General features: G+C 39.4%; 10 protein-coding genes across 21 annotated transcripts; 6 read left to right on the top strand and 4 right to left on the bottom strand.

The window, feature by feature from the left end:
• Positions 1-4,261: 4,261 nt before the first annotated feature.
• anxa13l (annexin A13, like) lies at positions 4,262-13,473 on the top strand. 2 transcript variants are annotated; one of them, XM_079612708.1, is made up of 11 exons: positions 4,262-4,564; positions 5,226-5,301; positions 6,537-6,631; positions 7,627-7,797; positions 7,942-7,975; positions 8,138-8,217; positions 9,989-10,057; positions 11,353-11,454; positions 11,552-11,627; positions 11,805-11,917; positions 12,026-13,473. In XM_079612708.1, the coding sequence occupies exons 1-11, from the start codon at positions 4,550-4,552 to the stop codon at positions 12,143-12,145; spliced, it is 951 nt and encodes a 316-aa protein (XP_079468834.1). In that variant the 5' UTR covers positions 4,262-4,549; the 3' UTR covers positions 12,146-13,473. The 2 variants fall into 2 exon arrangements, with proteins under 2 accessions (XP_079468834.1, XP_079468835.1); XM_079612709.1 differs by having other exon boundaries at positions 4,264-4,564; positions 7,630-7,797.
• A 5,592-nt stretch (positions 13,474-19,065) lies between these two features.
• LOC306998533 (uncharacterized protein) lies at positions 19,066-22,896 on the top strand. The gene is made up of 4 exons (XM_079612716.1): positions 19,066-19,375; positions 20,793-20,924; positions 21,220-21,357; positions 21,605-22,896. The coding sequence occupies exons 1-4, from the start codon at positions 19,291-19,293 to the stop codon at positions 21,901-21,903; spliced, it is 654 nt and encodes a 217-aa protein (XP_079468842.1). The 5' UTR covers positions 19,066-19,290; the 3' UTR covers positions 21,904-22,896.
• A 1,862-nt stretch (positions 22,897-24,758) lies between these two features.
• Positions 24,759-32,558, bottom strand: LOC306999289 (uncharacterized protein). 3 transcript variants are annotated; one of them, XM_079613825.1, is made up of 6 exons: positions 32,367-32,558; positions 32,002-32,163; positions 27,854-28,309; positions 27,086-27,612; positions 26,860-26,926; positions 24,759-26,784 (listed from the first exon to the last, which is right to left on the bottom strand). In XM_079613825.1, exons 1-6 carry the CDS (start codon positions 32,371-32,373, stop codon positions 25,274-25,276), a joined length of 2,730 nt encoding a protein of 909 aa, XP_079469951.1. In that variant the 5' UTR covers positions 32,374-32,558; the 3' UTR covers positions 24,759-25,273. The 3 variants fall into 3 exon arrangements, with proteins under 3 accessions (XP_079469951.1, XP_079469950.1, XP_079469952.1); XM_079613824.1 differs by lacking the exon at positions 32,367-32,558 and having other exon boundaries at positions 32,002-32,232; XM_079613826.1 differs by lacking the exons at positions 27,854-28,309; positions 32,367-32,558 and having other exon boundaries at positions 32,002-32,232.
• Positions 32,559-33,526: 968 nt separating this feature from the next.
• abi1b (abl-interactor 1b) lies at positions 33,527-54,981 on the bottom strand. Its single transcript, XM_079612442.1, has 10 exons — positions 54,716-54,981; positions 46,210-46,377; positions 43,172-43,348; positions 40,133-40,239; positions 39,836-39,976; positions 38,394-38,491; positions 37,778-37,987; positions 37,350-37,436; positions 35,421-35,606; positions 33,527-35,006 (listed from the first exon to the last, which is right to left on the bottom strand). Exons 1-10 carry the CDS (start codon positions 54,869-54,871, stop codon positions 34,831-34,833), a joined length of 1,506 nt encoding a protein of 501 aa, XP_079468568.1. The 5' UTR covers positions 54,872-54,981; the 3' UTR covers positions 33,527-34,830.
• Positions 54,982-55,650: 669 nt separating this feature from the next.
• acbd5b (acyl-CoA binding domain containing 5b) lies at positions 55,651-61,549 on the top strand (the record flags this gene model as incomplete). Of its 2 annotated transcripts, XM_079612443.1 has the most annotated exons (12): positions 55,651-55,734; positions 56,022-56,117; positions 56,227-56,347; positions 56,523-56,595; positions 56,691-56,835; positions 57,176-57,310; positions 57,511-57,569; positions 58,521-58,710; positions 59,402-59,601; positions 60,085-60,132; positions 60,224-60,333; positions 60,433-61,549. In XM_079612443.1, the coding sequence occupies exons 2-12, from the start codon at positions 56,030-56,032 to the stop codon at positions 60,449-60,451; spliced, it is 1,188 nt and encodes a 395-aa protein (XP_079468569.1). In that variant the 5' UTR covers positions 55,651-55,734; positions 56,022-56,029. The 2 variants fall into 2 exon arrangements, with proteins under 2 accessions (XP_079468569.1, XP_079468570.1); XM_079612444.1 differs by lacking the exon at positions 60,433-61,549 and having other exon boundaries at positions 55,656-55,734; positions 60,224-60,337.
• Positions 60,511-79,297, top strand: tsen15 (TSEN15 tRNA splicing endonuclease subunit). Of its 2 annotated transcripts, none has more exons than XM_079612456.1 (5): positions 60,511-60,526; positions 61,973-62,038; positions 62,123-62,204; positions 62,295-62,430; positions 78,840-79,297. In XM_079612456.1, exons 2-5 carry the CDS (start codon positions 61,985-61,987, stop codon positions 79,006-79,008), a joined length of 441 nt encoding a protein of 146 aa, XP_079468582.1. In that variant the 5' UTR covers positions 60,511-60,526; positions 61,973-61,984; the 3' UTR covers positions 79,009-79,297. The 2 variants fall into 2 exon arrangements, with proteins under 2 accessions (XP_079468582.1, XP_079468581.1); XM_079612455.1 differs by lacking the exon at positions 60,511-60,526 and adding an exon at positions 61,465-61,893.
• LOC306998411 (uncharacterized protein C1orf21 homolog) lies at positions 79,284-86,325 on the bottom strand. Of its 2 annotated transcripts, none has more exons than XM_079612457.1 (6): positions 86,146-86,325; positions 83,469-83,607; positions 82,448-82,533; positions 82,289-82,353; positions 82,131-82,191; positions 79,284-81,323 (listed from the first exon to the last, which is right to left on the bottom strand). In XM_079612457.1, the coding sequence occupies exons 2-6, from the start codon at positions 83,557-83,559 to the stop codon at positions 81,285-81,287; spliced, it is 342 nt and encodes a 113-aa protein (XP_079468583.1). In that variant the 5' UTR covers positions 83,560-83,607; positions 86,146-86,325; the 3' UTR covers positions 79,284-81,284. The 2 variants fall into 2 exon arrangements, with proteins under 2 accessions (XP_079468583.1, XP_079468584.1); XM_079612458.1 differs by having other exon boundaries at positions 83,502-83,607; positions 86,146-86,297.
• On the top strand, positions 85,475-96,973 carry sec22ba (SEC22 homolog B, vesicle trafficking protein a). The gene is made up of 8 exons (XM_079612451.1): positions 85,475-85,618; positions 90,588-90,654; positions 90,760-90,866; positions 91,079-91,188; positions 92,334-92,494; positions 93,738-93,884; positions 94,005-95,637; positions 96,830-96,973. Exons 3-7 carry the CDS (start codon positions 90,792-90,794, stop codon positions 94,157-94,159), a joined length of 648 nt encoding a protein of 215 aa, XP_079468577.1. The 5' UTR covers positions 85,475-85,618; positions 90,588-90,654; positions 90,760-90,791; the 3' UTR covers positions 94,160-95,637; positions 96,830-96,973.
• Positions 94,570-101,310, bottom strand: imp3 (IMP U3 small nucleolar ribonucleoprotein 3). Of its 2 annotated transcripts, none has more exons than XM_079612453.1 (7): positions 101,246-101,310; positions 98,270-98,377; positions 98,092-98,166; positions 97,796-97,875; positions 95,558-95,609; positions 95,328-95,400; positions 94,570-94,806 (listed from the first exon to the last, which is right to left on the bottom strand). In XM_079612453.1, exons 1-7 carry the CDS (start codon positions 101,281-101,283, stop codon positions 94,780-94,782), a joined length of 453 nt encoding a protein of 150 aa, XP_079468579.1. In that variant the 5' UTR covers positions 101,284-101,310; the 3' UTR covers positions 94,570-94,779. The 2 variants fall into 2 exon arrangements, with proteins under 2 accessions (XP_079468579.1, XP_079468578.1); XM_079612452.1 differs by lacking the exon at positions 101,246-101,310 and adding an exon at positions 98,513-98,824.
• Positions 99,450-127,803, top strand: slc35a3b (solute carrier family 35 member A3b). Of its 5 annotated transcripts, none has more exons than XM_079612446.1 (10): positions 99,450-99,496; positions 99,644-99,736; positions 109,141-109,313; positions 115,788-116,037; positions 116,276-116,430; positions 120,859-120,981; positions 123,389-123,566; positions 123,753-123,871; positions 123,981-124,114; positions 127,618-127,803. In XM_079612446.1, the coding sequence occupies exons 3-10, from the start codon at positions 109,296-109,298 to the stop codon at positions 127,706-127,708; spliced, it is 1,068 nt and encodes a 355-aa protein (XP_079468572.1). In that variant the 5' UTR covers positions 99,450-99,496; positions 99,644-99,736; positions 109,141-109,295; the 3' UTR covers positions 127,709-127,803. The 5 variants fall into 5 exon arrangements, with proteins under 5 accessions (XP_079468572.1, XP_079468575.1, XP_079468573.1 ...); XM_079612447.1 differs by having other exon boundaries at positions 99,458-99,496; positions 123,392-123,566; XM_079612449.1 differs by lacking the exon at positions 109,141-109,313 and having other exon boundaries at positions 123,392-123,566.
• The last annotated feature ends 275 nt before the right edge of the window (positions 127,804-128,078 follow it).

Here is a 128,078-nt window from a genome sequence, read left to right as displayed (position 1 = left end):
TTTGCAATGCATCTGATAATGTTTTGATACTTTTAGATATATAAATATATTTGATGACCTGCTGTTAGACCTAGTATATATTTGACTTTACGAGGAAACAAAAATATGCCCAAAAATATATTTCTCATGTGTTTTTGAGAAATTAGTATTCTGGTCAAAGCACTGCTCATGCAGCAAGTAGGTTGATCCTGCAGTGACACAATTAACAAAGACTTCCTTGTCTTAATTCAAAGGATTCTGCTCATGAATTTTTGTATCAGCCTACACACATTTGTTTCATTCCTATTGTATGAAAAAAAAGTGTTTATATAATCTCATCAGTTCAATAAAGAATGTGGGTTTGATCAACAATCAGTATAGTCCAATGTAAAAAGCTTTGACAATGTTTTAATAAGAAATGTTATTAAACTATTTTATTTTACACTGCGTTTAATTTTGTAATAGAGTTCACTGGAGGCGAGTTGCAGACGAACCCAAGCGCAGTTTATTTATGTCCAAACGTTAGCAAAACAAAGACTTGACTTGACTATTATCATAAACATAGAAACAACTCACCACACAGCGGTTACAGGGACAATACTAGACAAAGACACATGGCAAAAATAAGGGCTTAAATACAGAAAGACTAGTGACTAAACAAGACACACCTGTGAACATAATCAAGACAATTAACCAATGACAACATGACACAAGAGACTAGGGAAGCACATGGCAGGATCACATGAGGGCAAGGGAATCACATGACAAGACGGGAAACATGACTGTAACATGAAACATGAACCCAAAACAAAACTATACATCACGGATCCCCCCCTCTATGGGCAGCTTGTGACGCCCAACATAAAACTAAAACAAAACAAGAGAGTCCAGGAAGGCAGTCTTGGGGGAGGGGCCGTGAAGGGGACAGAACTTTGACCGTGGAGCATGGGCGATGGTGGCTGGCTAGGACACCTCCAATGCGGAGCCTGCAGTTCAGGAAGCCTGGGCTGAGCCTGCAGTTCAGGAAGCCTGGACGGAGCCGGCAGTTCAGGAAGCCTTGACGGAGCCGGCAGTTCAGGAAGCCTGGGCTGAGCCTGCAGTTCAGGAAGCCTGCGCGGAGCCAGCAGTTCAGGAAGCCTGGGCGGAGCCTGCAATTCAGGAAGCCTGGGCGGAGCCTGCAGTTCAGGAAGCCTGGACGGAGCCGGCAGTTCAGGAAGCCTGGGCTGAGCCTGCAGTTCAGGAAGCCTGCGCGGAGCCGGCAGTTCAGGAAGCCAGGGCTGAGCCTGCAGTTCAGGAAGCCAGGGCTGAGCCTGCAGTTCAGGAAGCCTGGGCTGAGCCTGCAGTTCAGGAAGCCTGGGCTGAGCCTGCAGTTCAGGAAGCCTGGACGGAGCCGGCAGTTCAGGAAGCCTGCGCGGAGCCAGCAGTTCAGGAAGCCAGGGCTGAGCCTGCAGTTCAGGAAGCCAGGGCTGAGCCTGCAGTTCAGGAAGCCTGGGCTGAGCCTGCAGTTCAGGAAGCCTGGGCTGAGCCTGCAGTTCAGGAAGCCTGGGCTGAGCCTGCAGTTCAGGAAGCCTGGACGGAGCCGGCAGTTCAGGAAGCCTGGGCTGAGCCTGCAGTTCAGGAAGCCTGGACGGAGCCGGCAGTTCAGGAAGCCTGGGCGGAGCCGGCAGTTCAGGAAGCCTGGGCGGAGCCGGCAGTTCAGGAAGCCTGGGCTGAGCCTGCAGTTCAGGAAGCCTGGACGGAGCCGGCAGTTCAGGAAGCCTGGGCGGAGCCGGCAGTTCAGGAAGCCTGCGCGGAGCCAGCAGTTCAGGAAGCCTTGGCTGAGCCTGCAGTTCAGGAAGCCTGGGCTGAGCCTGCAGTTTATGAAGCCAGGGCGGAGCCGGCAGTTCAGGAAGCCTGGGTGGAGCCGGCAGTTCAGGAAGCCTGGGCTGAGCCTGCAGTTTAGGAAGCCAGGGCTGAGCCTGCAGTTCAGGAAGCCTGGGCGGAGCCGGCAGTTTAGGAAGCCAGGGCGGACCCTGCAGTTCAGGAAGCCTGGGCTGAGCCTGCAGTTCAGGAAGCCTGGGCTGAGCCTGCAGTTCAGGAAGCCTGGGCTGAGCCTGCAGTTCAGGAAGCCTGCACGGAGCCGGCAGTTCAGGAAGCCTGGGCGGAGCCGGCAGTTCAGGAAGCCTGCGCGAAGCCAGCAGTTCAGGAAGCCAGGGCTGAGCCAGCAGTTCAGGAAGCCAGGGCTGAGCCTGCAGTTCAGGAAGCCAGGGCTGAGCCTGCAGTTCAGGAGGCCAGGGCTGAGCCTGCAGTTCAGGAAGCCTGGGCGGAGCCGGCAGTTCAGGAAGCCTGCGCGAAGCCAGCAGTTCAGGAAGCCAGGGCTGAGCCTGCAGTTCAGGAAGCCTGCGCGGAGCCAGCAGTTCAGGAAGCCTGGGCGGAGCCGGCAGTTCAGGAAGCCTGCGCGGAGCCAGCAGTTCAGGAAGCCTGGGCTGAGCCTGCAGTTCAGGAAGCCAGGGCAGACCCTGCAGTTCAGGAAGCCTGGGCTGAGCGTGCAGTTCAGGAAGCCTGCACGGAGCCGGCAGTTCAGGAAGCCTGGGTGGAGCCGGCAGTTCAGGAAGCCTGCGCGAAGCCAGCAGTTCAGGAAGCCAGGGCTGAGCCTGCAGTTCAGGAAGCCTGCGCGGAGCCAGCAGTTCAGGAAGCCAGGGCTGAGCCTGCAGTTCAGGAAGCCTGGGCGGAGCCGGCAGTTCAGGAAGCCTGGGCGGAGCCGGCAGTTCAGGAAGCCTGCGCGAAGCCAGCAGTTCAGGAAGCCAGGGCTGAGCCTGCAGTTCAGGAAGCCTGCGCGGAGCCAGCAGTTCAGGAAGCCTGGGCTGAGCCTGCAGTTCAGGAAGCCAGGGCGGACCCTGCAGTTCAGGAAGCCTGGGCGGAGCCTGCAGTTCAGGAAGCCAGGGCTGAGTCTGCAGTTCAGGAAGCCTGGGCTGAGCCTGCAGTTCAGGAAGCCTGGGCGGAGCCGGCAGTTCAGGAAGCCTGCGCGAAGCCAGCAGTTCAGGAAGCCAGGGCTGAGCCTGTAGTTCAGGAAGCCTGCGCGGAGCCAGCAGTTCAGGAAGCCTGGGCTGAGCCTGCAGTTCAGGAAGCCAGGGCGGACCCTGCAGTTCAGGAAGCCTGGGCGGAGCCTGCAGTTCAGGAAGCCAGGGCTGAGTCTGCAGTTCAGGAAGCCAGGGCTGAGCCTGCAGTTCAGGAAGCCTGCGCGGAGCCAGCAGTTCAGGAAGCCTGGGCTGAGCCTGCAGTTCAGGAAGCCAGGGCTGAGCCTGCAGTTCAGGAAGCCTGGGCTGAGCCTGCAGTTTATGAAGCCAGGGCGGAGCCGGCAGTTCAGGAAGCCAGGGCGGAGCTGGCAGTTCAGGAAGCCAGGGCGGAGCTGGCAGTTCAGGAAGCCAGGGCTGAGTCTGCAGTTCAGGAAGCCAGGGCTGAGCCTTCAGTTCATTGGCATGATCATTAACATAAACATAGAAACAAACAACTCACCACACAGCGGTTACAGGGACTAAACTAGACACATGGCAAGCATGAGGGCTTACATACACAAGGGCCATTTATCAATATGCGTTCTTGTCTGTACTTTTGTTCTTGTGGACTTGTGAAACGTCATCAGTCGCTGCCCAAGTACTGTTCCAATTCAAAGTTCACATCTAGCCAAGTCCAGTTCAAATCCCAGATGTGTTCTTGGTCCGCCCCTTTTATCGAGGATGCATCGAGAGGTGACTTGTGCGGACTTGAGACAGCCAGGTATCCCAGAACGCATCTCATACCAACCAGCAAGCGTCAATTGCAGAAGAGAAAACCTGCGTAATTTAAAAAATACTGTTATTGTGTCTAGAAATGTAGTTTTAAGAGTTTTTCAGACGAGAATGTAATTGTTTAAAGCTCAAATCTGTGGTTTATTTATAAAGATAGCATCTATTTAAAAATTGTGAAGTCCAGGCGATCACCACCAGGTGCGCAGCACCCATTAATCCCGCCTGGAACAGCCTTGCCTCGGCTAGTTCTTCTAACGTTTGTCTCTGTAGTGGTTAAACATTTAATTTGTCTTGTGTATATCTAACGGGCGATCTTTGGTTTCATTAATATATAATTTGTTCCGTGGCAAATCGGTTTGGCTGAGGGCGAAGTGACGTTTTTTAAATTTATTTAGGCTATTAACTTGTAGCCTACTGGAGAGCTGACTTATGTTTGTTTTGTTTGAGCTGACTTATGTTATGATTGACACACCTGTGAACATAATCAAGACAATTAACCAATGACAACATGAGTCATGACACAAGAGACTAGGGAAGCACATGGCAGAATCACATAACAAGACAGGAAACATGTCTGTAACATGAAACAGGAATAAACAAAACAAAATTTTACACATTTCTGTTTAGCAGATGGTTAATGACAGAAAATAAAAAAAAGAATAGAAAAATCTGATTAAAAAAAAAAATTCTGACGTCGCCAAAAGTGACGTCAGGGATGCGATGGAGTAAAAGATGCTCTGCCCGAGTGGAGAGAGAGAGCGAGCACGCATTCAGTCAGAGACTCACATCAGCAGCATCACAAGATGGGCAACGTTCAAGTGAGTAAAACAGTGAAGTGTCTTTTTCGCACTTTTCACTGTTTCTTTTACTACAGCTGACGATATTGGTTGTTATTAGGTTGCTACGTAAGCATATTGCTAAGACTAAACGTGTTTATGCGCAAATGAGTTTCTCGCGTGAAACCCCGATGTTTTGTTTTGATGCTTTAACAGTTTTTCCACACGTTTTATTATAAACATTACTAAACTTAATGTTTTTAAAGTGTTTAGTCATTGTTTCCCATGATATATTAATTTTATATTTACTATAGTCTTGTATTTTACTGTGATGTGAGCAGTAGTTACTTGTCATGAGAAGAAGAATGTTTATGAAAGAATAACTGTTTTGTTTTCGATGAGTGCACATTGTTGTTATGGCAGTGGGCGAGGCAGAGGAAGGCTTACTCTGTTCCTGTCCTTTCCCAGAGATCCCATGACTCAGCTGTGTGTGTTAGACACAGAACCCCTCCCCACTCAGACTACTGCATTGTGATCTAATCCACAAACCCTTGAAAAACATCCTGATGGGTCCCTGACCACATCTTTGTACAATTTAAAAGGAATTAATTGTTTAACCCATTTCAAAATCTGTACATTTTATTTAAAACTACAATATCTAATTGCACAACACATGATTTTTCTTACACAACCTTCATTTCAGCCCACAATAACTCCTTTTGAAGACTTTGATGTGATGGCAGACATCAAGACAATCCGTAAGGCCTGCAAAGGAATGGGTATGTTAAATAAAAATAATCACTGTTGGAAAATACTGACACAAATAGGTGTTTGCTTTTTTTAACTTACAATATGATGTAGCACTTTTAAAGTCAGCATTAAACAGAATTTGCTACAAATTTTACTTCAGCGTTGGGATCTATGGTTGGGATGTATTGAAAAAGAATATTGAACAAGAAAAAATTGAGGGTGGGGCTTGATTTAATGTCCTCCTCGCCGTCATATTTTAATGTAATATTGCAGTGATTATTATAAATGATTTCCACATGCACATTATTATTTAAAATAAATATTTTGTGCCTTCATAATCTTAAACAAACTTCCTCTCCCTCTTAGAGACATTTTTTGATGATGATGATGTGTTTACTGGTGTGAGGGCGGGACAACCTGTCTCTCACATGAGATCACAGCAATAGCAAATCACAACCATCCAATCAATTCCCCATGGACAAAATCAAGTCCTGCCCTACATTTTTCTTTTCTTTTTTTATTAGTATTTTTATTATAATTTTTACATTTGACAAAAAAAGCTAAAGAAAACGAGATACATTTAGAAAATATATAACAACGACCATATAAATTATTATTATTAATAATATATCCTTTGCGTTTTTGAAAAGTTTCATGCACAGACATTTTCAAAAACGATCCCCGTTCACTCCGATCCACGAAAACGATATTATTCAGGCCAGTAGATGGCGAGGTCACTTTGTAAAGAAACACTATGCGCCTGAATACGTAACATGCGTACGCATGAATTCACCGGTTTCACAAATTCGTTTTTGTAGTTTAAATGGAGTCGATAACGGTGACGTTTTCAAAAACTTGCACTTTGAAACCTGTTTTCAAACGTTTCCATTTTCAGGCCGTGTAAATGACAGATCAAGACGCATAAAAATGTCCATATTTAGTTGAAAACGGTGTTGTGTAAAAAAAGAAGAGTTTTTTTAGCCTGTGAGTTGTGGGGCTCTTAGGGGGTGTTTACACAACACCATGACATTGCCAACTACTGGCCTGGCATGCATGATACAGCAGTTTTAGTCGTTTTCGCAGATCCGTGTGAACGGGGATTGCTTTGACAACATTGTTGCCTGTATGCAATTTTTGTTTTTTAAAACACAAAGGAAAACAACGTTTCCATTTTTAGTACATCGTTGTCGTGTAAACGTACCCTACATCTGATAGAGGAATAACTGACATTATGAGGTATAAGCTCATCTCCTATTGTTCACAGGGACGGATGAAGAGACCATCATTTCCATTCTAGCAAACCGCTCTGCATTCCAGCGAATGGAGATTAAACAAGCCTACTTTGAAAAATATGACGATGTGAGTCAGATCTTTGAAATGTTTATTGACAAATGCAAGCACATCCTTTATATAATTGTGTTTTTGTGAAAAGTACAGTATATATGCTGATCTAATATGCCATAAATATAGTTTGTCTAAATTTAAAAGTAGGGTTGGCAATTTTTGGAGAGGCTAGCAATAGCGAGCTAGCTTTGAAAGCATAAGATCCCAACCTCCATTGAGAGCGTCTCCAAAGCCACGCCTCCTTCAAAACACATGAACACGCTCAGCAGGGAGCAAACAAAAGCATCACGAGAGACGGTGTTAAACTACCTCATGTCTCAAAGCACATAACTCTACAATAATAATGAACATAAACATCTTAAAGAGCTCTGACCTGTACCACCTGACTGCTGCAGATTCATTTATGCAATGATTGGATGAACATTTTATGGTCCTACACCTTCCACAGACTGTATACATATAAATACATTTAGACCTCTGATTGCTATCAGGATGTAAAGAGACTTTCAACCAGCATAGCAAAAAATGTGTCTGCAACAAATTGCATACCCTGCCTTTAAAGTGGCTTATAAGAACAAACACACTAATCTCATATATGACATACGCCATAGACCAGTGGTTTCTAATTTTCCTCTCCCTGCATCACATTGCATTGATTTAGACTGCATTAGGTAACTGGAGTAGTTTCTACCATTATGCTTTCACCCTTTTAATAATTGTGCAGAGCTCATGGAAAGCTGGAGTATTGTATTGAACCATAGATGTTCTTTATATCCATTCTCTAAATCGACTAAAATGTTCATAATCAGCTTTATAACAAATTTATATCTCATACAATCCCTTAAAAATGTAATGTAATGAGAACTACGTTTTTTAGGTTAAAACTTAAAGTATTTTTAATTAATAACTTTTACTTTATATCATAATTCATTGATCGACTGAAACAACATACATCTATTCGAGTTTTGAGTTTCTGGTTTGTTCTTTCGGTCTGTGGCCACATTGGAAAGGAGTTGAAGGAAGTCTTGAAGAATGAACTCACAGGAAGCTTTGAGAACGCGATTATAGCCATGCTGGACCCGCCCAACATCTTCATGGCTGAAGAATTGAGGAGAGCCATGAAGGGTGCTGGGACAGATGAGGACGTGCTGGTGGAGATCCTCTGCACCAGCACCAATCAGGTTATAATGCACATCTGTGGTCATAATGTACATCATTAGATTGAGAGAATAGTCACACAAATTTCAAGCATCATACATAGCTGAAAAGAAATCATTGCTTGACTGTAAGCGTTACTTACACAATAGATATTTTTTCTTTAACAGGATATTTTGAATTGCAAAGAGGCATATTTGCAAGGTAAGCTTTAATCAGATTCAAAAGATTTTGTGAAATATAAAGAGTCTTGATTTTATTGTTGACTCATCATTGATACTATGAAGTGCTCATTGCTGTGATGTTAATATTATTACTAGGAATAATACATTATTATAGTCATGTAACAGGTCTTTTGATCTCCAGTGCACGAGAGAGATCTGGAGGCTGATATTGAAGGTGACACTAGTGGAGAAGTGAGGAATCTTCTGGTTTCTCTCCTAGAGGTAAAATACGAATATACTAATGCGTTCATGTCCAGTAAGTTTGATACTTATAGTAGCAATGATTTGTACTGATAGGAAGAAAGAATGTAGAAGTGCATAAATGGGGTGGATACTTGTACATTCAAACACTTTTTTTCAAATGTTCAGAGGGGCCTGAGGCCACACATTTTCCTAATTTAATAAAACATTTTCCATAATAAATTACTTTATGAGCATAACAAGACTATGGCTGTGTCCGAAAGCTTATGCAGCTGACTTGTTGCCTCGCTGCCCTATCAGGGAGTGAATTAGCAGGCAGCGTTTGCATACGAAGGCATCTTATAAAACAGATTTCAGAGAGGCAGCGTAACGGTTTAATGATCTACAGCAAGATCGAGAGAGCTTTGGTGATAATTAAATTTTTATATATTTAGCTTAAAGCCACACCGTGGACTTTGTGACCTAAAGAGTTGACGCATACGAGTCATTTTAAATGATTCCTCAGGCCAATATACAGCGTTTGACACTATTAATGCTCCAAGCGGGGCTGCCCTCTTGAAATACCGCCTATGTAAGTTTGGAGAAGACGGACCGTCGTTGGCCAGGTCATGTAACCTGGAGAACGTATCGCTTTACGGCCGTCCATTTATTAAGTGGATAGTCTTCTAGACTTTTGCGACAGTGCTGCGGCGCTTGTGGCCTCTAGGGGCGCTAGACGTGAAAGTTCCGCAAAAGTTCCGCGGTGTGACTTTAAAGGGGTTGATTATGATTTTATTTTTCTATCTCTAGTTAGTGTAATGTTGCTGTTTGAGTATAAACAACATCTGCACAGTCACGATGCTCAAAGTTCAAAGCAAAAGAAGGTATTTCATCACCAACTCCTAGAATTTACATAAACTCCGCCCCCAGGAACACGATTTATAGATTATCAAGACAGAATATGCTAATCAATGACTATTGATAACTACACATAAGCTACATAAATTCATCAACTAACCATTCAGAGACGTCCTGTTGCATTCTACATGTTGTCACTTCTTCTTGAGTCCCCATCATTGTCTGACTCCGGTTTGAACATAAAAGGCTAAAAGTTTGTAAAAATGTTCAGTGCATGTCTGCGTGAGTTAAAGAACACGAGTTCTTGAAGCTCCGCCCCCTGAGCAGCAGTTCGTTTGCATTTAAAGGAACAGGTGCGTTTTTGCTCACGCTCAAAAAGTGACAACTTTAACATGCTATATAAAAATATCTGTGGTTTATTTTGAGCTAAAACTTCACACACACACTCTGGGGACATCAGAGACTTATTTTACATCTTGTGAAAGGGGCATTATACCACCCCTTTAACTGTCATTGCATGGACCGCACAGGATTGTGGGATATCAAAGGCAGCGAAGGATACATCCATCCTGCCTTCAAAAACCAATCAGATGATGGCATCTCAGGAGACAGGAAGTGAAGCTAACATTGGATTTAGAAAGTGCCTTGATGTCTACCTTTGAATGCAGCCTCAAAAGGCAGCATTTTTAAGCTTTCGGACGCAGCCTGTGGTAGTCATGAAAACTTGCATTCCATCGCCACTGAATGAAACGATCAAGGCTTTTGTTCACTGGAAGTGGAACATGAATGGTGCCAAAGTCCCTTAAAGAATTAAGTGTTATTCTATAGTCTTTGATGGTGCAAAATTCTATTCCTAAAGTTTGTATTTGCTTGCTACTGGATCTGCAGTATCAGTTTCATAGTGCAGTATCAATGTTGGTGTTATTTGCTATGAACAACTGACCTTCACTTGCAGGCCAGCAGGGATGAGTCTTATGAAGTGGATGAAACTTTGGCTGAACAGGATGCAACATCATTGTTTGAGGTGAGGATAACTCTGATGTTTAAATCTCTGGGTTTAAGTATAACATTTTTAATAAGTACCGGTACGTTATTTTTGTTTTGCCAAGTCCATGATCTTCACGCAGAATTGGCATTCTTATAAAACGTTTCCACAGGAGGGTTATATTAAAGCAATAAGCCCCGGGAAGCCATGTTTTACAGTGGATTTAGAACAGCTAAGGGGCGTTGTTAGGCTTGACACGGAGCGGAGTTTAAATACTAATGTAATGCTGTCACAGGTGTATGTTTGTTGAGTAATTTACAACGGCTTCGAATCAGAATCAAGGACCAGAACTATCCATTTTATAATATATTATATTATCCACTACCCATAACTCCCTTAAGTCTGTACTGCCTTAGTCCCAACTTACTTTGTGTATACTATTAGTATTGGTATCGTTAACTAAAACTGTTAAACATAATTTGGTCATTGAAATAAAATTTAATATAAATATTAGATGGAAAAACTTAAAACGAAAATAAATTATTTTATGTTTAAGTACTTATAAAAGTATTTTGTGTTTGGTTACTTATAAAACTGATAAAAAGCATGTAACACTATTGAAACTAATACTACTAAAAATAACAAATTACTAAAACTTAAACTTAAATTAAATACTGAAAATATAAAAATAAAAGCACTAAAATATCAGTTGTCCCTTACAGAACAAAGAGGTCAGATTCACAGACAAACTAAACGTATAATTGCTCTTAATTAGAAAAATATCAATGAGCCAAGAATTGGAATGTGGATTAAAGAAATGGTGTCAAATATGGCAATGGAAAAGATAACATGCATTGTCAAAAATAAACAAAATGCTTTTGAATATATATAATCTGGTGACCTTTTGCTAACTTCTTAAGGCACAATGTTAATGTTGGAAACCTGCTACAACAAGAACAAGCTCTGAGGGAGTAGGGTTGCATGATCTTCTGCATAGATCTGTGAAACACTCTCTACCTGATTTAGGTATCACCCCGGGGACTACCAGAACAGGGTAAAAAATGTTTGTTGTGTTAAAGGGACATTTCATACCTAAAGTGTACATGCTAGTACCTAAATAGTACATATTAGTAGTTTCTGAAAGGGCACCATCACAAGTGACTGCTTTTGTACCTTTTTTCAGAAAGTATAGCTGGTTTTGTGTTTTGTAATTGGGCTGGTTTTGGAATATATTCGATTAATTATTTGACTATCTTTGTCAAACAGACCTGGCTAAATTATTTGTGTTGCTTGAATGAATGAATGAATGAATGACTACGGTTGGTTTTCAACAGGCAGGTGAAGGACGTTTTGGAACAGATGAGTCCACTTTCAGCTACATCCTCACTCACAGGAACTACCTACAGCTTCAGGCCACCTTCAAGATATATGAAACTGTACGGTCAAACGCCAGCTATGCCCAACGCTGCTTTACAACAACTGTTTCAACATTCCTTCTGAGTTTCTGGTTTCTCTTTTGTTTTCTCTCCATAGCTCTCTGGAACAGATATCCTGGATGCTATAGACAGTGAGGCTACAGGAACATTAAAGGACTGTTACATTACTCTGGGTAACTATAACCATCCAAACTCTGAAAAGCCTTTAGGAAATGTGTTCCTTCTTTTGAATCAGAGTCATGTTGCTGTTCAAAGTAGTGACCGTAAGCTACTTTGAAAGGATAAAGCTATTTGATAGCCTTTTCTGCTTGCAACACACATCACACTGTGATTTGTTTTTGTTTGAACAGTGCGATGTGCTAAAAATCCGCAGCTATATTTCGCCCGTCGTCTGAACGCTGCGATGAAAGGAGCTGGGACAGACGAGGACACGCTCATACGTATTATTGTGGGACGCTCTGAGGTAGAGATCATTCTGGACTTGATAACACAATAAATACAAAGACTCTTTTCACAGAAATACTGGAAATAACAATCATATTTTCCTTTCCACGTTCACATTCACCTCTAGGTGGATTTGGAGACCATCAAGGACATGTACTTGGAGAAATATGATGTTACCCTAAAGGATGCCCTGAGCTCAGAGTGTGGCGGTGACTTCAAGCGCCTCCTAATGGAAATACTTCACTGAGTCACCGTCAGGTGGAGCCAATAACTAATAATAAAAAAATATAGAATGATCATACAACACTGCCTGAAAATACATGCACAATCACTTAGGATCACATCTTTGTGTCAAGGGAGCACACATGTGCTCGATTTTGATAAGTTGAAATAAAATTATTATTGCCATAACACTTTCCTAAAACTAAAGAGTTGCTCAGTTTGACTGTTTTAGAGTCTTTATTGCAGTAAATTTGACTTCTGCATTAACTCATTACACACGTGCCTTGAGAAAAATGTCATGAGCAACAGCTCAGTATTTCATCATCCATTTCTTTTACAAAACAAACTATGGAGCCCAAAGGGTGGTCCTTCGTTTAAAACTCTGTCTTTGTCAAGGGATCTTTGTATCTATAATCCAAATATGTATGTCTTTAGTATATTGTACCAGTTACATGCTAATATTAAAAGCAGCTATCTTAAGTGCTAAGATTGTCAGTACTTCAGTGCTTGACGATGCTTTTTAACACTGGGCATTTCTCTTTTTGAACATCAGTTGTTGTTATACGGTGGTGCCTGTTAATATTGTAAAGCAGCACTGTCAACCTATTATTGCAATGCTTCAGAATATATATAAATATATATATATTATTTAAAGATAATGTAAAAAATTGCTTAATAATATCAGAGATAATAGAGACCACTAGAAGCCAAAGAATATTGAGTATATGGCAAGCCGTTTAAGCATTTGTATTCTTCCATTGGTAAGGCAAGCCGCTTTGACTATCCATTAATATATTTTGTATAGTTACAGTTGTATTTTGACGAGTCATATTTCTAATTTGACTAGTCAGTATGATAATTATAGATATCTGAAATTATAATTGCACTAGTAAGAAATCTGATTCGAGATATCTATAAATACTTTGAGAAATCAAAACTATTTGACATGACGTCATAGATATCTTCAATTGACGTGTCACATATACGCAAAGGTAATTAAAGATTTCTCTAATTCAGTTTAGACTAGTCACAATTATATTTTAAGATATCTGAATTGTACCTGCTCCTAGTCAAATCTACTGTTGTGTGATGTGAGACTAAATTTACTCCTCCCTCTCACCAGAGTTGCCCTCCCTGCCTAATGCTTAGTGCTAACAACAGTAGTCTGCTTTTGTTGTCACGGAAAGAAAAGCTGCTGAATGAATTACTTCAGGAATTATTAAATAATATCTGAATGCATTCATATGGTAAAAGGTCTCCAGCATGCATGTATGTAGCGCTGTGATTTTAATTGAATCATGTTGCAAAACGGACCAACTAAAGTGCAATGTTCAATAAAGACAGAGAACCGTAAACTGCTCGTCTGAATGTATTTATTATATATTTTGAAAAGACATGAGTGAAGAACAATGGAATTGACCCTTCCCAGGGAGCTTGATTGACAGGTGATCTGACCAATAATACTTCGCCATCCGCCATTTTGTCCGACAAAGCAGTCAGGAGAGTTAGCAGATTAACATGGGAGGATTTGAACTTGAAAAACGGAGTGTACTGACGCCTTTCCGCTGTTAAAACAATATTCCTTCTTATGTTTATTTGATGCTATAAATTAACTAGAAGGAAGAGATGATTGGTTCACGAGCAGCTTTAACTGAGGCTCTACAGTGATCTGACAGACACATTAAAGAGCCACAAAACAGTATTTATTGTTTAAATTTCTTTAAAAAAATGACCAAATTTGAAAGGTGAGACTTTTTAAAATATGTTTAATATCAAAAGTAACCGAAAAGTAACCTGGTCTGTCCTGTACTGTCAGCGTGTTGTCAGTCTCCTCTCTGCTCCACAATGTATTTCTCACTGCGTGAGAACATGGTGTGGCATTAGAGCGGCGTAGCTTCCCAGCTAACACAGTACGTTGTGACGACGTCGTCAGTTAGTCGTCATTTGGTCAGCGTGACATTACTTTATGACAACGTTGTGAGGGCGTCGTGGTAAAGTTACATTTTTTATAATCTTGGCAATACCGTTCCAGAAACGAATTATGATTAGTACAGCCAGGGGTATTTAATGCTAAAACAGCTTGCCATAACCAATGAGCATTAGCTGTGTCGTCCGCAAGTCTCCCATCGCGCGTTTTGATCAGCGCAGTCGGTGGAGAGCAATTGCGCCTGACTGCAGAATCCGACACGTCCGCCTCGCCTTCGCGAGAGTTTTTTTTACATCAGCATGACATTAGAGCAAGTCGAACTACACTCAGACACATTTCTAACCGGCATGCATCTGGTGATCACCGGTGATCCTAAACTAACAACCATCTCGTAATTATGGCAAATGCAGTGCCTGCAATTGCTTCCTTCTTATCTGAGAAAACCAATAATATCAGAAAGGCGATCTGCATATCCTCGTGTGCACTGAGGTCAGACAGATCAGACCACATCCTCAGAAAGTTACTATGTCTGATTTCGAAGAAATTAATGGTAAGATTTTGGAAGAAACAGTACAGCAGCCTAAAACATCAACCTGCGCCCTTGACACACTCCCCACTTCCTTTTTCAAAAGTGTGTTAAACTGCTAAGAAGCATATCTCCTAGAAGTGGTAAATTCCAAACTTCTCTCTGGGACATTTCCAAAGTCCCTTAAAACTGCAGTTGTCAAGCCCCTCCTGAAAAAGAGCAATCTGGATAGCAACATATTCCTGGCATAGCAGCAATCTGGATAGCAACATTGCAACAGGAGCACTTATTCTCCTGGATTCTCCTTTTCTCCATTTACACCACATCACTGGGACCCATACAGGCTCATGGTTTCTCTTACCATTGCTATGCTGATTAAACACAGCTCTACCTCTCATTTCAATCCGATGATCCCACAGTAGCTGCATGTATCTCAAGCTGTCTGGCGGACATCTCGGCATTGATGAAGGAACCTCATCTGCAGCTCAACCTGGCAAAGACTGAGCTTCTCGTCCTCCCTGCCAACCCGTCTCTACAGCACGACTTCACTATCCAGCTAGATTCAACCCCAATCACCCTATCAAGGTCGGTCAGAAATCTTGAAGTAATATTTGATGAACAGCTGACCTTCACAGACCAAATTAGAAAGACAGCTCGATCATGCAGGTTTGCACTGCACAACATCAGGAAGATCAGGCATTTCCTAACTGAGTATGCAACACAACTTCTCGTCCAGACCCTGGTTATTTCTAGGCTTGATTACTGCAATGCTCTTCTGGCTGGTCTTCCATCATGTGCAACTAAACCTCTACAAATGATCCAGAATGCCGCAGCCCGTCTTGTCTTCAACGAGCCCAAAAGGGCCCACGTCACTCCTCTGTTCGTCTCTCTGCACCGGCTACCACTCGCTGCTCGCATCAAGTTCAAGACATTGACGCTTGCTTACAGATCGACCACAGGCTCAGCTCCCTCCTACTTTCACTCGCTCCTACGAGTCTACATCCCTACCAGAAGCCTGCGATCCTGCGATCGGTCAATGAGTGACGGCTCGTGGGACCATCACAGAGAGCCACAAAATCACTCTCAGAACATTCTCATTCATGGTTCCTTGCTGGTGGAATGATCTCCCAACCCTCGTCCGGAATGCAGAATCCCTGACCACATTCAAAAGACAACTGAAGACTCATCTCTTCTGTGAGCACTTAACAGAAAAAATAAAATAAAAATTCCTTCCTTTTCCTTTAATCCTCCCTTGTCTGGCTTATGCTACTCTGAGCAATGCCTGAACTTTGAATTTTGAGAACTCCTTGCATTGTTTTTGCCTCTTCACGATGACTCGCTTGCTTTAGTCCTCATTTGTAAGTCGCTTTCAAAGACGTCTGCTCAATGACTAAATGAAAATGTAAACATTGAGCAATTACAGACCGATCTCAAATCTTCCTTTCATAGGCAAGATCATTGAAAAAGTTGTCTTCAATCAGCTGAACAAATTCTTAAGCTCAAATGGACATTTGGACAATTTCCAATCTGGTTTCCAACCACATCACAGCACAGAGAGCTGCTCATAAAGATAATAAACGATATTCGTTTAAATACTGATACAGACAAAACATCAATTCTGGTACTACTCGACCTCAGTACTGGATTTGACACTGTCGATCACAACACTTCTTGACAGGCTGAAAAACTGGGTCGGGCTTTCTGAGATAGCCTTAAGAGGGCTAAGATCATACTTAAAGGGTTAGTTCGCCCATTTAAGACATGAAGTTGTATGCAATCCTTACCAGACCTATAGTGCATACACACTGACCCACTCTGTGGTAACCTCCCTGGTCAGAGTTCTGGCCTCTGGAAGTTTTTCAAGGAAGTAGTCCTGGTTAGTTTCCGGAGCCACAAAACTGTGCGTTTTTACGTGAAAAAATTATTGGCGTTTCAAAGCTTGATTAATTAACATCACAAAAAACACGCCCGGCAAAATTCATACCTCAGTTTTAATCGGCACTATTTTCTTTCCATTTCTATCAATCCGCACTGCTGTCGACGTCAACAGTGCGCACGTTCCGATCAGCTGTAGCTATGAGACAGCTTTGGCTGGTTGCCATCGGTTACTCTGCGGGAGCTAAAATATCCAGAATCAAGGATTTTCGTGTGTGCAGTGCTCACTTCAGCGAAGACGATTACATCCCCAACCAAGTAGGAAAAAGAAAAAAACACATTTTAAAGAGTTTTGCTTTACCAGTAGCACGGGTAAGCTCTATTTACTAACTTTATGATCCCATGTCTAAACTGTACGGTAAACAAGCTGATGTTTAGACTCCAGTGGAAATAACGTGAAAAGAAGTCTAATATAAAAACAGTATATACAATTTGCTGAGAAAACTATATGAACACACACACAATTGAGTTCATAAAGGTATCCCTTTGGCGTTGTGCTAAAATTACTTTCATCATCATCTGTTCTGTCTGACATTGTGCTAAAATTGGTTTCATCATCAGAAGTTTCGTAGTCAGACATGTTGTCAGCGAGTCGCGCTATCAACAGCTGATCGGAACGTGCGCACTTTTGACGTCGACAGCAGCGCGGATTGATAGAAATGGAAAGAAAATAGTGCCGATTAAAACTGAGGTATGAATTTTGCCGGGCGTGTTTTTTGTGATGTTAATAAATCAAGCTTCGAAACGCCAATAATTTTTTCACGCAAAAACGCACAGTTTTGTGGCCCCGGAAACTAACCAGGACTACTTTCTTGAAAAACTTCCAGCGGCCAGAACTCTGACCACCAGGGAGGTTACCACAGAGTGGGTCCGTGTGTATGCACTATAGTGCTGGTAAGGATTGCATACAACTTCATGTCTTAAATGGGCGAACTAACCCTTTAAGAGGGAGAGATTATTATGTGAGTATAAGAGACCACAGAGACCATGGAGTGGACATCCATGACATGCGGAGTTCCTCAATTCTTGCGCCACTCCTGTTCAACCTGTACATGCTCCCAATGAGCCAAATAATGAAAAAGAACCAAATTGCTTACCACAGCTTTGCAGACGACACACATATCTACTTAGCCCTATCGCCTAACGATTACAGCCCCATTGACTCTGTTCCAATGCATTGATGTAGTTAACAGTTGGATGTGCCAAAACTTTCTTCAGTTAGACAAAGAAAAAACAAGTCATTGCGTTCTAAAACAAAGATGAAGTTCTCCAAGGTGAACACATACCTTGACACTAGGCGTCAAACAACTTAAAATCAAGGAATCTTGAAAAATATTGCAAGAATTAGATGCTTTGTTTCCAGTCAAGACTTCGAGAAACTTGTCCATGCTTTCATCACCAGCAGGGTGGATTATTGTAATGAACTCCTCACCAAAAGACAGTTGCAGCTCGTACAGAACGCTGCCGCCAGGATTCTGAGCAGAACCAGAACATATGAACATATCACACCAGTCCTCAAGTCTTTACACTGGCTCCCAGTTACATTTAGGATTGATTTTAAAGTATTATTACTGGTATATAAATCACTCAATGGCCTAGGACCTCAATACATTACAGATAATGCTCACTGAATAACTTAAACCTAACAGATCACTCAGATCATTAGGATCACATCAGCTAGAAATACCAAGGGTTCACTCAAAGCAAGGTGAGTCCACTTTTAGCTATTATGCCAGCCGCAGCTGGAACTAGCTTCCAGAAGAGATCCGGTGTGCTCCTACAGTAGCCACATTCAAATCCAGACTCAAAACACATCTGTTTAGCTGTACATTTACTGAATGAGTACTCTGCCACTGTATGTTCGACTGACTACACTGTATTTTATTTTTGCATCCTCATTTTGATTCTAAACTGAACTCAAATGGCACTGAGAATTGGGTAAGAGACAAACATAAATTTCTTAATTGGGGAACTTGAGATGAAACCATGCTGATGACCTGGGTCTGTGGTGGAGTAGTGAGTTTGATGTGTGATTAAACTCGAGCTTCTGTGCGGTGCGGACGGGATCGACTCCATTCCTAGAGATTCCGAACAAATCTTTGGGGTGCGGACTGATGGGGCAGTGGACCCAAGGTTTATTGGAGACGTTCAAATGATTTCTTAGGCGGGCCAAAAGAACATCAGACACAGTGTTATCACCATGAGAAAATCGCTGAGTAAAAATGGGAGCTGTGAAAAATCTGGTACATGGTGTTTTGCCACATGAGAAGTTTATCTGTGTATCATCTTTTTACTCTTTTAATTCCTTTTATAACTGTATCATCTTTATATCTCTTTTAATTACTTTAATAACTGATTTAATTTTCATTGCTTTTATTTTGTGATTATTTTAATTCCTTTCTGTGTAAAGCACTTTGAATTACCATAGTGTATGAAAATGTGATATATAAACCTTGCCTTGCCTATATGGCAAACATACGGCCTGAACGCAGCCAACCCTAATCAAACACACCTGAACTTACTAATCAAGGTCTTCAAGGTTAGGCAATTAAGCTTCAGGCAGGTGAGTTTCATCAGGGTCGGAGATGCCCTGCCCACACCCCCCTTAGACCGTTAAAAGCGCTCTAAACCATTTTTACAGCATTTTGTGTTGTGGGATTGAGCAGATGATTTAAAGCTGCAACACGCTTTTTCATTGTATTGTTTGCCCTGCCGTCCCTCCTGACTCACTGTTTCAGCGCATCTTCCAGCAGAGTTCATTGTGAGATTTCTGGTCAAGAGGATGACCGCTCGAGTGTACTGCACCTTGAGTGCTGTTTTATTGTGTCTGTCTGCATGTTTGAGCACAACAGATGCCGAAGGCAAAGGTGAGAAGATCTTTTAACTTTATTATGAAACTTGAAGTAATGTACAAGTGCAACTAATGGAGTTGTCCTTGATTAGGATTAACATTAAGTTCTTCCGGATCACAACTTATAGTGTCTTTTTTGTAGTTTTCACAGTTCTAATAATAAGTTTTTATGCAGGCTAGTTGCTATACGAAGGGCAAAGCTTTGCCTCCGCTAGCCTGCTAACATTTAGTATTGATAGTGTTTGCTTTTACTTTAGTAAGCTCTTGCTTTCGTAAGACTGTTCACTGCCCCTTAGGAAAATTATCCATGATTTCATCATTACTGTTTGTATTACCATAGCCGACAAATATGATTATATGGTGGATAACATCGTATTCGTACCTATAAGAAAATTACACGCACAACAAAACCACTCTGAAACGTCCTGTACAATCCGTACTTGCAAAGTATGTGCTTGAAATCCGTTCAGCAAAATATTGTTTGTTAATATTGTCAGGACAGGGTCTGAACTGGGCATTGTTAAAGGTGGGGTATGTGATTTGCAAAACGGCTGGCAGATTTTAAAAATACACAACTCAAATGGTCCTACCTTCTTTCCTTTGACTCCAGCCATTCAAAGAACATGGACATGGATGGGGGGATGGTCAGACCGATTGATTGACGCACTTACTGTCCAATGATTCTAGGTGGTCTTGGAAATGATTGGCTGGAGTTTTTTGAGTCCTGCCCGTTCCACAGATTCAATTGCTTAATTTTTATTTCAGTGCTTCTAACTCAGTGGCTGTAAGTGGGTTAGGAATAGGATTTTTAGTGATTTTGAAAAAATGGCCAAAAAAGAGAATTACATACCCCACCTTTAATATTTGCATCTGATTAAGAGCTTGCGGTTATAGAGCATGGCATTTCCCGAAACCTCGCGAAGTGCTTCCAATCATAAAACACTGGGCCAGTTAACCGTTTCGGAAGGAGGGGCTTTATCGAAAACAACACGTTCAACCAGACTGGGAGGAGCTGATATGTGAAAAATGTAGTGTTTGAACAATCAAACATGAAAACATATTCTAGTACACCCCAAAAATCAAGTCTTCGTATTAGGGCATAATATTAGGACCCCTTTAAATATAAATATTTTTAAATGTGTACAGTACATTTAGTTACAATAGTAAATTTCTGAACATGTAAACTGTCCTATGTCTCCTATATATATCAACTTTGCACGTTTACACCCTAGTAGTGGGTTAGCTTGTAACATCACTTTGTCTATGAAACTAACTGATACAATTAAATTAAATGTTCGACTTGAGACTTGAAGTTGATAAATGTGAATTTTCACGTTTGAGGCGTGTATCGCAAAACACCTGACTTACAAATACTGAAACGATTACACAACTCCTTGTCTTCACTAATGATACTCTTGAATCCTCTTCTGTAGTGTCTGGTCAGTGTCCGGCGACGCTGACGGTCGTGCCGTCCAGTCGAGGATGTACTTCTGATATCGACTGTACTGAAGGACACAAATGCTGTCAATTTCCCTGTGGGACTGCGTGTGTGCCGCCTATTTTTAGTGAGTTTCAATTTACCGTATGCTAGAGGTCTTCCAAAAGAAACACTGAAAAAATGGTATAAACAAGTTGTCACTCACAAACTGCTAGTAAATTTCACAAATAATGAAAAACCAAAAAAAAAAGCGCAAGTAACACATTGAACTAAACATGACACTTTGAAGTAAAAAGACTTCACTAGTAGGCTACTACGGTTACTGACGACTTCCAAAACTAATTTTCAACATTTTTTTTTACAGTGAATGAGAATTTCAGCATTCAGTGATATGGTTTCTCTGTCATGTGTCTGTATAACAGCAAAACCAGGAGAGTGTCCAAGCAAAATAACTGGAGCAGGAACGTGTGTGGAGTTCTGTGCCTATGACGGTGACTGTCCGAACGATGAGAAATGCTGCGGTAGTGGATGTGGACGTCAGTGTATGGCTCCAAATACAGGTATTTATATTATATTTTTTACTTTATTAGTGTGTGGGGCAGCTTTCTCATTGGCTTTTCAGTTTTGTTCAATTCAAAGTACCTGAATTCTACCCATAGCACTGTTTAAAGCCCAGCATGGCTTTGCAGAAGATGGGTAATGCTTAAAATACAATTCAGTCTGTAAGTAAAATCTGCTTTGAGTGTTGTGCTGTATGTAAATGCCGCTAAATTGATTGACTAAAGTTGACCATCTTTATTCATGCAGTGAATAAACCTGCGCCCAAGCCTGTACCTAAACCTGCACCCAAGCCTGTGCCTAAACCTGCACCCAAGCCTGTGCCTAAACCTGCCCCTAAACCTGCACCGAAGCCTGTGGCCGAACCACCGAAGCCTGCTGGCAAAGCCTGCAACGAAGCCTGCCGACAAACCATCAAAGACTGCGTCGAAACCTGCCACGAAACCGGAGGCTGCCATCATACCGTCAGAGCCTGTGCCAAAGCCTGCCGCCAAACTAACAAACCCTGTTTCAAAGCCTGCCGTCATTCCCCAAAGCCTCCAGTGTGAAGGCAGTGCTGAAAACGGTCATGATTGTCATGAAACGTATCCATAGATTCAGAGTTCTTTCCTAACACATACTGAAGTACTGTTACAGATCAAATCAGTGCTTTATTCGTATGGGATGTCTATCACCAATTAAATCTCTTTTTGTGAATTTTTTCTACTTTATTTTTCTCCCACATGAAAAAGAGAAAATAGCTTGATAAAGTTGGTGGCTGCATTCGAAACCGCATTTTCTCCCTATATAGCAGAAAACGGTACAAAAAGAACCTTAGGATATACTTGATCATGCATGTAAGATGTGTACATAAAATAATATTTTAAATCCGTTTGAATGATTGATTCATAAAGTCTTCACTTATTTCATTACTGAATCAGCACTCTAGCAGTTAAAACTGAAAGCGTTTTGAGGAAGAACATTGTTACTGGAGTTAACTTCTCTCTGTATGAGTCCTTACAGTCTGTTCGCACGGGAGAATTATTGCCTGGTGACCTAGTAATTTGTAATTGCAACGGGTGTGTGTATCTTAATCCTGCGCAAATCAGCCATGTCTGTAATTTGTGAAATAAAAATTCCCCCGCAAATGACCATATTTCGCCAAACACAGGTCCTGTGATATTATTAGTCTAAATGGGCTGAGGCTATAATTTAGCAGGTTTGAAGCAAAAGTATTTGACTGTCAACACATTATGTGTGGAGATCATCCACTTAATATTACAGAATATATATCTGGAATTGGAATTTAGACCAGTCAAAACATTTTTTAATGTTAAAACAGCTTGCCACATATGCCAATTCAGCCTGCCATAGCAGGTACAATTCAGATCTGAAAGTATAATATTGACTAGTCTAAACTGAATTAGAGATACAGTTTGTCTAATCAAATTTGTGTATGTATGACGTGTCAGTTGAAGATTTCTATAACATCATTACAGATATCTTGAATAGTATTTAGACTAGTCAAAACATATTTAGAGATATCTCGAATTTAATTTCTCACTAGTACAATTATTGTAGATATATGTGTAATTGACATTCTGACTAATTATAATTAGGACTCGTCAAAATACAAATTTAACTATCTAAGAAGTAATGGATAGTCAAACCATTACCATTAAGTAATGGATATAAAGCATGTTGAATTAAAAAGACAGATATATATGGTTTTCTTAATTAAATTTTTTCATTAATACTTTGAGACTAACAAAAGATAGCATAGGGGTCATGGACATAGGCCTATATAAAAAATATAGCCTACATTCTTTTTTATAAAATTCTAAGCTAAAAAGGTTTGACCATTAATTAATACATTTTGCATAATATAAATATTTATAATGATTGTTAATATTACAAATGAAAGTTAAACATTTAGGGTAAAATGTTGAGTATTGATTTTGATGGTCCACTTTAAAAATTCTACTGACTATAAGTAACTTTGCAACTACATGTCAACTTATTCTACTAACCCGAAGCTGAACCCTAATATGTCCACTAATACTCTAATGAGAGTTAGTTGATGTAGTTGCAAAGTTACTTAGAATATCTAAAGTGGACTATCAAAATAATGCGTAACCAAATGTAGCTCTTTTCAAATTGTAGATCCCATGAGAAAACATTTGTGTTATGTAAGTTCACAAATAAAAAATTCTGCTTCATCTAATTTCCAACTTGCATGACTTTCCTTCCAAACAACACTATACTCCACTGACTGTCAAAAAAGTCTCTATAAGATATATTTTAAAATCTCTTCTAACACAGAAGAGAGAAAATCATGCATGATTGGAATGGCAGGAGAGTGAGTAAATTGTGATATGTTTAGTTTTGGACGAAGTATCACTTTAAAAGCCTCTGATACATCAACTAAAAAATTAAATAATATTTTCATAATTTAATAATCTACTTTCAGTCTTACTGGCTGAGAAGATGTATAGGAATAGTGTAAAAATAAGCTTTAAGCTCCCCCAACAAACTTTAAATGTTTCCAGGTGTTTCACTTTAAATCAAGTACAGGCTTCAACACAACAGTAGTATTATTACATCCTCTAACACTGAACACCTGAACTGTCACTTCACCAGACATTTAACCCTTGCACAGAGAGAAAGCCACAGAGTTCATCTCATCTGTCCTGACGGAGAGAAAAATAGACTCTTGATTTACTCAGGTTAGCATCTAAATCTCTATACATTATGTTGCTGAATATGTTCTAAGTGAGGTAGATATTTGTAGCTAAACAAAGGTATTTGCATGTCTGATTTTCTCAGTTAAGCATCATTTTCTCGTTTTTTAACCACTGATTAAGTCCCATCTGTGTGAAATTTTAGAGGGGGCTGTATGGTGAGGGCCGTCTGCAAGAACTGACCTGACCCTGTTAAAGTAGCCATAATTCAGTGCTTCACGTTAGCCGTTTGAAGGGCTCAGTCTATCACACTCTTCTCCTTATGGAATAACTTAAGATCAACGTCATCCCCTGCTCCCAGTAAAGCTTTAATATTAACCAAATGTCTTGGAAAACCACAAGTCTGTGTACATGCTACCTGAGATTATAAACCTATTTTCAGCCCTAGTTTGGCTTCAGTATACGGTTTAAAAAAAAAGGTGTATTTGTACAAGTAGTTGTATTATTATTTGCGATAAATTAAATGTCATAATTTCAGTTTATTTCATAAACACAAAAGAATAAAGGAGGCCAAAGGGCTACTTTTATCCTGTTTTAACGAAACCTGCATATTACAGAGCACAATCAAAGACATCTGGTTCTGTGTGCCGCAGAACATCTGCATTTGATTCCCACTACCAACAGAAAATGTTTACCACTTTTGCTGGTAAAAAATCAAATAACAACAACATATTGTTGAAAGTTTTATTCAAAGTGCAGGCAAGATACAAAACATGCTGTAAGACGTCCCCTCATTTAAGGTGAGGAAAACAGCAAATAATGAAGGAAATATAGGCCTACGTAGATAATACATTTGTCGAATGCTATGAAGTGCAAATATAATAAAAAGAAAATACCTGATCAGAACTGATAGATGCAAACATTTTAATAACATTTTAAAATTAAACCACTCAACAACCTATCACACAAAGATCCGTAAATAATAATAATAATAAAAAAGAAAGAGTAAATTAATCATATTTTCTCAACTTTAAAAAAAAAAATTATACTTATCACCCAGAAATCTACTCTGGAGCAAACTTTTCTTTTTGTACTATTTGGTTGTCAGGTTAGAAAATGATTTAGAAATTAAGCTTAATCAACGACTCATTCATGCCTAAATAAAACCATCATCCAAAAGTACCTCAGCAAAATGCATAAAGACAGTAAAAACATCAGCATGGCAGTTTGAAATCATGCTAGCTGAATCATGCTATGATCATGCAGCTGTCCAGAGGATAGAAATGCTACTTCCTGCATCATGGGCGATTTGGTTGATGCGCCCTCTCACACAGTCCACTGTAGCGAAGATCACAGTGCCGTTACGCACCTGGAACGATCCCCTCAGTCCCACGCTCGCCCATACACTTCCCTCCGGCATGTGTCCACTAATCTGTTGAGCTACAGGGGCTGGCTGAACCCCCTGAGACCCACTCTGTTGGAGCAAGGTGAGTTTGATTAAACTGCATGAGTGGATAAGCCGCAGATCTAAGGCCACACTTGCTGTCCCTGCTTCCCGAAAGATGAAGTCTCTGTGATCTTTGGTTCCAGCAAGTGCAACCTGTGGAACTGCTGGGGTTGTCTGATGGAAGAACAAGGCCTTATTCCGCACTGCACCAGAGGGGAGACTCTTCCTGGACACGGAGGCTGACAGGGCACTGGACACAGCCGAAGGGATCCACACCAGACTGAGCATGCTAATCCCAGAGTCGTCGCCGAAGTAGCGCACATTGCACTGCGCGGGTGCAAGGATCTCGAAGGTGAGCATATCCCCAGAGTCCACAGTGGTGGCAGCCGACAGAGATATAGACGTATCTCTGTAATGAACACCAGGCTTGAATGTACGGGTCAGCTCAGCACTGCTTCCGTTGTGGTTCACGTATGCAAGTAAGTAGAAGCCCTCTGAGATGCAGGCTTGACCCATTGAGTACAATGCTTGCTGAAGGACGAACTTCACAGTGCCGCTTTCCCTGAAGCGCACCCCACGATTGTCATGGGTCAGGCCGACCATGTAAGGGTCTGAGATGGATGAGGTACGGAAGGCAGGGCGGTAGTTGGTGTGGTAATGCGCAGAGGCAACGGCCTGAGCAGTCATAGCAACTGCACCTGTGTCATGGGACAACCAGAGCAGGCTGAATGGTGCTATTAGGCTGCTCTGAAGGTGCACGTCTTCATTGTCTTGGCTACACTGGTTGGCGGCACTCTTGAGAGAAAGGTAGAGCACATGACCTGGCTCCACAGCAGCTGCTCCACTCACACTGGCGCTCTGGATAGACTTCCCCTCCCGCTGCTCCAAACGCATGCCACTCAGATCCCGACCTTCACCTTCACTGGCATTCAGTCGCAAACACGCTTGGACAAAGCTGCGGCAGCCATGTCTTAAAGCAAGGTTATGGTCGACCCAAACGAGACCATGCTGGTGGAGCACTATCCAACCATCAGTGCTGGAAAGAAGGCTTCTGTCACTATTGCCACGGATATGAAGTTGCTTATCAGGAAACTCACTACCCTTGGCTAGGTCAACATTACCAGACCAGGAAACAGAGAGTCTGCTTTCAGAGGGGTTGGCGCACACCGCATCACTCGTGGCCAAACATGGGGACGTCATTGGCTGAGCATCGCATTCTGTACAGGCTTGACACTCTTCCATCTCAGAATTGTAAAAATAAGAGTGCCCACACATCCCAGCAGCTGCTTCCCTCTCCGACACGCCGGAGCAGCGGAAGCCTCCTGAAACAGTGCACTATGATTAGTCTCTTAGGAAGTTACTCTTAAACAAATCTGGAAGTCTGGTAGGCAGCTTACCTGGTGTGTTGAGGCACTGGTTGCGTTCTTTACATATGTTCGTCATCTCTAGGCATTCGTCTCTGTCCTATGGGACAATTTTAGTTGTCATATTGTATTTTTTAAGTTAAAACCACTAGCCATATTGGCTGCTGAGCAAAAAAGTTAATGTCAAGCCCTGTGCACTATGTATCTAATCAAAATGACCTTTTTAAAATATACATAAACCTCAATGACAACAACATACCTGGCAAATCCTGTCGGCATGAATCGAACACTGAGCCACCAGAAAGAATCCTGGAGGGCAGACCGTGCATTTCTCACAACGTGGTCGGTCTGCACTGAAGTCGCAGTACTCATCTGCTCGGCAGGATCCACAGCCAAGTAGAGGTCTGTCAGCATCCGTAACACTAGCATCCATGTTCATCTTATGCATTGTGAAGGCCTCCTGAGAATAGCTTCTAACCTGGGATTGGAGACCATGCAAATGGCTCTCGGTGACTCCCTGCGGGCCTTGTACAGATAACTGCTTGACGCTGTCGAGAAGAAAACTGTATTGGGTCTTGACTTCCTCCATCTTTTCAAACATAATCCGTTGCTGGTCCAGTATTTCCCTTTGGTGGGCTAATAGAGCACTTTGCTGTTCTCTCAGTGTGCTCTGAATTTGCTTAACCTCAGCTTGCTGTCCCTGCAGCTGGGCCACCAGTTTATCTTGATCTTTTGCCAAATGCAAATGCAACACCAATGCATCTTCAGACTGGACCTCATTTGTGCCTGGTCAAAATGTAGGAAAAACATGACATTGAGTCACATTTCAAGCATGCTTTAATATTGCCACATAATTGACATGCTTCCACAAACTGCCTGAGGAAGTATAGGCAACAATCCAACATGTAATCAATTTTGCATGGCCATGAATGAATGGTGTGTAATTTAACAAGTGTAATATCACTATTGTGAAAACACAGGACTGGTATCCCAGCACCGTGGAAGAAATCATTCTATCATTATTTACCTGGTTTAATGTCGCATGTTAACTGAATTCCAGTTGATGGCCCCCCTCGAGTTCCCAACTCCGGAAATTCCCCCAATACTTGCTCGGCTCTGTCCTGCATATGGACAAAAGAAAGTCTGCTTCTTTCAACATCTGACCCTCTGATGCAGGCATCTCCAACACAGGAATGCTGCTTGGGATCTTGTCGCATCCTTGCAGGAAGTTTACAACCGATGCCTTTGCACTCTTTAGTATCATTATTTGTTGGTCTTGGCGAGCCATGGCAACCTCTTCCCGTGCATCCTTGTGGGTTGAACACCTCAGCCGTGATGGTCCTTGGGTTTTCTTTCGGACTGCCACTTCTGCTGTTCTGCGGATGTATTACTGTGTAGGGAACCGATGGGCGTCTTGGAGCATAAACTGAATATCGGCTCTGGTGATCTGCTGTTCTGGATGGAGACCTCTGGCAGTGCACTCCTGTGCAAATTCCACTCATCATCAGACAAATGAGAAATAAAAACCTTTGAGTTTCCATCGCAAGCTCGTGCACTGTGTAAAGGAAAACGCTAAAAGACACTTAAACTCGGGTCCCTTGTAATCCAGAGAATGAATCAGTACGGAGTCAAACACATGGTGAGTTTAATTGTTTCCAAACTGTGAAAGCAAAAAATCTGAATGAAACAAACATTTTAAAGATTTAAAGCAGTGATGTTTTCTGTCTGGAAGGGAACATGTGCTCTGCAACCTGTGGTGGAAGTTCTGAGGAAATGTCTATATGTGGCATTCCACACACTTAATTGGCAACAGGTTTCTCCAAGCCTCAGTTAACCCATAGAGTTCCCATGATACTTTTACACGTACGATTTTTAAAGAATTAAAAAATCCGCTCCATGTTAGACAGGTAAATGTAGAGAACTTTATCGTGGTGTTTGATGGACACAGATTCAAAAGGGAATTTAAATCATCACCATCCTCATCAGTTATTATTGTTGTGTAGGTTTTACATATATTTCTTTAAATTAATAATTGGAAATCACATTAATTCTCACAAATATTAAACTGAAGTTCATAAAGTCTCCTAATGTATAAATCTTCATCCCAATCTATTAAAGCAGATGAAACTGAGAATGTATTTTATTATTTTTCCACTGATACATTGTCTCCCAATTCTGTTCCCATGTAAAAAAAATAAATATAAATGTTTATAGTTAACAGTGTTCTAGAAACACATCAATGAGAATAAATCAGCGTTTGAGCCCTTTCACACGTTAGTACAGGGTTAATTCTATGCTTAAGCATCTGTAATTACAACCGACATCTTTAATTACAACTGACATGTGTTTGTTTTCATCTGCCAGCCATAACCTGCTGTGGGATCATTTAAAGCTTCTGGTGTTAGTTAGAAGCGGCTCCCACACACATACGACTAGCCATGCACACATCTGTGTAATGTGTAATGTGTAATGTGTGTGTTTATATGTATATATTATATACTTATGTCTTCATTATGCCCTTTCATGTAATATTTACTATTTGATTTGGCAGATGCACTGCATATAAACCTAATATAATAATATTTTTCTGTATGTTAATTCAAATGATTGTTTTGTGTGTGTGTGTGTGTGTTTCATGGTTCTTTTCATAATTTCTCAGTAAAATGCACGCATTTTTATTCACAAAGCATGTGGTCAACAGAGGCTCCTAAACACCTCAACCCAGGATCTCAGAGATTCCCCAGTAGAACAAACAGATGTGGCTGCCGAGCTCTTGGCAACGCAGGAGAAACCAGACCTGGCTGTTTACATCCTGTTTTCACTTTCATATGGTAACAATAGATGTTGTCCTTTCTCTTAAAAGTACTCATTAAAACCTAATGGATGTCTGTTTTCTCTTGCATTCTTCGCATGTGTTCTTGGTATGACTGTGGTAAAAATAAACTGTATTATATTTTACAGGAAATTATTTAATTGAACTGAACTTAACAGGTTCGTTCCACATTTCTTACTTGATTATAGCCTAATTCAGTTGACTTTATCAACTATGATCAAATACATTCCATTGATGCACAGCATTTGGTTTCTTTTGATATTATATAATATTCTTACAGTGTGCCATGCAATAAAAAGTATTCTGTTCCCTATTTGATTTACTCACTGTGCTAAATTTTACATCTTACTTTGATCTTTTTTTATTATTAGAAAATGTGTGTTCTTGCAATGCATTTGACAGGCTCTTTGTTGCACTCTGAAATAAATGTCTAATGAAAACAATGTCCTAATAATTCATAAAAGTAAACACATTATAAAGCTTCCTCTCCATGTACATCAAAGTAGGACCGCTCCCACTGCTTTCATGAGAAAATCAGCCAAGCTTTAAGCGTGTGATTTAGGTTTGCTTATGAAACTTGAGCAAGTAATTAGTGCATTAGGAGCACAAGCTGAACTCAGTGAGGTCTATATACACTCACAAAAGTTCATTTCATTCTTCAAATCTGATTGGACGAGAGGTGTTGCAAGTGAGCTGATATTTCACCATTAGTACTAGGACTTTTATCACTCTCGTCTCTGCGTGCGGGTTCTAGACAGGCTGTCAGTCTGTTTTCAGTGATTTCAGGTTACATTATTACGCCACTGATGCCACTTCAGATGCAGCTCCTGTGCCGCCTCTGCAGTAAAAAAGATGGATTTGGTTGATTCTGATTTCATGTGATTGGTCACAGCCTAAATTTAAGAACTTGATTGCTATAAAAGATGACAAATTTTAAAAGGTTAGAAAAAAAAATGCCTCTGCAAATGAACTTAAGTATAAGTTTAGGGGAGACCAGGGAGTGTTGTTGTAACACTGTCAGTTTGACAAGTCAAAAAAGAGCTGTGGTGATGTCATCAATATCATCTCCCATCATCTGTTTGAGCTCACGGGAGAAGTAGCATGTGACTGTGAGCAACATTGTAGATTTGTAGATTTTCATTGTATTGTAGATACATTTACATTTTACATTTAGTCATTTAGCAGACGCTTTTATCCAAAGCGACTTACAACTGAGGACTAAAGCAAGCGAGTCATCGTGAAGAGGCAAAAACAACGCAAGGAGTGCTCAAAATACAAAGTTCAGGCATTGCTCACAGTAGCATAAGCCAAACAAGGGAGGATTAAAGGTAAAGTTTATATATATATATGTCAAGTGCTCACAGAAGAGATGAGTTTTCAGTTGTGTCTTGAATGTAGTTAGGGATTCTGCATTCAGGACGAGGGGGGGGAGATCATTCCACCAGCAAGGAACCGTGAATGAGAATGTTCTGGAGAGTGATTTTGTGGCTCTCTGTGATGGTCCCACGAGCCGTCGCTCATTGACCGATCGCAGGCATCTGGTGGGGATGTAGACTCGTAGGAGCGAGTGAAAGTAGGAGGGAGCTGAGCCTGTGGTCGATCTGTAAGCAAGCGTCAATGCCTTGAACTTGATGCGAGCAGCGAGTGGTAGCCAGTGCAGAGAGACGAACAGAGGAGTGACGTGGGCCCTTTTGGGCTCGTTGAAGACAAGACGGGCTGCGGCATTCTGGATCATTTGTAGAGGTTAAGTTGCACATGATGGAAGACCAGCCAGAAGAGCATTGCAGTAATCAAGCCTAGAAATAACCAGGGTCTGGACAAGAAGTTGTGTTGCATGCTCAGTTAGGAAAGGCCTGATCTTCCTGATGTTGTGCAGTACAAACCTGCATGATCGAGCGGTCTTTGTAATTTGGTCTGTGAAGGTCAGCTGTTCATCTAATATTACTTCAAGATTTCTGACCGACCTTGATGGGGTGATTGGGGTTGAATCTAGCTGGATAGTGAAGTCGTGCTGTAGAGACGGATTGGCAGGGATGACGAGAAGCTCAGTCTTTGCCAGGTTGAGCTGCAGATGACGTTCCTTCATCAGTGCCGAGATGTCCGCCAGACAGCTTGAGATACGTGCAGCTACTGTGGGATCATCGGATTGAAATGAGAGGTAGAGCTGTGTGTCATCAGCATAGCAATGGTAAGAGAAACCATGAGCCTGTATGATGGGTCCTAGACGTGATGTGGTGAAATGGAGAAGAGGAGCGGTCCAAGAACTGAACCCTGAGGAACCCCTGTGGTCAGTTGATGTGCTTTGGATACCTCCCCTCTCCATGCGACCCTGAAGGACCTACCTGTGAGATAGGACTCAAACCAGAGGAGGGAAGTTCCTGTGATGCCCAGTGATGAGAGGGTGGACAGGAGGATCTGATGATTTACAGTGTCGAAGGCAGCAGACAGATCCAGGAGAAGGAGAACTGATGATTTGGAAGGAGCTTTTGCGATCCGTAGGGCTTCTGTGAACGACATTAATGCAGTCTCGGTTGAATGCCCTTTCTTGAAGCCAGATACAATTATTTGACTTACATAAGTAGCCATTTCTCAAGTTTAATTTGATGCTTTGCATTCATGCTAACTGCAGTCCCACATCCTAAAACAGTCAGCTATGTTATGGTTTTAAAACAGTTTAATAAAATAGTTTTATAAAAATGTTACAAACCCCCCATGATGATTCCATTGAGTCCAGTTATCAATCACATCTACTGTTGAGGCAAAGTCACATTATTTTTTTGTTGCGCATCAAGTGATTTTGTGGTGTTTTGAACGTAGTTTAATTGCCATAATGAAAGAATCAGTGGCAGCGTCCGAAATAGCATAGGTTACTTTGAATAATTAATTGCTTCACGACCGCTAAAAACGTACGTTATAGTATACATGTGTGTAGAATGTAATCCGGGCATAGGCGGCAGGCTACTACATTCGCCATGTTGTCATACCATGTGACCAGCATCAGCTACGTCGCTTCACTTTCATTCATAAATCCTCATGGAATAATAAAGTGTCTAATGCACACTTCAGAATCTCGCCAGAACTAGCCTAGTAGCAGGGTCATCCGGGTTCTTTTTGCCTACTTTTTTATGAGCACTGTGAATTCGGACCATTTTTTTTAGTCTTGCACATACTTCTTTTTCACATAGGCCTACTGTTTTTTTGCCTACTGTATAGAAATATGCGATTTCGAATGCAGCCCGTGACGTGATAGAAACGTCACGGGCGTCTATTTTTTTTTTTTCAGACCTACATCACCCTCTGCTGTCCACTAAGATGAATATATTCTCTTCCTGACCACTGACTGAGTTCTGTCATGGACTGGAGCTTAAAATGTGTTATTAAAATGTGTTTTGTCTTTATGTTAAAAATAAAAAATCATCAAATCAATACTTTTGTCATCCTGCACCTGAACACATCTAACACAATGTTTTGCACAGGAGGGTGCTTTATTATAAAAAAGAGATTGTACATAAAAAGAAAAACAGATTATATACAAAACGATAATAGAGATTATATTGTTTGCAGATATTCCGCAAAGGAACATTTAAATTACAGATCACTTGCACATCTTATGACAAGGCCTTGCAATGCTTAACATTAAGTGGTCATTGTTCAGACAGCTCTATGCGAGTTACATTCTCACAGATATTTCATTGGATTCAATAAATTAAAACATTGCTCGCCTTCAACAGTAGTTTGAGACGCTTCTAAAAACCAGAAACCAGAATCACCTTGATGTGTGTGCCATGCTAACAGTTATGAGCTCACATTCGTCAGTACTATACACTAAACTTGATTTTTTTTCAATGAAATCTATGGACTTTCGCCTAAATTCAGCAAAACTTCTGAACTGGTCTAAACAGAAAGACACAAATTCAGCTTTGCATGGTCCCTCTACATAATATATACAATGACGAAACGGATTTCTGCTACTTCATGTAACACATTTTTATCTGTGGGCAATGAGACTCGTTCAGCTAGAGAGTCAGTGTCACCCGGTCAGTGCAACATAATCAAGTTCACAATACTTCAGCAGTTTAAAACAGAAAACACTATCAAAGACCAGCTTGGCACAGGTTAAACTCACAGTATATGGGTGAATCTCATGAAAACATGTCCAGGTCACAAAAGAAATATATATATATACATATTGCATAAAGGAAACAAAGCCTATAAGACTTCTGCATTTGATAGTTTACTTTAAGTTTTATTTTCAAATAATTCCCATTACACTCAATAGTGATTACCATTATTGTAATGTATTTTATATTTAAATCAGCATAAATTATTGGCAGTAGAAGAAATATTACCAGAATGTATAAAAATGATTTAAATAATATATATTACAGTAATGAGAACAATTTTTTTGCATTATGGTAATAATAATAATTTGGGGGAAATGTGCTTACTTGTCATAAAAAAAAAACATCTTAAAAATAGGCATTATTGTATAGGAGACATATACTTTTTTTTTTTATTATCTTGGGGTGAAATATGTAACGTGGACATGTTCATATGAAGTTTTGTATGATATGCAGAAGAATCTCTACACATTACTGCATCTGTGTTTTCCCTTACAGTCATGAGGTAAAATTATAGAAAATATTAGCAAATCTTGAAGGCGAAATGTAGGTAAAAACGTAATTGTCATTTTTATGTTTTTTTGCCTAATTGTTTTCCAGGCATAATAATATTCCAGAAATGACATTCAAAATTTCTTCCTCCTGTAAAGGAAGAGCTTGACAGTTTAGAGAGAGAGAAAAAAAAAAGAGAGACAAGTCTTGGGGGAAAAAAACGAACTAGCCCTAGCTGACACTTGGCAAATACAAATCTCAGTACAATGACAAAACACGCACAAAAACAAACACTAGCAACAGCCTACAGGCGACGTCTCACTTTAATATATGTACAAAATGCATGAGGCAACCTAACCAGAAAGTAGTGAGACTTGTTTGTTTCTTTTCATATTCTTTGTAGAGGCAATACGAGCCCTGTCTCCTCAAACAGTGAGCATTGTAGATGCCTTGATGCATTTATGATTGGACAAAAACAAACATTCAGTCATATTCTAATGCACTTTGCAATGTCTGTAACTGATTCGCTGCATTGCATGATGTCTCTGGGATTTAGCATTAGTCAGCGTAGTGCATGATCGATTCAACGTAGTTGCCAGGAAACAGTCCGGTCACACCATTACACACTCCCTCGAACCAGCCATCATCGTTTTTCTTGATGATGTAGATGATGGCGCCCTCCATGAAGGACAGCTCATCATCTTTGTCCTTTGAGTAGTCATAGATGGCCACCACTGAAAGAGGAGAGCACAGGGTTAGTATGACATGGATTAGAAAGTCTCTGTCCGTCCGTCCGTCCATCCATCCATCCATCCATCCATCCATCCATCCATCCATCCATCCATCCATCCATCCATCCATCCATCCATCCATCCATCCATCCATCCATCCATCCATCCATCCATCCATCCATCCATCCATCCATCCATCCATCCATCCATCCATCCATCCATCCATCCATCCATCCATCCATCCATCCATCCATATCCTGATTACAGTCTCAATTGGAAAAGGCATTCTCAAATCAAAACTCTTACATTAAAAAGAAACAAAAATGAATTAAAATAAGTCGTATTGTTGTGCCTTTGAAGTAAATTTGACAGTGAAAACTCAAAATGAAACCTCGAGGGCAAAGGGCACTCACTCACCCTTTTCTAAATAGGTTTTTGGGGCCCAGTGTGGGTCTCCATCAGCATAGGGGTCATTGTAGTGCACCAGAGCTGCATCTTCTTCTTCATAATCCACAGGTGGAGGTGGAGGGGGCGGGGCGGCTTCCTCAAACATGAGCGTGTCCTCAGGTAGAGGGGGAGGGGGAGGAGACGGGCTGTCTGTAACTGGAGGACAAAGAAGGAAGGAAAACCTCACTGACATCATCTATGACCAAATCGAGTTTTAAAGACAGAAACCTAATTTCGAAATACTTTATTGAAAATGGCACAGTATGCATTTAAAGGGGTCCTATTATGCCCTTTAACGAAGTATTGATTTTGTTTTTGGGGTGTACTAGAATATGCTTTCGTGCTTGATTGTTCAAAATTTTCCACATCTTTTACATTATTACAGTTCCTCTCTCCCCAGTCTGTCCCGAAAGCGTTGTTTAGTTCCGGTTTCGATGAAGCCCCTACTTCCAAAATACGAAATGTGCGGTGATTGGTTAGCTGGACCAGTGTGTTGTGATTGGCAGCGCTTAGCGTGTGTTCGGGAAATGTCCCACCCCTTCATAACCGCGAGTTCTGCTCTAGTGTAAATATAAATGATGGAGGCGATTTCAAACCCTGACAATGTTAACAAACAAGAGGAGCATCCAGACTGGATTTCATGTACGGACTTTGCAAGCACAGATTTCACAGGATGTTTCAGAGTGGTAGTCATGATATTTGTTGGAAAACTATGGTTTTCACAAACAGTGATCGATCACAAAACCATGGTTAATTTTCCCAAGGGGCGGTAAACAGTCTTACGAAAGCTACAGTAAACAACACTGTATCATTACTAATGTTGGCTAGCAGGCGAACGTAGCAACAACATAAAACTTATAATTAGAACTGTAATGTTCATTAATGTTCAATGTTCTACACCATTACTGTGTAGAAAACGCAAGCCTGCATTGTGGTTCTGGAAGCTGTTCTTCGTAAAATGTGCAGATCACAGATAAACATCGGGATTATAATGTGCAGGAAAAGTATTTAAAATAAATCAGCATAAGGAAGGTCAAACAAATGAGTTGTGGAATAAACAGCGTCTCTTTGACATAGCAGCAGCTCATCCACTTGTCTGCGTATTCCGTGGGCGGGGATTATATAAATTATGATGGGACATTAGGACTTCATAAAGCCCGGAAAAATCGTGTTGTAGTCCAAACGAGGCGTTTGTTGTAGTTTTTGAAAAGTTAAATAAAAGTTTTGATTCTGTTAAATAAAATATCTCCCTTTGAAGTGGACTTTGAGCTTTGTAACCTTGCAGATCGTTGTGTAACAGCAATATTACACACTAACTAAAGCTAAAAAAAGTTAAAAAGCATAATAGGGCCCATTTAAACAAATAATTAATGCAATCAAAATTGCTTTACTGCTTCTTCTAAGAAATAATAACATGAGTCGCAAATAATCCCGAACTTCTTTAAAAATGTCATATATTTAATAACTTTAAATTAAAGTGAATTCAAATTGATTCTTCATTAAGAAATTAGAACGGTTGTACCACTCTGATTTTTTTATTTTTTATTTTGTGCCCGCCCAAAAAAAGTTAATTTTAATTTAGAAATTAAAAACATGCTTAAATCACAGAAGAGGTGTATTAAAGCCACTGTTTGTATAAAATGTATTTTTGAATAAATTAATAGTGTGCCATTGGCCCTACATATCAGTAATAGTTATATAGAATAAGTCAACTTCCAAAATAAAACTCTATATCACAAAATGTTATTACATTTTAAATGATTAATATACCCATATGTTAATACATACAAATAAACATTACATTTTGGGTACAGAGAATAATTCATACACGGCAGGCTGCAGCTGAACAGAGACCATATGTGAAGGTCTAAGCACTACGCTAATGTGAGCGTTACTCACTGTTCTCCTGAACTCTGGCCACAAAGCCAGTGAGGGGAATCTGGGGCGTCAGCTGCACCATGGGAGGAGGCGGTGGAGCGATAGACACTGGAGACACACGGAGCGCAGATACACACACATTCATACACATCCAGCCAGACAGAAAGAGGATGACAGGCAAAAACAAGCCCAAAGAGTTACACACAGGCAGATAAACAGACAGAAGGCAAACGCAGTTATTGTTACATGAAGAGATGAACAGCAGAAAAGCATTGGTTACTAGGGCTGCTAATAACAAATTTATTAACAAAAAGTGTTTGGTGCTGCTAGTGGTGAAGAAATTACACACTCGAGCTTGGTGATTGTTTTTACAGGCTTTTTAAAGTGCAAATTCAGAGCCAAAACACTTTTGGGGCCACTAGCACTCCCTAGAGTAGAACTGAACTCACTTGTGTTCTGGGGGTACGTGGGACCCCCGTTCAGGTGGGGTTGAGGCACGGAGAACTGGGAGGAGCTAGCAGGGGCGCGCCGGTAGGTGCCGGTGGCTGACACCATAGAGGCGGAGGAAGAAGTGGTGGAGGAATTGTGTCTGGAGATCTGTCGGGAGATTGTTCCGAATTGAGACATCGGGATTGGGCCCAAACCTGGACCTTGAGGAACTACAGGGGGGAAAAGACAGTCACAGAAGATGAATCCAATGCAAAATAGATCACTCTGTTAGGAGCTGGGTGGAATGGGCTGGGTATTCATTCAATTTTGATTAATCAGCTTGTGATTTGGTTCAATTCCACTCTCAATTTAATTTGATATTGATTCATTTGTACATAAATCAGGTACGGTACATCTCCCTCAACTAAAACTGTACACCACACACTCAAAATTGACAATTCATATTTTTTTTAATGGAATACTGTAGTTAAAATAACTTCCCCTCACAAAGCTTATTGCGATTTATGGAAGGCACGCTACAAATAATGTTTTCAAGAATCGAATAACATTGAGAAATCAATTTTATCAACCCAGCCCTATAAAATAATATAATATGTGAAAAATGTGAACTGTCACCTGGTGCCATACTGGGAGGGGAGGGTGTTGGCACAGCCAGAGGGATTCCCATACTATTACTGCTGTTTTCCCGACCGCCGCTGCCCCCACTACTGCCACTGAGACACACAGACAATAGGGTTACAGAGAGCTATTAAAGCAACAAGCACGCGTCGTCATAAATTCCCAAAGTGGCATCCTTTATTGAGCCTATCAAACAAGTCATTTATGACACCATCAAGAGCTTTTGTAACTTGAATTTGGAGAATAAATGTGATAAACCAAAGGTTAAGAAACAGTTTACTGTTATTTCTAACCTTATTCACCTTCAGCTTTCATCAGTAACAAGCCCACTGGGAAAGCAATGACAGTGGAGAATCAAGTTCATGAGAAAAGAGAAGACGACTTCCAGATTCTTTAGACTTGTATATTTAAAGTGCCATAGAATAAACAAAAAGTCTAATGAATCTGTATAAATGAATGCCATAAATTCACTGACGCATCAGTTTTTTTGCAAGAGGAAAGGAAATAAAGATAGACATCATGAGAGAGCTTAGAAATGTTACACTAACAAAAGTCATTTTTAAAGGTTAGAAACATATATATTCTCATAATTGTCATTTTATATCTCACAATGTTACTTTATCTCACAACTGAGACTTTATTTCTTGTAATAGCAACTTTTATCTTACAACTTTAACATATCACCATGAAACCCAGCATTCATTGTTCAGTTTGGGGTCAGTAAGATAAGACTAATATGCTGATTTTCTGCTCAAGAAACATTTCTTATTATTATCAAAGTTGAAAACAGTTGTGCTGCTTAATATTTTGGTGGAAACCGTGATACTTTCAGGACTCTTTGATGAATAGAAAGTTCAAAAGAACAGCATTTATTTGAAATAGAAATCTTTTGGAACATTATAAATGTCTTTACTGTCACTTTTGACCAATTTAATGCATCCTTGTGGAATAAAAGCATTTTTTCTTCCAGCACAGTGTCTCTTACCATGAAGGCCGGGACACACTAAGACGAAGGTCAGTTGGCGATTGAAGGCTGCTATAATTTTACATCATCTTACCTGAGCATTCGAATGCACGAATATTTTCATAACAACATGAGCCGACTGGAATGAAGAAAGTGATCAGCGTGATTCATATTCAAAGCGCTGCTTTGTTTACGGTGTGTATATCTGCAGTCCTAGATTCGGTTTCCCTTTTTGAATGACGAAAATAGACTATTGATACCTGCTGATATAGACAAATATTAACATACACGCAGGCGCAAAACGCACATGCTTGTCATTTTGGTGTGTTCAAGCGCAGCTTTCTGGTCGAGACGCAGCCGACGAGAGGCGACAACAAAGTCGGCTTTCATTGCCGCTGGTTCTTTGACGTCGGCTTGGTGTGTCCCGGGCTTTAGAAGGCCTGGATTGTCTTGTGTATCCATGTGTGAGCTGTACCTGTGCGTTCTGGGTCTCTGATTGAGTGAGGCTGTGCGTCCCGGGCTGTTCTGGCTTCCCAGGCGCGCTGGACTAGTCATGTAGTCATTAGGCACCACAGGAGGCTTGACTGGCTCAAGGGTCTTATACGGTGTGTTTCGTCTGAGAAAAGAAGAATCTTGTTAATAAAGATGCAAACTACATGCGGAAAAAAGCATTGTGTTATTAGGTGCCAGACCCTTAACTGTGGCAATAATTGACAAAACTCACAGGAGACAGCACAACATTTTAAAACATAAGTGAAATATAGTGACTTACCCCAGCGTACCTCTACCTGCCATGGGGGGGCTTGGGGGCTTCTGTGTGGGAGGGTTGGTCCTGGATAACGTTCCTCCACCTGCCCGAGCTGGCGGGTTATTCCCTTGCTGAAAACATTTGACAGGGAAAACAACATTAAGACAACTTTCACAGTCATGATCATATCCGATTACTCCGCATGACAAACATACAGCATGATGTAAACTACAATATGTATATTCTCATATCAGATTATAAAAATTAACTATAATGCGCATTACACAACATTATAAAGAACCAAGGCAAAGATGGTTGTAACATGATGGGACCCAGAAAGCATTGTGGGCTGTGTGCTTACCTTTGCTTTAAGCCACTAAGTGAAAGCATTGAGGAAGAGAGAAGATAATTAATGTTATTTAATTACTTAAACTTAATGAAAAAGGGAGAGAGGAGAAGCAAAACAAAAGACCTTTGAATAAAGAAGAAAAAAATACATATCTAATTTGACTGATAAGAATCTAGAGACAAAGCGGTTCACAAAAAACAAATGAATGATAATCACATAAATGTCAGTCATAATTACCATCTAATCAGGCTAATAAGCAAAATTATGCATAATGTCTTTTCTAGCTATGTGACAATTACAAGCATTTGGTCAGTAAATAGCTCACATGGATTTAATTGAATATGAATTATATATTATGTATTATACATTTTAAAAGCTCATACCCATAATCATAGCTGTACAGCAACTACAGGTGCAACGGTTCATTTATTTTATTAATTCATCTTAAAAGGTGTTAATTACATTTTTCATAATTTTGATGATTATGGCTTACAGCTTATGAAAACCTTTCCACAATATTTTAATTTTTGAATTTGGGGTTTTCATAAGCTGCCATAATCATCAAAATTATAACAAATAAAGGCTTGAAATATCTCAGTTTGCATGTAATGAGTCTATAATATATTAGTTTCACCTTTTAAGTTAAATTACTGAAATAAATGAACTTTTGCACAATATTCACATTTTTCAAGTTTATGTAAACCATATTTACTACAAACTGCCTCAAATACTTGTTAGCTTGCAGTTTTTTTAATTTTATACATTCATCTAGCTAGGCTAATATGAGTTAGCCTACTATGTCATGGCATTAAATAATCGTTTTTAATATTAAAAAAACTGCTTCCACTCTTCTGGGAAGGCTTTCCATAAGATCCAGTGTTTTTGTGGGATTTTTTGCCCATTCATCCAGTAGAGCATTTGTGTGGTCAGACACTGATGTTGGATGAGAAGGCCTGGCTCGTAATCTCCGTTCCAGTTCATCCCAAAGGTGTTCGATGGGGTTGAGGTCGGGACTCTGCGCCAGCCAGGCAAGTTCTTCTTCACCAAATTTATCTAACCATGTCTTTATGGACCTTTCTTTGGAACACAGTCATGCTGGACTAGAAAAGGGCCTTCCTCAAACTATTCCCATAAAGTTGGAAGCATAGCATTGTCCAAAATGTATTGATATGCTGAAAGTATTAAGATTTCCCTTCACTGGAAAACAGCGCATACAACCATCAATCCTCCACCAAACTTAACAGTTGGCACAATGCAGTCGGCCAGGTAACGTTCTTCGCGATTCGTCACTCCACACAGAGTCCAGTGATGGCGTGCTTTACGCCAGTCCATCCAGCGCTTGGCAGTGTACTTGGAGATGTGAGGCTAGCATTCAACTGATCGGCCACGGAAACCCATTCCATGAAGCTCCCGCCGCAGAGTTTTTGTGCTGTGGAAGTTTGAAACTCTTCAGCTATGAAATCAACGTTGACGACTCTTACGCGCCTCAGCATCTGTGACCCTGCTTTGTCTATTGAACTTGATATTGATAACTGTAAAAATGTACTGGTATACTTGTATTGGAATTTTGGCATTGTGACAATTCAACATCCACCAATTATGATAATCGCAACAATAGAGTTCTGAGGAAAGGAAAGGGCTGAGGAACACAGTATCTCCTCTGGGCATGTCAGTCAGGGGTGACTGACACACACAGAGCAACATTTGAAGAGTTAAGTGTCCTAATTACAGAGCCAGTATGAGGGCAGCCTGCGGGGCGTTTACTCAGCCGAGGGGGGAAAAGGCCAGCGCACATCAGCACCAAACTAATGAAGCATTTAAAACAGGTCTTGGGGTGAGCTGCTGGCACATGGCTTCAAGATCTGGCTCAGTTATATATATCGGGAATGAAAAGGCTGAACAACTAGTAGTGAATAATGTTGACATTGTGTCATAACAACACACCATCCAGACCAATCATGGCATCATCCCATAAAAGCCATTAAAAAACACAAAGGTCAACGTAAAAATGCAAAGACATCTTTCATAATTACTTCTCAGTTCAGATAGCCACAATCTAATGTGATAACATCGCTACGAGGGTTCAGAGAGCAAACTGATGTCATTATAACAGCTCAGAGCTGACACTGGTGGACATGAATAATTTAATAACATATAGTGAAGGAAACCAGAGAGGGTCTACACACACACACACAATACATTTCTTTATCAGTACTTTGAATACTAATATCTAGAGCAATCAGTTGAGTTTTTTTTGTTTGCAAATGTATGCATTTCATCAACGAAAACTTATTTAAATACTGATCCAGTCCTTGTTCTGTACTATTTAAACTACACTAAATCTGAAATTAAACAGTAACATGATATAATCACATGTTCTCTTATTTTATGGAAAACTAACCAGTGTTTTATTCAAGCATTGTATTCTTAAGACATCTGGCCTATTCTGTGTGCTTAAACTCTTTAAATGAGAAGCATTTAACAACACCATCATGTCCTCTTAAGGTCTTTTTTTGTGTTGGTTTATAAAAAATAAAAAAAATAATATTTTGCTTCTCTAAATGAAAACAAGTAGGCTAACAAGTAAGTAATACTTCTGGATGTAAGTCTTGATTTTGAATTTATTCATAAACTCGAAACCAAAGTATGAATAGTAGTAATAACGATGCTTGCTATAGCAAACATCAAAAAATGTTGGCGTCAAAAAGACTTACTTTAACGCCGTGACCCACATCATCCAGCAGGGTGTAATCTATGGGCTTCCTGATGTAGCGCACGGGTCGCTCCATGTTGCCCGGGGCGATTATCTTGTGGGTGCGGGATGTGTTTTTGTTAGTGGTGAGGATCCCAATCTCTCGTCTGGCAACTTTCTCTTTATGAATGTCCACAGTCTAAAAGAAAAAATAGAGGGATGAAAATGGGTAAAGTTTTAGAATTTATGTGAGCAACCACAGCCTTCATGTAGGCTAGCTAATATACATAGCTTCAAATAAGGTGTCTAAATACCGATGAAACGTGACCTAATTAATATTCATAGCCATTTCTATAAGTAAATTGAGGCTGAATGCTATTAAACATTTGTGATGAATCTCGATTTATTATGAATACAATAGTATCTATTAACCAAAATGTAGTACCTATTAATCAAAACAGAGGATTCACTAAAGTTGTCCATAAGTAAAATTATTTATATTTTAAAACATGTCCAAATAATTATATTGTACATTTTAAATGGTTCTATTTAAATGTATGTGTACATCTTTTATTTAGAGCATACGACAGGTAATATGTACACATTTGCACAGCATTGATAAGAAATATTTCTTAAGCACGTATTAGAATGATTTCTGAAGGATCATGTGACACTAAAGACTGGAGAGTAATGGTAAAAATTGTAATAACATTTTACAATAAGTCAGTCAAATCACCTGCACCTATGATGGGATCCAAGCAGAATTTGCCTGCCATTTCTGCCAATCTTAGAGAAAAGCGGTGGTAAACCAGTTTGCAGGAGCCTTTTAACTTCAGTAGAAGGCAAAACATTAGATCTAGTTTCCATTAAGGCTCTGAAAATATACTCTAGTGCATGATGGGGGAATGAGATTTCTAATTACCCTCAATAAATACACCCCCATCCCCCACTTAGAATGAAAAAATTCACTCTGACATTGTGTTCAAATATCTACAAAGAGAACTAGATGCTCTTTACAAATCATGGCTTACAATAAAACTAGGCTCGCGTTGGAAATGACTGAGCTCGGGCTCGAGTTATTACGGCACGTCAAGCATTATGATTATTTCATTTCTAACATATTCAATGTAGTTAATCACCATCTGCATAATCCATAGTCTAGTCCATGTAAATCTTATTATTTATGCATAATACATAAGTGATGGCACTCAGGAACAGCAGAGCATGTGGGGTCAACTTGAGATTTGGTGCTTCTCTCGAAGTCGGCACGCAAATATGACTCCACACGGGACACGATAGCAAGGGTCCAAGATTCACCTTTTGCCGCACATAATGGCAGGTAAATTGAGAAATGTAATGTCTAATTTGTATAGTGCTTTTCACAATACACATTGCTTCAAAACAGCTTTACAGAAGGTTGTATTGTAATGCAAATCATTTTAATTTTATGCCATAAAATGACAATTAAGATATTAATAATTGTCATAACTGAAAACTAGCTGGTTAGTAAAGAGATGTGAGTTAAACATTTTCCAAGAAGTCGTTTAAACGTTGAGAAATATAGAGGATGGCTTTAACCCTCATGTTGTGTATGGGTCATTTTTGACCCAGAAAGGATTTTATTTCCCCCGAAAATGCTAGTTAACATAGTTCGCATTGGACTAAAATGTACTGACTTTGCTCACACAGGGTATAACTAACATTTTTTCTCCAAGAATTTTTGTAATTATTTGTGATTTTTTGTGTTCCCGGTCAAAAATTATGAGCCTACAAAAAATAGCTTACAAATGTATCATTATTCTATATTATCATCAAATATTGGATTCACTCCTTTTGTCAACTTGTTTTCTTTTAAGTAGTAATCGTTTTAAACTGATATATCGATTGATTATCTGAGCTTATGCACATTAATTTTGTAATTTTGGCAACATTGAATAAAATGTAGAAAATTTTCAAAAAAATGTATCTCACAAGTGTGCTTTAATGTTCAACCAAGTTTGTTTTAAATACTTAAAATATTTTAGACACTATTTTATCGACTAATATTGGATTAAATCTCTTTGTCAACTTTTTTTCTTTCAATTAGGACAGGTTTTGTATTTCTTTTAGAAACTGACTGATTGTAGGCCTCATTGATTGAGCATATATTGGTCAAAAATGACCATCCATTAAAGACGAATGGGGGAGATCGAAAATAAGAAAAACATTTAGTGTTCAGGAGCATGTTGTTCATCATGTTCATGTTCACACATACGATCATGTTTTAAATGCAAAGATAAAGGCCTCGGACCTGTGCATGCGTGGTTATTTGCGCAAACGCACGCACGCACGCACACTATTTTGAGTATTACAGGCTTTCTTTTTTTTTACAGAGATGAAATGTATCCTCAGATCAATGAGGCCTATGATCAATCATTTCAATTATAAATATAAAACCTGTCCTAATTGAAAGAAAACAAATTGACAGAAAGATTGAAACCAATTAACTTTAACCAATTAAAAGGCCGGCCATTTTTGACTGGAAACAAAAGGTGTTACAGGGTTTTTAACCCTGCATAAGGGTTCATTTTAATTACAAAACTACTATATAATGTGATGACATTGCTTATTGAAAATTACATGAATCAAGGTAATGATTTGGGTTGAAAATTACAAATTTTGTGGAAAAGTTTTTCACATCTAATAATGTAAACAGGAAGCTGCTAGAAGATTAACACGCAATGCTTTTATTTTATTTGCCAGTCATCAATATATATACTGTATATTATTTACCATTATTGTATTTTTCCCCCACACAACTGAAGGAATTAATAAAATGACAATTTAATCATGTGCACATTTTTATAAACAGTCTAAATTGTGGCACTTAGAGAATTACTGTTCAATCCAGTATATCAGTAAGAAAATGTACATGATTTTGTCACTGTATTTTCTGTCACTCTCTGTAGTTTATGATTTTGAGGGGTTCGCGATCCACCAGTTGAGAACCACTGAATCAAAGCATGCTGGGTAAGGAACACCTGGTTGTGTTTTGTTGGTGTTGTAGTGCCCATGGCTGACCTGAGAGATATGGTTGATGGAGGACTCCATCCTGCGCAGCTGTGAAGCCTGGATATCCAACAGCTGCAGCACATTGTTGGCTAAGGCATTGATCTGATAGGCCACGCTGGCCAGGGACTGGGTGGTGTAGGCTTTGGTCTCCTCCAGGGCTTTCCTCTTGTCTTGTGCCTATACAAAGTAAAAACAAAACAAAGATACCACTAGTTTTAAAGGGATAGTTCACACAAAAAAGTACAATTCATCATTTACTCAACCTAATGTTTGTCCAACCCTTATTTACTTTTCATTACAGAACAAAAAAGTAGATCTTTTTCCAGAATTCCAGAAAAAATTACCGTTTTTGTCACCATTGACTTCCGTTGCATGGACCAAAAAAAAAAAAAAAAAAACTTTTTTTTTTCTTACAGACCTTTATTTTATGTTCCACAAAATAAAGGTCTGTAAGAAGGTGCTTGTGAAATATAGTTTCAAACAAATCATACACATTCAATGATTTTCCAAAGCATCTCGCACTACTAAAGCTGTTGTGAATGATAATCTTGAAATTCGTTATGGACTCCAGATAAAATCATGTGGAAAAAGACATTTGTGATTCACAGCGCGACAAAGAAAAGAGATGGGTCAGTAACATACTGGATGCAGAAATCACTTCATCACTATTGTGTCTTTACAGTTACCCTAAAACAATACAAAACTCTCTGTTGATCCTCACAATAGACAGCCATGAGCTTCACCATTGTTTTTGTTTTTTTCTAAAAGAAATTAGGCTAATACTTTTATTCAGCAAGGAGACATTCAATTGTTTAGAATGGTGTTCTTTTGAACTTTCTATTCATGAAAAAATCTTGAAAAAAAGTATTGTTTTTTTAACTGTTTTCAGCATTGATAATAACGAAGAAATTGAGCAACAAATCGTCATATTAGAATGATTTCTGAAGACTCATGTGACACTGAAGATTCTCAAAATTCTGCTTTGCCATCACTAAATAAACAAAAAATTGCTATACCAATTTTATTTAAATAGAAAAAAATTATATTATTATTATTTCACAACATTTATGCTTTAACTGTATTTTTGTTCAAATAAGTTAAGCCTTGGTGAGCATAAAATACTTTTATTCTAAAAAACAAACAAACATAAAACCCCCAAACTTTTGAACGGCAGTGTATGCTGCATTTGTTTTAAATCTACGAATTACAAAATATAGTCAGTTAGCCTAAACCTGTATAACAGCTGCTGAAAGCATAACAACATGATGTAAAGTCAGAAGTTATTATCAATGAAACCCCAGTGTGAAGTGATCTGGGGGCTGTTCCATAAACCAAGATTAGAGTATAAGCCAGACTTATTTTGGTTAGTCAGACTTATTGTCGGTTGATTCTGTTTCATAAAGCAAACTTAAAATAGTTCAAACTCAGTTACCCTGGCAACTTATGCTGGGAAACTAGCCTGGTCCAGGGCAGGCTACTGTCAGGCTAAGCCTCAGTTGTTGCACAGATCCTCTAACACTGACCACACAGATCCTCTAACACTGACCAATAGGAACACAATTACTGACAATCTCTCATACCATTATTTGACTTTATTAACCACTATAAGTCCAAAAATAAATATACAGTAAAGAAAATCAACTTAAGGCTACAATGATAAATTAGACAATATAGACCTAAAAACATATATATGTCGGGGTTTATACATATATATATATATACATATATATATACATATATATATCCTACAGGTTTACTTTTCTTACTGGCTGAATGTTTTGTGATTTAATTAGATAGTTTTAAAAATTTATGAAACACAACATTTAAAAGAAATAATTACAAAAGCACAGTATACATTTAAACTGGTAAGATGAATCTGAGCTTAGTAATTGTATTAACCTACACTTGATTTACCCCATTACAATAGTCCCTTTACAGTTATTATCCTAAAAATACACTAAATTGTAGGTTTAAAATTCTAAGGCACATCTAATGTCCAACAACCAATATTTTAGCATATATATATATATATTTTATGTACTTTATTATGTCTTTCAATTCAAATACATTTAACACAATTATACAAATGGACAGTTCCTTTAAAGACATAATATTTTCCCCCGATAAATCTTATTTTTCCTTCTACTTTTTTCTTTTGTGATAATACCCACCAACACATAAAAACTATTAGAACAACAACCATTAAGTACATAGTTAGACACTTGTACATATGAAAAAAAAAATGGAAAAAATAAAACATTCACATATTTATATCAAACTCTTATAATGACACATAATTCATAATAAGTTATTAAAGTAATATTATTTAAATATTAAATAAGTAAATAAATAAAATAACAAATAACTAGAATTAGGGGAGGGAAGGTTATTTAGTTATAGGCTAATATGTATTCCTTTATTTTAGGGAATATTCTTTGATTTTAGAGTTGCACATATCTTTTCAAAATGTATACTTTTGCTCTTAATTTCATGTTATCCTCTCCATAATGCACTGTATAAACTAAATCTAACCAAACATTCTTGCTTTCTCCAAAAAAAAAAAGATTGCTTTAAAAGCTGTAATTCTCAGCATTCTAATTAAATAAGTATAAGTCATCTTTTTTAAGTGGCTTAGGTCCTAAACTCAAAACTATATTTTGTATCTTTATTATATTTGGTTTCTTAAAAATTTCTTCCCTGAATTAGGCCTACTTCTGTTCAATTGTTTTATTATAAGTATAAAATATATGAGTTTAATGAGATATAAGTTCACTGCAACTGATCCAACATCCTAAAGATAAATTATTATAATTAGAAGATATTTCTGGTGTTATAAAATATCGCATAGCCTATTAATTTTCAAAGCAAAATGTATATTAGTCAGAATTATTGCGCTCCGATTTGGCGCGCATGCGCGCAGCAGCGCTCGTTCAATGTGAAGTTTACAGCAAAATGGAACTATTTGCACGACTTTCTACGATTTTCAGATGGAGAATATTCCTGTGAAATGTAAGTTTTGCAAACACCATGTCTCAAACGCATAAAACAGCACAAAATATGCAGTTGATGGTGGATCGATTTGATCTATGATTGACCTCCAGGGCTGCTTAAGAAACGCGTGCACACGCAGTTATCTAGACTAGATAAACCTGGATCAAATTAGTGGGATTGCGTGAACTTGAATGACCTTTTATGAAACCGCTTTAGCCCCAACTTATTTGTTAGGTTTATTCAAGTCGCGTTTTGGACTTTAATCCCCGCTTTTCTGAACGGCTTTTATGGAACAGCCCCCAGGACTACTTAAATGTCTGCAGTGTAATACAAAATATATGAGATGGGTGGTCAAATATGTAATTTAGCAGTCATTATTATACAAATTCTTGACCACAGAATGCTATAAATGCTATAAGGCAACAATTAACTTTGTTTAAACTGTATTCAGACAAGTGGCTGATGCAACCGAGACCGCATTTGATGTGATAATACATATTCTGAAATTCAAAAAATTTCACATATTAAACAATTTCCTGTTTCATCAATGACATATTAGATAGCTTAGCATGACAAACATGAACAGTAAACACTTGTGGACCTTTAAAGCCATTAAAAGCAAATTAACATATGGAAATAACATTTTGAGTTAGCACATATGATTATGCACAAGTGGTTTCTGGTTGTTTCTTGGCTCAAAGAGCCCATCTTCTAGCCTCTATGATAATTGTTCACTTCACTAATTTAATGTAATTAATTTGGGGGTTTGTATAAATCCCTAACCTCAAATATGAAAAAGAGCAAGCAGCACTTTGCTGCATAATTACCAAATCGCCTTGGTCTTGAATCTAGCAATTATGAATAGCAATGCACTCCTCGCACTCCATGAACTTAAACAAAAAATGTGAGGGAATTAGCTCTCAGGAAACTAATAGTTGTCATGTCAGAATACTATTACATAATTGTTTGTAGGGTTGCGATTTGCTATTGCTGTGATGTTATGTGATTGACAAGTTGTCTCGCAACTTTCGGTGCTTACCCGAAGGTGTTAATGTGGCCGGGCATCAATTATTCCGCTTATACTACGGTTACCACACCTCAAAAAATAGTTCAGAATTATGTATTTCCAGACAGTATTCAGGTTTTTGTTCTTAAAACGCCCTTGTGTGTAGGACTAGTTTCTTACGCATCTAATCCCAAGCCTCCGTTGCTAATTCCAAAACGGCATTTTTGACCTAGTAACGGAGGCTTACTTTTTGTAATGAGAATAATAATGAGCAGGGCCTAATGAGAATACTTTTTGCGTGCGAAAGAAACAAAAATAACGAATTTTCAACAATTTGACGCATGCGTGTGATGCTGACGCAGGAGCCAGCCAATACTGAGCCAGTGTTCTGACGCAGAACCCGTAAGCGCTGCACTGCGTTTATACGGTGATGGTGATAGAAGAGAAGAAATTGTTGAATAAAGTGTGCGCACAAAAAGTATTCTCGTCACGTTATAACATTAAGGTCCGTTGAACCACTGTAGTCACATGGACAATTTTAACGATGACTTTACTACCTTTCTGGGCCTTGAAAGTGACGTTGCTGCCTATGGCTGGTTCAGAAACCTCTCGGATCTCTTAAAGAATATCTTAATTTGTGTTTCGAAGATGAACGAAGGTCTTACGGGTTTGGAACGACATGAGGGTGAGTAAGCAATGACAGAATTTTCCTAACCCTTTAATTTTGTGGCAGAAAACATTTAAATAATTTGTCGTTTTTATCCTATTGTTTCCTAATATATTTATTTGCTTGGTTAGTGTGGTTGTTGTGGGGTTTGGTTCTTTTTCTGTTGTAGTCTGCATGGGGACCTTTGATCATTTGGCGAAGTGATATTGAACTGTAATGTGGTCAAGACCTGCCTGGAACTACTTTAGCTGTGCGTTTCCCTGAAAATAATTGCAGCACCTTAGAATGTTCATCAACCAATCAGATTCAAGCATTTAACAGCCCCGTAATATAAATAATTGATAATAAATACTGAAATATTCCATTCAAATACAAGAATTGTCCATTTCATAGCATGCAGCACTGACCCCAGGTCTGCTTCAAACACCACCTGTCCCAACACGTCAGTGCTCCTCAGCTGTTCTAAGACCATGTGTCTGTCGCCACGGGGGATACAGATGAATGACCCATGCATGTCCTGCCTGTGGTTTTCCACTATGTCCTCCTAGACTGTTGGCCAACAGCTCTAAAACAATGAATGACTCGTGATATCTTGATTTAGATGGTGCAAGACATTAAAGCATAACGTTTTTAATAATTAAGAACAAATGATATTTTCTTAATATTATCAGGAACTGCCTGGTTTTCACTTATTTGGTCCAAAACATCATATCAAGTCTAGACTATGATTACTATAATTTCTAAATGAACACAACAAACATAAAAGTTTGAGGTCAGTAAATCAGTTTTAATGCACAGTATTTAAACAAAGTTTCTTAAGCTCACCAAGACTGCATTTATTTGATTAAAAATACAGTACAAAGTAATATTACAAGTCATTAATCCAGTCTTCAGTGTCACACGATCCTTTAGAAATCTTTTTTAATATGCGGATGTGCCTCAAGAAACATTTTTTAGCATTATTAATGTAGAAAATTATTTTTTGATGAATGGAAAGTTAAAAAACTGTTTATTTAATAAAATGCTTTATTGTGAGTTTTGATAATTTTAATGTTTCCTTGCTGAATTAAAGTATTAAACCCAAACTTTAGAATCGTACTCATTCTTTGTCACGCCCAAATTAACACATTGCTAATCCATGATTCACTCATGAAGCATTCTGGATTTCATTCACAAATGGTTTTGATACCGATTTAAAGGGCATGGTGCAAGTCATTGTAAGACATGACTAACTTCTGTCTAGTGTCACAGATCCCTGCTTTTGAGTATGATTCACCCATTCCTGCTTTGGTCCTCTTTTTGAGTACGATTCACCCACTAAAACCAAAAGAGGAACATTTTTGAGTCATTTAGTCCTCTGAGTCCTCTATGAATATCTGAGAATGTGTCATTGCTAAACGAACTCACATGAGGATTCAAAGACATGGCTTATATCAAAACATATCAATAGATTCCCAAATTCTTAATCTCGTAGCTTTCTAAAAGTATTTTTACAGTCTTTAGTCAGAATGTACCAACATATAACCATACTGTGAGACTGCTTTAACGATACATTGATGGATTGATGGATAACTAATCGTATGGTGCATTGATGCAACGCCGTAAACCCTCAGGCAAAATTCTAAATAAATGAGGTAATCAGTTGCATACATTTTTTTAAGTTTAGAAATTCAAAGTTTAAGTGCACAGAACTGTCCGATTTTTATTTTGTACTCATACATTTTATTTTATAGCTATACATTAAACTACTAAATCTCCCACTTAACATTACTCTTGCACAAAAACAAAGAAAAATGCATGTTAAATATATTTATTTTGATTATGACATGCATTTGTTCTGCAGAATTTTTTTTTTTTAACAACTTGAGTACCTCATTTTGTTGTGTATGTCTTAAATGTCTTAATGGGATCCTATTTTTAGAAATACTTTCTTGACTGTTGTCATTGCATCTCATTGCACAATCCAATAATGATCCGTCATCAGACGATTGATGATCTTGATTTTGTTTTTTCAATATAATTTCAAAACTAAAGTGTATATTTCATTGTTGATGTCCCAATTGAGATACTGGATTTTCAATTTTCAGAGTTCAATTAAGTGTTCATGTTAGCCATATTTTCGATGTATAGTGTATTTGAGAGTTAATAAAAAAATGTAGCCGTTGAGATCTCATTAGCAGGACCCTGAATCTAATCAAACTGCCTAAATGTATCAAGGCATGGTTTGAGGTATATTGGCAAATAATGTATCAATGTCAGATTTATGTCTGAATACACACTTGTTTTCATTAAACTAATTTTATCATCAACTTATATTTATATAAGGTTCCTAATAAATCCAAATATCAGAGCCAACATTCTTAAAAACAATGTAACATTTATCATTTTTACAAAACATTTTTGACAAAAAAAGTAGGTACATAGCTGTGAAACCTCATAAAAAAAAACATTTTTTTTAAATATAACCCTCTTCCACCAACTGTTTTTCCTAAGTTCAATATATATTGTAATCTATACAAAGTTTTGAGACCTGATGAGAACAGCTCATGAGAGAAATCAAATGGTACATCTGCGTCAAGAACATCCCACCGATCATCAGATGAAGTTCAAAGAGAACAAGTTTAATAAGAATAATGTTGTGTCTCAAGAACTTGTTTTGTATTTTACAAAATCACAGCATATTATTAACTGCAGCGATGATCTTACACATTATGAAGGTAAAACAAATAAATAGTAAATCAATTGGTTTAATTTCTCACTGAACATCACCATCCTAAATGTCCCTTTGTTGAATGTGATTAAATTATACAAGCAAATGATTATTTCCTTCTTATCCCACTCATTATCATAGCAGAATGTCAATATGCATCACACACACATACATGCCTCAATCACATAATTCCCATATTTTAGTAAATATATCTATCATAACAAGTTACTTATCTATATGCTTAAAGGCTACCCTACAACATTTGAACATTTCCAACAGTCTCTGTGCTTTATTGTAGGAGTGAAAAGGTTTCAGTGAGAGAAACATTATTAACACAGGTGTGTCAGCAATAACTTATTCACACCATCATCGACATGTCGCGTCTAGGCGTCTCGCCATTATACTTCAGCCAATACACATTTGCAACACACACATATTAAAAGATATTGCCGCCGCATGTATTTAACAAACCCATGGTGGTTTCACGTTCCACTGACATATATTATAGCGTTGCCAAAACGTGGATGAAGTTCAATAGCGTTTAGGGGTTGAAATGAACATCGAATATCTGGGCTTTCATCACATTCACACTGTCACCCATGGGGCTTGACACCCGTCTGGACCTCGAAACAAACCGAACAGCAGAATTCAGCAAATTAAACATTGGAACGTTCAGAGCATGACGTATAAGTTCGGAAAATGACGTCTTGGCTTCAAACACATTTGCAGTCGATACATTGACGCCGCTTGCCCAGCAATAAGCTATTAGATAACATACCACTAGATTGGTTTGTTACAATCTGTTGGGCGATATTTTGACCATTAAACTATTATATCTTTTTTTTTTAAAGCAAATCTGTCTCCATCCATCGTAGAGAAAGCGGCACGTCTCTGACACACCCTCCGAAAGTGAATTCGTGCTTTGTGTCTATCAGGGTCAAACAACGGAAATATCATCCAAATACACACGCATAGCATTCTGATTAAATGATCTGATCGCGTGTATTATGCCTCAATGCGCCCTTATAACCGTTTGATGGGGATCCTCTGTAATGCTACAAATGCAGTGCTCGCATTTCAATCACATCCCCACTGATTCAGACAATACATGAAAGGCAAAGGTAATTTCTCCAATCCATACCTGCACATAATTGTTCTCGCAATATTCCGCAACCCTTGAAAGGTTTTGGTAGCTCTCCACAAGGGCTCTTTTTCCTGCCGGGATTTCCTCCTCTAACAACATTTGTAGCTCTGCCATCTTACATCCCTCTGCATTACTCTTCTCCCCCTCTTTCATTGAAACCAGCGGAGCTTCACTCTCCGACAGGAGGTCCCTCGCCTGGCATTGTGGGATTCCCGTTGGCTCCTCTATTTCGGAAGTGTGACAATTCTCAACGCAGCGCTTTACGCACTGTTCTGTGATTGGGTGCCTGGTTCTGAGAAAAGGTTCTGGACCAATGGGAGAAGAGTACATTTTTCTCAGCGATGCGAAATAGAACACCGTTCAACTTCTGACCAGTGTGTGATATTGACGAGAAGCAGATTTACAATGAAGACTAAAAAAAGTCTGCAATGAAGCATTCTTTTTAGTTAGCATTTAAGCACATAATACATTATGTGTTGGTGTTTTAAGCTTTAATGTATGTTAATGAGATCATCGTTAGTTTTTTTCAGTGAACCGCATGTATAACGGGTATGATAGGCTAATAAAATAAAAATAATACAATACTGCTATACCGTGGTGATACGATTTAACAGTGACGATCGTATAAAATATAGTAATAATGCGATATTAAAATGTGAACAATGCTTCTGCACTAAAAATAATGTAAACTAATCACAAAACCAATTGCTGTTACAAAAGACAACTTTAGGATGTTGTTTTATAATAGAGACACTTCTGTACACTACTATATATTTTGAATTGTCAGAAATTATATTAAATCCATCTAGTGGAGGCAGCTCCTATCTTAACACGAGTAAAAGACGTTTAAATATCCTTTCGCTAGGCATTGTGGGTATTGTAGGCTAAAGCGCTCTACATTCTATGAATTACTATGGTGGCCAGGTTCATTGGAGACTACATCACCCAAACTGCACTTGTTTCAGTTAATACCTAGGACACCTTAGCAGCATTTTCAGATGGACGAAACACAGGAGGTAAGTTATTCAGTAGTTATTCAGAGTTATTTGTTGTTGTTCAGTGGCATTTGTAATACTCTTAAAGGCAATTTTTGAGTCTTAGTTTTTTTGTATGGCGAAAGGTTAATGAAATTGCTGATATTAAACTAATTAACTAAAGTTGTTCAATATCAAATATATTTAACATATCAAATAAGAATTTAGTGTGCATTTAAATGATTACCGTATTAACGTGATTTGCTTTTTCATCCACGTCTATTTGTTAAATGTTTAATTTGCTGACATCTTTCAATCATGATGTGCAGACCTGTCCATGAGACGAATGACAATGGAAGATCCCAAATCTATTCAGAGGAGGTTTGAAGCAGCTGTCAAAGTCATCAGAAATTTACCTGAGGATGGTAATACCTAAATATGAATGTCAAGTATTGAACTTCATGGTTTCATTTATAAATAAACAACAACATAAAAAAAACGTATTTTTAATCATTCTTCCTTTATTTCACACAGGCTCATATGACCTGTCCGATGATATGCTGGTTATGTTATACAGTTACTACAAACAAGCTACGGCAGGACCTTGTAACACCCTAAAACCAAACTCTTGGGATCCTATTGGCAAGGCTAAATGGTAATTCTTATCCAATGAAAGAATGATTTTTCAGATTATTTATAACTACATGTTCTTTGTGAATTTAGTGTTTAGTTTAACAGAAATGTTGACATGTTGTCAAAGAATGATTTAAAGAATAACTTGAGCAGCAAGCCAGATATGCATATTAACCCCAGACACGTGTTGTTTGCAGGGAGGCATGGAAAGCCTTGGGCAACATATCAAAGGACCAAGCCATGATGGAATATGTTCAGGAAATACAATTGGTTGGTAGTTGTATAGATTACAGAGATGAAGCTCTCTCATATTGAGGCATCACTAAAATAGTTTAAACCACAAACAATCAAATGTTTTATCATAGATAATAGAAACCCTCCCAGTCACAGACAGGATGGCAGAATTATTGGACGCTCTTGATCCATTTTATGAAATAGTGGATGATGATGATGATGATGATGATGATGATGATGACGATGCGACCAGTAATGCAGCAATATTATCCACAGGTACTTTTCCTAAAATTATTTAAATTCCTAAACCATCTGACCTTATTTAAGCTCCTTTAATTAACATTTTAATGAATGTAGAAACAGGAAGCACTAAAGATGGAAAAATTTATGATGATGATGATGATGATGATGATGATGAGAAAGTTGAAGAGGGGGGAAATATAGAAGATGACATGGAGATGGATGAGAAGAAGAAAGGTAAAAGCAACAACTTTGGGCCTTTATATTGTGAAATAATTGTCAAGACAGAGAGCTGTTTTTTTTGTGTGAGAAAAAAAGTGTTTAAATCTCCTGAAATGATGAATACACTATATTTAATGACTTTTTTACTCTGCAGACTTGAGCACCTGTGCAGCAGAAAGAGGAAGTGTACCAGTGTTTAATGAAAGTGAAGAGAACAGCGTGTCCTCCTCAACCAATGGCACTCATAGTTCTCTCAACACTGATGAGGAAGACGAGGAACTGGCTTATGGTATGTTAGTTTCCATCAGTTTGCATTTTTGTGTCCGGGCCCAAGTTATAGTGTATAGCTGTGTATATTCTGATTAGAAAATATTCTGCCGCCATTTAGTGAAATCACATTGGCAGATAATTTCAACAAAGTGTCTGTTATAAACTGTGTGTTTAAAAAAATATTATTTGATGACATCATTCTCACCAAATATCACACAGATGACTCAGATGGTGAGATATACAGTTGCTCGATGGAAAAACCAGCAACACAAGAGAAGGTACAGTCTTTATACGGATGTTTTCAATTCTTTTACAGGCTCATACACATATTGCACCTCAAAATCAAGTTAAATAAATAAAATATATTATATTTTGCATAATAAAAAAACTTATTTTATTAGTAAGGTTGGTAATGTTTTTGAAAGAAGTCTCTTATGCTCACCAAGGCTGCATTTATTTGATCAAAAATACAGTAAAAGCTGTAATATTGTGAAATAAATAAAAAAATTACAGTTTTCTATTCGAATATGTTTTAAAATGTTATTTATTCCTGTGATGCAAAACTGAATTTACAGCATCAGTGTCACATGATCCTTCAGAAATCATTCTAATATGATGAATTGCTGCTCAAGAAATTATTCTTAATATCATCACAGTTGTGGAAACAATAAACCTTTTTTTTCAGTATTCTTTGATGAATGGTAAGTTCAACAGAACAGCATTTATTTGAAATAGAATTTTTGTAACAATGTAAAAGTCTGATCAAATGACTTATCAAGTTTATAAAAAAAAAAAGGTTTCTCTTAATTTTGGCGTGCAATGTGACCTGGCCATGTTTTGTGAGATTCACTTCAGTGCTCTTATTAATAAGCTGGTTAACTTCAGACAAACCCTTGAAACAACAATCATTAAGAGATCTATAACTGGGTTGAATCCATATAATCCATCATGCTATTTTAGGTCACTCTGATGCATCATCCATACATCAGCAGAGATTTGTAAGGGTTGTGTGATTCCTGGGAAAAAAACAAAGTATGACTTGAAATCCTTGGCAAACCATGGATTAAGTGACATCAACTGAAGTCCACCAATTGATAGTTAGCACAAAAATATGCCTGTGACATTTTTTGGAGAGAGAGAGAGAGAGAACCAAAGGAAGAAATGCATTTGTTTGTCATGACATGTCATGTCAGAGCAAAATAAATGGTAGTATGCGATGCTCTCCCTAGTGTTCAAGAGTTCCCAGGGTCCATTTGGCAGAAGTGAACGTGGTTGGGGCCAACATGCAACAAGGGGAAAACAGAGAGCCTCAGTGTGGGAGTCAGGATGGAAAACCACAGGGAGTTACACCCCCCGTCCCCGTCCCGCCGACACTTGGAACCGTCCAAACTGACAGGATCTCCCCAGGCAGAGGAAGAGGTTGGGCTCGAGTCAGTGTTTGAATAAGTCTTGAGCACCATGACGTCAACAAGCAATAATGTGATCAACAAGCCAATTTTCCACCAGCATTTATATAAACTTACAATGGGGGTGAATACTATTATACTTCTCCCATGCAGAAAATAATTCCCTAATAAGGCAAGACTCTAATATTGCATTGTGGCATTCATTATAGTTTTTATTGATATTTATTTCCTTTCATCACCATGGGCTCGTATTTGTATTATAAAAAGAAAGAAAATACACACTTTCAGATCATTTTAACCCTGTAAATGATATGAAATAATAGTCATATATATAAATGGAAGAGTTTATTGAACCTTAAGGAAAAATACACCTCAATTTATTCAAAGGCCCAAATTGAGCAAACATATTAAATTTGGTGCAGTTGCTGATATTGATATGGCCAAAAGATAATATGAAATTCTGATAGCATGTCATATAAATCGATACAATCTTTATAACAGTATAGACGACTTGCATAAAATACATATATATCAGTTGTTGCTCTATATCTCTCAATATAATGTCTTTGTAAGATGATATTTAAATGCTTAGTCATTACAATTTAGGTATATACTGTTTAATTATATAACCGTGTCTATGTTTGATCTGTGAATGGGAATTAGTGGAAGCAAAAATGGATGATTTTTTTTAAATATGCTCTCAGGCCATCAGTTAATGGGAACTAGCCTACCTGACAAACATGAGTGCAGTTTCCAAGGAAATGGTCAGCGCTGGGAGACAGAAGACAGAACGGACAAAAGAGCGTTTAACACAGAGATCGCTGTGATACTGTCGCAGTTACAGGACAACATGCAGGATGTGCTGCACAGACTGACCACACTGGAACATCTTACGGCATCACAAGTAAGACCAGCATCAAAATATATGGCTCAATACATGCAACCAGAAGTCTAGACTGTAGATTCCAAAGACTGGATCTGTTTAATACACCTTATTTTTTTCTGTGCGGTAAATGTTAAAACAATTTGTGTTACAAACCAGCGTGTTTATAATGAAGACATTGCATTAAAATAATATGGTAAGAAATACCAGTTTGCAAAATCATGCAACATAACAAGCTAAAAATCATAGATGGAAGCGGATGAGACATGAAATGTACGGTAAATAAAAAAATAAAAAATATTTTCTATTTGAATATATGTTCAAATGTATTTTTTTTTTTTTGCCTGTGATGACAAAGTTACATTTTTAGCATCTTAACATAATATTTTATGGTAAATAAATACCATTAAACAACATAATCACCTTCAATAATTCTATTAAAACCTTGAGAACAGTTAAAGTTGCTATTCATTTAAATATTTCTTTGCCTATGTTTGGTTTTAGGCTGAAATCCCTCCTCTCAAAACGTTACTCTCCAAGCCATCAAAAAAGGTCTGTTTATGTGACGTCAAATATATGGAATGCAATAGTATGAAATTCTGTTTTATATTAACAGAAATGTTTAATTGTATCTGTGTTTCAGAGATGGTCCTGGTGGACTTTAAACTCGCCCCCCTTCGCTGCGGTGCTGACAGTTATCTGGCCGTTTGCTGTGCACTGGCTGGTGCAGTTTTACTTACTGAAGAGAAGGAGGTGAGCTGTGCTGTTAACTAGGCTATATTAAACACCTTTTTTTCATCAGAAAAAATGTTGAGTAAAACATGTCTGCATTGCATCCTGTTGTGGTTTTAGATGGTTAAGAGTGAAATGAAGAATCAGAAACCAACTGTACTACAGCTCCTGAGGACTTTCAGACGGTCTGGAAATATCTGGATATATCATAAGTGTACGTTATGATGTAACACTAGCCTCAGAAATTAATACTAGTATTCAGCAAGGACACATAAAAATATCAAAAGTGACAGTAAAGTCATGTATAATGTTATATGAGATTTCCATCTGAATAAAAGCTGTTCATTTCAAAATTTTATTCATCAAAGAATTCTGGAAAATGTATCACGGTTTTCACTAAAATATTGAGCAACACAACTGTTTTCAACCCTGATAATAATAGCAAAAAAAATAATAATTTGGGAGGTGCAAATCATCATATTAGATTGATTTCTGAAGGATCATGTGACACTGAAGACTGGAGTAATGATGATGAATATTCAGCTTTACCATCACAGGAATAAAATGCATTTTACAATGTATTAAAATAGTTCAATTGTAAAAATGTTTCACATTACTGAGTGTACTGTATTTTGGATAGACGTTTGAACAGTCGTGTATGTATATAATATACATTTATTTTCTATTGTGTGTCGTGTTTGTTTAGTTTACAGTCGTTTTAATTCATCTCAGCCTTTTAAAGATCAACACATTACATGTTACATTTTTCATTTACTTCTTAGAGATTACATTTCAAAGAGGAGAAATGCTGGAAAAATAAAGTATTTTGACATGGACAGAGACCAAATGCCAAGGAAGATCATATGTTGAAGCTTTTCCAAATGAGGGATTGAAAATAAAAATAAAATGTGTGTGGATTAATTCACTGTACCAAAGAGAAAAGCTAAGCAGCACAGACTTGAAATATTTCTGATATAAATGTCTTCTAGACTAGAGTATAGCTATACTTTGTGTATGTGGAGTGTGGACCATTGTAAGTGCAAGAATTTAAGTCGTTTATTTTTTACAAGGCAGGCATACAGTACTTATTAGTCTGTTGTTATTGTCAAGCAGGCGAGGTGAAAAACGAATTTGAAAGGATGTATGTTTGATAGATAGAGATAGATAGAGAGAGAGATAGACGGACAGACACGCATCTGTACAATCTTTAGATGACTAAATAAAGATTCCTCAAATTAAAGTGACTTGATGTGGGCCCATTGAGTTACGGTAGTGTTTTCTACACGGACGCAATTAAAGACAGGACAATAACAATCTGATTGTGTTCAAAAGCTTGTTGCTAACTTCAAGCTGTACACGGGGTAGAAGACGTCCATGAAAAACAATTAAGACATTGACTAACGAGACAGCTATCTTCTTTTTCGGACATAAACACTATTTAGGATGGATGGTCTACTACTAGAACACTGCAGACGATAGTAACGTTATGCAAACGCCAGTCAGCTGGCGAATGGACGTCTCTGATATTGTCTCATGAATATTAACTTCCTCACGTGATTGGACGTTCGAGTAAATACGATTGTATGTACACGTGGTAAATCTGAAAACACACTTTTTGTTACATGCATTGATTACATTTGCGGTTTATGGAAAACTGCAGGAGGAGGGTTTGATGGACGAAGCAAATCGAGCAGATCCCCCGAACTGGATCCAGCAGCACCCCGTCGTAAGAGCGAGTCACATTCCGGTTATGATGAATTGATGCACTGCATGTTTGGATAAGTGACAATTCATTTGTTCTCCTCTTTAGTACCAAGACCTGATGCATTTAGATGTCGGTGACAGTGCTCAAGTATATGCTGCTTTCCTGGTGTACATGGAACTGACGGAGGGTGAGGAAAATGTAAAATTGTAGTTAGAAGTGGTATGTAAAAAAAAAAAGAGACTAGTGCTAAATAACTTTTTTGTCTTTCCCTTTGAAGTGCGTAAATGGAAGGAGGTGGTTAGAGTTTCCTGCCCCGAGTTACAGGCGGTTCTGCTGGAGGGTCGAGAGAAGGAAGGAGAAGCAGTTCAGATGATCTACCCTCTGCCTTCACACAGATCCATCAAACACAGAGAGTAGGAGACACCGTCAGCATTTACTAAGCAGCTGCGAAGTATCAAAGTCGTGAAAACAAACCTAAAAACAACCATAGGGGTGTATTTAGGTTCTCACAAACAAAACAAAAAACTCCCTGCAACGATCTGATGGTAGATTTTCTTTACCAAAAAATAACTGTCCGAGAACGTTCCCAGAATTTTCTTATTTGGTTCCAATAAAAATCGTAACCATATGGGAGCATTGAAGGAAAGTAACATACTGGCTGCATCCGAAATCGCATACTTCCCTACTACATGTTATCCGAAATGTGACAAAAGAATTATGTCCGAATTCACAGTAATCATAAAAGAGTAGGCAAAAAGTCCCCGGATGACCTACTACTCCCGGTGAGATTCTGAAGTGTGCACATGATGGACACTTTACTATCCCATGAGGCCACGGGAGAGGATTTGTAAATGGCAGTAAAGTGACATACTACTGCTAGGTCACATGATAATGACAACATGGCGAATGTTGTACGTCCGGATTACATTCATACTACACACTACATACTATATAGAACATACTTTTTTTTTTTTGTGGTGGTCGAGAAGTAATAACGTATTAGAAATAACTTATAAGTATCTAACGTTACTCGAGAGTATGTGATTTCGGACGTGGCCTCTGTGTTTGCTGGGTTGTATTAAATTCGCAAGTCACGAACCTTGGTTTCGAAACATTTCATAATTCCGATTTTACCGTACTCTGCTGGATGGTGTTGGTTTGGTGAACCCATGATCGAGTGTTTATAATGTGGTTTAATTTTTAATTCACTTATTGAATTTTAATACTTCTGTGTAGGCTATATAATACAAAAAGTGCATATTGAATTGCTTCTAATTGACCTAGTTTGCCAGGACCTGCCTAGTAATAACACAAAACAAGCACTACGCATTAATAAAATAACGCTTTTTTAAATATTTAATTATATTATTATTACATATTTTGATGTTACATATTAGTTTTCATTCCATTTACACAATTTTGACCAGTTGGTCAATTGATTCAGTTTCAGAAGGCGTAGTTTCTCCCATCACAAGCTGTTAAGAGATTTACACGGCCCCTGCAACTCAAAATGTAATTAAAAGACTCCCTGTCTGCTATTGGTCGAACAAGCAGGTAGCCACACCCCTTGCCTCAAGCTGTTGGCTGAAAACCAACTCCCATTTCTTTTTTACTTGGACACCTATTTCTTTGGTATTTTTCAGGTACTACAAACATCTAATGTGTATTTATTTAAAAAATGCATTTACCCTATAAAAATCTGTGAAAAAAAACATAAGGTAATGCTTTATAATAACTTTTATTCATAGCATTTACAACATTAAATATAGCTGCAAGCAGCGATTACGGGCCCAAGCCGGTGGCACCGCCACCCTGGTGCCTTTAGTTACACTAAAGGCACCGGGCTGGCGCTGCCACCGGCTTGGGCCCTCCATCGCTGCTTGCAGCTATATTTATTTATATATATATATATATATATATATATATATATATATATATATATATATATATATATATATATATAAAAAGCCGCCACCCCGTTGCCTTTCGGGTTCCTGTGCACGACGGGCAATAACGTAACCCCGCTTTGACTGTCGAGAAGAAGTCTGCTTTAGAGCTTGTATCAGTGTGAGTCTTTCTGCTCCCCTACAAACACACACAGAAAAGGGGGGGGGGCTGTCTGTGTGTGTGCCCTCCCTCTCCCCCCCCCCCCCCCCCCCCTCCTCCTCCTCCAGTATCTCACTGGACTAACACACACACACACACACACAGAGAGAGAATGGCAGGGGGAACTCTGTCAGAGAGAGACAAAACCACATTCAAACCAAAATATCTGACTTCCTGTTGGTCGGAGCTAATGACTGTAAATGAGAAAGATGTCCGGATCGATAAGCACAATATACAGACCGAGTTTTGTGACTGTAGGTAAAAATAACCCCCCCACTTTAGTCAAAAGTATCTTGAAAGTAACACACTTCCTGCTGCCAGTTGGTGGCGCTATAACTTTGACTCACAATAGCCACATCCATGTGATCGCCCTCTTACAACAAACACACTGCTGAAGTTTCATCAAGATCAATAAATATATGAAGACGTTATAACACATTGTGTTTTTCTTTTCTCGCCATAACTTTGTTTCCTCGCCACGGCCAAACCGTTCGAGATATCAAAAATCCGTCCGCAATTTAGCGTCCTCAATGTCTTTACTTCATGCTGACTGAGTTTGGTGGCGATAGGATAATTTTTCTTGGAGGAGTATATCAAATTCCAGGGGCATGCGTTTTCATACAACCCATAATAGCCGACTTCCTGTTGGACTGGCGTAAAACTTAGAGCACGAAAGTTGTTCGGCCCGATGATATCTAAATGTGTACCGAGTTTCATATTATTACATGCAAATGTGTTTGATATATGGACCAAGTTTTTCGGACCACGTTCAAGGGGGCGCTGTTGAGCTCCCCTGCCACGCCCGGGAACCAGCTTCAGTCCGGCTCTAATGGCCGCAGGTTCTGACCTGTGTGCAAAGTTTCAAGAGTTTTCGAGCACGTTAAGGGCCCCAAAAGTGCCCGAGAAGTCCCACACAGCAGAGAAAGGGTTAAAATAAAGCCCCCCTCCTCTCTCACACACACAGACACTGAGAGAGACTGGCAAAATTCCCATCAAATCACATTCAAACCAAAATATCTGACTTCCTGTTGGTCGGAGCTAATGACTGTAAATTAGAAAGTTGTCCGGCTCGGGGAGATAAATATAAATACCGATTTTTGTTACTGTAGGTAAAACTAATACCCCATTTTTGACTAAAGGTGGCGCTACTGAGCCCCTTACCACGCCCGTTTCTGAAACTTCACACATGCCTAGTACCTAATAAATCTGATATGCATGTTGAGTTTCATGCAATTTGAAGCATGTTAAGAGCCTCAAATGCACCCAAAAAGAATATTAAAGTTTGATGCGTTGCCATGGCAACAGTATTTAAGATATCAATAATCCTTTCACAGGTCTACATCTGCCGTGTGTTTACATTATACAGATGAAGTTTGAAGCAAATCGGGTAAAAATAAGAGGGTGATTTCAAAGCATTTTGAAAGTGACACACTTCCTGCTGCCAGTTGGTGGCGCTATAACTTTGACTCACAATAGTCACATCCATGTGATCGGCCTCTTACAACAAACACACTGCTGAAGTTTCATCAAGATCAGTTAATGTATGAGGATGTTATAACACACTTCCTGTTTCCAATATTCGCCATAAATTCGTTTCCTCGCCACGGCCAAACCGTTCGAGATATCAAAAATCCCCTCGCAATTTAGCATCCTCCATGTCTTGACTTCATGCACACCGAGTTTCGTGGTCATCCGATGAATTCTCTAGGACAAGTGTTTCAAATGCCAGAACATGCGTTTCCATCCAGCCCATAATAACCGACTTCCTGTTGGACTGGCGTAAAACTTAGAGCACGAAAGTTGTTCGGCCCGATGAGATCTATATGTGTACCGAGTTTCATATTATTACATGCAAGCGTGTTTGAGATATGGACATGTTTTTGAATCCCATTCCAGGGGGCGCTGGCGAGCCCCCCTGCCACGCCCGGGTCCCAGCTTCAGTCGGGCCCTGATGGCCGCAGGTTCTGACATTTGTGCAAAGTTTCAAGAGTTTTTGAGCACGTTAAGGCCCCCAAAAGTGCCCAAAAGGTAGTAAAATAATAATAATAATAATAAATATAGCTGCAAGCAGCGATTACGGGCCCAAGCCGGTGGCACCGCCACCCCGGTGCCTTTAGTTGCACTAAAGGCACCAGGGTGGCGGTGCCACCGCCTTGGGCCCTCCATCGCTGCTTGCAGCTATATTTTTATATATATATATATATATATATAAAAAACCGCCACCCCGGTGCCTTTAGGGTTCCTGTGCACAACGGGCAATAACGTAACTCCGCTTTGATTGTCCAGAAGAAGTCTGCTTTAGAGCTTGCATCAGTGTGGGTTCTGCAAAAGTGCGCATCGAGGGCACATATCAACCACAAAGTATGCGGGAGCACCCTTCTGAAACCTAAAATGAAAAATTAGACACCCTACAGTCTCATGGACTTAACGGACACATGAAATCAGCAGCCATTGTAAGTACACAACACCAAAAATTCATATGAAGTGTGGTATATATATATATATTACATTTTTTAAGGGACAAGACAAAGAATTTGACTTGCCTGACCTGATTAGAACAGTGAAAAAAAAAAAAAAAAAAAAAAATCACTAAAACGAGAATTGTTCTGATTTTATTATGATACTCAAAATATTCCACAACAAATCCTTTAAATGTATTGATATTCAGAACAGAACAAGAATTAAAAAAAATAACAATAAAATATAATTTATTTATTTCGATTTTGTATTTTTATTTAATGACTATTATTTATTTAGAGCAGGTACAGCTAGTGTGCGATGCTTTTGCTATTTCAGAGGAAAAAAACAAATTTTATTTAAAAAATGCTTTTCAATTAAATCAAATGTTCAAGCTTTGTTTTCGTTTAATTATTTTGTTTGTTTTAAACTTTGTTCAATTTATATTGTTAATCATTTGACACTAACCAAATGCATAAAGTATCATTTTAACTTTTAAAAAACTATTAACATTTGTTCATAGTACATTGTCTGTCTTTTGTTAATAGGACAAAACATTGTTATTATATTTTATAATATTTCATATATATATATATATTAAATAAACATTTGTAATGAAATCGTTCAAAAAAAAATATATCAGCATTGTTTTAAACTTTGAAACACAGAAGTAGCGCAATGTCTGGCCACGCCCACTTCTGGCATCAGACTTTTAGGCTGGCGCTGTCGTGATCACACTGCTATGACGTATGGTTCTGGGGTTCTGCAGTTGGTTACTATTGGGGCTCCCGCGCCACCTCCTTTTCACAACCTGAGGGAACCGTCTCCGGAATATTAACCTCACTCCCAGAAGTCCAATTCCCATCATTCATGCCTCTTACCTGGGACTGATTGCACGCGCACACACACACACACACACACACACACACACACACGCGCGCGCGCACGCGCGCACACGTACACTGTTTAAAAACAAGAAATATTTATCCAACCTCGTTTAAAACAGTCTGTCGGTGCCATCTTTTGGACATTCATCATATTGCATTGGTTTTAATTTCTAGTCCTCAAACAGAGCAGTAGCCTAATCCGTTTATTTTTAAGTTATTGATTGAAAAAGAAACATCAAATGCATTTTTAGTCATAGTATTATTTTATACAGAAATACATTATTTGTAATTCAGATGAGAATAATTTTAAGGAAAACAAATATATTGATCTGAAATATAGCACGTGTTTTTGCAAAATAAATTCAAGCAATAGCCTATACCCGCCCCCGAAATGGCGCTAATTTTAAAATTAAACTAAAAAAGCTCACGGCTGCACAGGCATTCATAACGGTGCGCGTCCAACGCGAGGAGTGAGCAGAACAGAGCGAACGTTTTTTTAGTTAATTTCTACTTTCATAGGAATTCATTCGAGCGCACTGCGAGCGCCACCATAATCATACTTACTTTCACTTTTATATTAGCGATTTAAAACCCCTCGCTGGTGTCACACGTTGGTTAACCGGTGGGAAAAATATACAGATATTCAAATATACAGATATATTAAATATATCATCGCGCTCCACCGTCGATTTGATGTGTGTGTGTGTGTGTGTGTGTGTGTGTTAAAATAATTTAGTTCAGTTAGAGAACGGGCACTAACCTACAATTAAAACCTGAACGTGTCCGCTTAATAAATCGTGAGCTGAATGAGAGTCGCAGCAAAGATCAGCACAAGGAGTCCAATTTCATTAATCATGGGTGGACAGCTGACTGAAAAGATGATGACGGAATATTGAACACGCAATTCAAGCAATCCCACCCCCGAAATGGCGCTATGTTTAAAATGAAACTAAATGCTCACGGCTACACGGGTAACGCGTTCACGGCGAGGAACGAGCAGAACCATTTTTTTACAGTCTATGAGCAGAACATAGTGAATGTGTTTTAGTTCATTCCTACTGGACGTCCAGTAGGCTACTACTTTGGCTTTTAAGTTAGCGATTTAAAAGCCCCCGCTTTAATCACACATCGATTAACCCGTAGGAAAATATTCTCACAGTCACTAATATATTTATATATAAATACAATATACAATGGGCCTACCTGATTTCGAACACAAGAGGGCAGTATTGCCCTATGTATGACTTATTTTTTTACTAAATAGCGCATTCTGGCTGTTTTTTAACTTATACATAATTCTTAAATTGAAAAAAAGAACAAAATGGGTTTAGTTCTGATATTTGTATACTTTTATATAGAAATAAATGGTGTATAATAAAATTTTTAGAAGATATGAGGCTTTTAGTGATTCCTTTCTGGACATTACTTTAATCCCTCGCCACAGCAAAACCGTTTGAGATATTTAATATCCGTTCATAATTTAGCATCTTTAATGTATTTTCATCATGTTGAAAAAGTTTGGTGTGAATAAAATCAACCACCGCTAAAAACTCGGAGTCTAAAATATATCAATATATCACATTCAAACCAAAATATCTGACTTCCTGTTGGTCGGAGCTAATGACTGTAAATTAGAAAGTTGTCCGGCTCGAAGAGAAGAATATACGTACCGAGTTTGGTTACTGTAGATAAAACTAATACCCCATTTTTGACTAAAGGTGGCGCTACTGAGCCCCTCCACCACGTCCGTTTCTGAAACTTCGCACAAGTGTACTAAGCAATAAAAGTGATATGCATGTTGAGTTTCATGCAATTTGAAGCATGTTAAGAGCCTCAAATGCATCCAAAAAGAATATAAAAGTTTAAAGCGTTGCCATGGCGACAGTATTAAAGATATCAATAATCCTTTCACAGGTCTACATCTGTCGTGTGTTTACATTATACAGATGAAGTTTGAAGCAAATCGGGTAAAAATAAGAGGGTGATTTCAAAGCATTTTGAAAGTGACACACTTCCTGCTGCCAGTTGGTGGCGCTATAACTTTGACTCACAATACTCACATCCATGTGATCGGCCTCTTACAGCGAACACACTGCTGAAGTTTCATCAAGATCAGTTAATGTATGAGGATGTTATAACACACTTCCTGTTTCCAATATTCGCCATAAATTCGTTTCCTCGCCACGGCCAAACCGTTCGAGATATCAAAAATCCCCTCGCAATTTATCATCCTCCATGTCTTGACTTCATGCACACCGAGTTTCGTGGTCATCCGATGAATTCTCTAGGACAAGTGTTTCAAATGCCAGAACATGCGTTTCCATACAGCCCATAATAACCGACTTCCTGTTGGACTGGCGTAAAACTTAGAGCACGAAAGTTGTTCGGCCCGATGAGATCTATACGTGTACCGAGTTTCATATTATTACATGCAAGCGTGTTTGAGATATGGACATGTTTTTGAATCCCATTCCAGGGGGCGCTGTCGAGCCCCCCTGCCACGCCCGGGTCCCAGCTTCAGTCGGGCCCTAATGGCCGCGGGTTCTGACATTTGTGCAAAGTTTCAAGAGTTTTTGAGCACGTTAAGGCCCCCAAAAGTGACCAAAAGGTAGTAATATAATAATAATAAAGAAGAAGAATAAATAATAATCCCATGGAAAACAATAGGGCCTTCGCCTTTTCAAGGCTTGGGCCCTAAATATAGCTGCAAGCAGCGATTACGGGCCCAAGCCGGTGGCACCGCCACCCTGGTGCCTTTAGTTACACTAAAGGCACCGGGCTGGCGCTGCCACCGGCTTGGGCCCTCCATCGCTGCTTGCAGCTATATTTATATATATATATATATATAAAAAGCCGCCACCCCGTTGCCTTTCGGGTTCCTGTGCACGACGGGCAATAACGTAACCCCGCTTTGACTGTCGAGAAGAAGACTGCTTTAGAGCTTGTATCAGTGTGAGTCTTTCTGCTCCCCTCCAAACACACACAGAAAGGGGGGGGGGGGGCTGTCTGTGTGTGTGCCCTCCGTCCCTCCCTCCCCCCCCCCCCCCCCCACACACACACAGAGAGAATGGCAGGGGGAACTCTGTCAGAGAGAGACAAAACCACATTCAAACCAAAATATCTGACTTCCTGTTGGTCGGAGCTAATGACTGTAAATGAGAAAGTTGTCCGGATCGATAAGCACAATATACAGACCGAGTTTTGTGACTGTAGGTAAAAATAACCCCCCCACTTTAGTCAAAAGTATCTTGAAAGTAACACACTTCCTGCTGCCAGTTGGTGGCGCTATAACTTTGACTCACAATAGTCACATCCATGTGATAGCCCTCTTACAACAAACACACTGCTGAAGTTTCATCAAGATCAATAAATGTATGAAGACGTTATAACACATTGTGTTTTTCTTTTCTCGCCATAACTTTGTTTCCTCGCCACGGCCAAACCGTTCGAGATATCAAAAATCTGTTCGCAATTTAGCATCCTCAATGTCTTTACTTCATGCTGACCGAGTTTGGTGGCGATAGGATAATTTTTCTTGGAGGAGTATATCAAATTCCAGGGGCATGCGTTTTCATACAACCCATAATAGCCGACTTCCTGTTGGGCTGGCGTAAAACTTAGAGCACGAAAGTTGTTCGGCCCGATGATATCTAAATGTGTACCGAGTTTCATACTTATTCATGTAAGCGTGTTTGATATATGGACAAGTGTTCGAATCCCATTCCAGGGGGCGCTGTCGAGCCCCCATGCCACGCCCAGGCACCAGCTTCAACCCGGCCCTGATGGCTGTGGGTTCTGACCTGTGTGCAAAGTTTGAAGAGTTTTTGAGCACGTCAAGGGCCCCATAAGTGCCCGAGAAGTCGCACACAGCAGAGAAAGGGTTAACATAAAGCCCCCCTCCTCTCTCACACACACAGACACTGAGAGAGACTGGCAACATTCTCAGATTTTCTCCCATTCAAACCAAAATATCTGACTTCCTGTTGGTCGGGGCTAATGAGTCTAAATTAGAAAGTTGTCCGGATCGAGGAGAAGAATATACGTACCGAGTTTGGTTACTGTAGGTAAAACTAATACCCCATTTTTGACTAAAGGTGGCGCTACTGAGCCCCTTAACATGCCCGTTTCTGAAACTTCGCACAAGTGTACTAGGCAATAAATGTGATATGCATGTTGAGTTTCATGCAATTTGAAGCATGTTAAGAGCCTCAAATGCATCCAAAAAGAATATAAAAGTTTAAAGCGTTGCCATGGCGACAGTATTAAAGATATCAATAATCCTTTCACAGGTCTACATCTGTCGTGTGTTTACATTATACAGATGAAGTTTGAAGCAAATCGGGTAAAAATAAGAGGGTGAATTCAAAGCATTTTGAAAGTGACACACTTCCTGCTGCCAGTTGGTGGCGCTATAACTTTGACTCACAATAGTCACATCCATGTGATCGGCCTCTTACAGCGAACACACTGCTGAAGTTTCATCAAGATCAATTAATGTATGAAGACGTTATAACACATCGTGTTTCTCTTTTCTCGCCATAACTTTGTTTCCTCGCCACGGCCAAACCGTTCGAGATATCAAAAATCCGTCCGCAATTTAGCGTCCTCAATGTCTTTACTTCATGCTGACCGAGTTTGGTGGCGATAGGATAATTTTTCTTGGAGGAGTATATCAAATTCCAGGGGCATGCATTTTCATACAGCCCATAATAGCCGACTTCCTGTTGGACTGGCGTAAAACTTAGAGCACGAAAGTTGTTCGGCCCGATGATATCTAAATGTGTACCGAGTTTCATACTTATTCATGCAAGCGTGTTTGATATATGGACAAGTGTTCGAATCCTATTCCAGGGGGCGCTGTCGAGCCCCCATGCCACGCCCAGGTACCAGCTTCAACCCGGCCCTGATGGCCGCGGGTTCTAACATTTGTGCAAAGTTTCAAGAGTTTTTGAGCACGTTAAGGGCCCCAAAAGTGCCCGAGAAGTCCCACACAGCAGAGAAAGGGTTAAAATAAAGCCCCCCTTCTCTCTCACACACACAGACACTGAGAGAGACTGGCAAAATTCCCATCAAATCACATTCAAACCAAAATATCTGACTTCCTGTTGGTCGGAGCTAATGACTGTCAATTAGAAAGTTGTCCGGATCGGGGAGATAAATATAGATACCGATTTTTGTTACTGTAGGTAAAACTAATACCCCATTTTTGACTAAAGGTGGCGCTACTGAGCCCCTTACCACGCCCGTTTCTGAAACTGTGCACAAGTGTACTAGGCAATAAATGTAAAGTGTCTGTCGAGTTTCATGCAATTTGAAGTATGCTAAGAGTCTCAAAAACTTTAAAAAAGAATATTAAAGTTTGATGCGTTGCCATGGCAACAGTATTAAAGATATCAATAATCCTTTCACAGGTCTACATCTGCCGTGTGTTTACATTATACAGATGAAGTTTGAAGCAAATCGGTAAAAATAAGAGGGTGATTTCAAAGCATTTTGAAAGTGACACACTTCCTGCTGCCAGTTGGTGGCGCTATAACTTTGACTCACAATAGTCACATCCATGTGATCGGCCTCTTACAACAAACACACTGCTGAAGTTTCATCAAGATCAGTTAATGTATGAGGATGTTATAACACACTTCCTGTTTCTAATATTCGCCATAAATTTGTTTCCTCGCCACGGCCAAACCGTTCGAGATATCAAAAATCCCCTCGCAATTTAGCATCCTCCATGTCTTGACTTCATGCACACCGAGTTTCGTGGTCATCGGATGAATTCTCTGGGAGAAGTGTTTCAAATGCCAGAACATGCGTTTCCATACAGCCCATAATAGCTAACTTCCTGTTGGACTGGCGTAAAACTTAGAGCACGAAAGTTGTTCGGCCCGATGAGATCTATATGTGTACCGAGTTTCATATTATTACATGCAAGCGTGTTTGATATATGGACATGTTTTTGAATCCCATTCCAGGGGGCGCTGCCGAGCCCCCCTGCCACGCCCGGGTCCCAGCTTCAGCGCGGCCACGGGTTGGCCGCGGGTTCTGACATTTGTGCAAAGTTTCAAGAGTTTTTGAGCACGTTAAGGCCCCCAAAAGTGCCCAAAAGGTAGTAATAATAATAAAGAAGAAGAAGAATAATAATCCTTAGAAAAACAATAGGGCCTTCGCCTTTTCAAGGCTTGGGCCCTAATAAATATAGCTGCAAGCAGCGATTACGGGCCCAAGCCGGTGGCACCGCCACCCTGGTGCCTTTAGTTACACTAAAGGCACCGGGCTGGCGCTGCCACCGGCTTGGGCCCTCCATCGCTGCTTGCAGCTATATTTATTTATATATATATATATATATATATATATATATATATATATATATATATATATATATATATATATAAAGCCGCCACCCCGTTGTCTTTCGGGTTCCTGTGCACGACGGGCAATAACGTAACCCCGCTTTGACTGTCGAGAAGAAGTCTGCTTTAGAGCTTGCATCAGTGTGAGTTAGAGGATGGATACCCGACCCGAGCCCGACGAGACCCGCCGGTACCCGACGGGCCGGGCCGGGTTCGGACAGATATTTAGAAATGATGTTCGGGTTCGGGTCGGGCTCGGTCACATCAGCGCGATAAGGCATTGAACATTTTAAATTTAAAACAGCTTATTATGTAGGTAGCCGATGTGCCTGATGCTTTCACTTGATGCAAACGTTCGTTTTTGTGATTAAAATACATGTAAAATATTACCATAACATCCGTCTTCCTGTGTGCGGACATTTGTTTATGTAGCCGTGACAACGAAACGCGTGCATAATGTGCGCGCGCCAGGTGTCAAGAGCGCTTGTTGCTCCGCGCGCTGATGCGCTTGTCCTGTTGACATTTCCGATTGCCTTCCTACAGTTGCTTAATAAAAGCGGGCTTTCCACACAAAAAAACGTACAATTGTCATTAGTATGAGAAAAAAATGGGATTTTAACTGTCGGGCTCGGGTCGGGCTCGAACATAAATATCTTTATGCCTGTCGGGCTCGGGTCGGGTTCGGTTACTGCTCTGTCGGACGCGGGCCGGGCTCGGACTGAAAAATTTGGCCCGATCCGCACTCTAGTGTGAGTCTTTCTGCTCCCCTCCAAACACACACAGAAAAGGGGGGGGCTGTCTGTGTGTGTGCCCTCCCTCCCTCCCTCCCCACACACACACACACACACACACACACACACACACACACACACACACACAGAGAATGGCAGGGGGAACTCTGTCAGAGAGAGACAAAACCACATTCAAACCAAAATATCTGACTTCCTGTTGGTCGGAGCTAATGACTGTAAATGAGAAAGTTGTCCGGATCGATAAGCACAATATACAGACCGAGTTTTGTGACTGTAGGTAAAAATAACCCACCCACTTTAGTCAAAAGTATCTTAAAAGTAACACACTTCCTGCTGCCAGTTGGTGGCGCTATAACTTTGACTCACAATAGTCACATCCATGTGATCGCCCTCTTACAACAAACGCACTGCTGAAGTTTCATCAAGATCAATAAATGTATGAAGACGTTATAACACATTGTGTTTTTCTTTTCTCGCCATAACTTCGTTTCCTCGCCACGGCCAAACCGTTCGAGATATCAAAAATCCGTCCGCAATTTAGCGTCCTCAATGTCTTGACTTCATGCTGACCGAGTTTGGTGGCGATAAGATAATTTTTCTTGGAGGAGTATATCAAATTCCAGGGGCTTGCATTTTCATACAGCCCATAATAGCCGACTTCCTGTTGGACTGGCGTAAAACTTAGAGCACGAAAGTTGTTCGGCCCGATTAAATCTATATGTGTACCGAGTTTCATATTATTACATGCAAACGTGTTTGATATATGGACCAAGTTTTTCGGACCACGTTCAAGGGGGCGCTGTTGAGCTCCCCTGCCACGCCCGGGTACCAGCTTCAGCCCAGCCCTGATGGCCGCAGGTTCTGACCTGTGTGCAAAGTTTCAAGAGTTTTCGAGCACGTTAAGGGCCCCAAAAGTGCCCGAGAAGTCCCACACAGCAGAGAAAGGGTTAAAATAAAGCCCCCCCTCCTCTCTCACACACACAGACACTGAGAGAGACTGGCAAAATTCCCATCAAATCACATTCAAACCAAAATATCTGACTTCCTGTTGGTCGGAGCTAATGACTGTCAATTAGAAAGTTGTCCGGCTCGGGGAGATAAATATAAATACCGATTTTTGTTACTGTAGGTAAAACTAATACCCCATTTTTGACTAAAGGTGGCGCTACTGAGCCCCTCCACCGCGCCCGTTTCTGAAACTTCACACATGCCTAGTACCTAATAAATCTGATATGCATGTTGAGTTTCATGCAATTTGAAGCATGTTAAGAGCCTCAAATGCACCCAAAAAGAATATTAAAGTTTGATGCGTTGCCATGGCAACAGTATTTAAGATATCAATAATCCTTTCACAGGTCTACATCTGCCGTGTGTTTACATTATACAGATGAAGTTTGAAGCAAATCGGGTAAAAATAAGAGGGTGATTTCAAAGCATTTTGAAAGTGACACACTTCCTGCTGCCAGTTGGTGGCGCTATAACTTTGACTCACAATAGTCACATCCATGTGATCGGCCTCTTACAACAAACACACTGCTGAAGTTTCATCAAGATCAGTTAATGTATGAGGATGTTATAACACACTTCCTGTTTCCAATATTCGCCATAAATTTGTTTCCTCGCCACGGCCAAACCGTTCGAGATATCAAAAATCCCCTCGCAATTTAGCATCCTCCATGTCTTGACTTCATGCACACCGAGTTTCGTGGTCATCCGATGAATTCTCTAGGACAAGTGTTTCAAATGCCAGAACATGCGTTTCCATACAGCCCATAATAGCCGACTTCCTGTTGGACTGGCGTAAAACTTAGAGCACGAAAGTTGTTCGGCCCGATGAGATCTATATGTGTACCGAGTTTCATATTATTACATGCAAGCGTGTTTGATATATGGACATGTTTTTGAATCCCATTCCAGGGGGCGCTGGCGAGCCCCCCTGCCACGCCCGGGTCCCAGCTTCAGTCGGGCCCTGATGGCCGCAGGTTCTGACATTTGTGCAAAGATTCAAGAGTTTTTGAGCACGTTAAGGCCCCCAAAAGTGCCCAAAAGGTAGTAAAATAATAATAATAATAATAAAGAAGAATAATAATCCGAAGAAAAACAATAGGGCCTTCGCCCTTTCAGGGCTTGGGCCCTAAATATATATATAAATAAATATAGCTGCAAGCAGCGATTACGGGCCCAAGCCGGTGGCACCGCCACCCTGGTGCCTTTAGTTACACTAAAGGCACCGGGCTGGCGCTGCCACCGGCTTGGGCCCTCCATCGCTGCTTGCAGCTATATTTATTTATATATATATATATATATATATATATATATATATATATATATATATATATATAAAAAGCCGCCACCCCCGTTGCCTTTCGGGTTCCTGTGCACGACGGGCAATAACGTAACCCCGCTTTGACTGTCGAGAAGAAGTCTGCTTTAGAGCTTGTATCAGTGTGAGTCTTTCTGCTCCCCTCCAAACACACACAGAAAAGGGGGGGGACTCACATTAGTTACATCCATGTGATCGCTCTCTTAAAACAAACACGCTACTGAAGTTTCATCAAGATCAATAAATGTATGAAGACGTTATAACAGATCGTGTTTCTCTTTTCTCGCCATAATTTCGTTTCCTCGCCACGGCCAAACTGTTCGAGATATCAAAAATCCGTCAGCAATTTAGTATCCTCAATGTCTTGTCGTCAGGCTGACCGAGTTTGGTTTCGATTGGATGAATTTTCTAGAAAGAGTGTTTCAAATTCCAGGGGCATGCGTTTTCATACCACCCACAATAGCCGACTTCCTGTTGGGCTGGCGTAAAACTTAGAGCACGAAAGTTGTTCGGCCCGATGAGATCTAAATGTGTACCGAGTTTCATATTATTACATGCAAGCGTGTTTGATATATGGACAAGTGTTTGAATCCCATTCCAGGGGGCGCTGTCGAGCCCCCCTGCCACGCCCGGGTACCAGCTTCAGCCCGGCCCTGATGGGTTCTGACCTGTGTGCAAAATTTCAAGAGTTTTCGAGCACGTTAAGGGCCCAAAAAGTGCCCAAGATTTTGCACACAGCAGAGAAAGGGTTAAACTAAACTAGCCCCCCTCCTCACACACACTCACACACACACACATACACAGATCCCCCCCTCCCCTCCCCACCCCACACAGACAGACACACACACACAGAATAGCAGAGAGACAGAGAGAGACACAATTCACATTCAAACCACAATATCTGACTTTCTGTTGGTCGGAGCTAATGACTGTAAATTAGAAAGTTGTTCGGCTTGATAATATCAATATACACGCTGAGTTTTGTAACTGTAGGTAAAACTATAACTAAGTTATAACACACTTTATGCATCCTTTTTTAATCATAAATTCGTTTCCTCGCCACGGCCAAACCGTTCGAGATATCAAAAATCCGTCCGCAATTTAGCATCCTCCATGTCTTGACTTCATGCACACCGAGTTTCGTGGTCATCGGATGAATTCTCTGGGAGAAGTGTTTCAAATGCCAGAACATGCGTTTCCATACAGCCCATAATAGCCGACTTCCTGTTGGACTGGCGTAAAACTTAGAGCACGAAAGTTGTTCGGCCCGATGAGATCTATATGTGTACCGAGTTTCATATTATTACATGCAAGCGTGTTTGATATATGGACATGTTTTTGAATCCCATTCCAGGGGGCGCTGCCGAGCCCCCCTGCCACGCCCGGGTCCCAGCTTCAGCGCGGCCCTAATGGCCGCGGGTTCTGACATTTGTGCAAAGTTTCAAGAGTTTTTGAGCACGTTAAGGCCCCCAAAAGTGCCCAAAAGGTAGTAAAATAATAATAATAATAATAATAATAATAATAAGAAGAAGAAGAATAATAATCCTTAGAAAAACAATAGGGCCTTCGCCTTTTCAAGGCTTGGGCCCTAATAATAAATAATAATAAATAATAATCCGAAGGAAAACAATAGGGCCTTCGCCTTTTCAAGGCTTGGGCCCTAATAATAAATAATAATCCGAAGAAAAACAATAGGGCCTTCGCCTTTTCAAGGCTTGGGCCCTAATAAATAAAGAAACTTTGATGTAAAGATTTTCCATTTTAGGTGCATGCATGTCATATCACTAACAAAAAATATATAAAGATTTATCAATCATAAGGTGTTAAGATAGTTTCAGGTAAAGACCAGAAACTTCAGGAATACACATGACTGCTTTATAAACCTTATCACTTAATCGGATTAACGGATTATTATGCTTTAATAATGTGACAATTGAATCTTTCTAGGTTGCGGACTGTATTGGACAGAGGTGTCCCGATGCTCTTGTGTGCGGTGGCTTCTGACTCCAGTCTGGTGTACCAGAGGCTGTGTGATGGCCTTCTGACCCCTGACCCTCCAGTGGACATCCAAGACCAAGGCCGCCGACAGCATCGCAAACGGAGGCTACAGACGTGAGATGAGCACACAGGCAGATTGTGATCTGATGTGTGGATTGGGTAGTATTATGAGGCTGGTTTAAATGCATTCATGAACTTATTTTGTCCTTGAAGAGAGACTGAATTGATAAGATAATCTCAGGAATGGACCATATTTGTTTTATAAGACAACTTATTGCAGTATTACACTTAAACAACACCAATGAGCTGCTTTTTTTTTTAAACTCAAATACTTGAAATGACATGTAAAATGACACATTTCATAATTCCCCAAAAAAGTCAAACGGAGAAAGCTGCAAAATAAATCGTTTTTATTGTTGAAACCATCTTCATTTACTCACCCTGTCATTCCAAATCCAGAAGACTTGTTCATGTTCGACACACAAGATGAAATCTGAGAGATTTCTGTCTTCATTGAAACTCCACTCCACCAAAACTTTGACGCTCAAAAAAAGTTCAGACGTAAAAAAGCAATCTGTATGAATCAAGGGGTTTAATCCAAATCTTCTGACGAGAGGTGACCATTTATAAATGTAGTATTTCATTCACATATAAATATTGATCAACACATACATAGAGCTCATCAAATATGGTAAACAGACGTACAATCGTACTTGTTTAAAGGGATAGCTCACCCAAAATGTTTTATTCGGTCATAATTTACTCAGTTGTTCCCTGTATAAGTTTATCTCTTTAGCTGAACACAAAAGGAGATATTTTGAAAAATACGGGTAACCAAACAGGCTCAAGGCCCCATTGACTTCCATATTATGAAAAAAAAAAAAAAAAAAATGAGATCAACCGAGATTCTTCACAATATCTTTTATGTCCAACTGAAGAAAGAAACTCATACAGGTTTGGAACAACATGAGGGCGAGTAGATGATAGTGTAAACTATCCCTTTAACATGCAAGATCCACTGAGGTTTTTGTTCTAGCACGTCAAGCAAGCTCGGTTCAGCTTCTGTTTACCGTATTTGATTTGCTCCATGAATGTTGAGTAAATGACTATTTAATTTTTTGGGAGAATAGACACTTTAACATTAACAATACAGAGCTGGAAAATACATCAATAAACCAGTTGCCATTGCTTGTCCTTAGTTAGTTGGTCAATGTGTATTTATTTATTCATTCTTTCACTCGGCATCACATTTACTGCATTTTTGGCATTAATGTTTGGCCCAACTGTGGTAGGTACATAGAGAACCTAAGCATATATGTGGGGTATTATTCACTTTAGTGTGAAAATACAGAAATTAATGGCTTACCGTTGTCTCTCGTATCAGAAAAGAAAACACTGTGTGCTTAAGGCTATGGCAAGTTGCTGTCATACTGTAAAAGGAAGAAGCACTTCCTGATAATAAAACTTATCCGTGTAAAACTTTCTGAAGGCTGGTTTTGAAACTTGTACTGGTTTACAACTAAAGAAAAGTGAATATAAATGTCAAGAGAACGGATGACATCTTCCTGTTATATAGAACAAAATGAGTATCTGCAAACTACATGACCATAAGGTACTGTAACTGGAGTCTCTAAACATGGCTAGATGCTGTGATCTATCTCCACATGTCCAACATGTCCTCAAGACCGGCCCTGAAGGAACTGCACTGCTCTCATCCAACAACAAATCTAGTTATGATACATACAGCACTGCTGTCCTGAGCGTTGTAACAACTCAAAAGAAAAAGGTCAAAAAGACACGTACATAAAACACTGGGTGAAAAATACTTGCTCACGTAGTAAAAAAAAACAAAAAAAAAACTGGAATGCTAGAAATGGCCTCGTGTTTCTGTCCAGATTCTTTCACTTCCTGTGTCTCAACAGCATGGACAGAATCACGCAAGTCTCTCGGTAAGCAAGTCCTCCTTAGGAGATATCATCTCCACCATGTGTAGTGTCCATGTCAAAGGTAGCGTGAAATCCAGGATTCTCTGCATGGCTCTCTCCACTGAATGTAGTCTATGAGTAGGAGAAGGCTTATGGGTAGTGTAAGGCAAGGGATTGAGGAACAGTCTGAAAATGGCTTTCCCACTCAAAACTTGGGCCAAGTCTCCTTAACCGTGGCCTTTTTGTGCCCCCTGCCGTTTAAATACTAGTCCTCAAGAGTCTCAAATACTGACCAGTAAGACATTTGGGAGTGTGGACTGTAAACGGAGTGAATAACAGGGCTGAAAGTCACTTAACCCCACGCTCTTGAAGATTAGTACCCGTTGGGTGAGGAGGCATGAAAAGGAGTCGTAAGGAACTTTGGGACAGGATCGACTCAATGTTGGCCCGGATCAAACGTCTCGGCATGCTATGTCATATCCTCGTCCTCCGAGCAGTAGTCCCGTCCCTGTAAAAGTAAAAGTACCTCTGAATAAATGGCAAATAAAGACAGGCTAGATTTTCACATTTTCTCACAACTACAATGCGAGCGACGCAAAGTGACAAAAGACTACAGAACCCTTTAAAATCAGTCATACTGTCTATGCTGGATGTAGTGCGACATGACAAAGCCCCAACAGCAAACTGATACCTCGTTCTATTTCTGACGTACTCCATGTGCTTGCTACTTCTGATACAAAGGACAAATGGATTTGCAACGGTCACTTTGACACATCCAGTGTAGATGGCCTCAGGCTATTTCTGCGCCGAGTATACACGGCGTACAGTGTTCTGTTCTGATGACTATGTGGTTGTTAGTGCTAATTTAAAATAACCCATCTAAAAGTCTATATGATATCCTGGCGCCTTTGGCAAAAATCGTTCATCAAATCACTTAAGGCCATTTCACACTTCACTGACAGACCTACGCTGACAATCCCCAGATTACAGAACGTCAATTCTCAGACATTTCACGACCCGACAAATGCAGATTCAACATGTTGAATAGGCGAGAACATGCACCGTCCAATGGCAACAGAATCAGACAGGGTAACGCACTGATCCGACAAATCCCGACAGTGTCTGTTGCCTTTGACCGACCTGTCTGTGCAGTGTGAATTGGCCTTTAGAAAAGTAATAGCAGACCTCTCCTCAAGTCAAAGGACCGAACATGCCTACCCCTGCCCTAGTGTACACGTAAATAGTATACTTTGGGCTTTAGGGACTTCCCTAAAAAGCCCCTCACCCTACGTATGAGTGATGCTATGTCACATACCTTTTCAATCTTCTCATCCAGCATCTTGAAGAACTCCTGCTGGCTCTCTGAAGAGTGGATACTGAGGAACAGTCAAGGCTTGGTGAACATCTCATTGGTCTTCTTCTCTCAATACTGAATTCTTAATACTCAAGAGCTGAAACCAAACGCAAACTCACCTTATCTTATTACCATTTCCGGTGGCATCTTTATGCCTGCCCTTGTGCAAAAGTGTGCTCTTTTCCTGAAACGCATACAAGAGGAAAAAGAAATGTTCTCCAGGAAGATAAAATGATTCTGATTATATATATATATATATAGGATGTATCAATCTTTACCAAGTTCTCTTGGTTCCGTGAGTTCGCCCGCTCCTCTTCTCCATGCATGTACTTCACCTTCTCAACTCCTTTCAGTTTATACTCATCTACAACACAGAAACAGTCAACTGGAAACAGGATTCTTCATCCACTTTACTTTAGTAATTAAGTGACTTTTCTGATTCAAACAGGATATTCAACCAAAAAGTAGGATGGAACCAAAATGTACGTTTGTAGTGGATTCTGGAGAACGGATCCACAAGACACACTTTTTTGGAGCCTAATGGATCCAATAAAACCAGAAACTAAAAAAGTAAATTTTATTTTAAATAGACTTCAAGGTTCCTTGTTCAAGCCCCACAAGAACAAGACATGACCTGTGATCACAGTTTCGAGGGCAGTTCAATCCAGGTTCCTCCAGAGGGAATTGTCTCTATAATAGCTGAACTGTAATTCACTTAAAAAAGCACCTGCTAAATCACTACTTACACTAATAGGACTGTAAAAACTGCTTTGTAATATACGCATTCAAGAGCTTCAAGCATATACCACTTGGTTCTCGAGTTCATTTAGACCCACATCTGGGTTTTTCCTGACAATGTTTTGCTCATTAATGTACTGCAGCAGTAGAAATTTGGTCAAAATTGAGTCACAATTACAATAATTTAGTTTTAGATGAAGTACAATATATATGTATAAACACCATAAAATATCAATGAAACCTTTTAATGTTTTTAAAAGATGTCTCTTACGCTCCCCAATGCTGCATTAGCTTATTTTATATAGAAACACTACAGTAAAAACTGTAATATTGTGAAATATTATTACAATTAATGTAATTTATTCCCATAATAGTAAAGCTGAATTTTCAGCAGCCATTACCTCAGTCTTCAGCGTCACTACGGTTCGGTTCGCTATCTCAATCAATATACAGTCAATTCAGAGTCAGGAATTTTAAATTAAATTCAACTCTGTCTCTGTCTCCATAAATATGGTATAGATTATTATAACATGAAGATGGGAGCACAGCTGGGACACTGACCGGAGAAGGCATCTCCGTTGCTGTAGGCCTTACCCCGGCCCTCTTCATCACTGGGTACAGATGACAACTGCTTGGCTGAGGTGCAGCCCATCGCCTCACTTCCTCTCCTCTCCTTCCTGCATGGCACTCTCTACTGCACCTGACACAGCAAATACAGGTGTGAGCTGCAAATAAAGCCATCTACATAAACCAAAGCAGAATACAGTGACACACAGTCTAACATGGAGCTTAGTCTCTCTGTACTGATATACACTGAACTTAACCTTCATATCTGGGTGTGTCACACTTGTGTTTCCTCCGTGCTGAGCAGCTGATATGAATTTGGGTTAATAGGACACGTTGGCGTGTTTGGACATCAGTGAGTAACGTCTGTGTAGTTTATGTGCAAAGAGCGAGGCCTGATCTCAGATCAGATTGTATGTCATTAGAAATTAAGAAAGAGAGTAGAAATGGGGGGATGAACTGATAAGAAAAAAAGGTTTGTGAAGATTAAGCGCACAGAGCATAAACAAGTATGAGGTTTCATGTGCTCAATGCCAATTTTTCAGAAAATTCTGTTGATTTTGTTTCAAAATCCTATTTTTTCTGTTGTAATTTTTCTAGATTCCATTTGAAAATTTTCTGTATACTGTTTTAATGGTTATATAACATTTTATAAGCAATAAAAAGCAAGTCTAATTAATCAAAATATATTTTTTAAAAGCCCTATGAATTTTTTTTCAAAATTCTGTTTTCAATTTGAATGGTTTACTTAAGTCTTAATAATCAAGTAGCATGTATAACCAGGTCAATTCATAAAACTTTAACATCTTACATTACATAAATTGGTGTTAAATTTTAAAGCTCTGAACAACAGAGGTTTACTGTTCAAATTAAAACATGGACATTTTTTTTTTTATTCCTTTAAAAACATTTTTTTAAGTATTTTTACTTTGAGAAGTACGCTCTACTGTACAATAGTAATATATTCCTGTCACAATTTCATCAAGTTAAAAACCAAACTTTTATATTGGCGGGTTGTAGCGGGTTCTATGTGTATATGATGATAGTTTTCACAAATAAAATGGTGACAGGATTCCGAGGTTCCGCATATTCTATTATAATAGCTGATATTTGGGGTAATAAAACAATTCCTATATAGATTTATTCAAGTTTTGGACACTAAGCCACAAATGTATGATGTCATTGCATGCAAGCACAGGTGCAGCTAACCACATTACAGTTGACAACCAGAAAGTCATGAATCATTGTTCCTCCTAAGGAAACTGGTTTCAGGCAGGTTTCCAAGGTAAAGAAACCAGTTTGCTTTTAGATCATGTCTAATGATCTTCAAAAAATTCAAGTGAGCTTAACCAGAGACAAATAGCTGAGATGAGCCACTGACATTACAATGAATGGGAGAAACTGAAATGCCCAATAGAGAGCTGCAGGAATGAGTACTGGACCTGGAAACCTGGAGTTAGCATTTTTGCATTTTAGGTTGCATTGTCCTGAAGCCAATGTGTTTTTGAACGAGTTTCTGGTTAAATGCCTGAAATAAGGTCTGTGGTTAAGTTAACACAAGCTCAAGATATTTTCTTGTTGTATTATATGACATAAAATACCACACAGATGAAAACATGGTTGCTAACAAGTGGCTATAAACTATTCCAATTAAAACGTGCAAATTAAAAAATATATATATAAAAGAAAAAGTGTCAGAACTTTAGTAATGGTGATGTTGAAGTAATTAATGCGTGGTATAGTTCATTTATAGCCTAACTTTAGCTTTTTACTCATGGCAAATTTCAAATGATACTGTAGGTATATTTGGAAAGAATGAATCATTGTAGAGAGAGAGTGGGGTGATTTTTTCTAGAAAATGTTCTAGAACACACACACACACACACTAAATTTAAATAAAAAAATCTGAATATCTTCATTAAAATGGGTCATGTACATTAATGTGACTTTTAAAGAATGGTCTTGTAAGAGCAGACTTTTATAATTCAAAGACGTCATTTCTTGTGCATGAGAATTATCCAATCAGGGCACGCATGCAGCACGTCCAGCTGGAGCCTCGCTCGCGCATAAAGGGCCCTTGTGTGGCATCAAAAGAGCTGCAAGCAGTGGCAGTCAATCCAATGAGGCAGAACTAATCGCTCTCCGAGGTGAGAGCAGAACCGTTAACTCACACCACGGCACGTACAAACCACAGAGCTCAAGAACAAGTGACAACTGTTCCCGTGCGCTGATCCTTACCAGCGCGACACGTTTGTGCACGAAACATCAACTAACAGCAGAATTATTGATAATATTCATCATAGAGCAGAGCGCACCCGTGACGTTTTCTTCCCCTTTCAAAACTAACATTGCATTCTTGTAGCAAACGAGCAATGTGGCCTAGTAGCGAATGTGCATAATAATAAACACTTCATAACGAAACCATAAACAAAACGCACTCAAACCAGCTGCGCTTCCACTGCAGATCGTCACAATCGCGTACAGCTACAAACGGTTGTTGACGCACATTAAATCAAATCGGATGCGATTATGTTTTGTTGGTATCGGTAATGTTCACCAGAACAGGACAACAACAATGGTCGCGACGCAAAGGCACATTTGACTCGAATTCTGTACACTATGAACACAGAATGGGGTGAGAGCGCAATAAAACACTTTATGCAGCTAATCTTACCTTCAGTGCAGATGCAGAGTTTAATAGCGCTATTCGTGATCAGGAAAAAAGCGCTCAAGCGGGATCAGCTCAATTCAGATCAGCCCACAGCCGTGAATAATCGATGCAGAAACTGAATCGTCGAGCGACACGATCAGTGTGCACAGACAGAAGCAGTCGAGCACGATTAGTTCAACGGATGACTTGATTGATGCAAAAACACATGTAAAAACGGATTTAAAAGACATAAAAATATATATGTGTGACATATCTTGCGGGACTGTTCATTTATAAAATAGTTTTTAAAGACGTTTGTACATTTATCACCGAACATTTTTCTTTATTTATGAAAAATAACTTTTTTTTAAGTTCACAAAAGCAGATTTAGTAAACAAACGACTATATTCATTGTTTTTGAAAACTAAACCAAGCATTAGGCAATATTCCAATCATTATTTTTTAAACCCTAAACCTGTACTTTATAATACTGTAAAACAATTTTTATAATAGCCATACTGTAACTGTTTGTTCAACAGATATAAACAACATATATATTTAAATATAATTTTAAGACTCAGTCCACAGACGTGAATAGTTGGTTGAAACCTTGAGACTGATCTATGCCCATATATATACTATGTATGTTTGAAATTAACACCCGTTAATCCACTGTGGCGTGTAACGCATATCAACACACAAGCCAATTAATTTGATGGTTTATGATTCCTAAATTATGGGCTATCCCTTTGCATGGCATCGTTGTCAGAGCTCTTCTCCTAAAAGTACATACACACACACATATAGCTAACACACACACAGTATCATACACCTTGCTATTTTGCCCTCCAGAACTGGCTTTATTCTTCGTGGCAGAGATTCAACAAGGTGCTGAAAACATACCCTTTTTTGGACAATTCCATTGATTGAGATCTGGTGACTGTGGAGAGTTTAGTGACTCACCGTCATGTTCAAGAAACCAGTTTGAGATTATTTGAGCTTTGTGACGCGTGTTATCCTGCTGGAGGTGGTCATCAGAAGATGGAAACACTGTGGTCATATTATAAAGAGATGGAGATGGTCAGCAACAATACTCAGGAAGGCTGTGGTGTTTAAACGATGCTCAACTGGTACTGAGGGACCCGAAGTGTGCAAAGAAAATATCCTCCACACCATTAGTCAAGTCAAGTCACCTTCATTTATATAGCGCTTTTAACAATATAGTTTCAAAGCAGCTTTACAGTGATAATAGGAAATTAAAGTAACAGAGATTGTTTGGCTTTACAGCAGCTCTAGAATAAAGTTATTGTCCAGCTAAAGTTAGTTTTAATTGATTCACATCCGTCGCAAAGATCATTAGTTATTAACTTAGGGGCCGCTAACACGACACCGTTCTAACAGAAAACCCTTCACGCGATCCGGCCGCTCATTTGCACAAAACAGTGCTTGGCGGCTCGAGAACGCAAACCTTGAAATACAGTTAGGTCCATATATATTTGGACACAGGCACAATTTTCATACTTTTGGTTCTGTATACCACCAGAATAAAATTAAAATGAAACAATCAATATGAATTTGAAGTGCAGACTTTCAGCTTTAATTAAAGGGGTTGAACAAAAATATCAAGTAAACATTTTAAGAACTGCAACCATTTTTATACACAGTACCCCTATTTTCAGGGGCTCAAATGTAATTGGACAAATTAATATAATCATAAATAAAATGTTCATTTTTAATATTTTGTTGAGAATCCTTTGCAGGCAATGACTGCCTGAAGTCTGGAACTCATGGACATCACCAAAGACTGGGTTTCCTGCTTTGTGATGCTTTGCCAGGCCTTAACTGCAGCTGTCTTCAGCTGTTGTTTGTTTGTAGGTCTTTCTGCCTTTAGTTTTACCTTCAGCAAGTGAAATGCATGCTCGATCGGGTTGAGATCAGGTGATTGACTCGGCCATTGCAGAATATTCCACTTCTTTTCCTTAAAAAACTCCTGGGTTGCTTTTGCAGTGTGTTTTGGATCATTGTCCATCTGTACTGTGAAGCGCCGTCCAACCAACTTTGCTGCATTTGGCTTAATCTGGGCAGACAGTATATTCCTATACACTTCAGAATTCATCCGGCTGCTTCTGTCTTCTGTTACATCATCAATAAACACCAGTGATCCAGTGCCACTGGAAGCCATGCATGCCCATGCCATCACACTGCCTCCACCATGTTTAACAGAAGATGTTGTATTCTTTGGATCATGAGCTGTTCCAAGCTTTCTCCATACTTTTTTCTTCCCGTCATTTTGGTACATGTTGATTTTAGTTTCATCCGTCCAAAGAATGCTTTTCCAGAACTGGTCAGGCTTTTTTAGATGCTTTTTGGCAAAGTCTAATCTGGCCTTTCTATTCTTGATGCTTACGAATGGTTTGCACCTTGTGGTGAACCCTCTGTATTTGTTCTCGTGAAGTCTTCTCTTGATTGTAGACTTTGACAATGACACGCCTACCTCCTGGAGAGTGTCCTTCACTTGGCTGGATGTTGTGAATGGGTTTTTCTTTACCATGGAGAGGATCCTGCGATCATCTACCACTGTTGTCTTCCGTGGACGTCCAGGCCTTTTTATGTTGCTGAGCTCACCAGTGGATTCTTTTTTTCTCAGAATGTACCAAACTGTTGATTTGGCCACTCCTAATATTCCTGCTATCTCTCGGATGGATTTATTTTGTTTTTGAAGCCTAATGATGGCCTGTTTTACTTGCATGGAGAGCTCTTTTGAACGCATGATGTAGGTTCACAGCAATATATTCCAAATGCAAATACTACACTTAGAATCAACTCCAGACCTTTTACCTGTTTAATTAATGAATAAATAACGAAGGAATAGCCCACACCTGTCCATGAAATCACTTTTGATTCAATTGTCCAATTACTTTTGGTCCCTTGAAAAAGGGGGGGTGGCTCTCCCAAGAGCTGTAATTCCTAAACCCTTCCTCCAATTTGGATGTAAATACCCTCAAATTAAACCTGAGAGTGTGCACTTTCAGCCCATATCCATTAAATAACTATAGCTTGAATATGTGTTGGTAAATACCTGAAAAAAAGAAAAACTGTGCCTGTGTCCAAATACATATGGACCTAACTGTAGGTTACAAGGTGCAAGCATTGAAAAAAAATATATATATATTTTTTTACTTTATAACTTTTACTTTACTCCACGTAAACTGCACGTTTGAATACATGTGTGCAGTCAAGTAGTCTTTCTTTACAAATTGACCTCAAATGACTTGTCTGGCCTTAAAAATTCATAATATAGAATTTTTTTTCGCTTCCGCGTATCCATGTGAACTGGAATCATTTTGACAAAGTTTTATCTGTACAGAGGTAAAGGGAAGGAGGCCTTCACAGGGGAGAGACTATAGCCCCTTTCACACAGAGATTCCGGAAAATACATGGATAAAGTGACCCGGGATTTGACCCGGGTTCGTTTGAAAATGGTTCATTCACACTGCCAGTGATTTGCCGGAATCAGAGAGCGCGTTCACACACAACCCGGGTATGTCCCGGATAGACGCGTGACGTTATGATGTGACGTATAAGGTACGCACGCTCGATCATTTTTTTTCGGATTCGGTCGTACACTAACGCATCACGTACCGTTCCACAAAGCTGGCGAACGATCTCAGCTTCGGCGCGGATTGCAAGGAGCTCTCGGGTCTCTGCTTCAGTCCAGTTTGCAGACATCTTTTCGTTCTTTCTTGTATCGATGACGAACACAAACTTTCTTCTAACAGAGTAACAGAGTCGCACGATAACTGTCATTGCGAAGGCTCGTGCATCATCACTACGACACACCCCTTACGGCATTTGTCCTGGCTTTTGTTCACACAGCGCGCGTTCCGGGTCTGAACACGGCAATGTTACTAGGTCCCCAACCCGGCATCGATCCCGGCATTAAACCCGGGTCGTGTTTGCGTTCACACAGAAGGCGTTCCGGCAATTTGCCGGCAATTTGCCGGGTTCAAAGTGCTGTGTGAATGGGGCTTAGTTGACACTTCAGGACTGCATTGTCGTCGTGTCCAGGCGCAGGTCCTTCATCAGATCCGGATACGGCCTGATACGGTAAACCTCGGGATAAACAGAGAGACTATTAGCAGAGACGCAATACTTCTTATGATGTAACGAGTACATCAGGATTTATGGGACCAACACCAGCAGCCTGAACCGTTGATACAAGGCATGGATCCGTGCTTTCATGTTTTTCTCACCAAATTGATTAAAAAATAAAATTGTTGCACCTCTTGATTCATACTTTTAAGCATTGGACTATTTAAATCCAAACAGGGATTTCTTCCCCCCTTCTCCACATAAATGGTTACATCTCTGTTAGGCACAAAAATCCTAACAATTTAAACATAGTATCAAACTACATCCTTTTATTTGTGTTTGTTTCTTTATTACTTGCCTACATATGTTTCTAGGATCCAATTTTCTAGGGTTGGTGTAATGCCGGACCTTTTGCAATGCGAAATCCGGAAAGAATTTGAGGTAACACACACACCCTCTTCCGGCCAACTCATCTGAACTCTGCTGTTAGTTCAAATGTGTCACTTTATGCCAACCAGTCAAATAAATTGCTTCACTTTAAAATAGACTGAAGTTCAAGCGTGAAGACAACAGCAAAAATGGTGTTGCAGACGATGATTGTTCGCGTCGCCGACAGTCTGCCACTTGCTGCATCTATGCAAGAAGACGAGCAGGTAACGTTATGAATGAACCCACGTCAGCACAACAAACGTCAAAAATCCGTACGAAGTTAAAATACAAAACGTTTTAGTGTGATGTAAATGAGGGGATACACTCAGAAGGGTGTTACTTACCGAGTCTTTGTTATTGCTGTTTTCTTTTGCCATTGAGATTGTATACTACTTTTACATAAAGCGTTAAGTTACTAACGTAATGATCTCTGCAGTCTGGCCGAGACCTCCAGAAGTATCAGAGTCAAGCCAAGCAGCTTTGCCGAAAACTCAACGAACAGAGTCCTGCACGCTGCACTTTAGAGGCCGGTGCCATGAGCTTCCAGTAAGTGCCAACACACACACCAGATGCTTGCTGAATTAACACTTGAACTGAGCTAATAAGTACATGATACAGAATTGTAGTTCTAGTTCAAGGAAATAGAATGAAATGAAAAATAAAAAAAGATTTCAGTAAGAATTGAATAACATAAATACTGTATGTTAACCATAGTAGAAGAAAAGCTAATTTCAGAATTATTTCTCACATTTACTAAAGTATGTATTTGTCCAAACATCAATATATAGGCCTAGCTAATAAATAGATTCAGATTTTATTGTCAATTTTAACTTTTTTTTAAAGTTATCTGGAAAGAATGTTGTGTAAATGGACAAAAATCATTAGTCAGTTTTGAGAAGTGTCACAATAAATATGCAGATATGGTTGACATTTGAAGTATTTAATTTTCTGGGTAAAACTAACAGAACAATTAGGTCTCATTAGTTAATACTTTAACTAACACAAACTAACAATTGAGTAAATATATTTCTACAGCATTTATTTGCCTTAGATAATGTCACTTGATAATGTTCATATTCATGCTAGTTTAATTAACTAATGTTAACAGATATAACTTTTGCCTTAAATGTTGAGATTATAATTAGTTAAGATTAATAAATGCTTTTGAAGTATTGTTCATCATTTATTTAATGTTAATGGGATAGTTTACCCAAAAATTAAAATTCTGTCATTATTTACTCAACCTCATGTTGTTCCAAAACCGTAACACTTTCATTCATCTTTGGACACAAATTAAGATTTTTTTTTTTTTTTTGGATGAAATCTGAGAGCTTTCTGTCCCTTCCTTTGACAAATACGCAACTGACATATCAGAAAGTTCATAAAGCGATCATAAAACTAATCCATACAATCTTTGGGTGAACAACTGAAACCTCATTTTAAAGTGTTACGATTTTTTTGCTGCAAAATCTGTGGAACTAAGATGTGTCTGTTGTGTGACTGTTTGAATTGAATTTGAGTAAATTATTGTTCCTGTCAATACAATTAAATTTAAAACTCAACATCCCAACAACTCGTGAACCTGAAAGGGGACCAATTTTCAAATTCAGACAGTCTGATAGACGAGCATAGAGTTTGTTGTTGTTTCTGGATGATGACGTCACGCTTCATAAACCCATCTTGTTTTCCAGCTATGCCATTGAGAAAGGAGTGTGTTACTTGGCCTTATGTGAAGCAGCCTTCCCCAAGAAACTAGTGTTTGGCTATCTGGAGGAGCTGGAGAGAGAATTCAGTGAGCAGTATGGGGCGAAGGTCCTGTCAGTGTCACGGCCGTACTTTTTTATCGAATTCGGTGAGACACATCTCATTTATATCAGTGCAATTAGAATGTACAATTTAACTCGCTCAAGGTTTATATACACTACTGTTCAACAGTTAAAGTCCCCCTGTGGTGAAAATCAAGTTTTTAATGTTTGTTTATACAAACATTGTGGTGTTTTTAATGTGCTTTAAGACAAACCATGTGCAAGTTCAAAAGTCAGCACCATTGCTGAGTATTTTCTCCTTAACACTGCAGTGAACCAAAGACAGTCTCAAAAACGCGGTTTGAAACCACTGGTGTTTCTGACGTCACAAACTACCTTGTAACCAATCAGGTCAACGTGTGATCGTCAACGAGTGGATCTCTGAGCCGTGTGAGTGGAGGCGGGGCTAATTTGCATATTCATAGAACCCATATACTAAATGAGGCAATGGTGTAGACTTACCTTCAATCTATTTTAAGGCATGAAGAATTTTTTTTTCCATGGAAAAAAACGTTTAAATGTGTAATTTTGGTGATCAAATATTAGTTTTAAGGGACACAATTGACTACAGGGGACTTTAAGTAAGTTTTTTTAAAGAAATTAAATTATTTTATTCAGCAAGGACCAAATTGATCAAATGTGAGAATAAAGACAATAATGTTACAAAATATTTCTATTTCAAATAAATGCTGTTCTTTTGAACTTAAAAATATTAAGCAGTTTTCTGCTTAAATATCAGTAGTTTTCAACATTGATAATAAGAAATGTTTCTTGAGCATCCAGTCAGAATGATTTCAGCTTTACCATCACAGGATTAAATTACACTTTAAAATGTATTAAAATAGAAAACAGCTATTTTAATAGCTCAAAATATTACAGTTTTACTGTATTTTTGATCACATAAATGCAGCCTTGGAGAGACTTCTTTCATTTACAGCTTTCCTGTAGCTCAGTGGTAAGAGCATTGCGTTAACAACGCAAGGTTGTGGGTTCGATCCCAGGGGATTGCACATACCTATGTATAGATGTATAGGATAATGGAAAGTAAGTCGCTTTGGATAAAAGCGTCTGCCAAATGCATAAATGTAAATGTAAATTTAAAAATCTTACCGACCCCAAACTTTTGAACAGTAGCGTATAAACTTGCCAGTGTTCTTGAGTAAGACCACTATCCGCTGGTTACTTAAGCGTGCCGTCTTTGTAGTCTGCACGTTTTACTGAATAAATGTCCCCTACATGGCAAATTAGTTGAATGACATTGTGGACCAAATGATTCCCATTTGTCTCCAGACACGTACATTCAGAAAACCAAAAAGTTATACGTCGACGGCAGAGCACGAAGAAATCTGGGCAGCGTCAATTCAGAGTTACACGATGTCCAGAGGATCATGGTCGCTAATATAGAGGAAGTGCTTCAGCGTGGAGAAGCCTTATCTGGTGAGTGAACACTACCTGCATCCTGCTTCAGTCTCAAAATACTGTGTGTAAAAGCATTATATAGTCTTCTACGTTTGATAAATGCAATTAAAGCGTGTTTCCTGCCTTATCTTTCTGTAGCTTTGGATTCCAAAGCTAGTAACCTGTCCAGCCTGTCTAAGAAGTACCGCAGCGATGCCAAATATCTCAACACACGCTCCACCTATGCTAAAGTGGCCGCCGGAGCTGTCATTTTGATCACACTCATCGTGTATGTGCGCTTCTGGTGGCTGTGAATATGCATGACAAAATCAGGCAGAAATTCTCAGGGCCTCACTCACAAAGATGTTTCGGACACCAAAGAGTCTGTTCCGGCCTTAAGGTTGTGTCTGTTTGAGACACTGAATGTAGCTTTTGTCAAGGTCATAATGATGCTGTTGTCTTTTTACAGTTGTACCTTGCTTTATTTATAATCAGTGGAAGGTGTTAATGATGTACTTGTTACCTTGTATGTCTTCAGTATGTTCATAACAGAGCTATGCAAAGTATATGTGGGGTTTATCTGTACCTGGTGGTGAAACAATTAAGCATCTTTGTTGGGAACATATTTTAAGTGCCCACTGTCTCAAAAACATTTTTAATTAGTGATTCATTTGTAAAATGTGAAGGTGGTTTTCTAAGAACACCAGAGTAAATGTAGACAAAAGAATTGTAATGGTTTATTGTTTACAAATAATTCATGCAAAATAGTCACACTTGAATGCATTCGTTCACTTAACATATTTCAAAGATGATAAATGGTCACTGATGTCTGACAGGGTACAAATATATACATGGGTTTTTAACGAATCACAAAATAACAGCTGCTCAACGCATTACCCAGTTCTGTTCGAAATCCAGATTTATAGCTGGAGATTTAGACAACGAGGTCGAAGTCATCTCGCTGAAAGAACAAACAAAATTGTGATGTTAAATTAGCAATCAGTTTAAAAACTATTTTTTTAGATTACCGGTAACCATTTCTTTCTAGAAAATCAGATTCTCCTGATGCACTATATTTAGTATGCAGGGAGGTATTTATCAATGAAATATGAACATATTTTTCCTGAATTCATTTGATTAAGGAGAAGCTTTGTGTACAGTACTGTTCAAAAGTTTAGAGTTACACATCAAGAAATGTACATTTGCCATGTAATAAAAAAAAAAAGATTTCTACTTCAAATAAATGCTGTTCTTTAGAACTTTCTATTCATTAAAGAATCCTAAAGAAAAGTATCAAATGTAAATTACATTTTAAAAATATTTTACAAAATAAAAGTTTTTAAAGTAACTTTTTCAGAATATTACTTTTCACGTTTTTTCTTAGGCAAATAAAATACAGCCTTGATGAAAGACTTAAAAAAAATGTGTACAGTAATGTATAAACTCTACAGGATGAGGAACTCCTATTACTCCTCCACATACCTCCTCATTGTAGTTCATGACATGTTGTTTGATCTTGGATGAGTCCACCCATGTGATGAAGTCTTCCATACTCCTGTAACAATATTGCACAATAAAATAACTACAGTTGTAAATAAAAAACATTTCAGTTGCTGCAGACTCATAAATGTCAATATGTTCAAATTAAATGTGTGATATTAATTTCTTCAATGGGCATCAGAAAAAAAGTAATGAGGGTTTTCATTACTAACCTTGTTACAAGAAACGCAGGATCAGTGACAATCTCAGGCCCAACACGAATATCTGTTGCTCAGTCAAGAAGAATTTTACGGTGACAATTAAAGGGCACCTATTATGGAATTTTTAAATGTACCTTTCATGTAGTGTGTAACATAGATCTAAGTGAACAAAAACATCCTGCAAAGTTTGAAATATGAAAGTGCACCGTATATAAAGTTATTGTCTTTCAAAAGTAAGAGTCGACTCGGAGTCATTTTTATGAATCGTTAGAAGACCGAAGCTTTTTCTCTGACTAGATGACGTCAACTTGTCAAGTTATTAGAATACGATACGCCCACTTATTGCGCTCCAAGGCCAGGGAAAATATCATGGCGACGAGACGCTGTGTTCTGAAGTGCGACTCAAAAGCAACATTTTTCATCTGCCCAAGGAGGAGCATTTGAAGACTAAGTGGCTACAATTCACTACCACAGAAGTATAGTCCGAGCCTTGTGCTTTGTTCGCGTCATTTTGAAGACGATTGCTTTTTAAATGCAATCAAACTTGGATTCGCGAGTCGGCTGATATTGAAGGAAGGTTCAGTTCCAAGTGTATTTGCATCAGCTTCCTCCTCCGTATCACAACCTGTAAGTGTTATTAATAATTCTTGCTTTTATATTTTATGTAGCATGCTTAATAATTATTTTGTTTGTTGTGTAAGCACCGTTTAGCTTCTAGGTCTTCAATGACAATTGTATTGAGATATGTGAAGTGTAGTGTCGTTGTTTTCGGAGTTGTCTAAAGAATAGAGTAATACCTCGTAGTAACGTAACTGCATTTTTTTTTTTTTTGTAAAAACGTTATGTTTATGCATCGGGCTAACGCAAACAAAGACTGATTGTGCTTTTACAATATGAACTCTGGGCTATGCTCGCTAACATAACATTAAATTCTTTATCTTATTTTTCCGTTTTTTACTACAAACTATAAAGCAGTGGACTATAATCATTATTATAATACAATTTAATTGATAAAAGCATCATTGCACTCCGTGTTAAACAATAAGTATTATCTCTGTAAACACTGCTGGGTCATCTGACCAATCAACGCAGATTAGCGTCGCGCAGAGGAGGGGTTTGGAAAAGTGAGTCGTTGAACGAATCATTTGGGAGTCGGTGAGCAAATCAGGTAAAAATAAATGCATATTATACGACAACAAAAGTGTTTTTTGTCATTGCATGCACGTAAAACTGTTGTTGGGGACTCCCTAAACAACATTAGGAACATTTTAAATGTCATAATAGGTGCCCTTTAAGCAAATACATTTTCTTCACATAAATTGAATACAAAAGTAAAAGAAATGACAGTGAACAAATAATTTGTATGGAAGCTTGATTCTGCACAGGAATAAACATTAAAAATGGTCATTTGCGACTTATCACAGAATTGAGACTTTTTTTTACTGACAATTACAAGTTTATATCTCAATTTTGCTAAATATTACAAAAAAAGGTACACCTAGCAGAATTGAGACTTTTTTTCCTCTCAATTACAAGTTTATATCTCGCAATCTCATATAAACTGGTAATTGTGAGTTTATCCTGACTTTGAATAGTGTCCATTTATTAATATAGCGGCGTTATGATATCATACTGTTATGATGAACTATATGTGCTTCTCCACTGACGTTCTGAGTTGTTCAGAGCGTTTCTGATGATTGTTAGAAGGCCGCTGTCTGACTCTGAGATGGCGCACAGGAACAGGGTTTGTGTAACATTAGCAACACATTATTAGCTGTGTGATAAAGTACTCAAGCAAAAGGCTTATCATATTAATTACCATTATGTGTCCGACATTGTAAAGAGCGATACATGAAAGAGATTCTGGTACATCGACGTGTTCACTCTTCCACTTCTTCTGAATCAGTTTCTGGTTCAAACATACATGGCTGAATTAAACCAGTATTTCCACTTGCCATTGTACAGTGTTTACTACAGCAAAGTTGAGCGAATGAATGGATCAGGAATTCTGAGCTGGTGTGAGTGAGTGGAGGCGGGGCTAATTTGCATACTCATCGATTTGCGTCTACTAAATGAAGCAAGGGTGTAGAGTTACATTCAAGCTATTTTAAGGCACGAGGAAAGAATTTACAGAAAAAAAACTAATTTGTCATTTTGAAGATCAAAGATTAGTTTTAAGTATAATATATAAGTAAGTTTGAATATTAAGTACACATACAGAGTTCAGTGTTATTTCTAACTGAAGGATACGGCCCTGCTCGATGAAGGTTGTGGCCGTCTTCAGGCTTGGAGCCATACGCAGTTTCAGCATGATTGTGGGAAGCCGTCTCCTAAAGAAAACAACAGCAAACAGGGAAAAATAACACATTTGAACTGACAGAAGGAACAAAACTATACAACTATTTTATAAACTCGAATTTGACCCGTTTACTTTTATGTTATTGTTTTTTTCCTCCCCTCATTGGTTTAGATATGCTGTACACACGGTTGCACTTGTTATATATACTGCTGTAATTTCTATGATCAAATGTTGCAGTGCATCTTACCTGCAGAATGCAGATGCAGACACTTCATTTGCAAGGGACAGATTCTGCTTGGTGGGAATCAAACCGATACTGTAGCTGCAAAAGAGAAACACACACACACACACGATCTTCAGATGTAATGACTGCAGTTCAATTGCAATTAGGCACCCCCTAAACATCCAGAAGTTCCCAAACTTACAGTTTTTCCACGAAAGTGCTTGTACTTTGAGCTCTGAAGCCATCTTTTTCGTCCAAGTCCCGTATTTTCTGTGCCAATTCTCTGATATTTCGACTAAGTTTGTTGTATCTACAGAGAAATAATTAACGTATTAGATTCATAAGTAATGTTTGGACTGAATACATACACTATCATCGGTCTCCTCTAAAATACGAATGAACATGTGCTTTAAATACATATTTACTGTTAACAATGCTTACTCACTTGGTGTAATCTTCCCTCTTCTCAATACGATACCTCCTCAATATTTTAACCTCGTGTAAATTGTTGTCAACCTCCCAGTTAATAAAATCAACTTTCTTCAAGAGTTTCTGCTCGTGAAATTTCAATTTACGAACCATTTTACGAATAAAACCGGCCTATATTTATCACTAAACGTGTTATTTTCCTCAGGTTATCATTCACACGCGTGCTTTTCATTCGCGGTTGTTTTCTGTATAGAATGCAGGGCTCCACACTGGCGCCCAGTGGTCAGGAGGAGAAAGACAACGACATTTAAAAAAAAAAATTTTTCCCACAATAATACAATTAAAGTGTAATAAATAATAATATGGATAATATAATGAATTCGTTTCACTTTAAATCTTTTGTTGTTTCTATATTTCTCTGTTCAAATTCATATTTCTAATCTTCATTATTGTTCAACATCAAATCGTGTATTTTTAAATCGTGTATATATATATATAGCACATTTAATATAAAAAACTAAACATAAATATAATAAAATACAATAATATTAATATATAATATCATATATTTTTTTAACCCTACCAAAACAAGTTGCATGTATATAATTTATATAATATAACATTTTTATTTCTGCTTACAGATGTCTCATCCGAAGTAATTACTCAACAATATTAGCCTACAACTATATATATATATGTTTATATCTTCTTCTATTTTTAAGATAGGAGCTATACCGTCTTTTTGGAATGAACGTGCTATTTTGTTTAAATAAATTAGTGCCGATTACAGAAACTAAGATTTTTCTTTCAGATATAAATTTAAATTATGATAATTTTATTATAGAATATTTCAGAATGTATTCTGCTGATGTGAAATCCCTTTGTCGCTCATTTAAGAATATATCAAAACCTCTCAAGATCAATTTCATTTTGAAAAATATAATTTTTGCTCCAGAAAAAAAGGTGCATCCAAGGGATCGACCCATCGGTAGATGTCACTGTAAGCAAATTTCCATCTTCATTTGAAATGTTTTAGGGAAACTGACACGAGTCACGAGTCACGACAGAAACATGAGTGTCAAACATAGTTTCACTTGGGCTGAAAGTGTGGTTAAGGAAGTAATCGTTTTCATTTTAAATGAATCAGATGCAATACTCAGGGCTTCACTGCACACCTGTGCCTCTTGGACTCCACGTTCACTCAGCACAACACATCTGAGCTGCATTTGTGTGAGACCAGGTATAGTACAAACTAAACACATCTTTACACCTTTTATCTAATTTTTTATATTTAAAATTGCAACCACGGGAGGAGCGGAACTATAAATCCCTACTTTTAGACAGCATTCGGACGTCATGACGTCAAACCCAGCGGGCACCTTGATATCAATTTGACGTCAAAAGTTAGTCAAGACTTGATCAAGATACTGCATTCTAATAATATCTTCAACAAACTTGGTGGCCTGTCCTTCCCATTAAAGTGTAACTTTTTGCCTGGCAAGTTACCCATTTCCTTATCAAACTTTCATCAACAATGCCTTCTATCGTGGAAATTGTGTTTTGTCCATAGCTTTTCTCCCCACAAAGTTCTCCTTTGGAACAACGGGGATATAACCGTCAGGAAAAAGTCTCTCTTTTTTCCTAGATGGTTCAACAATAACTTTAATTGCATTCTATCTGTCTTTGATGATTTTGGTCATATTCTAACTTACAAGCAATTTTTGAATTTCCATAATTTTCCTGTTCCACCAAAAGAATATAATACATTGATAAAAGCTATCCCAGCTGGCTTAATCCAGTTAATTAAAAATCATCTTAACTTCAGTAAAGTTAACAGTGTTTATCCAGCCTTACGCTTGGGCGGTATTGACTTTTTGGATCGTAAATGCAACAACAGACATATTCGCACAATTTTTCAAATGAAGAGAAAGATTACTCCAAGGGGTAAATTCTATTGGGGATCCCTTGTAACAAACGTAAATTGGAAAAAGGCCTGGCTTTTGCCTTCTAAATTTTGTGTATCCAACAAAGTTAAGGAAATTCATTATAAAATCCTTCATAAAATCTATCCTGTTAACTTATCCATCTCTAAATATTTTGATATTGATGAAACTTGCTCTTTTTGTGGTTTTGTTGAAGAAACAGCCGCCCATTTATTTTGTAATTGTAATGTAACCAATAGATTTTGGGTTGAATTAAGCTCTTTTCTTTTTAGCCCTACAAATGTGACCCACACCTTCACTCTCAAAGAGGTTATCTTTTATTATGAAAACCCAAAGTTGCGGTCCCTTGAATATATTGTTAATTTCTTTATCTTGTATGCAAAATTCTTCATCCACAAGCAAAAATGGCTCAAGTCTCCTTTAAGCTTTCCTCTTTTTCTTGCTGAACTTAACTCTTTTATTTCATCCCTTAAAAATAACAAAAAAAGTGCAAAATTTTTGATGCATTATGATGATTTATTCAAAGATATGATTTAACATTATTATTGTTATGCTTTTCTTTTCTTTTTTTTTGTGTATGTATATTTACATAATTTGATGTATGCAAATCCAGGATATTCATGTTTTCTGTAGTGTATCATTGTTTGTTCATTGTAAATGATACATCCTTGCTTAACATCCCTGAGCTTGTTGTTATGTATAAGTTTGCAATAAAAAAAAAAAGATACTGCATTTAATTTTAAGGTCGGTTTGAAAGGCAATGTCTTTCAGTGGTAATTAGGTGAAAAAAGAAAGTAAATACCCACACTGAAATTGGTTGTATGCAGGTCAATATGTTTGACATTCAGTTCAAATCAATGTAGACGGTTGGTCTGGGAACGCCCCGTCACGTGATGTGAATTTAGCCCGTGGGGGAAAACCATGGCGCTTTTCCACTACACAGTTCCAGCTCGCCTCGACTCGACCCGCCTTTGTTTGGTTTTCCATTGTGTAAAAGTTGTACCGGTACCTGCTTCCAGGTACTTTTTTTCGTATCAGCTATTCTTTGGACGCCTCAGATGTAAAGTTATTCGCTGTCAAAGTGACGCCAAAATGAATGGGAGTCAATGGAATGCTAACAGCAGGTGAAGTTCTGCTACAATGGCGGCTCCCCCGGGGAGGCTTCAGTTTCTGGCGGATGGATTACCCCCTTGGGGAAAACATTGCCTTGGCGCTTATTGAAATACACGGGACAATCATGCCGAAGAGTTGCTGTGTCGTTTTCTGTACCGCCAATAAACAAACAAATTATGAATTGAAGTTCTACATCATTCCTAATAAACGCACAGAACCGGAAAGGAGGCCAATCGCTACCGTGAACCTATGGAGTAGTTTAATGGTGCGTTCAAGTCATCTCGTATAGATAATATTTACGAGTTGAACGCCACCACAATGTCGTAAATACCAGTGGGAAGCTCGGGATTTTCTCTAAGCGCCGATCTTTACGAGCTGGGTTCAGCATTGCGCTTCAGATACAACGCGATTTGCGCGACTGAACTTTGACCGCGGCGTGCGCACCGCTTGGTCGACCCAGCCACAAAACGTCTCGCGCTATCTGTAGCCTATTGAATGGCTCAGCCATTGAACCGCACAGTCCAATGGCATAGATCTGACCAATTGTTGGTGTGTTTTGGAGGTAAAAACAAAAGAGCTGCTTTCACAAAACAGAATGTCTCGCAAGCCATTGAAATGAATGGGTCTCATAGCGCCGCGAATCCCGTGCCCTGTCTGAAAGGCGCTTTCTCTCAGAGCGCGTCCAGCTCGTCACGATACGCCCGCAGCGAACGCGCATCACACAGCAACTGCAGGTTCTGATAAACACACATAACAGCAAATTATAGCCTACTTCTGCATAAGGTGTCACCAGTATTTAGAAAATTTCAAGCATAGGCTACAGATAGCTTACAGACTCGGGCTACAGGCTACGTACTGTAGGTGAAATTTGTTTGACATTTCTAATCGTGAAAACAGCCATGTTAAAGCCTGCAGTAATGTTTTTCATTGATGTTATGGCAGTCCACTCTGCTTTTCGAGAATGTTACACTCCTGTTTGTAATTGTACACGAAATTTCATGCCAATAAATCATCAGAAATATTGTGCGTCTCAAGCGCCCTCTTTACGTTCGTCCTAATGGCTAATAGTTGTCCATAGATTGGCCTATATTTGGCATTGAAAATGGAAACGTCTTTAGACATGGAAAATCGATTTTACAATCGATTCAATGAACATTTATGTCTCGAAAATCGAAAAGGATTTTTTCACAAAAGTGACAGCCCTAGTTTGGAGTGAAGCATACGTACATGTGACAAGGTTTTATGGAGTTATAGTATGCAACATATACGAAAGTTGATTAGTTATAGGCTAATGTTACCGCTACAGCTACCGGTACATGTCATACCTGGAGGTTCAACCAGATAACAAAATATGTCTGGAAACGACACCTCCGGCCATTTGGTAGGGTCATTGACCCAGTTTTTAATTAAATAAGGACAAAATTATAACCTATTGCAGTTAATTTTGCAATGTACCGTTGCCGGTCGGAAGGCGTCAATGACTCGCAATAGGAGATTTTTGTCATTCAAATACACACAATGTATGCTGTGTTTCGCCCCCCCCCCCCTGCCCCCGCCACGCCCGACCACGCCCCCAACTATGACTAGATGCCGACTGTATGTATGGATTGGTTTTGACGTCAATTTGATTTGCATATTTGACCTGGGGTTTTTTTTAATGTTGATTTTGACATAAATTTGATGTGACAAATTTGTCTTTTCAACATCAATTGCCCACTGGGAAGAGTGTAGTTTTGGTTTGGATATTAGGGGGTTGAGGTGTCCCTGCTGTCAACCATTTTTGCGGGGTCCCAGGGCATGCTACCTCGTGAGATTATTCATTTGATTGTTTGTTTGTTTATTTTTGCAAAATGGTCTTTTTTGGTATCATTCACACATGCAGGTTGGTTCATAACTGCAATGAAGTAATAACCATTATTTGTTTATATTTTATATTATTTAAGCACCTGGCTGGAACCTTATCAGTTTGACAGAACTCTCTTAAAACTGCCATGGGAAGTCAATCTAACTTCACTTGACATTTTTTGCCCTAAAAGGGATCGGGCAGACCAAAGAAGTCGTAGGCTGCATCTGAAAACTTAGGCTGGCCGCACACTTAAAGATTTTAAGTCCGATTTGCAACCATGTAACTGACCTTTTGTCCAAAAAAATCCTCAATTGTGTGGTGTCATTATGATAATCTGACTGCTCCAGATCGCGTCTGAGCCCGCACGATCCCAAATCGTAATCAAACATGTTTTATAAACTGCTTCTGCTTCTAGCTGAAACTTGGCAGCCACAAACATGCCACGAAAAGCGGAGTAACCAATTAAGAACAAAGATCATCCATATTCTTGTTTTCTCTTTTGTTTTTCTTTCCGTAAAACAAAACTCACGCCAGAAGAACCAGCTGACGACGTCAATCGTTAAAATGATAAACGGTCATAAACGTACATTTACACACAAACTGACAACCAATCGCTACTTTCAGATGCCTCATCGCCGTCGTCATCATCTTTCCACCCAGTCGTCAGGAGCCGCTCATGGAGGAGGGTGTACTGTCACGGCTCCACCTGATCTACAGACGTAAAGATTACTGGATCGAGGATATCGTCACGAGCAACCCAGGATTGTTCTTCTGGTCCGTAGTCCTCACAGTCGACCAGGTACTCTAATCTGGCACCTCGTCGTCATGAATCCAGAATGTCTCGAACCCGGTAGATAGGCTCCTGTTCGGCAAGGTTGGGAGGAGGAGGTACGTCGGCATCACCAGAATCTGTGGGAGGAGGAGAGACAGGTTCAGTGTGAGGTTTCAGGAGTGACACATGGAAGGAAGGTGAGATTCTAAAGTGAGGTGGTAAGTTGAGCCTATAGGTGACTTCATTGATCTGCCTCTGGACAGTGAACGGTCCAATGTATCGAGGACTCAGCTTATGACAGGGCAGGCGAAGACGGATGTCCTGTGTAGAGAGACATACTTTCTGTCCTGGTTGATACAGTGGAGTGGAGGTACGACGACGATCAGCTTGAGTTTTGTGTCTCCACACTGCCCGTTGGAGATGCACGTGAGCTGAGTCCCATACCCTCTCGCTCTGCTCGAACCACAAAACAGCGGAGGTTGGCAACCAAATATGCACTGGAACGGGGTGAGCCCAGTGGTGGACTGGCAAAGATAGTTTTGTGCATATTCTACCCAGGGAAGGTATTGGCTCCAGCTGTGCTGGTTCTGGTGGCAGTAAGACCTCAGGTATCTCCCAATTTCTTGGATCTTGCAGGGTCGACGAGGAATCTGAAGAGGAACCAGTTTACCCTCCGGAAGTCTTTTCGGGGTGTTGTTAACGGCACAGACTGAGCAACCCTTGACGTATCGGGAGAAACCTGGCATGGAGGGCCACCAGTAGCGTTGACGTAGGAGCGAGAGGGTACGCCTACTACCTGGATGTCCAGAGCCCAGAGATATGTGGGCTGAGTCCAGAAGGGCTAAACGATGAGGAGGTGGAATGTAGATGAGCCCTCCTGGACCTCTCGGCAGAGCAGGGTTGGCACGGTTTTCTTGAGAGATTGACTGACGAACATGGCTGGAGGGTGAATGGGTTCCGGAAGGGTTTCGTCTGGAGTGGTTTGGTGAAGACGGGAAAGGGCAGCGGCTTTGCAGTTCTTGATTCCAGGGCGGTAGGTTACGGTGAAGTTGAACCGTGTAAAGAACAATGCCCACCGGGCTTGACGGGATTCAGTCTTTTTGCTTCTCTGAGATACTCCAGATTACGGTGATCGGTGATAACTTCAAATTGGTGAATGGCTCCCTTCAGCCAATGTCTCCATTCTTTTAGGGCCAGTTTAATAGCGAGCAGTTCTTTATTCCCAATGTCGTAGTTCTGCTCCGCCGAGGACAGCTTCCTAGAGTAGAAGGCACATGGATGCAGTTTTGGAGAGTCACCCTGCCGCTGAGAGAGAACCGCTCCGACCCCTGTAGAAGAGGCATCGACTTTGACGATGAAGGCAAGATCAGGATTGGGATGGTCCAGGATCGGAGCGGTCTGGAAGGCGTCTTTAAGCCGTTGAAAGGATTCAGAAGCTTCGGAGGTGAAGGACAGAGACTTGGGCCGGCCTTTGAGGGAGGAAGTAATTGGTGAACTGATGAGACTGTAGTTGTGGATGAATCTGCGGTAGAAATTAGCAAATCCTAGGAAACATTGAAATTCCTTTAGTTGTGGGTTGTGGCCAGTGCCGGATGGTGTCCACCTTCCTCTGGTCTATCTGGATGCCGTGTTGATCTATGACGTACCAAATGAAGTGGACTGAGGTGGTGTGGAACTCGCACTTTTCAAGTTTGAGTTAGAGCTGATGGTTTCGATGGTATTTTCTGAATACCTCGTTCATGTATTCCTGGAACACGGCTGGAGAGTTGGACGGATGAGATTAAATGTGCTTCGCAGGTCCAACTTCGAGAAGATACAGGCTCCTTTTAGTTGTTTCAGAGCAGCGGGGACCAGAGGAAGGGGATAGCTGAGCATGACAGTCTGTGACTTGAGGTGGCGGTAATCGATGCACTGCCTCAAGCCCCCGTCCTTCTTGGTGACGAAGAAGAAGCTGGAAGCGGCAGTGGACGTGGATGGACGAATAAACTGTTGTTGAAGAGCTTCCTCGACATACTCCTCCATGGCCTTCTGCTCCGGGATGGACAAGGGATATACCCTACCCTCAGGTAAGGTGGCCCCAGGTAGCAGGTCGATAGCACAGTCCCATGGCCGATGAGGTAGTAATTTGGTAGCCAGTTGTTTACTGAAGACATCTTGGAACACCCGGTATTCTGACGGAATTTCAACCTTGTTAGTGATTTCTGGACTTTCCACGGAGGTGGAGTTGATGGCGAGGTTCTGATGATTCCGGTTAGATGAAGATGAAGAGTTGCCAGGAATTCTCTGAACAGGAGGTAGACAGGATAGGAAACATTCAGCACTCCATCGAAGTATCTCACCGGATCTCCAGTCGATGTGTGGTTGGTGTTGAATCATCCATGTGCGTCCCAGGATGAGATCTGCCGTGGATTCCTCCAGCACCATGAAGGTAATGTCCTCCGTGTGCAAATATCCAATGCGGAGCGTCAGAGTAGGTGAAAAGTGACGAATGCGACCCCTTCCCAGCGGCTTTCCTTGAATGGCGTGGATGCAAAGATTTTGGGAACATCGTTTCTTGGGTGCATTTAATTTCTAAAGGAGTTGGGTGGAGATGGAGTCGATGAGGGCTTGCGCTGAGACACATATACAGGCGTTGGGGTCGCACAGGACAGACGTTGATAACATGAACTTCTTTACCACAGTACAGGCATAAACGATGTTGGATTCTGCATTGACGCTCCGCTTGGGTCAGGTGATAACTGTCGACTTGCATAGGTTCAGGTGCTGGAGGAATGACAGACGGTGTTGTGGGCGGAGGACATACAGCGGAGGAAGAGCTGACGCAGGCGGTTAATCGTTGAGAGACGCGGATGGTCTTCTGTATGAAACTCTCCAATCCCATCGAGTCATTTATAAAGATAGCACCTATTAAAAAAATTGTATCTGACGTTTCGGAGTTGTGAGATCCAGGCGATCACCGGGCGCTCAGCGCTCATGTAACCCGCCTGGAACAGCCTTACCTCGGCTAGTCCTCCTGACGTTTGCCGCTGGTAAACGAGAAATGTTTAAATTCACAATAGCTTCGTTTCTATTATATAAAACATATAAGTTAAAATACATTAATGACTCGTTATAACGTAGGTCAAACGCGTGAATGCACAAAAAGCACTACATAAAATAATTCTGCGCAGTAGTGACTTGGAGCCCGAGTCTGCGCAGTAGTGACTTTGGAGCCCTCATAGAGATGAAGAGAGGTCCACACCTCAGGTCATTATGATAAACCGTTTCAAAGACCGGGGCAGGGGTGCCAAAAGCCATGCACTATGCTTGTTTAACTACCAATACAGAGATCAGGAGCTAGCAGAAACCTCCTAGAACATTTGCTTAGCATAATCATTCGTCTGATGTTATCATCTTTCACTTAAATGGCTAATACACGTGTTTAGTATTCATGTGATGTTATGTCAGGGCATAGAATCGGCAGATCTTAAACGGATTGTTAAATGTGTAATTACCTTGAACATTAAAACATTACTGGTGTGCATCTTGAGACAAAACAATGGCACTGACCTATTTTAAGACATGTCAGTGCAAGTTGCATTCAGTTAAAACAGCTTGTCTGTGAATCTCCTGGTACTGTGTATTTATAGCACGAGTTCATGCTTTAATTTTGCGTGCTCTTTATACGCAGAAATGACCTTTTATGTGCATCCGATATGCACTTTAAGCGTACCTATGATACTATTTCAAATAAATGATATATAGCTTTATATTCATAAAATGTTTTTACATAACTTTTTTCAACATTAATTTATTTCATATTATATGATATTAGAATTATTTATGAAGGATCATGTGACACTGAAGACTGGAGTAATGATGCTGAAAATTCAGCTTTGCATCACAGGAATAAATTACATTGAAAAATATATTAAAATAGAAAACAGTTATTTTAATATTTCACAATGTTCTTACCGAAAAATTAAAATTAAATCTTACCGAAAACATACCAAAACTTTTGAATGGCAGTGTATGTCTTTCACCAGAAAATAAATTATCAAAATTAAAACTTTTGGTTGAGTTAAAACAGTAATGACCCAGGGTCATTTCTGAAAAAGTGTTAACTTGAAAGTCCTGCCTACAAAAAAGCTATTGGAAATTTTCAGTCATTATTGTAACCAAAAAAATCAGACTAACCCACATTTAATTTTGTGACAACATGCCCCAGCAGTCGCATTCAAAATATGATCTTTGGAATTTGATTTTGGATAATAACCAAACAAAAAAAAGTCCTTATGACAACTTATCAGAACTTTTAAATGCCACATCATATCTACTTTGTCTGAGCATGTTTGTCAAATTTGCATAGAGATCATGTTCATTAAGATCATACATTAACAATGTTGTTGTAAAACAGGTGAATCAGGTAAAATGCTGATTTACAGCAACCACACCCTCCATTGGTTTGCTGATGTGGCGAAATAAACTCACCATTTGTACATTCAATTAACTCCTGGTTAAACAAAAAGGAGGTTGTCACGTGAACTTTCAGACTGAGGTAAAACTTCCCACTATTAAAAGCAGGTACTCAGTCTGCACTTTTTTAATGTTCCAATGGTGCCGTTGCTGGAGCTGTGTTGTCCTGCACACAGAGCCGAATTGTGTGTTTGACCCCCCCTCTGCACAGCCTCATCTCTGAATAAGGCAGCCTGTGTGCTCTCTCTCTCTCTCTCTCTGTGTGTGTGTGTGTGTGTGTGTGTGTGTGTGTGCGCGCGCCCTGGCCAGCCTAACTCACCTCCGCTTTCTCAATCACACCCAAACCTTCTGTTTGCCAAGTCTTATTTACCTTAATGTGAAGCGATCAGTTTAAAACTTCTTTAAAACTTTAAAACCTCTTTTTCCCCTATGACCTTGAGACTCCATTTGTCACAATAATAGTGCTTGTAAAAGCTGGCTTTGCATAAATAGTCTTTTCCTTTGTGGATATATAGGATTGCAACACCATATGACATCCTCCTTCCATCCGGCTGTGTGTCAGTGGGAGTGGCTCACGTTGGCTTTGCTGTCTGTGAGGAAACGGTCTCTTCTGAAATACAACTGCTTGAAGTGACAGGACAATTCTCACTATCTCAGCAATGACACCGCTATGATGATTTATACTGGGGTGAGTAAGGATTGTTGATCTGTGAAACTGTCAGAGTTGGTGTATTGTAAAGACATGTGGACTATCAAAGCACGATGTACGAGTGCTTATTTAATTCCGTATTGCATGAATATGCATGAGCGCTGAAGGTTTTTCTCATGGTGAAAGCTAGATTTCAGTTTAATGTCTCACATTGACATGGATCAGAGGATAAATGAAACAGTTACATGATGTTTGTGTGGTGTCCCTTGAGCTGTTAACAATCAAACATGGCCATTATCTTTTAGTAATGTCTAATGCTTTAATGGTTTGGAGACATGTGAACACTAAGAAATGCATTAGTAATGCATTATGGGTTTATACCGAGTTGTGATGTTAGTTCTTTACTTTGTATTAATGCATTTGTCTGAAATAAGTGTCATTGTTATTCGCCAGCTACCTAATTGCCTCTATATTTTGATAAAGATTTATATTTGTGAATTTGTCATATATTCTGTACACTACTGTTCAAAAGTTTAAGGTGAGAAAGATTTAATTTGTAAGAAATTAATACTTTTTTTGAGTGAGCCGATGATTCATTAAATTAATCAAAAGCAACAGACAGTAGCAGAAAAAAAAAAATCAGTTCTTTTGAACTTTCTATTTATCAAGGCATCCTAAAAAAGTGCATCACAGAAATATTAAGCAGCACAACTGTTTTCAACATTAATAATAATCAGAAAGGTTTCTTGAGCAGCAAATCAGGATATTAGAATGATTTCTAGGATCATGTGACACTGGATAATGATGCTGGAAATTTTGCATCACAGGAACAGAAACATGAACAGTTATTTTGAATAATAATATTTACATTTAATGTAATAATACTTAACAATATTACTGTGTGTGTGTGTGTGTGTGTGAGAGAGAGAGAGAGAGAGAGAGAGAGAGAGAGAGATAGCTTCATACAACGATTCAAAAGTTTTGGATGTCGCAATAGTCAATATATCGACTTATCGCACGATATATAGAAATGACCGCGATCATTTTTGGTGCCGCGATATATTGCGACTGATCATTTTTTGTAGAATTTTTTTTAATTCAAAATAATGAAAATATTTAAAATATATAAAATATTTACATAAAAATTTATGTCACACACATTTTAGTCTCGATCTTGTCTGCTCCATAGACATCATGTCTCTACATAATATCTATGGTCTGCTCTATGTGTCGGAGGCGGGGCTCAAGCCGCATTTAGCCGCCCTTTCCACTGCACACGACATTCGCATACGATTGTCGCATTTCGCCCGCCTAGTGTCAGTCGCACGGAACTTTGAAATTGGTCGTGAAGCAACCGTTCTCTTACGAGAGGTTCTCTCGTACTGCGTAATGAAATTACGCACCGGGTAAAGTCATCTTTGCTCGAGATATGAAGCCAAAAATGTATCCTTAAATTTTTATATATTGTCAACGCAGTGCAGCAGCAGGCAGACCTACAGCGGGCTGTCTTGCGCACTCATTGGCTGCCTCGCGACAACTGCAGCAGCCTACCACTGAGCCGGGCATGACGTCACGCCCAATGAGGGCATTCGGACCGCCATTCGCGCTAAGCATATAAAGAAGGCTCAGGCGCTGCTAACACTGGTTTTTCATCGCCTGAAGTGAAGTGAAGTGAGCTCGGGGCGCGAACACGGCAGGGAATGGAGTACTCGTTCCCTCTTCTAGGTTACGTTAGGTAACCGAGTACGTACTCTTACGAGAGGTTCTCTCATACTTCGTAATGAATTTACGCACCGGGAACCCCTGGTCAACGCTGTGCGCGCCAAGCATTCACTACATGAATCCCAGAGGGGAACAGGCGGCCAACAGAGTGGGCTCGCACATGTACATAAGCATACCGAAGGGGATATCCTTAAAGAGCGGCACCGCCGGTCAATACTGAACTCATCGACCCTTATAGCGCAGCTCAACCAAGGCAGTCGTAATAGACTTTAGACTGAAAGGAGTCTAGCCTGCAGGGCGGGAACTTCCACGTTATAAAACCTAACAAATGTAGAGGAGGCCCAGCCTGCCGCCGTACAAATGTCATGAATAGAAATCCCGCTGGACCAAACCCACGAAGAGGCCATGCCTCTGGTGGAGTGAGCCCTGACGCCCAGAGGGCATTGCAGGTCTTTAGACGCATAAGCCGCAGCAATAGCGTCCACTATCCATCTGGATAGACTGTGTTTCGAGGCGGCGAGACCTTTGGTGCGCCCACCAAACGAAACAAAAAGCTGCTCCGAGCGCCTGAAGGCGGCGGAGCGCGTAATGTAAATTCTTAGCGCTCTGACAGGGCAAAGGAGGTTCGCGTCGACCTCGCTGCCGGATGTGACGTCACGCCCGGCTCAGTGGTAGGCTGCTGCACTTTGCCGCGAGGCAGCCAATGAGCGCGCAAGACAAACCGCTGTAGGTCTGCCTGCTACTGCACTGCGTTGACAATATATACAAATTTAAGGATACATTTTTGGCTTCATATCTCGAGCAAAGATGACTTTACCCGGTGCGTAATTTCATTACGCAGTAAACGTTCCCTCTTCTAGAGAGCGTTACCCTCGGAATGGTAAAATGAATGTAATGCAAGCATGAATATATCCACACAAAACAAATGACCCTCAATATATCTAAAATATAAATAGTAGTAGATAGTAGATTTTATAGAGCTAATCAATTTAAATATTGATTTAATAATTATTTTTAAAAAATCTGCCAATTATTAATAACCGACATTTTACAGAAATAGCGTTTACAGAATAGAACTTCAGCGGCTATGCGACCAGGGGGGCAGTGTTTCGGAAGACACTGAAGCATCCCCGGGCACCGCCATTGGCTAGCGGACCCCCACCTGCTGTTAGCATTCCATTGACTCCCATTCATTTTGGCGTCACTTTGACAGCGAATAACTTTACATCTGAGGCGTTTAAAGACACCGTTGGTCCATTGTTTATTTCTAAAGAAACACGAAAATGTATAAAAGGCTCCATTACCTTGTATCTTACGTTATGGCCCCGTAGAAGCAGTTTTTGTAAAAATAGGCTAACGATTGCGTCATACCCGCGCGACTCTATCGCACAAGTCGAGAAATTACCGTATGGACAGGCAGAGAAGCTCGCAAGCAATCGGGAGGACGTGGAGGCATAAAGTCAAGGGAGAAGCCCATAGAGAGTGATAAAGTTGCTCCCGCTGCTAGCTCATGGACAGCTAATGCCCACGCTCTCCGTCTCTGCGGGATTCGGAAGGGAATGATTCAGATTTCTCTCGGCACAGCTACTAGAAGACCTACAGGTTGCTCACGTCACATCTACGTCGTCAAGCTCAGTTTGAGCCTGCGCAGTTCGCCTGGCGATCAGGAAGTGAGTGCTTCTAATTGACTTCACTTCTCTCCGTTGAAACCTATGGGGTCGCTGTGTCCAGTTTATATACTGTCTATGTATGCGACCGGTCGACCGGATGTGATGTATTCTAATCAAAACTATGAGCGCGAGGCTAGAATTACCAATATTTTTACTCTTTAATGTTATTCTGTAAATGCTGTTTCTGTAAAATGTCGGTTATTAATAATTATGGCTGAAAAAACATTTTATAATTATTAAATCAATATTTATATTGATTAGCTATATAATTTCTACTATGTTTTTATTTTAGATGTATTGAGGGTCATTTGTTTTTTTGTGGATATATTCATGCTTGCATTACTCATTAAAATAATTTATTTTACCATTGTGAATAGCCGAGGGTAAGTTCCGTGCAACTGACACTAGGGGGCGAAATGCGACAATCGTATGCGAATGTCGTGTGCAGTGAGTATGGGGAGGCTGCAGACCTGGAGCCGGTAGATATAGGACCCAAACAGTTTTACGCCCCTGACAGTTTTACGCCCCTGTTGTTCCTGCCAGGGGCGTAAAACTGTTTGGGTCCTATATCTACCGGCTCCAGGTCTGCAGCCTCCCCATATAGTGTGCAGTGGAAAGGTGGCTGCAGCCTGCAGCGTCTCCGTCTTCACACACACACACCGCAGACACCGACGACAGGTGAAGAGAAGGCGTAAACTCACTGTGTTATAAAGTGCTATGTTTCGTGACATCTACAGCCAGTTAGTAAGAAAAAGTCCAACACGGACTTGGTTTCAACGCCGCAATCTTCAGCTCCGGTGTGCGAACATTTTGACAATAAGCCGAAGGAGAGAGGAGAGCCAATTAAAGCTAGGGTTGGTAATCCTGTTCAGAAACATTTTTTTTATATACTGGGTGAAATGGTCCTTCCATTCTGATAGTAGTCAATACATTATGTGTTCAGAAAAAGGAATGAAAAAAATCTGACCTCTGTAGCAGCTGTAGGACAGTAAAAACTCTGACCAATCACTGCCATTCGGTGCGAATGTAAAGAACCAATCAGATGCCTTCATGTCTCGTGCCCGAGCACCACTGCGTGCACAGCAGTGATGCGCGGGTCAATGTATAAACAACCCGCACCCGACCGACGTTTTCAACTAACCCGCCCGCAACTCGGGCCGCAAAAAAAAAAAGAGAAGAAAATATTGTACCCGACCCGCTTCCTGACCCGCGTTTTTAAAAGTAGCTATAGTAAATGCTCATCGCGTCATGGGCCATAGACGGAGGAACTAGGGGTGCGCATTTTTCAGAATGCTGTATGATATAGCCTAGTGTTTTGTAATAAAGGCTTGATTTATTCATTTATTTCGTTTCATTTTCTTAACAATTAAGATGCTGTATGTGTTTATTTATCCTGTCTAATCGACGTGTGCGTCTCTCCCCCGACTTTCCCAACAAAAATCCCGCCCCCTCTCAGCAAATAGGCTAACGTTACATAAAACTGACATTACTGAGCTATATGCGTTTAAAAGTAGCCTATTAAAATGGCACAATGGCATTGCTCAGTTCAACGCGTTGGGAAATCGGGCATTTTGTCCCGCGTCAGCTTTTATTCAAAAGTTAATAACGCGCTCAACATTCAAAAGGTAAAGGATTTCCCACTTTCATCTGCAGACTGCTCGTGCGTCATCCTCGGGCATTTAGCCAATAAAGTGTAGACCTATGTATTTCATAGAACATTGTGTCTAGTACTATATAAATTACAAAGGTAAACGACCCGACCGACCGCGACCCCAATATCATTAAAAATATTTTTGGATGACTCGTAACCGCGGGTAACCCGCTCATTTTGGATCAACCCGCGCATCACTGGTAGGTACATGCAGCTGACTCCAAATGTGGATGCGCGTTCATGTTTGTGGGGGGGGGGGGGGGGGGGGGGGGGGGCGTAGCTTTGGACGGAGCACTGACAGGAGGGGGCGGAGCTTAGAAGAGGTGCCACTTTCAAATCTGGCTAGCTCTCCAACATTACCTACTCTAGCTTTAACGTGAACGAGCCGGTATGTCGACTTTGTTTTTAAAACAGCGGCAACGAAAAGAGGCAACACAACTAACCTCAAATCTCACCTAAAAATAACCATCCCTCCACAGCTGGTAACATTGTTACCCAAGAAAGATCCTGCCTTAAGCGCCACAAGGTAAACATGGTGTTCCTTTCTCGGAGGATCTGGCATCAGAAATGGCCAGTTGATTAATCTGTGCCTGTGTGTGAGAGAGACACTTTAAACTTGACGTTGTTTTAGTTAACTTTGCTTGGATCTATTTCTTGTACTTTTTTGTTAACAAAAGTGTATTTATTATTTATTTGTTTTATTTACGATATATATTTTTTACATTCCGATTCCAATGTCTAAATTTAAAAAATATTGAATAGAATAAGAATAAAACGTTCTTTGTTCTTTGAAAGAGTGTACTTGCATTATATGCTATTATATTGTCATATTGTCATTATGTAATCAGTGGCATAAAATTGTCTGAAAATTACAATATATTGTTTATCGCAATTCATTTTGGTGCAATATATTGCACAACAAAAATAAGTTATCGTGACAGCCCTAGGATCGGTAAGATTTTGAATGTTTTAAGTCTCTTCTGCACACCTGGCTGCATTTATTGAATTAAAAATACAAAAAATATATATTGTAGAATATCTTGAATATTTTGTTAAATATTATTTATTCCTGTGATGCAAAGCTGAATTTCCAGCATAATTACTCCAGTCTTCTGTGTCACATGATCCTTCAGAAATCATTCTAATTGCTGATTTGCTGCTCAAGAAACATTTCTTATTATCATCAATGTAGAAAACAGTTGTGTTAAAAAAACATTCAGGATTCTTCAATGAATAGTAAGTTCAAAAGAACATAATTTATCTGAAATGGAAAGCTTTTGTAACATTATACACTACTGTTCAAAAGTTTGGGGTCAGTAAGAATTTTTTATTTATTTTTTGGAAAGAAAATTAATACATTTATTCAGCAAGGATGCATTCAATTGATCAAAAGTGACAGTAAAGACATTTATAATGTTACAAAAGATTCTATTTCAAATCAGCTTTGATGTGTGTCTCTCTCTCTGATAGACTAAACAGGGACACTCCCTGTCCCCCGTCTCCGTCTCATCGGATACTTCCAATATGTCGCCCACCTCATCACGACTGAAGTATGTATCTCTGGGGGTGCTGGTTCTGCAGACCACCTCCTTGGTGCTGACAATGCGCTATTCCCGAACGCTGCAATCTGAAGGTCTGCGCTACCTGGCATCGTCTGCCGTAGTGTGTGCTGAAGTTCTTAAGATTGTTGCATGCTTGCTGCTCGTCTTCAGAGATCAAAGTGAGTTCTCTGATCTGTCTTATAGCGATGTTTCATTTCAGTAAGCTCAAGCCCTGAACTTTAATGTGCTAAAACCAATGCAATTATTTACTTAATCATGCAGTCTGTCTGTAATGCATTAGATCATAGCAGTTTTCTTTTAAATCCGATTCAAACAGAAACCTCATTCTTGTCAGAAGCTCAGAGCATTGGCGGAGAGTTTTGCCTCACCGTCTAATGTGCTGTGTGTGACTCTTAGGTTTCAGTGTTCGTGCTCTGAATCGGGTGTTGAAGGAGGAAATAATCAACAAGCCTCTGCTGACGCTGAAGTTGGCCATTCCCTCGGGCATCTACACCCTGCAGAACAACCTGCTCTATGTGGCTCTATCTAATCTAGATGCAGCGACCTACCAGGTGAGAAAGCATCTATCCAGAAGGCGGCCCTTTTCTGAAAGCTTCCGGATCATAAGTTTAGTTTAGGCTTTTAGATATATGTTTATGGACACACTTTACTTTAGGGTCCAATTCTCACTATTAACTATGACTTTTGCCTCAATAAACTCCTAATTACTGCTTATTAATAGTTAGTTAGCTAGTTGTTCTGTTTAGTTATTGGGTAAGAATATTAAAGGGACAATGTGTAGTTTTTTAAGTATTTTATTAACTAAAATCAATGTCTTTATTCATAAATATGTCCTCAATGGTGTACAATTACCTCTCCCAATGATCCGACTTCTCCTCGTACGCGAAGAACAAAAAAGCACTAGGCTACCTCAGCGCGTTTCCACAATGCGTTTTCGTCCAGAGCCAGCGTCACGTGACTGACACCAGCTGAAGCGGACAATGAGAGAGGCGTAATGCGTGTCACTGCCCGGGTAAATTTGAAAGGCTGCACTGCACGGTACTTCATAATTCAGGATCATACTTATGCCGAGCCACAGGAGAAATGCCAAAATTTAATTTAAAATGAAAACGTGACCGGCGAATTCAAAAACCGACGGTAAATAACGGGATAGCTTTACACAATTGTAAAGAGCTAATGAAGGAGAAAGAGTTTGAAAGGGACGCTGAAGTTTCCTGCTTTCTTCTCGACGGGTAAGTCAATGTTATGGTCTAAATTACAAGCTTTTTTTTCATTGCTTGGTTGTGTAATTCATTATATAGGCAGCATAACAGTAGACCATGTAACGTATAGTTAAACTCGACGAAGGGCTATTGTTGTCATAGCTTCTTGGTACATAACGGCTACCGTAGTTGGAACACGCATTTGAAAAAGCGAGGAGCTATTTCACCGCTAGATGGGAGTAATTTCTACACACTGTCCCTTTAAGGATTGTAATGAAGAATAAGGCATTAATATGTGATTTATTGGTACTGATAAACAGCCAATATCCTAAGCCGCGTTTCCACCGCGGGAACTTTCCCCAGGAACTAGGAACTTAGGGCTGGTACTCGGTGTGTTTACACCGCAGGAACCAGGGTCTAAATGAAGTTCCGGGTAAATATTTCCCCCTCCGAAAGTCCGAAAGTCCCTGCTCGCGAGGTAGTACTTTTTAAAAGTTCAGGAACTTTTGGGGGCGGGACTTGTCCGCTGAACATGCTGATTGGTTGTGTTCACGCCGCATTTTGACTGAAGGACTCCACGCAGCATTCTATTTTAACCGGCATTTTTAAAATGTTCGTGGCTTCATGCATTAAAGGGTTAGTTCACCCAAAAATGAAAATAATGTCATTAATGACTCACCCTCATGTCGTTCTAAGCCCGTAAGACCTCCGTTCATCTTCGGAACACAGTTTAAGATATTTTAGATTTAGTCCGAGAGATTTCTGTCCCTCCATTGAAGCTGTATATACAGTATACTGCATAAAGGTAATATAAACATCATCAAAGTAGTCCATGTGACATCAGTGGGTTAGTTAGAAGTTTTTGAAGCATCGAAAATACTTTTTGGTCCAAAAATAACACAAAATAAGACTTTATTCAGCATTGTATTCTCTCCCGGGTCTGTTGTGAATCTGCGTTCAGGACTCCGCAGTGCTGACGTAAGACGCTGATGACGTGTTATCTGGTGCGCCCGAGCTTCGTTTACAGTCTGAGGGAGACGCACGCTATATTCAAGCTATTCTACATTGTTTGCGTGGATATCATTTTTTTAATGGTGCGTAAATGTGCATGTCGCGGATGAGACACTTTTACAGCGTGCGTCTCCCTCAGTTTATAAATGAAGCTCGGGCGCACCAGATAACACGTCATCAGCGTCTTACGCCAGCAGCGTAACTGTGAAGGATTGACAACAGACCCGGGAGACAATACAATGCTGAATAAAGTCTTATTTTGTGTTATTTTTGGACCAAAAAGTATTTTCGATGCTTCAAAAACTTCTAACTAACCCACTGATGTCACATGGACTACTTTGATGATGTTTATATTAACTTTATGGACATGGACAGTATACTGTATATACAGTTTCAATGGACGGACAGAAAGCTCTCGGACTAAATCTAAAATATCTTAAACTGTGTTCCGAAGATGAACGGAGGTCTTACGGGCTTAGAACGACATGAGGGTGAGTCATTAATGACATTATTTTCATTTTTGGGTGAACTAACCCTTTAAGAGTTGTCTGTCTGCAAATATGGAATTGAATAAAATAAAAATAAAAACCCAGCTGGACCGACGAGGTTCAGGCTTTATTAAGCGTATTTGTGTAACAGGAAATTTTCTGCGCGTTCGTCCCAGCCGTCTCGCGGTCAATGTCCGCAATACATCACAAACACAACTACAGCACAGTTTGAATCTCCTCCATACTTATTATAAATGTGGCGCTCAAAACTGATTACTGTCCGTCGCAGACTGGGAGGAGCAGTCGCGCGCAGTTTATAATCTTCCCGGTACTTTAGACCGCGGTGTAAACGCAGAAAGCAACCGGTCTAGGGCAAAAAAAGTTCCTGGGAAAAATTGTTCCGGGTAATTTCAGTGGAAACGCGGCTCTAGTTATATGCATGTTAATAAGATAGTCAATAGTCAGAATTGGACCCTGAACTAAAGTGTTACCGTTTTTATTTTAGGTTTATTAAAAGTACACTATGTAAAAAAATAAATAAACATTTAAAAAACATAACTGCATGCATTTTGCGGAAGAACATTGTTTTGGTTGTGCTTTGGCTCTGCGCGACTGTGCGGATGAATATCACCCTTTTCAAAAGTGGAAGGTCAATAAAATACCTTACTCACCTGTTGAGTAATAAAAACGCCATCTCTACATCACTTTTAAAACGTTTCAAATCCCTCAGTTCTCGCCATCTCCGAAAAGCCAAGCCAATGTTGATTCTTGTTTTATTACGAGCTCTTTTTGCCTGCAGACTCTCGTCTGTTCGGCGTTTGTTTTAAACGGGTGATTCCCAGAGGTTGGAGATTTAGCTGCTCCATGTCAACCTTTCTTACTCGTTGTCAAATTACCTATTCCACCCCTACACCAAACACGCTTCAAAGTAACCAGAGAAACCTTTCTCTATTTCCAGATAAGTCGAGACACGAACAGGCGAGTAACGTATGTACACAATTTCCCACGAAAAACATCCCGACAGTGCTAATATATAAACACATAACAGGCTTACCATAGTGAACCAGGGTAAAACAAAAACACATATTGGAAGAAGGATTGATGATGTTTTGACTCGTTATTTAAATGTTGTTAATTTTTAGCTAAAAAAGTTTCTTAGTGTACATTTAATATATTAATATTTTTTATTAATTATATTTTTATAATTTTTTATTAATTTTTTTATTTTTAATTTTTTTTTTTTTTTTTAAATATTGCTATTTCAGTTTAATTCATTTTTATTTCAGTTTTAGTTTTACTTTAAATTTTGATTTATTTATTTTAGTTTATTGCCAAGGCAACGTTTCTCGTTTTCGTTTAGTTTTTCACTAATATCTATATTTTATTTTATTTTAGCTTTTGCAGATTTTTTTTAAATGGTTTTAGTTTTAGATTGTTAGTTCTATATGAACAAACTAGCAAATATGTATGCCATTTAGAATTGAACCGAGTAGAAATAAAATTAGTTCATAATACATTTCATTACCCATAAACATGTTGTCATACAAAATACATGTTATTTCCAGTAAATGTATCCGATATTACTAATTAACATTTGAAATGTCAGATATATTGCATTGTATTTTCCTCTTCAAAATGGAGTCAAACATCAATATATAATCAATACTCAAATACAATAGCTGCTGATATTTTTGTGTATGTGTACTTGATGTTCAAAAGTCTTGAATGTTTTTGAAAGAAGTCTTTCAAGTGTTAATTCTGCATTCCGGATGAGGGTGGGGAGGTCATTCCATCACGGTTCAATGCTGAATGCAGAATACCTGACTACATTCAAAAGACAACTGAAAACTCATCTCTTCTGTCAGCACTTAACATAAAAATAAAAAATAAACTTTCCTTTTTCTTTAACCCTCCCCTGTCTGGCTTATGCTACTCTGAGCAATGCCTGAACTTTGTATTTTGAGCACTTCTTGCGTTGTTTTTGCCTCTTTACGACGACTCGCTTGCTTTAGTCCTCGGTTGTAAGTCGCTTTGGATAAAAGCGTCTGCTAAATGACTAAATGTAAATGTAAGTCTAACCCTTGAAAGAAGTTGAATCCATGAGCAAAAATACAGTAAAAACAGTAATATTTCTTTGATCAGACAGTAATATCACTTTGATCAAATGTAATGCATCATTGCTGAATAAAAGTATTACTTTCTTAGAAAAAATACTTACTGACCCCAAACTTTTGTGATATGTCTTTATATTTCATTTACATTCCTGTTGGTTTTCCAGGTTACATATCAGCTGAAAATTCTCACTACAGCCCTGTTCTCCGTGTCCATGTTGGGCAAAAGACTCGGCATTTACCAGTGGATCTCACTAGTCATTCTGATGACTGGCATTGCACTTGTCCAGGTAAGGGTATAGGGTAACAGTTTCGTTTAGGGTCCAATTCTCATTATTAACTAGTTGCTTATTAGCATGCATATTGCTAGAATATTGGCTGTTTATTAGTACTTATAAAGCAAATATTAATGCCTTATTCAGCATGACCTTTATTCTACATTCCTAATCCTACCCAATACCTAAACTTAACAACTACCTAACTAACTATTAATAAACAGTAATTAGGAGTTTATTGAGGCAAAAGTTGTAGTTAATAGTTTGTTAAAAGTGATAATAGGACCCTAATCTAAAGTGTGTCCGGATATAGTAGTCTTGTGACTTGTTTCTCAGGTCACCTTACTTCGAAACTTGCAGCAATGGAACAGCCAGTCTGCTTTTGTAACTGTTAAAACAAAGCATCACTTCATTATTTGCTTTCATTAACAAGTAGAGCTCCTCAAACAAGCACACACTAGAATCGACTCTGAGAGTTTGTTTTTAGCATGTTGCTAAGCTAACCATGCTATTCTCTAATAATCATAAAAACAGAGAGCACACACAACTATTGGGTAACATTTCATCTTAATTAGGCTGAATTAGTTTTATTGAAACTATGTATTGAGTGAATTGTGAGTATATTTATAATCTACATTCCTCATGCTTCATCTGCCATCTTTGATTTTTCCCCTCACTAAACTTGCTGCAGTGCATTGTGCGTTTTTCATTCACTCCTTCTAGTGGACTGTGTTAGTGAACTAAAGTAGGGAATCGTGATTGATGGTTTAGAGGGCGATTTAGGATTCAGCCCTTGTCTCATAAATATGCCTAGCCATATGCCATGGACAACCAAACATGATCATCCTTGTGCAAGGGACACCCATCCTAAAATTTAAATGGCAGCTATACAGTTTCTTGTAAAAACACCCAATATATATATATAAAATTAAAACGTTAACGTATGCAATTTTAAAAATATATTTTAAAGCACAGTCTTAAATGTGTGCAATTAAGTCTTAAATGAGCGTAACAAGTTTTGAGGAAATGGGATGTGTGTCAGATACACGTCATGTGCGGCAGGTCTTAAAGTGACAGCAGCCTAATAAACCTGTTGCTGTTTGTCATTTAAAGCTGCAGTCCGTCGTTTTTCCTCTTTGTCGCCATCTCTGTTAGAAATCTGCAATTGCAGTTATTCGCGGAATTATTAACTGTGCGTGGGTAGTAAATCGGCATGAAACAGCGCGGATGAACACAATGTATTGAGGCTGCCGCGTCGCTGTGGATACTGTAACGTTAATGTCATCAGCAATCTCAGAGTATACTTTTTGAAAGTGTCAACATTAGAATTTTCATCGGTAAATGTCATCTGAACAAGTAAGTAACATTCACTTTTGTTCTGACCAAATTCGGGGGGTGGGGGGAAGCATTGCAGCTATATCATGCTGATTAAATCTAACGATTGCTTATATCACGTCAAAACGTGAAAAAAATATATATTTTTAAGTCTTTGTGTTTTACAACTGGTGAATCTCCAGTTGTCACTGGTGATTGTCACTTTAAACTTTCGGGATCCGCCATACCAAGTGCTAGCTAAATCTCCACCATCATCCACACACGCTAGCCGGGGACTCATTCTCTATGTGTACAGAAGTGACGTAATGACGCAAAGACATGCTCGAAATTCCCGCGGAAATCCACCAGTACCACTGGAATTAAAATCATTATTACAAGCTTACCGTTTTGAATCGAGGTAAGGCAAGCAGATCGTTTTGAACACTGGCTGGTTACGTTTTTTTTCAAAAATGTCTTTTTTGATATTTTTAAACCCAAAAAAGTGCCGGACTGCAGCTTTAATGTTAATCAAAATAATGTGAATTTTGACTGGGCAAGTAAAGATCTTAAGTGGTCTGACCGGGCCAACAGAAAAATTGAGCCCTGATATATTGAAGGGCACAGGTAAATGTGACATTTATTATATTGGATTTATGTGAAGGTTGTTAAATTAAAAGTTTAGATTTTAAAGCCTAATAAATGTTCAAATGTATATCTTTCAATTATACTATAATGCTGAATGGCTAATCAATCAATTTCATAGAGACATAGAGTTGCAGTATTGGTATCAGTGATATATTGGATATATTTTTTTAATATAGGCTACTGTCTTTATGAGTTTAAATATGAAATTAGCAATTAATTAGGTATGTGTGTATATATATATATATAATTTCATTATAATTTTATATGTATTTTTAATTAAATTGTATTTATTTTTCATTTTAAATAATTAATTTATTGATTTTAATCTTATTTCTATTATTTATTTTTCAATTTAAATGAGGTTTTTCTCTGAACTAGGACCCCCTTTACCTGACATTCCCCTTATCCGGCTATATTCAGTATATAAACGACTGTTTCTTTGTTTCTGTTTGACCTGAACCAGCAGTGGCCGAGTGAAGTCGCACCGATCGCCCAGCAGAAGGATCTGACGGCCAGCTCTCAGCTGATGGGACTGCTGGCGGTGCTGGTGGCCTGCTTCTCCAGTGGATTTGCTGGCGTGTATTTTGAAAGGATCCTCAAAGAGAGCAAGCAGAGTGTCTGGGTCCGTAATATTCAGCTAGGTCAGCAGAAATATATGTACATAGAAACCACCCAAAAATCCATTTAATTCCTTAAAAGAAGCAAAAACACTTTCAGTTTTGGTAGCCATTGTTTACGAGTTTCAGCTTCAGGTTTCAGGAAGTGTGTGTGTGTTTGTGAGCCACCATCCATATTTCTTTCATCACACTTGTTCCCTCCCATCTCAGGTTTATTTGGACTGATTTTTGGACTTGTGGGAGTGTTTGTGTACGACGGAGAGAGAGTGCGTGAGAACGGACTCTTTCAAGGGTACAATAATGTGACGTGGACTGTGGTGGCTCTTCAGGTACATTTTCACTTCCTCTTCAGAGTACAAACGAAAACGTCTTCACATATGCAGACCAATATGTCACAGTGTTATTTGTGTTTTGTATTTGCTCCACATACTTCTGTAGGCTTTGGGTGGTTTGGTCATTGCAGCTGTGATTAAGTTTGCAGATAACATCCTGAAGGGCTTTGCCACCTCCATCTCAATCATTCTGTCCACCCTCATCTCTTATTTCTTATTGGAGGATTTTGACCCTACTAGGTAATACAGTTGTTTCAACACTCATTGATTGTATTTGGGTCTTTCTCAGGAAACTGCCATGCGTGTGTCCCGTGATTTACTACCGGTTAAATTCACAAGCTATTGATTATTCCTGTGAATTACCAAACTGTGTGTTCAAGACTATATTTAACTCGTTTTTAAAGATCATCCCACCCTGAACTCACACCAATGGCTGTTAAATTTGCATTTATTTATTTATTTAGCAGATGCTTTTATCTAAGGAGACGTACGAATTAGAAGTACCGTATGTTATGTAGAATTTTTGTGTGTGTAGATCCACACATAAGTGTTTATTTTGTGCTGTTTTACTACAGCTTTGTTTGTTAAATACATGTCCTGACTAGAGTGACATCTTTTGTCAATTTACATTTGTGCTATTTTACATGTTCAAATTATGCCAGAGAACACATTAACATTTGCTTTGAACAAGCCATCAAACAGTCCTTTTATACCAGGGGCGTCAAAGACACATGAATCCGCAGGAAAACAAATCAAACATTTGTGCGCATTCATTATATTGGTAAGATATATTCATAATGTCCTTTTTTTACCTGCAACAGAGCAGATAAACTCCACTTTCCAAAAAAGTGTGTTGTCTGTTGTAGCTTGCAGCGATATAATATTTTTTTTAGTTGCATATACACAATATTTGCTCTTCTCGCCTGAAACAGGATCTGTGGGTGATACAACTGTTACAGACAAACACTACACCACAGTTTCACACTTTGAATCACCAAATACTGACTAGATGAAGTTCAAGGGAGAAGTATTACCAGTAGAAAAGTACATTTCACAGTTTACACCAGTTAAATTTGTACAGCAGTTTCTACACTATTGATTTTTTTTTGTGATACTGCAAAAAAATGCAAGGTTTAGAGGTGTGTTTTTTAAAAGTTGACCTTGATTTTAATTTGACAGTGACACGTGCGAGACGCTGCAAAAGAGGCGCGAGCGCAACGGTCAAACACGTCTGTCTTGTGATTACTGAGAAAACCAAATGGAAAAGCAGCGAAGTGGAATGCAAAAACGTGTTCGACCGGCCCCTAAAAACACGACATTCTAAAAAGTAAAACTTTTAAAAAGCGTGTTCTTACCTTGCATTTTTTTCATTCCACCACTTTGCATCTTGAGTTTTTAACACCCTGTGGAGCCGTTCACCTGGGACGCATTTTTGCGCCCTGCAGCTTTTCCATTGCTTGTATGTAGATATGCGCTGGAATGATGTGTTTGACCTTTGCATTTACTTCTTGCGTGTCGTGCGCAACATGATATTCTAAAATAAAAGCAGTTCAATTGTTAGGGGCCAGTTGCACAGAACATGCTTTTGCATTTAAAAATGGGCAGTTGAAAACAAAAACAAAAAAGTTCAGAGATGGGGTTTTTTAAAGATGAACTTTTTAACTTGAGCACTGTATTTTTTTTTAATGCTGTATCGAAGATTCAAAACCTGAGCGTAATGGTCAAACATATCCGTTCTTATATAATACAGTTCATGTAGTTTGCAAACACCATGTATTGATTTAAGCAGAAACAATGATCTCATTAAAGCAGTTATTACAAGTTGTGATTATAATATATTGAAAATTTGGCGGTGGTGCGTGTTGATTCAGAGTTGGCGCCATCTGAAGTCCTGGCAGGGGTTGGCGCTCTTTCTTCACAGGTGTTGGGCCATCTAAATCTTCGTATAAGAGGCTAGATCCAAGCTGGAGCTGGCGTAATCTCTAGGTACCTCAGGATGGGCATCCCGAGGTAGAAAAGAGAAAAGCAAATGGAAAATAATTAGTGTAGCTGCTTTTCACAACATTCAAGCAAAAGAGACTCATGTGCATTTCATCTGATTTAAAGGAACACTCCACTTTTTTTGGAAATAGGCTCATTTTCCAAGAGTTAAACAGTTTTTAATGAGTTGAGTTTTACCGTTTTCGAATCCATTCAGCCGATCTCCGGGTCTGGCGGTAGCACTTTTAGCATAGCTTAGCATAGATCATTGAATTGATCAGACCGTTAGCATCTCTCTCAAAAAAAATGACCAAAGAGTTTCGATATTTTTTCTATATAAAACTTGACTATTCTGTAGTTACATTGTGTACTAAGACCGACAGAAAAGGAAAAGTTGTGATTTTCTAGGCCAATATGACTAGGAACTATACTCTCATTCCTGGGTAATCAAGGAACTGTACCATGGGTGCAACAGGCGCAATGATATTACGCAGCGCCTGAAATTAGTCCCCAGCACTAAGTTTGTAATATCATTGTGCCTGCTGGTGCGGAAACACAGTTCCTTGATTATTACGCAGGAATGAGAGTATAGTTCCTAATCATATTGGCCGCAACTTTTCAGTTTCTGTCAGTCTTAGTACTCGATGTAACTACAGAAGAGTCAAGTTTTATATAGGAAAAATATCGAAACTCTTTGGTCATTTTTTTGAGAGAGATGCTAACGGTCTAATCAGATTCAATTATCTATGCTAAGCTATGCTAAAAGTGCTATCGCCAGACCCGGAGATCGGCTGAATGGATTCGGAAACAGTAAAACTCAACTGTTTAACTCTAGGGGAGCTGGAAAATGAGTTCCTTTAAACTGGGAGAGTGAGTCTGAGCCCCAAACATTAGGAAGGCTGTTCCAGAGTTTAAAAGCCAAATGTGAAAACGCTCTCCCTCCTTTAGTGGACTTGGATATTCTAGGTACTACCAAAAGTCCTGAACGTGATGGATAGTAGTGCGATAGGACCCTTTACGGCCTTATAGGTCAGTAGCAATACTTTGTAATCGATACGGAACTTAATAGGTTACCAGTGTAGAGGTGATCAAATTGGGGTTATATGATCGTATTTTCTTGACCTGGTAAGAACTCTAGCGGCTGCATTTTGGACTAACTGTAGCTTGTTTATTGAGGGTGCAGGACAACCACCTAGTAATGCATTACAATAATCCAGTCTAGAGGACATGAATGCCTGAACGAGCTTTTCAGAAACAGATAACACGTGCTGAAGCTTAGCGATGCTTCCGAGGTGAAAGAAGACAGTTTAACATATGAAATATGACTTTTTTTTAAATGACTTTTAACTTGAGCGCTTCTGCCTAGTGCAGGTTTATATTGGGAAAAAATTCTGCTGGTCATTTATGCGTCTTCCGCTTGTTTGCTGAGCCTTTATCAGTATTTCTATATAATTACACAAATATTTCTTCAGTTCTAATATGTGATTTGTTAGGCAATCTATTCAAGTTTTAGGTTATGAATTCCAAACGTGCTGTTACAGGGTTGAAATAATATGAAGATTGTGGTGATGATAACCTAATGTCTGTGGCGGTTTTGGCCTGAGATGTGAAAATGTGATTGCTTGAAAAGTTCAGCGGTAACCTTTTCAAATGAAATAAAAAAAATGTTAAGTCCTGAATTTTTTTGCCATAAATGGCCCTGTTTCTTGGGAATGACCCACTGTGTAGAACATCAGGAAAAATCATATTTCTTTCTTTTGCAGTGTGTTCTTCATGGGTGCGATGCTGGTTATCGCTGCTACGTTTCTCTACGGGTATGAGAGCACACCTGAGGTCAACCCCAGCAAAGTATAGAAGACCGGACAGGAAGTGATAAATGACATCCGGAGCGTCTGCTAAGATGTTCAGGACAAGAGAAGCAGTGATATTTTAAGGATGCTAGTACACAAGGTAGCACACAAAAAAAAGAAGTGAACCTAAGATTACAACCATCCAGAACTCGAATTGTCCTCTATGTCCCATGTCATGTCACCATAACAACACACAGAACCACAAATGTAGAGCTATGAGACATTGTTACACTCAGCTGAGGATGTTGAAGGTCTTCATTTGAAATGTGTTTACATATAATGAGAGATCTCTGTGACAGAGCTTCACAAATTCCACATGTTACAGTTTGCATATTTATTTTGTGTGCCATACACTGGTATATTGAAAACGGGAT

This window comes from Phoxinus phoxinus (assembly GCF_949152265.1).
Source record: "Phoxinus phoxinus genome assembly, chromosome: 5".
Lineage (NCBI taxonomy): Eukaryota > Metazoa > Chordata > Actinopteri > Cypriniformes > Leuciscidae > Phoxinus > Phoxinus phoxinus.
This window is presented reverse-complemented; position numbering and strand designations above follow the sequence as displayed.

Coding starts and splice junctions, on each gene's coding strand:
- LOC306998533 (XM_079612716.1), top strand. CDS start 19,291: ATGACCGCTCGAGTGTACTGCACCTTGAGTGCTGTTTTATTGTGTCTG. Junction 20,925..21,219: donor GTGTGTGCCGCCTATTTTTA/GTGAGTTTCAAT, acceptor TCTGTATAACAG/CAAAACCAGGAGAGTGTCCA. Junction 21,358..21,604: donor GTGTATGGCTCCAAATACAG/GTATTTATATTA, acceptor TTATTCATGCAG/TGAATAAACCTGCGCCCAAG.
- slc35a3b (XM_079612446.1), top strand. Junction 123,567..123,752: donor GGTCCGTAATATTCAGCTAG/GTCAGCAGAAAT, acceptor CTCCCATCTCAG/GTTTATTTGGACTGATTTTT. Junction 124,115..127,617: donor GAGGATTTTGACCCTACTAG/GTAATACAGTTG, acceptor TTTCTTTTGCAG/TGTGTTCTTCATGGGTGCGA.
- abi1b (XM_079612442.1), bottom strand. CDS start 54,871: ATGAAAGAGGGGGAGAAGAGTAATGCAGAGGGATGTAAGATGGCAGAG. Junction 35,607..37,349: donor GGCCAGAGTTCAGGAGAACA/GTGAGTAACGCT, acceptor TTTGTCCTCCAG/TTACAGACAGCCCGTCTCCT. Junction 35,007..35,420: donor AAAAACCTATTTAGAAAAGG/GTGAGTGAGTGC, acceptor CTCCTCTTTCAG/TGGTGGCCATCTATGACTAC.
- LOC306998411 (XM_079612457.1), bottom strand. CDS start 83,559: ATGGGCTGCACCTCAGCCAAGCAGTTGTCATCTGTACCCAGTGATGAA. Junction 82,534..83,468: donor CAACGGAGATGCCTTCTCCG/GTCAGTGTCCCA, acceptor TCTGTGTTGTAG/ATGAGTATAAACTGAAAGGA. Junction 82,192..82,288: donor GGAAATGGTAATAAGATAAG/GTGAGTTTGCGT, acceptor ACTGTTCCTCAG/TATCCACTCTTCAGAGAGCC.
- imp3 (XM_079612452.1), bottom strand. CDS start 98,649: ATGGTTCGTAAATTGAAATTTCACGAGCAGAAACTCTTGAAGAAAGTT. Junction 98,167..98,269: donor AGCACTTTCGTGGAAAAACT/GTAAGTTTGGGA, acceptor TCTCTTTTGCAG/CTACAGTATCGGTTTGATTC. Junction 97,876..98,091: donor TCTGCATCTGCATTCTGCAG/GTAAGATGCACT, acceptor TGTTTTCTTTAG/GAGACGGCTTCCCACAATCA.
- sec22ba (XM_079612451.1), top strand. CDS start 90,792: ATGGTGTTGCAGACGATGATTGTTCGCGTCGCCGACAGTCTGCCACTT. Junction 90,867..91,078: donor CTATGCAAGAAGACGAGCAG/GTAACGTTATGA, acceptor TGATCTCTGCAG/TCTGGCCGAGACCTCCAGAA. Junction 93,885..94,004: donor GCGTGGAGAAGCCTTATCTG/GTGAGTGAACAC, acceptor ATCTTTCTGTAG/CTTTGGATTCCAAAGCTAGT.
- LOC306999289 (XM_079613824.1), bottom strand. CDS start 32,176: ATGTCGTTCACAGAAGCCCTACGGATCGCAAAAGCTCCTTCCAAATCA. Junction 28,310..32,001: donor GTTTGAGTCCTATCTCACAG/GTAGGTCCTTCA, acceptor GAATTTGCACAG/GAGTGCACTGCCAGAGGTCT. Junction 26,785..26,859: donor CCAGTGCCTCAACACACCAG/GTAAGCTGCCTA, acceptor GCACTGTTTCAG/GAGGCTTCCGCTGCTCCGGC.
- anxa13l (XM_079612708.1), top strand. Junction 7,976..8,137: donor CAAAGAGGCATATTTGCAAG/GTAAGCTTTAAT, acceptor TTTGATCTCCAG/TGCACGAGAGAGATCTGGAG. Junction 10,058..11,352: donor ATGCAACATCATTGTTTGAG/GTGAGGATAACT, acceptor GGTTTTCAACAG/GCAGGTGAAGGACGTTTTGG.
- tsen15 (XM_079612456.1), top strand. CDS start 61,985: ATGGACGAAGCAAATCGAGCAGATCCCCCGAACTGGATCCAGCAGCAC. Junction 62,039..62,122: donor GGATCCAGCAGCACCCCGTC/GTAAGAGCGAGT, acceptor TCTCCTCTTTAG/TACCAAGACCTGATGCATTT. Junction 62,431..78,839: donor AGATCCATCAAACACAGAGA/GTAGGAGACACC, acceptor GAATCTTTCTAG/GTTGCGGACTGTATTGGACA.